General features: G+C 36.6%; 1 protein-coding gene across 3 annotated transcripts; it reads right to left on the reverse strand.

Moving 5' to 3' along the window:
• Positions 1-55,113: 55,113 nt before the first annotated feature.
• MDFIC (MyoD family inhibitor domain containing) lies at positions 55,114-103,335 on the reverse strand. 3 transcript variants are annotated; one of them, XM_035543984.2, is made up of 5 exons: positions 103,173-103,334; positions 102,640-102,795; positions 91,541-91,672; positions 69,255-69,530; positions 55,114-58,693 (listed from the first exon to the last, which is right to left on the reverse strand). In XM_035543984.2, exons 2-5 carry the CDS (start codon positions 102,728-102,730, stop codon positions 58,446-58,448), a joined length of 747 nt encoding a protein of 248 aa, XP_035399877.1. In that variant the 5' UTR covers positions 102,731-102,795; positions 103,173-103,334; the 3' UTR covers positions 55,114-58,445. The 3 variants fall into 3 exon arrangements, with proteins under 3 accessions (XP_035399877.1, XP_035399879.1, XP_050567893.1); XM_035543986.2 differs by lacking the exon at positions 91,541-91,672 and having other exon boundaries at positions 103,173-103,335; XM_050711936.1 differs by lacking the exon at positions 103,173-103,334 and having other exon boundaries at positions 102,640-102,848.
• Between the last annotated feature and the right edge of the window lie 39,117 nt (positions 103,336-142,452).

Here is a 142,452-nt window from a genome sequence, read left to right on the forward strand (position 1 = left end):
AACCTGAACACGCACCGGCAGGTGGATACAGGTTCCAGCATTGCTTGTCTGTAAGGAATTGTGATCCACGAGGAAATCCACAAAGCAAAAGAAAGCTCAATAACTGCCTTGCTGCAGCTTCAAGACGTGCATTCAGAGACACCAAAGGCCCGATTCAACGACACAGGGTTATTCTATCTGTGCTTATTGTATCTGCTGCCTACCATATCAGCTTTTTACCCCTGCTGCTATATCTTCACTCTTTTTCTGCTCTGATGTCTACTGACACATGACTACACCTATGCTAGTCTTTGCACATCCACAGGAGCTACTTGGCAGCAGAGAACCAGGGCTGCTGATACTGCACCCCCTCCCACCTCCTCTCACAACTTTCTCTCTGTCTTCTTCACTTGCTGCTGGATGCACCATCCTGGCTGCAAGCCAGTATGATGAGCAGCAAGGGAGGGAGACGCAGCTTCCCGCTCAGTTAGCATTGAAAGTGGTCCCTGGTAGGTAGGAGAAACCACGGTAAAACATTATCGGATCCAAGTCCCCATATGTTTCTAAATCTGTGTTACATATAGATACAATTTGGGACTAGAGGGGTAGGGAATGAGGGGTAAGTATATAAGTTTAATGCAAAATGCTTGACAGGTATGTAGGACTTTGACTGTCAGTGTTAGCTGCCTCTCAGAAGACATCCTCAGCATCACTCTGTGTAAATGCATCTCATCTGCTCACCCAAAGATAGCAAACGTGCTACTACAATTATAGCAGTTGGACTAGAAATGGAGAGAGAATGCAATTAGATTCCCAAAAGGGGTGAAAGACTACAGTGTCAGTTCTACGTCTCAATACAGCCTGCTCACAGCCCTCCTGCTCCATATCCCCACCCCGCAGAGCCTTTGATTGTGCAAGACGAGAGTCCATACAGCTAACTTCTTATTTTGCACATTTTCTCAGCCTCTGTTTACTCAAACCATTCTTGCACAAAATTGTTGAGGGCAGAATACGCAGAAAGATACAATTTTGAGGTGACAATAACTTAGTTTCATAGCTAGAGTCAGACAGAGAACAGATTTCATATGCCAAGAAAATGATGGTATTTCATACATTGAAAAATACAAGAGTGAGGGAAAAGGATTTTTTGACTTCCTCTCGTGAATATCAAGAAGAACATACTGTAATATTTTGAAATTTGAAAATGATTTCATTTTCTATTTTTACATTTAAAAACAAAACTTCACTACAAAATAAAATTGCTTGAAAGAGAAGGATGTATTAGTTTAAAAAGACAAAAACAGGATCTCCACCATTTCAAAATATTTTCTTTTCCCTCTCAGACAGCCTCCCATTTCCTAACAAAATTATCTAAAAATTGTTATGACAGTATGAAAGAGTCTGTCAGTCTGTCTGTCTATCTATCTAACTATTTACTTACTTGGCTCACAAGCTTTCTTGGCATATCCTCTCCTGAAAAAAAAAAAAAAGAAAGAAAGAAAAAAAAAAGTACCCAAATCCAAACTAGTTGTACGTCACACCATTAGTTTTGGGATAGACTAAAAACATTTAGCGCAACTCCAGATATTTCCAAATCCCTAGAATATAAAAGTAGTTGAAGACAATTCGCAGTCTCAAACTGTTGAGGATTTTATATCAGATTGGCACAACATATTTATAAACCAACAGCAATGGGTTTCACTTGCTCTGAGTAATAATGCAATTAAGAGTGCTAATAATGCCCAAGGAGAGTCTTTTCCCTGAAACCATCTTGTCTTCAAACTTCCTTAATTATTCTTTTGTATATTTGGTTATTATTATCATTCCTGAGACAGGCTGACAGTTTATCAATATCACTGCATTTTCAAGAAACATATCAGGAAATAGCACCACTCCACCTTCCAACATGTTTATTAAATGCAGTAATAAGCTGACAGACCATCACCAATATAAACAGATGTTCATTTCACACCAGGTCTTGTCAAACTATCCCATTCAAACCATTCATCCGGTGCCAGAGCCGCACCAGTTGTACACCAGAATGTTTTGAAGAGATAGGCGCTTTTCTTCAGAACAGGCTAAAATCTAATTGCACGATTTTTTATTATATGCAAATGAGCAGCATCTGATTAGGTCCTGAGGCAGCTTCACCTAGGTGTTCACAGGAATAGCAATGGGAGCTGGAGAGGAATATTTCATAACTGAAGTATATTTTCCCTTGGGGGGACACCACCATTTGATTTTGACATTTATTTGTCCTGTGCTGTAAAGGACAAAACTACAATTACACTTTTTTTTTTCTACTGTGCAGTGGGCACAGTGTCAGAAAAAATTAAATCAAAGGTAGTGTGTTCTCACCAAAAAAACAAACAAACAAAAAAAAAACAACCAAGCTTTAAAACCAAATTTACGGAACATATTCATAGTTAAGTCACACTGCATTAAAACAGTCTATGTGACTGAAAATGCCTATTATAAACATATTTTTTTTTAATAATAGAAAGCATAAAATGTAAAAGATAGTCCTGTACTTGCGTTTTTCTTAGATTAATGTTAATACAATTAGTATTAACAATTTACTCTTTAATATTTTTTATTGACAGTTTTACAAACAAGATGCACCTAACATAAACTGTTTGAGCTCATTTCTATTTGTTATGATCTTTTCTGCATTTGAAGAAAGATGATGTAAAATTAATTGAATCCAAGATTAAATGAAAGGTATAAATCGTGACTCATCTTGCATTTCAACCACATACAAATATAATTTTGACATGTATATTATCACACAACAAATAATTTTATATTCTTGAATTCCACTGGCACAATTTACACATCATATAGATGAATTTATTGACATTTTACAGAAAGTTTGCCTGAAAATTACCAATACTGCAAATAATTTATGAGCCACGATCACATCATCCCTCTCAAGGGCCCCCAAACCTACTGTATATAACTTGCATAAGCAGACCTTACATTTCCAGAAAATTTCTGGAATAAAACTGTTAGAGATTTAATCATAAATCAATATTTCATCTTCAAATTACCTGTCTTCAGATAGGTAATATGTATTTATTTACAAATATCATCAAAATCTTAGTCCAAATAAGAAGGGTTAAACACTGATTGCCATGTTCCTTCCTCCCAATGAGTTTAAACATAGATGAATGTGAAAAGTTTCTAGGGTTAACATGTCTCTAGTACATAAAAAATAACAGACAGTGTCTTGTAACCATTTGTTGGAATAAAAAAAATATATATAAAAAAAAAGAAAAATGAGGGATCACTTTGTAAATATGTGAAAGGTAGTACATGCTAAGCAAGAGTTTCACTAATATTTAGGGAAATTTAAACATGCATTTGGAGTAAAATTAGGCTGAACCATGATGTCTGCACAAAGCAGCCATGGTCACTTTGATATGAAAATGTTTTGCACCTGATATGAAAATAGGATGAGATAAAAACAAATACAACACAGGAGAAATAGGAAACATTTTAAAATTACCTTTGTTGCTGAATCTTACAACCACTGCTGATTTAAACAGTGGTGGTGAATCAGCAGGTACAAGAGATGATCTAGCTACTAACACATTCGATTCTTTCCTACACTCTGCTTAGTTCAATGATGAAATGAAGCCTATCATTTTAAGCACATGAATAACCTCACTAAAGAAATAATATCATTGGTATGCTTGAACTATGAACTTGCATTCTAAGTGCAGAGCTCAACCAAGTTGCCAAAAAGAAAAAGATGTATTAGCGTGTAGGAATCTACCTAAGACCTGGAATATGTGTTTTATATAAACATCACGTACAAGAGACATTGCACTCAAGTCATTTAAAGTGGATGCTCTCTATTTCTAGAAAGGGTACTATAGTGATAGTTCTCATAGACGTTCTCCATACCTCCCTTACCTTTAGTCCAAATAAGGAGAAGGCTAGCTGATCTTTATATCCACTTATCGCTTAGCCTCTGATGACTTGTTAAGAGGAACACTAGCAGATCTTTGGAAGTTTGGTTTTGGCAAAAGGCTAACCAGTGGATATCTATTTAATTGGTTTGGATGTCTGTTGAATTAGTTCAATAACAAATATCTATTTTTTGAAAGGAAACCAAACAACTTTTTGATGAACATTAGCCCTTAATCTTGTTCTCAGTAGTGCAGTGGTATGAACAGTTTGCTTGCTAGGGATAGTTCACAGTATCACATGAGATGTTACGTGATAGTCTGAAGTACATTCATCTTCAGTTCTGGAATTGGGCAGGGAGGGGAAGCATTACTTAGCGTATACATTTATTCTTCAAAATTTTCACAGTGAGAGAAAGTAGAATGGTTTCATAATATGTGTGTTGGTTTTGTTTGTTTGTTTGTTTTGTTTTGTTTTGTTTTGTTTTCCCATAACTGATCTTGTTCTACTGGTAGTTTCAAAATTTCAGCAGTACCACTTCAAACTGAAAGCTACATATTTTTATTTTACATAGCAAATAAGAAAAAAAAAATACATCTGCATATTTGCTCTTTAAAATGCACTGATTTATAATAATATATTATAACATTTAGGATTTTAATACCAGTACTTCAGTGTAATAAAACTTTTAGTGATTCCCTGGCATGACTTGTTCAGACTTAAGTTCCTCATTTACATATCTGATGTCCCCCAAGAGACAGACAAGCTTCAAGTTAATTATCCATGTAGCTGTAAGAACTCCTGTTTCTTAGGTAGGAACTCTCTAAAAAAAAACTAACAGTTATTAAATATTACTTTGAGTTTCAAAAAGTAATCAACTTGCATTATAAGAGGCACTAAAGAGATACTTAAATTTAATATTCTTTGCAGGCTAAATAATATATAAACCATGTACAAGGCTTACACAATCCACAGACAAAACAATTGGCAAAAACTAACAGGAAGCACAGCCTTCACTAAGTTCAAGCACTACAAATGCTCAGAAGTAAAAGGCTCTTGAACAAACTCTACACTATTCCATAAGATTAGTAGTTATTTTGCATGAAGGCAAAATTGCACCTGTTGAAAACAGTGACACCTTTCCAACTGGTTCTGGTGGAGCAGGATTACATTACTAACAAATAAGTGGAAAGAATCACGCTCTTTATAGAAAATAACAAGTGACAGAACATATACTGCTGAAATGAAATGCAACTGTAGTAAAGACACCAACATGGCTCTTGCATCTCACTAAAGTATAGTTACAGGGAGGGGGAACAGAGAAATGCTGTGTAGTGTATGTTGTCATTTGTAACCAAAAACATCTTTAAAAATCATTTGATATTATCACAGAAAAGAGGAATAGAATAACTGGTAAGCATAAGATGGACTTTAAATCCAATTGCTCTACACAGCTTCCATTCACATAGCATATGAATGCCTCCAGGAGAGTGTTAGACAATGTACCTAATATATGTCATCTGTGGCTCATTCTCTGTCATCCTCAGCTGCAGCTGGCAACTTACAAGTACAGATATCAGGTGAAATAATTAATTTCAGTATTTTACAATAAATGAACATGTGCATCTACTTCCCTGAGTCTCATGATGACTTGCATGAGAGGCAAATTCACTGTCTCCAAACTATTACATGCATCCTATAATTAAGTTACAATGACTGAATAGAGTGTGGATGCTCTCTCTACACAGAAGACAACAATTTCATTCCACAAAGACCTTGTAGGTCATTCAAGAAACAATTAGATGTCCTGCTATCTACACTAAATGAAAAGAAGGCCAAGGGCAGAGTAGCCTTTCTTCTGTTTCCTGTAGTTTCAGTGCTCATGCATTCAAATGAAGCCAAACAATATTAAGCCACAGCGTAACACATACAGAACACATACGCCTTGTAAAAAGTTGCTATTATTTCTATCTCACAAAATGGGGCAAGAAGAGTCACGTCTGTCATTTTACAGAAACACATTTGTTAACAAATGTCTCTTATTTCAGTTTCTCAGCATCAATATATACAAAGTGAAAAGCACTAAATAAAACCACTGTCATTGCTCTGTTATTTAAAGATAGATGAGAACATGTACTAATGTCAGCTGTGTAGACATTCAGCTCTGGGGTAAAAAGCCTTAACATGAGAACAGAAAGAGGTAAGATCTAACTTTTGCATGTTAATCAACGGTCTCTTATCATATGTAGAAAGTCTATCTGACATTTTCAGGCACTTTTACCTTTAATTAGGTGTTCGATTTATTGTGACAAAGATGGTTGAAACTCAGTAATGTTCACAGACCTTGTGAGTGCAAAATCTTGCAATCCTTAGGCAGGTGATGTTATCACACAAAAATAATAGAAGATTTCAAATAGACAATGTCACTCTGAAATGATCCTTTCTGGCTGGAGTTGGAACAATGTTGACAGACAACTGCAAAGGGAGTCACTTCTAGGCCTTCTCAGTCAAAATGGAGATCACTGAGACCTTAGAGGGTGTTTGCAGAACTGTACCGAACTGGTTCCTCAAGGCATCTTGCCTAAACTTGGAAAATATTAGGTTGTGAAGCTTTCTTTCTATCACTTACTGTATTAAAGCACAGTACAAAAACTTACAAAAAGGCCCTTCTAAAATACGAATGGGTCACAACTCACCTCCCTTTATTGTTGTCTTAGTGAAGTCCGAAGAGCAATGAAGGCCAATATATTTATCACTAGATTTGTCTCTGAAACAATGGCTTGTTTAAATGACAACTTTAAAACAGATTATGATTAAGAGGAAGGCACAGTCCTGGATTAGAGAGCCAGATTCTTTGAAAAAACATTAATGGCAACCACATAAATAAACTAAATGCATAAAGAGAATGTGCTTGCGTTTATTTTCCACATCCAAACGTTTCTTCTCTCATCACATGTAAGTCCACCAATGAGTTTATGGGAAAGAGTCACACTTGGCAGGAGCTGAGCACTGAATTAAGTATAGAAATACAGAAAAATTCAAAAATATAGATTGAGATAAACATATGCTTTTAAAAAGAAGTAGAAAAGGCAACTGCTATCCCTGAAAGGAAGTTATACAATTAGGAGCTTTTTTTTTTTTTTTGCTTTTTTTTTTTGGGGGGGGGTGGGATCAAGAGGAGGACCCAAAGTAATTGCCATCATCACTCCCACTCTACAGAATGCAGATCCAGGTGACTAGCAAGAGATAGTGGAGTTCAAATGTAGAACTCAAATTACATGAAATAATCTGTCTTTCAAAGATCATGAAACTGCCTACTTTCTATGGAGTTTGAAGCTAGATTTTTCCTTACCAGAACAGTGTGTAATTGCCTTTGGATTCTTGCCATTTTTTCCAGTCCATGCAGTAGTTATTTCACCTGAGGAAATTGAAGCTAAGCAAAACTGTCTATGCCATTGACCTGACACTCTCAATCCTGCAGTGAAATGAATTCAGATACAGATTCTTGGATCTTCATCTAACTTCCTGGTATGAAAGCTCTCGATTAATAAACATTAGGTTCCATTTCTGTTCCCTTTCATCATTTCCAAGATGATTTAAAAATAGGTCAAATGCCATCCTGTCACCCATAACAAAACAAGACTAGTATCTGAATTCATACCATAATGCTACATGTTGTGTTTGCCACCTTTTTAGTTTGCTTGGTACAAAGTACCCCACTTCACTGTTTTTTGCTTATGGAGAATGTCCGATGTTGCATTCACATTTACACAAATGTTGGCACAGAATTTCGCAAACTTCATTAGAGTATGTGAGATTATTTGGGCATTATGCTCAAAAGGCACAGAAAATATCTTGTCTCCTCCCTGTGGCACAGAGAGAGGCGATCAATCAAAAAGGTGCTCGGAGTCAGACAAAATGGCTGTATGGTGCTTCAGTGTTCAAATTATATGTGTTCTTTAAAAAAATTGAATGCTGGATAATGATTTGCCACACCGCTATACTACAGGTAAGTTCAAAAGCAGTCATTGTCAGTATGCTGATTGATGTAAAGCTTTCAGTCTCTGGGGGGAAGAGTATAGCACTTCCTACTGCTTGATCCATAAAGCAGCATTTACTGCAGCCCACCTTCCCGGTCTGTGCTGCATAATACATTGCCAGATTATGGGAGTTAAGGAATTAAAAGGAAAAGAAAAGAATGGATGAAAAAGCCGTGACCCCCTCCTCCACAGGTGAAATATTTGAGTCCCTGCCTCAAGGTATTGGAAGTAGGCACTAATTGCCATCCAGATATCCACTACTCACTTTCACCTAAATATTTCTCACTTCTGGCTGATCAACCAACCTAAAATTTAATTGAATTCTTTTTTCATTTAATGTTTGCATCCTGTGATGACTAGCTGGGACTGGAAACATTCACTATCGGTGAGCTACAGTATAAAAAGGGAGAACAGCACCATGTGAAGGAGCCAAAGTAAAAGGCAAGGAATGAGAAGAAGAAAAAAAAATAGCTCTTAAGGATCCACAGTTCAAGTTTCTTTTACTAAGAACCAACAACTTGTACTCTAAGTGACACTTCATGTGCCAGGTACAGTGCCAGTTGTTTGATTCTGTATTTGCCACTTAGTGATCACTATCTGGATTTTTGCAGGCATTTTCTCATGGCTGTTGAACAGAAACCTGCAACGCTATCCACAGACAGGAAGGGGAAAGTATTATTGATCTGTGTCTGCTTTGATGTTCTGCTTTCTGGGAGCGAAAACCAATCTGTTACAATCAGATGCTGCACAGCCTGAATTATATTGAGGTTCCCATCAATATATAGAATATGTGGGAGCAAATACACAGTAGCCACAAAAGAAAGATTTAACCAGATTATTAACCATCTCTGGGTGTTGAAAAAGGACGTTCATGCAGGATCCACAGAAGTCTCATTCTTAAAGACCTTTGGGGGATAAAAATATGAGAAAGAATGGAGAACACATGGAGAAGACAAAGAGAGTTTGCATTTTATGATGCATTAAAGTGACTTCTACAATCAATGATACTCTATTTGGAAGAGAAGTGCCCCATAAATTAAAAAAAAAAAAAAAAAAAAAAAAAAAGGAACAGAAGCATCTGATATTCAGAATTTTCAGACCTTTTTTGGGAAGTTTATAGATACTTTCTATGCTAGATTTGTACCCAAACAAAGGAGAGATGGAGCACAGAACACCAAAATCCAAAATCCTTTCTCCCAAGTATTTCCAGTCCAAGAGAAAGAGCATGAGCACAAGCAGCTGCCAGAAAGACAGACTCCGAGATGATGATTAGAGTCAAGGGGAACAAGATCTGAAAGATAATAGATAATATGAACTGATAGTGCTGAGCAGATAATATTCCCTGTTACCTCCTTAGAGCTTACCACCATCAGCCTACTGTCATGGGAAGGAAGGCAAAATGGGAATATTAGTTATAATATTGGTTACAAAAAAGCACAGGTGCCAAAACGAGATTGGTCAAAGACAGGAAGAAGTGACGGAATGAAGCTTGTTCAAAATGAAGTCTTTGCAATGATTATTTAATACTATTAAAGTGCAGATGTGTTCTTTAAAATACATCTGGATCTGATTACACACCATTTTTTATCTTGTTTTCTTCCTTTAACTTGGAAATTACCTGTAAATCAAAACAGTAGCAATTTTTGCAGAGATGAAAATAAGCAAAATCCAAGTTTTGTGGAGAAACAACGTCCAAGCGCCTCTTCACATTGAGATTTCTTGTAAGTATCTATAAAAGCAGAGATGGTAGTGCTTTGCCAAAAGTATTTCATAGCCATGGTCAAATGTGACATGAAGGGTGAATTAATCAATAGAACAGGCAAGATGGCCAAATATACATTAATGATAGTAATTGAATAGAAGCAGAATCATATAGGCCTAAGGGAAATGTGAAAATATAGGAGGACGGAGACAAAAGGATCTTAGAGATATTATAGTATGGTAAGTCTATTTACTATAATTGCAATAATATAAGGAAGAGCCTTTCATTTTGCCTAACTCATGTAATCCGTTTTTCAGCATGAAAAAGTAGGAGACATAACTGAAATGAAATACTAGAGGCAACTTCAGTACTCTCAATAGTAACAATGCCTTAGAATATCAGAGCTGTATGCTTAGGCCACAGATATGCCACAGGACCACAGAAGACTCATAACCTTGTTAAGTCAGGCAGAGTACATTAGGGCATATCAAATGGCACCTGACACCTACAGTATGGCACCTGAAATGTTCTCAAAGAGTCAGAAAAATCTCTCTCTAAAAGTGCCAGGCAAACTCTCCCCTAAACACAAACACCAACATAAAATTCCTTTAATGTTTTAATCCCACTTATTAACTCTACCAAATTCTCTTTAGGTGGAGTTCTTAAAGAAAAAGACAGGTTTCACAGTTTCACAGAGGAGGGTCACTGTACTGATGGGTTATTTCTCTTGCAATTTTAAGTGGCCATGATTAAATGAGTGAGATGCAGAACAGTATATTGCATATTAAAGGCAGAAGACTCTGAAGCAAGGTCTTAACTTTAATTATTTGGAGAGTTTTATGAGAATCTTCTGTTCTTGGGGTTTCTATTTCTCTTTGGAAGAGTAAATAAAATTAACTCAATTTCCAGCTGTGGACAGATTGTGGGCAGATAGATAATTACCCTGCCATACCCGTGGGTAGCCAACTTCCCCCACTGTTCAGTAGCATTTGAATTGTTTGCCTTATCTCTCACTGGTTTTGACTTTGTTGAGAAGAACAGAGGTGACATTTATCTCAACACAAACATATATTAGTAAGCCATTTTCAGAGATGCAGGTTAAGCAAGGGCCTGTAAGGCACACATACAGTCAGGCATATTACAGCAATTTTAGTGACAACAAAGACCAGAAAGGAATTGTTACATTTGTAGATAATGTGATTGAAAGTTAAAGGACAAATTCAGGTACATGTCACTATTCTCTCTATGCTAAAAGAAAGCAGGAAAATAATGACCTGTAATTCCAACAGGGAGCAAACAGTCAGACCTGCTACAGACAATAAGGGTGTTTCACCCCACACTCTTCTTTTGATTTTCACATGAAGCCATACACTGAATAAATTCCTGGCACAGCTCTGTAAAATTTCCTATCACTGCAGCCAGTTATTAAATATCTAGGTTTAACAAGGGAAGTGACAAATGAGAATTACACAAAAAGTAAGTATTTGGTATTTTGGTAGCTTCTTGACACAGCTGCCATGAAACCAACACGAGCTGGATTCAGCCAGATGGTAATGACTTAAGAGTAGGACTGCACAACTTACTTTAAGAGCTGCAAAAAGGAGGTACCTGACCCCAGTCAGGCGATCCAGAGTGTGTTACTCTGGCACCAATGTACTTTATACAATAAGCAAACAGAGTGAAACTACCTTGAAAGGATATCAAAAGAGCCCAAGGCTGGCTAGAGCTGTCAAAGGACAGGGCTGCGTTTGAACTTTGGCTGCTCTCTAAAGCTCAGGTGCTGCTCTCCCTTCAGGCTCCAACCCCAAAACTGTCTTCTAAGGCCTGATGCATAACTAAGCATGGACCTTTTGCAAAATATCCTAGTGGCCAGAGGACTTGTAGAATAGACATCTGTGTTCCAGCTTCTCCTCAGCCTATGGTGATTTAAACCCCAAACTGCCATTCCCAACAAGAGTGCCATACCATCAAACTCGAGTTAACTGTCAGAGGAGATGCGAGGATAGCAAGAAGATACTCTATAACCTTTCTTTCCAGGTTGGGCCACCGTGCAGTTAAAAACACACAAAAAAATGGAAGTCAAATGTCAACACAGAAGTTTAATTTGGAGGTCTGTGGATAGATGGAGAGTTGAAGTCAACTCCCTACCTGTTTATAGGTCTTCTTTTTATTTATTATAATAATTAGAAAAATGAAAAATTTCACAATTTAAAAAAATGGAGTCAGAATTGATATAGAAATTGATATAGAAACATTAATACCCAATGTTTTGTACATTTTTTCTAGAAAATTAATTAACATTAATTTGGAGTATTCTGTAATTAAAAGTTTTTAAATTGTATCAAATTACATAAAACTGCGGTATGCTGTCTCTATGCTATTTCATTATTATTATTTTCAAGTGATAAATGATTGGAGGGCAACAAAAATGTTTTCACTCTAAACTACAGACAAGAATGTAGAGGTAGTTGATAAGAACGACTGGGATGGGAAACACTGCGACATCTGGGAGCTGGTTTTGACAGCACCAGCAGTGGCATTATAAGTAAAATGCAGAAGACTTTACATGGATTTACAGTCCATGCAGCAGTAATAATCCTTGACATGCATTATTTTTGAACTACTGCTGCCCATATGCAATGTGTTAAGACAACGAACTTCCAAAAGCAATCGGAAGATGTCACAAACGTTACCACTCCACTCCATAACACAACACAGTGAATCAGGGCAGGCCTCAGGGAGACTTTAAAGTGGTGGAGTACAGCACCAAGGCAAAGGAAGCCCTCAGAGGTTTAAACTCTCCCATTTCTGTGACTGTAACTTGGTATGACTCAGAGCCAGCAAATGCTGCAGCTGCTGCTCTTTCTCACACTATGTGTAAACAAATGAGCCCTATGCATTTAGCAGCTCCTTTTTGGAAGAAAAAAATATATATCTTTCTTCAGATTAGCGAAAACCTATCAATTTCTTGTGTTCTCTTTTAACCATAGATTTTACTTCACCAGGTTTCTTTTTTCACTCTTACAGTATTGTATAACATCCCAAGTGAAAAGAAAGTGAAATTGATATATACGTATGGGATATATGGACCACAAAGCTCCTCTGTGTGTGTTCTCTGTTACTCAGTTTAAAGGGGCAATAAGGGAAATATAATTGCCACAGTTTTTTCACCTTCTGTACCCATTCCAGATTCTTTAAGGGTCTCTGAGGGACTTATTTTAAGCATGCCATTTAATGGCCCATAGAAAATACAAATCCACTAATCTGGTTTAGAAAATACCCACTCACTTTGGTACACAAATATTTATTATTTATCAGGAAGATATAAGCTATTATTGCAAATGATCACAAGGAATTTTAAAATACAAAATCAAAATGTCTGTTGTACACATCCCATGCATAGATGGAGCCAGATATTGTCCCCTGGAAATATTTAAGACTGCCATTAACACAAAAAAGTTCAATATTTTCAACTGACTCTAAATCCCCTTTATTCTTAGAGGGTCAGATTCTGCAACCACCTGATTCAGTTCCAGAGGGATGCAGTCTCCACTAGGACACAACTATACCCTCAAATATGGGCTCTGCAATATGTTGATGTTGAAGGGTGAGATATACGTCCACAGTGAATCTGAATATGCAAACTGAGACTATATCTAACACACTGGCAGTTTTGAACATGTATTTATTGTAAAAATAATTCCAGAGTATCATGCTCTCTGTATACACTGATAGTTTTATTGTCTTTCTTTCAGCTAGATTTGAAAGACTTTGATAGTGCTCTTCAACAGACAGGAGCTTGTAGAGCATGTCACCATTTTGATTATAGTTGTAAGGTGTGGAGTGCTATAATCACAGGCTAGGATGTGGTGCACTGAGTAAAGGCCTGAATATATTTTACCACTGGGTATTAATATATATTTATTACACAATATTACTTATCTCTAGTGCAGTATTTCCAACAAACAAACAAACAAAATAACACTACAAACACAGTGTTAAACAAAATGACCTACAACTCTCACCTTACATAGACTTTCCTGTTTGCATAACCAAGGATGTCCTAACAAAACAATTTTTTTTATTTTTCATCAAACCTAAACATAAGAAGTCTTCAAATAAGTGTTCTTCTGTGGGCTACATTTTGCAACAGTTAAATGCCTAATAGCTGCTGTTTCATCTGAGGCTGAAACGGTAGTGACCGAGTGTCTTGCTCTTCTGCCAGTTTCACTGTAGCTATAGCTCAAAGCAGCAATAAATCAGTTATATACACGTTTAAAACAACAACAAACCTACTGTCAGAGGCCCAGACTCTCCAAGCCAACTCCTCTGACCTACTGACTTTAATGATATTTGCAGATCAGGGCCAAATTGTGAATGTAAGTGCAGGTATCTTGTGAATGTAAGTGCAGGTATCTATAGTTTAGGGCAATGCCATTCCTTGCTTCTCAGAGCACAATTTAGCCAGAAAGGGTTTTATTCAAAAAAAAAAATCTGTTAAAAGGGAGAATGACAGGAGTGAGACATGGCTCCTCCTCCTTCCACAAAGGATGCTTCCTCACTAGCAGAATCCTCCTTTCCTTCTCCCTCCCTCAGTTTGACAATTGCAGAGTGCCAAGACACGGAAATCATCCTTCCACCAGTGACATCTGTCTCCCCAAAGAGCTCTGGAGGCAGTTATTGTGATAGCTTTGGAGTCTGTCATATCATTAGGTGAATATTGAATAGTCTGGAACTTCATTCTCCTAATGCTAGTTCTGCTGACTCACATTTGATTGGCTGGAGTTAACTCGATGCATCATTTAATTTATTTTTATTTTATTATATTTTTTATGTGTGCTAAAAAGGGGAGGAAAAAAGCTTAAATGAATTTATGTGTAGGACTTACAGGTTAGGAATGCCTTCTCTTTCATTTATTCTGTGGTATATCCATAATTAACAGATGGCAATGTCCAGCTATGCATCTACTGGAAATACTGAGCTTTCATTGTGAAACGGCTGATGCATATGAAAGTGTAAGAAGGCTTTATGTGCCTTTTCTTCGCAAACAGAGACTTCAGAATACTCTCACTACTGAAGCATAAAGAAAAAAAAAAACTTCTTAAAATAACTACTCTCCTTAGAAATGACATTTTAAAAGAGTACCAATTAATATCAGAAGCAAGTCGTAAGAGTTAAAGAAGTTTTAAGTATTATCCTTTTCAGCGTGGCTATCAATAGGAAGCCGACAATAGTATTATTGCTATTTACATATTGGTAACACACTGGTATGAATTTGCATAACGTATTGTGGTTCTATGCTCTAGGGAGTTGCATTGTAACATATTGGTGCTTAATGAACTCTGAAAAAATTGATTTTCCACAGAGTAAATTAAGGAATGCATTATAGCTGTTAAAGCAATCTTAAGGGAAATCTGAGGCTTCCACTGCAGCACCATGCTTAGTAAGTAATAAATTACATGTTATACTTATTTGCCTTAATTCATGCTAATTTTGTCCAATTAATGTATCACAGTAATTCAGAAGCCTGTCACAGGAGAGCTAATTATTTATTGGATTTTTGTGTTCAGCTCCCTAGGAGTCTACTAGCAAACAAACTTGCGACTGTCTTTCTGTTAGGTCCACAATGACATTCTTATGTCTTACTGTGGAAAGAAAAAGAATGTTATTATTTTCGGTTTAAGTTATAAAAATGGATCATTATTCATGTAAGTTATTTTTTTGTTTACAAAGTGGTGTCACGTAGTGACAGTCTGCCATACTATTAGGATGAGATCCAATGTTTTTCCTCTTCCTGTAAATGCCTGAACATGACATAATTCTTATTAAAGACTACAGTGGTACTTTTCACAACCTGAAAGCTTCTGTCGAGTGTGTGTAAAGTTCAAGAAAAAAAAACTCTTCTCATTCTTTTCACTGAAACCTATGTTTTTCAAAATCCATCAGCTTGAAAAATCAAGCACAACATGCCCATTGCAGTTGATATGCTTTTACAAAAATAGATTTTTAACTGTGGCAGAATGTTAATTCACAGTGAAAAAAAAAAAAATTGAATTATTTATGAGATTAATTTGTGCAATTCATACCTATAAATAATATGGCAGTTGCTAAATAATTTGCACAGAGTGATAAGATGCAGACATCACAGTTAAACAATAAGAGAGTCACCAGCTGTGAAATACCCACTATCTGCTAGCATTCTGTCATGCACAAGCATTTACAGGAAATTATTTGTTGGGGGTGGAAAGTATTAGATCTGATACTCCACTTCTTCTCATGGGTAGCAGGAGAATTCTTGTCAGTTGATTACTGTCTACGTGAAAAGAAGTGATATTTCTTTAAATGTATAATGCAAAGTGACGTTACCAGCAGGCTACATAAAATCATGTGATGTAACCTGCCATAATATGATGCACATGACTGACTGTGTCACAAATTTAAAAAGATTTATTTTAGAAGAACAGTTGCGAAAAAAAAAAAATGAAAAAAAAATAACCCTACTCTTTTTCAGTCAGTTACCATTGATATGTGTCTGCCTATAGCCAAGTGAATTCAGTAAACATCTCTGAGTAATATACCATCTTACACTTACTGTAGCTATTATTATCACTTAGAAAGCATCCGTTGAGTACTTCATAGTCTTCTACCACCATTTTTCAACATCATCATTCCTAGAAAACACACGAAAGATTGACAAAGAATTAAGTATCCATTCCTTGTTGCTTGAAAAACAGTTGTTTAATTGTTTATGGCATTCCAAATTTGAAGTGGTTTTCTTCATTTTTATTTTTTTTCCTTGACTTATCCACTTCAGAAAATATAAAACCTGTACTTAATTTTAGGCATGTCTTAAATCCTGTCAAAGTCAACAGGGATGATAACTGGGTGTTCCCCTGAACTAGGAGTTTTATTTTCAAACTGCATTACCTGGACATTCAGGACAAGGGAATGGAATATGGGCACCCCTTCTAAGGATGGGAGCACGTATGGCCGAAAATACTGTGCCAACATGATGGCTCTTTTATGAATGGTGTGGGAAAAGAGGCAGCTGTGCAGAAGAGTAACAATCAGAAAGGAAATCCCAAGAATCTAGAAGAAAAGACCTTATGATAATGTCAGAAAATTCTTCTCACCAGCAAATACATCAGTTTTGAAACCCCATTTGCCTGAAAAATACTGAGAATTTTTTCCACCTCTCAATCCTTTTCTTCCTATTAGTAGTCTGCATCGTTGCCTATATGGAGAAGTTTAAATAGCCTCTTCTCATGAGCCAAAATCTGCACAACCTGACACGGAAAATTGTCTAAAACACTAAATCATATAGAACAAGTGACAGAGCGTTTGTATTGTAAAGATGTCACACTATGGATATACAGAATAGGAAAAAGCCTAAAATCTAAAAACAAGATTTGGAGTCCCTAGTTGTTATGAATGTTTTAAAGTGTCCATGTTTACTCTCTTGTTAAGCTAATATGTTTGCTTCTGCTAGACGTAGCAGAAACTTATAAGCTAACTTTTGTGTTTCTTTGAACTAATATAGAAACTTAAAAAAAAAAAATCCTCGGAGAGGGAAGGCTAGCTATGAAGAATGAGATATTCATTACAGAGCCTTGACTGTGTTTTCTCCTTCATTCTCCAAGCAACAGTTCTGAAGAGACCAACTGCACAATGGAGGTAGGGAGAGGAAGAGTACTATATTTTTCCTTTATTTTTTTCTGTTTGTGCCAGCTAATTACCTCACTTTCCATGAAGGCAGCTGCTTTTCTGCTTGTTATGTCATTGGATTCTTCTCCAATCATTCTGAGTATGACAAAAGAAATCAAATCTCAACACCTTCTTCCACTACAGAAATGCATGAAAATCCTCTTTACACTAAACACTTTTCTGGACTTTACACTAAACACTTTTCTTTAATTTCTGGAACTATAAATTTCCCAACATCAATATATTGTGTTATTCTGCCTGACACCTGACATATTCTGATACATTGGTTCTTTCCAGCTTCCAAAGGCAACTTCTTTCTCCACACCTGGAACATCTTTGTCTCACTTCTTTCCTCTCCCACGCCCTCCTCCCCTCACCCTGGCAAAGATAAGCAAGCAAGGGGGTTCACAGGAGCCTTTTTGGACTGACAAGATTTTAGTGGTCTTTCATCACCCAGCAAATGAAGGAAGGCTCTCTGTGAAAGCAGAACATGTAGTTAAGATCGCATTCAGAATGTAAATAATTTGAAAAATCAATGCTTATACATTGTTTCATGTCATGCAAAATCTGTCCTGTTATGCCAATGGGTCTTCTTTGTTAGACCATAAGAGACAGTTTTTAAAGTGATAGGGGAGTCAGGTGTAATTTAATGAAACAGTACCACCAGTAGTATCCTAGTATCCTTCCTCCCTCAAAGGACAAAAAAAAAAAAAAAAAAGCTTATATAAATTACAAAGATTTATAGAATCTCCTGTACTCCTACTTGGGTCTGTTGCCTTTTGTCCTATTACTCTGAAAAGAGTCTGGGTCCATATTGCCTCTAACTTTGAATGTGGTAGTTGGAAACATGAGTTGTCTTTACTGACTCTTGTGACAGCTTTATCCCAGTGATCCCAGATGGACAAGGGTCTACAAGGGAGCAATTGCAGGCAGTGGTAAGGACAGTGAACAGACAAAAATACACAAACAAACAAACAAAACCATGTAATAGGCTGTTAGAGTCTAAAAATATAGTGAGCAAGACCTGAGTGCCCCAGAGCTGAATGTTTAGCCTACAGGGCACAAATGAAATTTGAGATGGATATACAGAGAAGGAAAGTCTGACGTAGTTTTTTATAGAGTGAATTGTAGCAATACATAAGAAAAGGGGAAAGAAACTCAAAAGTGGCTATAAAAAGTGGCAGACTATTGTTACAAACAGAAACCATCGGCTGAATGAGTTTTTCTAATGGATACATTCTGCAGATCTTTGCTTTCCTTCATGACAGGAGTGGATGGAGACTATGAATATTCACGACGCCGCTTCCAGAATTCACCCATGACCAGATTCCTCATCATGAGCACCATGAAGCTGATCACAAGTTCCTGTCATGTGTATGTGACTCTTACGTTCCTGTTTCTGCTTCACTTCTCCCAAAGAGTAACAAAACAAATTAGAACTGTTTTTCTGTAATTTGGAAGATGACTCTCCAATTTTATTCAGAGTTAGAAAACAAGCAGATTTGTTGCCTATGATATTATCAAGATGGTTAGCAGAAATAACAAGAGTAACAAGAGTTCTGTTTACTTATTAGAATCTCATATTTTTGTGGATTTATTTCTTTTTTTTTTTTTCCTACACCTCCACCCCACCCCCATCTAGGCATTCTGGTATGTATTTACATGCGTTTGCAAGAGACAAGAGAGAAAAGAACACAGCAGTTGCTTATGTACTGTTTGCTGCCACATCTGCAGTTGCTGACCTCCAATGAAATTCCTGTAAATGTTGCTTGCATTAGTAAACATAGGATCTATGGTAATCAACTACATAACTATAGTTCAATAAAATCACTTACAAGTAGCCCCAGTATGCAAGTGATTCTACCTGATGTGCGTTTGACCCAGTGGTCTGTCAGAGGGTCACACCTCTCCTGCTGCTCATACAAAACTCCTTTATTTCAGCATGCTACTGCAATTCACTTCTATTTTGTAAGTGGTTTATATTGTTCTGCTGGAATTAACAGGGATCTTTTCAGCTTTGAGATCTTCAGCTGAAATGTATTACAGAAATGCAAATAAACTACTACCTTATTATTTTATGCAGAGACTGCTGTATAGCTCTACCTAGCCATTACATTTACTTTCTATGCCTATCAGTATGCACTCAGAGATTGATAGATGATGGTTTTATAATTCTTAAATACTCTCTGATATCCTAAACCTATAGAGCCTTCAGACATTTTGTTCAGGAGATTTGGAATACTTTGCTACTTGAAATAAAAAGAGCTTCAATTGGCAGGGTTTTAAATCTAAACATTTAAGGCATTGATTTTACTTAGTTTTTCTAAAGTAACTCCTTTAGGAAATTGAGTGCTATGTTGCTAATTTTAACTTTATTCATTTTGAAGTGCTCCAGGATACTAGCACAAAGGGCACTGTAAAAATTGCATTGTACTGTATTAGGTTGAATAGGATGAGTTATAGAATTATTTGAGACTTGAATTTCTAGAATTTAGTTATTAAAATGCTTATAATGGTAAAGGTTTTCATTTTATGTTTGGGCTTTTTTCCTTAGTAATCATAGTTTCTAAGAAATATCTACCCTACACAGACCATCTCTGTAAGCTTTGTAATATTTTCTTTGCCAAATGGCTGTACAAAAAAATTTATAGAAGTTATTCACACCTATATAAATATCATTTAAAACTCAAATTTTTATTGCCTAAATTACAGTGGAAGTTTGGTTTTTTATACAGTTTTTCCAGTGATGTATAATCTGTAAAAGGAATATTTTCTTTTTCAATATGATAAAAATTCTCACCTTGTATAAATCTGAGTATAGCATGTAAAAATAATTTGCGTTGCATAGTAAGAGTAAGTCATAGTGTTCAGAACAACCAATGCAAAATGAAATAATTTGTGTGTGTTTGAATTTTAAAACACTTTTCCTGTAAGAGCTTTGGAGGTTTGTAGCCTACTACAGCAGAATTAAATGTATAAATACAACAAAGATTACATAAATTCTCCTTTGATGATTATAAATTTTATTCAGGATATATCAACACTGATCTCAGTTAAAAAAAAAAAAAAAAAGGTTCAAAATACTTTAACTTTTAAAATAATATTATAGCGTTATAATGAGTTTTTCCCATAAGTATCCCTTCAAGATACTGGATAGTATAGTGTGCAAAGGTAGAGAAAAATATAAGATTCTGATTTTTCCTCTCTGTTTTCTGGTTATTTGTCTCAATCTCATGCATACTCAAGTATACACTGTGAGGGATAAACACCTAACACAAACAGGCATAGAAATACCTTAAAAGCAATAAGCAAAATGTAAAAAAAAAATGGTATAAGTTGAGAGAGGAAAAAAATCAAAAGTATTGAAAAAGGTAAACATTGGCTTTGGAAGAATAAATGGAACTTTCCGTAACTGTTTTTTTTTTTTTTTCAAGAGCAGTGGAAAATATTCCTCACATGTACAGTGTTGTCGTGGTTCTTTTTTCTGTTTGGTTTGGTTTGGTTTGGTTTGGTTTCTTTCTTTCTTTCTTTCCTGCTTCTCAACAAGGGATAATTTGTGAAGGGATAACTTAGTGTAGGAAAAACAAGGCGGATGAACTTTAAGTAACATTTTAATAGATATACCACCAAACTTCAGCAAGTCATCGGGGAGACAGATCGATAGAATGTATGTTATCACTAACATCAAAAAGAATAGATCTATCACAGTAAAAAAAAAAAAAAAAAAGCCACAAACTATTTAAAAATTTAAAGCATTATCTATAGCATTTTTATTCAAAGCCTTTTTGAACAACTGTGCTTGCTTCCACACTTCTTTGACAATAGAAACTACCCACAAACCTTACTGTCATGGTCATATTTTTGCATGGGCTTTTTAACTCTCATGTGTAACTAGATTTGGTATGTGCTTCAGTTCTGTCTAAAATATATGTGCCATAAAAAATATGGTAATAAGTCATCTTAGTTTTAAAGGAAGAGGGCAATAGCACAGTCATCCCAAAGCAAAAAGCACAATAACAAATTAAATACATGTTTACTTTTATGTTTTATATATTATATCCATGATTATCACAATATAACATGCACTACATAGCGTTTATCTTACCCTGCCTCAGTCAGATCCAAAAGAAATTGAAATCAATGGTTATCTTTTCATTGGTCTTGGAGTGTGTCTTTTATTTGTTTCCAGTGTGTCCTTTACCCTTATATTACAGATTACCCTTTTTACTTCCTCACTGAGACCAAGGAAATTTGTGGTTTTATGTGGAACTTGCTTGTTCAGTGCCAAGGTATGGTAGGCACTTTAATGATGAACAGACAGTTCAGTGTTTCTGCTAAAAAGACCCATTGATTTGAGTAGCCCAGGGCCTATAAAGACTCCTAAAGCCTGGGAAGCATTTATGGTAAAACCTAATTTGCCAGGAAAAATGTAGATGAGAGTAGTCAGTAACAGGGCAACACAAACCAGAAGCCTCACCTAAAGCTGTGAGTGTATGCTTATGTAGCATTCACATCCTGATGCTCTTCTGAGACCATAAAACTGGGAGACAAGACTTTCAAAGTGAAATAAAAACTGCAAATTTGTCACAATTCTGTGAAAACTAGCAGGGGAAAGTAAGGCCCGTGATTTTCCTACAACTTTAACTGTAAAATACTCTGATTGATCTAAATTAACACGATCTAATAATCTACTTTTCCAGAAGTGAAATATGCAGTAAGTTAGAAAAGAAGAAAACTTTTACATTTATAAACTGTACAATGGCTGTACTTTTAATTTAGAAAATAAAAAATCTACAAACAGGTGGGAAATATTTCTCATCTCTATGGGGAAAAAATGTATTAAAAATTCTTTTCTTCCGGTTAAATGTCAAAAGTTTGACTAGTAAGCAGGCAATTTGAAAATAAAGTTATTTAATCAATGCCTTTTTTTTTCCACCAAGAGTTTTGTGTAAGTGTATGCAGTCGTATTTGTATGAGTTGCTTTTCTTGTACAAAACAATGAATACTTACAATAAAATCACTTATGTTGGCTGCATTTATCATTTTTTAATTGTGAATTATTATTATTATTATTATTATTATTATTAAAACCTGCCATGCTGCCTGCCAAGAACTATGTTTCAAGTATCCTTTGATAGGGGGTTGCATAATCATAATATTATATATATACAATGGTCATCTTTCCTAGATAATCTGACTAATGAAAACCCCCGGGAGACACATAATGTAGCTGGGCAATCCAGCTACCCTTTCTTTAGTACAGAGACAGGGAAAATCACCTTCTGCTAATCACTATGCCAAAAGCACCAGAGTGGCAGCACTAGAGTTTTCAGGCACATGGTTCTTAAACTATTTTTAGTACAAAAATCAGATATCATCCATGAATAAAGAAATGGGTTTAGGTCATGATCCCAGCTGGCCATTTAAAACAAAAACAAATAATGAAATATAACTTCTCATATTCCTCTCACCCAAGGCCCGCTTCATGGTCAGTGAGAGCTGCAATCATCCCTAAGCCACAATTCCTCTAAAAAAGGTCAGATAAATTATATCCAAAAAGCATCTGTTTCTTTCCGCTGACTCACACTAACCTTGCAGTAGCTCATTTAGGTGTAGATCTCCAATACTAGGTGAGAACAAGCCCAGCTCTTGCCTTCATTCAAACACTGTTCTAGTGGAAAGAGAGAAAATATAGGAAAGAAAGCATGTCTTATTCTTCTAATCATTAATGCAGTTCTTTCACAGTAGAAATTTGTCCATTGCTCATAGTAGGACACTATATGGATTAGAAAGTTATTTCTATCTATTTAAAGCTCTTTTTGTCCACACCCTGATGTTATTTCACCTAGTGATTACTGGATCTTTTTTAGGAGACTTTCACACTATTATCTGAAGAGTGGTAAAACAGAAATTTGCAAATACATTTCAGAGAATCATAGAATCATTTAGATTGGGAAAGACCCTTAAGATCAAGTCCAGCCAACAACCCAATACTAGTAAGTCCACCACTAAACGATGTCCCTGAGCGTCACATCCACACATCTCTTAAATACCTTTCTTCTCTGTGTACTAGTTCTGGCTGGGATGGAGTTAACTTTTCCCACAGCAGTGATGCTGTGCACTTGTAAGTAGAACAGCCCGAATATCACACCAGTGTTTTGGCTATTGCTGAGCAGTGCTGGCACAACATCATGACTCTCTCCAAATCCCGCCAAGCCAGAAGGCTGGGGGTGGGCAAGAACTGGGGAGGGGACATTGCCAGGGCTGCTGACCTAAACCGACCAACGGGATATTCCATACTGTATGGTGTCACACTCAGCAATAAAGGGTGGGAGAGGGGAAGGAGAAGGGGTGGCTTTCATTATGAAGATGTCTGTCCCCCCAAACTACTAAATGTGTTGAGGCCCTGCTTCCCTGGACGTGGCCAAACATTGCTCATTGATGGAATGTAGGGAATAATTGTTTTTTCTCTCTTTTTGCTTATGTGCAGCCTCTGCTTGTTTTTCTTTTTCTTTCTTTCTTTCTTTTCTTTCTTTCTTTTCTTTCTCTTTCTTTCTCTCTTTTTCTTTCTTTTTCTTTTTCTTTTTCTTTTTCTTTTTCTTTTTCTTTTTCTTTTTCTTTTTCTTTTTTTCTTTTTCTCTTTCCTTCTTTTTCTTCCTTTCTTCCTTTCTTCCTTTCTTCCTTTCTTCCTTTCTTCCTTTCTTTCTTCCTTTCTTTTTCTTCCTTCCTTCCTTCCTTCCTTCCTTCCTTCCTAATTATCCTCATCTTAACCCATGAACCTTCTTCTTACCCATCATAGTTTCTACTCCCCCTGTTCCTTTGAGGAGAGTGAGTGAGAGAGTGATTGTGGTGGACTTCAGCTGGCCATCAGAGTGAAACCATCACACTCTGTATTTTCATCTGACTGCCACAAAATTTCAGCACTTAAAGTTGTATTTACACTTTGTAAAAGGACACAACACAACAGTCTTCTTCTGAATGGGATTTACGGTTCAATTTACATGTTCAGCTGAGTGAAGCAAATATTAAAATTAGATACGTACCTTTTGATATATTTCTGCAATTGCAATTGTCATTAATTAAAACAAAATATGAGTTTCAAGGAATGTCACCCTTTGTATTCACTTCTGAAATACAACACCTTAAATATAGGATGACTGCTTTGAAGTCAATAGATTCAGTCCAGTGTGACAACAGAGTCTACTCTGTGATTCTAAAAATCTCCATCTATACTTGTACTTTATGGCACATTACAGTATAGACATACAAATTTGATGGGGGAGGGGGGGGGGGAAGACCAAAAATGTTGAACTTTGCATTTTTTTCTTTAACTGCTATTTCAGTGAAAGAATATATACTTTGCCTTCGAGATATGTAAATAAGAGATAAGTGAATCACACTTCACAAGCATTAGTCAGCAAGTACATTTTAAATCCTTTCAGTTCCACTAATCAGATACTCTTTCATCTATACCACTAAAATAATACAAAATGTTTGGAAATGTCTGGAGAGATCTTTTTTTTTTTTTTTTTAACCTACCACATCATGAAGGTACACAGAAAGTCCTTTTTACAAGATTTGCAAAAGCCTAGTCCTACCATAAAGTGGTATGGTTGTATTGGGTTTATGTGGCAAGGTTTAGGTGGCAGGGGACTGCAAGGGTGGCCTCTGTGAGAATCCAGAAGCTGCCCCATGTTCAATAAGGGCCAGTTTCAGCTGCTCCAAAGGAACTTGTTGCTGCCCAGAGCTGAGCCAATAAGCAATGTTGTTTGCACCTCTGTGAAAGGCACAAAAAGAGGAAAAAAAAAAGAAAAAAAAACTAAGAAAAAAAACTGCTGCACAACAGCAGCTGGGAGAGTGAGGAGTGAGAACCAGCCCTGCAGACACCCAGGTCAGTGCAGCAGGAGGGCAGGAGGTGCTCCAGGCACACAGCACAAGTTCCCCTGCGGCCTGTGGAGAGACCCCTGGTGTAGCAGGCTGTCCCCCTGCAGCCCATGGGTCCCACATGGAGCAGATCTCCACGCTGCAGCCTGTGGAGGAGCCCCCGGTGGAGCAGGTGGATGTGGCCTGGAGGAGGCTGTGACCCACGGAGAGCCCCCACAGGAGCAGGCCCTGGGCCCACTGCCCTAACTCACTGGTAATAGGTAATAAATTTTATTAATCTCCCTATGCTGAGTCCGTTTTGCCCATGATAATAATTGTTGAGTGATCTCCCTGTCCTTATCTCAACCCTTAAGCCCTTTTCATTGTATTTTCTCCCTCTTTTCCTTTGAGGAGGGAGAGAGAGAATGGTTGTGGTGGAGCTCAGCTGCCCATCTGGGTAAAACCACCACAATGGTTTACATATATATATTTGTGGCACATAAAAGGCCAGATATAGGAAGGCAGATGTAGTGAAATATGAGACACTTAAATGATTTGCAATTGTCTGTATCTTCACAGAAGGTCTGCCTTAACACCCATTGAAATCAATAGGAATTATTTACCTTTAACTTCCAGAGACTTTGGAGCAAGCCATATCAAGGCCCCATATAATAATGACATGCACAATTATAAGCATACAATGTTTCATACAAATTTGTATATGTAAAGCTTATTTATTTGAAAGCCTGATCCATAAATGAACACAAATCAGCACGAATGTTATGATTTTTTCTCCAGCTAAATTAAAGCGTCAATCTTAAGATGAGGACACATTAATTAATAACATAACTGGTGAATGTAAGGGTGTTTTGCCCTCTTCTCTTACATGCTTTTGTTGCATATAATTTCATATACCTGACTAACTAGCAATTTCTTCTTGCAGCTCTAAGAACAGCTCTTAACAAGGCTACAAGGACAACTCACATGAAAAATTTAGATATCTACAGAGAACCTTTAAAAAACACTAAAGCTTTGTTTTACTTGTTTCTTGACCAACAACGTTTTACCATTCTGAGTATTTCCTGTACAATGGAGATGTTAATAGTTACCCCCAGTCTGTACCTTATCTTTTACTTAGGCAGTGCATTCGCATTTCATGTCCTTTCACAGTGCAGTTCACTTGGAGACAAAAGCAAGAGGAATTTGTTTCAGTTCAGCTATTCCATTTTAAAAGACACTTTCCAGCTCACTTGCAGAAGCTGCCAAAAGGGAAATCAAGGACTGAGGTTAGCATTTTTTTCCAAGATTTGAAAGACCAATAAATTAATGGGGATTTTTTTTTAATTTATTTGTCATTGATTAAAGTGTCCTTACAGTATTTGCTAATTGATGGACTGTCAACTATGGGACAGCTTTAAAGTATACCTTTAATTGTAGAGTTTTCCAAGATGTCATCATCAAATCTTAAATTTATCCTGTTGGAAACTGATTCCAGGTGTTACACTTATCCAACAACTGCTATTGAATCTGTTTTCCTACAAGAACAATAAAAGACTAATTATGTTAGTTATATATTGGTCTCAGGATGGGCATTCTAAGCACATTGCTGATCTTTCATTTGTCTACATGCTGCTCAAATGTAGTGCTATCATAGTACATACATACATATATCTATATATACATATATATAATGCAGTATATAATATGACATGATCGGGAAATGTTTTATCCAAATATTTTTAAATATACGACAAAAAAAAAAAAAGGCAAATAGTTCTTCAAGCTTTCATCTTACATAATAAAGAGTGAAGACTCATTCTATTAGAAATTAATAAATTTAAAATTGTACATGGAATTTTTACTGTTTCATAGAATCTTAAATGCATAGAATATCCTGAGTTGGAAGGGACCTGCAAGGATTATGAAGTCCAACTCCTGGCTTCACACAGGACCACCCAAAAATCAGACCCTATGTCTGACAGCAAAGTCCGAATGCTTCTTGAACTCCAGCAGGCTCAGTGCCATGACCACTGCCCTGGGGAACCTGTCCCAGTGCCTGACCACTTTCTCGGTGAAGAACCTTTTCCTAACACCCAGCCTGACCCTCCCCTGTCCAGTCGCTGTCCCCAGAGAGCAGAGCTCAGCACCTGCCCCTCCGCTCCCCTCATGAGGGAGCTGCAGGCCGCCATGAGGCCTCCTCTCATTCTCCTCTGCTCTGGGCTGAACAAACCAAGTGACTTCAGCTGCTCCTCATACTTCTTCCCCTCATGACCCTTCACCACCTTTGTAGTCCTCCTTTGGACATTCTACTGGTTTTATGTTCTTTATACTGTGGTGCCCAGAACTGCACACAGTACTCAAGGTGAGGCTGCACCAGCACAGAAAAGAATGGGACAATCCCCTTCCTCAGCAGACTAGCAATGTTGTGCTTGATGCACCCCAGGATGCGGTGGGCCCTCCTGGCTGCCAGGGCGCACTGTTGACTCATAGTCATCTTGCCATTGACCAAAACACTTTTACCCTTTCTGCAGGGCTGCTCTCCAGCTTCTCATTTATTTTATGTTACAATGTATACAATGACTATTTATTACCAGTTATTACCAATTATTTATTAACAAATGACCTCAAAGAGGATTACAACCTTGCTATAAAAAATATTGTTTTAAGTAGATGTGGAACCAGTCACTGATTCAAAGCCTCAGTATGAGGGAACCTATTTCATCAAGAACTTGTAGTGGGTCTTTTGGCTACTGCTTTCCATTGCAAAAATGCTGGAAAGAATATGATAATTCTTCTATTCCTCTCTCTACCTTATTTGCAGCTCGTACATGAAATTTCATCACATAGAGACTGCTGGTACTCATGGAGTCCAAAGATTCAACTGTTTTTCTTGTCTCTGTGTTGGAAAGAAGTGAAATAAAAGCCCTCTCCAACAGAGGTCTTAGCACTAGGTAAGCATACAGTACAAAAACACTCTATACATCAATTCCAAATACAGTGTGACAGCTATTTTCAGATTATATTCTCCAGAACTCCAAGAGATAATGACCTGTGTCCAGGCCCTCTTGGTATCAGATCAGCCCATGTTACCTTCTTGGTAGAAAGGGCTAAAAAGCTCTATCAAAGTCATGTATTACAAAAGCACTTTGATATTTTCTAGATCAAAACTTTCTACATAAATGTACAGTATTTTCAAAATTATTAAGCAACAATAACAGCAGAGCTACTAATCTACTTAAAGGTCAAAGACACAACCCTGATGAACCTCTGCCATGTTTTGTCAGGAGAGGGTGGAATAATTTCTCGTTCTGGCCATTTTATGGTTACCAAACTGTTCTTTGAAGCCTGAACCATTAAGAGCCACATTTCGATACATATTACTTTGAATTTCTGGACATAGAATCATAGAATGGCTTGGGTTGGAAGAATTTTCTCCTAACGTCTAATCTAAATCTCCCCTCTTTCAGTTTAAAACTGTTTTCCCTTGTCCTATCATTATCTGCCTGAGTTCTGGGCAACCTGCTTGAGTAGGGGAGTTGACAAGATGACATCCAGAGGACCCTTCCAACCTTAACCATTCTTTGATGCTATGATTCTGTGAATAAGTAGATCAAAAAAAAAAAAAAAAAGACACCATGCTATAATGGTGACAGTACTTGAAAATATAATAAAAATTAAATATATATATATATATTGTAATCCATTAATATGGTATGTTTTCATAGTTTCTTGTAAGGTTTGGGACCAGATTGCACAAGATAGGTTTCAGCAATGGAAAATAATATCATTTGGCATTTTTTATGTCTCTTACAAAGTGGAATCATAGAATGGTTTGGGTTGGAAGGGACCTTAAAGATCATCTAGTTCTAACCCCCCTGCCATGGGCATGGGCACCTCCCACTAGACCGCATTGCTCAAAGCCCCATCCAACCTGGCCTTGAACACTTCCAGGGATGGAGCATCCACAACTTCTCAGGGCAACCTCTTCCAATGCCTCACCACCCTCATAATAAATATTTTTTTCCTTATATCTAATCTAAATCTACCTTCTTTTAGTTTAAAACCATTACTTCTTGTCCTATCACTACACTGCCTGATAAAGAGCCCCTCTCCTGCTTTCTTGTAGCTCCCCCCTAGAGGTACTCGAAGTCCTCTATAAGGTCTCCCTGGAGCCTTCTCTTCTCCAGGCTGAACAACCCCAGCTCCCTCAGCCTGGCTTTATAGGGGAGGTGCTCCATCCCGTTGATCGTCTTTGTGAATGTTGATTTATCTCCAGCAGACATCTGCACTGAGCACTGTTGTCAACATTCCCACCAAGAAAAAATACTGCCCAAACTGGCTCAGATAGTATAAGACATACACAAGGGACAAGGCCACCTATGGGGGTCTTTACGTTAATATTGGCATTGGGCCTAAGCCTTGATTTAAGTTCCCTGGCAACAGATCTATTAAAGCTATATTACTCAGATTCACACTGCCCCTGAAAGCTTTATTAAACGATTATTTCACAGCATGGAGGGAAATGTACTGAAAATTAACATGCAGCATCAGCCAGTCATGGCTCATAGCTGAAATATGTTCTTTATGTCAAAATGTAGAGTAAGAAAGTGTAAGTGAAATTCTTCTCATTAACTTTACTTATCTAATCTGGCTTCTAGGGCTATAGTCAATGGGAAGCAATGGCCATTTCTAGAGTTCTTTCTTTTTTTTTTTTTTTTTTCTGTCTTAACAGACCAGTCTTGGGTAGGATGCATTGCTCTCTGGAAGTGCCTCTCAACTTCTGCAGACCATTGAAGAAGCCCAGCTGCCTTGATGGAGTGACGGAAGTTAAACAACATGAACCCTAATGTATGTGAAAGAAATAAGATTTGATTTATCCATCTGACCCATGGGATTTTGACAGGCTAAGAGAAGCATCCTCAGTGTATACAGGATTTATTCTATTAGATTATCCTTTTTGCAGAAAACTATTTGAGACAACTACTGCCAAGTGAAATCATGCCCACAAATATTTCATCAAGAGAATTGTTCAGAAACAGTTAATTAGCTAAACATCTAAAGTGTTGCCACAGTCAGAATATACATATTTTCTTCTATAAAAACACAATTATGTGTTTTATGAAGGTGATTTTTAATGAACGATTAAGACCTCTAAATAATTTAAAGATACAATTTAATCTTAACAAAATTTGTCATTTTACACTATTACATTGCTAAGAAATGTAATAATTTGGATCATACAGTCCTAAAGTTATGAGCAATTAAATAAATTGGCAAGTTCTCCTGCTTACTTCAATTAATTTAGAAGGTGGAGGATAGGAAGAGGCCAGGCAGGCAGTTCCCATTCCTCTGAGCACCAGGTGGCAGTCCAGAGTTGACTGACAGGTCTGTTAATTAGAATAGAGTAGAAAAGAAAAGAATAGAATGAAAAGAAAAGAAAAGAAAAGAAAAGAAAAGAAAAGAAAAGAAAAGAAAAGAAAAGAAAAGAAAAGAAAAGAAAAGAAAAGAAAAGAAAAGAAAAGAAAAGAAAAGAAAAGAAAAGAATAAACAGAACAGTTCAACTGGAAGGGACCTTCAAAGATCATCAAGTCCAACTGCTTGACCTCTTCAGGGCTAACCAAAAGTTAAGGCATATTATTGAGGGCATTGTCCAAACAGCTCTTGAACAGGCATGGGTCATCAACCATCCCTCTAGGAATCCTAGATATGTTTCACAGCACAGCATATATAACTCAGATCTCTTCAAATCTCTGTAACTGAAAACAAAGCAATACTGGATAAGAGACAAGCACACATTACAAAGTGGTTGAACTGGTGTAAGATCAGTATCCTTGTTCATGAATTTGATGGTCCAAAAGGTCAAGTTTTGGCTATGTAGAATATGTAGAACAGGTTACAATCTGACAAGTTGAACTGTTTTTTGTTTGTTTGTTTTTTGTTTGTTTGTTTGTTTGTTTTTTAGCTTTCATTGTTAACGTCTGGAAGAAAAATACATTTCATTATACATAAAAGAAAAAATGATACTAATATGTGCATCAAATTTGTCAAACATCCATAGAAACTTTATGGAAATCTTACTTTATTTGTTACTCATCATTCTTTCATTTTTGCTAGTCTGGTGACCCATATGAGTATTAAATCTTGTTAATGAAGGAGGTAAACAACAAAATTTGGAAGGAACAGTAAGAAACTTAAAACCTTCTACACAGTGATAAAACATATTTTTTCCTAACTATCAGAAAAATATTTTCTTATTCACAATTATTTCTTATACACAAATATTTCACTGAAAATGCTAGCTAATTACCTGTGTATAAATGCACAGGTCATTCATAGCCAGTAAGACAAGCAGTCACTCTTTCCACCTTGCAAAGTTATGCTCACAGGTATAGATAGCTCAAGTTTATAAAAAGGACCGATAATGATCATTTACATAATTTACAATGTTGAATTATTCTTTATTTGCCAGTTCTGGGAAACTGTCTAATGGTTTGAATTGCCATTGCCTGACTGTCTGCTTATTGAAAATGAATTTGAACTGCATGGTGCTCCCTGTTCTCTACTTCATGTAACTGCGAATAGAATTTCTAACATCTTCACCAGAAGGTATCTAATGTAGTTGCAATGCTCAGATAGATGCATTTTAAGAAGATATTTTGTTAATGAATGTTGCTAAAAACATAAAAATGTATGAATTTAAAACCTGTGACAGTCTACATGAAAGTAAAGCTCTGAACAAATGCCATTAAAAATTAGGACTAATAAAAATGATATCCATTTTCTCAAGAAAATTTAACATTTTTGAGAATATTTATTGAACTACTAATTCTGTTAGGTTTGCTAAGTTTATGTTCAGTAAGCAACAATTGTTTGAATAAATCTGCACCAATAAAAAGGAAGTCTATATTCACCATCCATCATCATCTTGACTAAAGAACTGAAGTTTGCTAGTCTTTTATCATGCATACATTCATTTGCAGTTGATGTATCAAGACTTTTAGTTCCTGTTACATTCTTTCTAAATTCTTCTCCACATAATTCTAATTCTAACATTTGTGAAATCTCAGCTACTAATTTTATGAGATTCCACCCAAAGTGTTCATACAAAATACCTGTTTAGAAATTTCATATAATTTGTCTTACAAAGAAATAAACTGTTTCTTCCAGAACACTCTGTGGTGGTTTTACCGTGCTAGGCAGCTGAACTCCACCACAACCGCTCTCTCACTCCCCCTCCTAGAAGAGGAGGGGAAGAAGTAAAGGAAAGAACAACTCACAGGTTGAGATAAGGATAATTTAATTAAAGGGAAAAATAATTATTAAGGAAAGATTATTATTAATTAAAAAATTTAACTAAAGGGAAAAAAGGGAAAGGGGAAAAGGGAAAAACAAAACAAAACAAGTAAAGGCTGTGTGGAAGTGCAGAGGAAAGAAACTACTCTGTACTTCCCACAAATGAGCGATGCTTGACCACATCCTTGAAGCAGGGGCTCAATGCATGTAGCCGGTGTTCGGGAGGACAGACGTTTTCGCAACAAGAGCCCACCCCTCCCTTCTTCTTCCTTTTCCCACCTGTTATTGCTGAGTGTGACATCATATGGTATGGAATATCCCTTTGGTTGGTTTAGGTCAGCTGCCCTGGTAATGTTCCTTTCTCACTTTTTTGCCCACCCCCTAGGAGGGTTAGAGAGAGTCCTGATGCTGTGCCAGCACTGCTCAGCAGCAGACACAACACTGGTGTGATACCACTGCTGTTCTAGCTACAAGTGCAGAGCACAGCACTGTATGGGCTGCTGCAGGGAAAGTTAACATCCCAGCCAGACCCAGTACACACTCTCATGTGGTTACACTTACTTTAGTGATGTTCAAAAATCATAGACTGAGAACAACTTTACTTAAAATTAGTGTTTTATTCTCTCTATAAAATACACCTGTGGAACTTGCAATGTGCACGGGCTATTCTCATCTTTTTATGCTTTTGTGACAACATGAAAGAGCTTTATAGCCCTATAGATAGGTCTATAAGGGAAAGCCCATGATGCAAACTGTGCAGACAAATTCTGCTATAGTATACTATACTGCTGGTGCAGAACCCAAAGATAGGGGCAGAGTGGCCTTTAATGAAGGGGTTTGAACAATATTCAGGAACGGAAAGGGATTCCAGCTCAAAGGATCAAACTATCATTGCTCAAAGGGAAATGAGGACAATCTTTGAAGGTCACAGCTACTCTTAAAACCACTTACAAAACAGTACGTGGCCCAAAGTAATAGACCTAATACTAACATTTTCAGTTATATCTGGGGTAGCATGAAGTCACACATATGTGACCACTGCTCAGCTGAGAAGCGATAACTTACAATACTACAACAAATCCAATGCTTTCAATTTCTGTGTTCTCTTACAATCAATAGAGCACAATGGTGGTATAAAGATTTTTTTCAACCCCACACTCTGGGTTGAGAGTTGCACCTTGATAAAGACACAGTACAAAATTTTGCTATGCAACTAAATTGTTTAGAGAAGTCTTCAACCAGTTTCTCATACATAGCTTCCTTCACAAGTTTTACAGTAATCATTCCAGTAGACAATATTTTAAAAACAAAAATATACATACACAAAATATTGATACTTTATATATATATATATACAGATATGTTTGAACATCAATGTATTCAAACATTCTTTTATAAAGAAAATAAAAATGCGCGAAGAAAAGAAATTGAAGCCAGGTATTATAGAAAAAGTCACCAGTGATGACCAAAAGCATAGGCATTTGACCAACTGTATGCTAGCTAACGTCAATAACTGGTGAAATAGAGTCATCCAGAACTTCATAAAAGTCTTTTTTTTTTTTTCCCTACCCTGAAGTGTTACCATGTCCAAGTAATAATAGCACAGTTTTATTCCACAGAACCAGCCCTTTTGAGCATTCTGAGCTGAATCTGCTGACTTCAGTAAGGAGAAAAAAAGAAAAAAGAAAAAAGAAAAAAGAAAAAAGAAAAAAGAAAAAAGAAAAAAGAAAAAAGAAAAAAGAAAAAAGAAAAAAGAAAAAAGAAAAAAGAAAAAAGAAAAAAGAAAAAAGAAAAAAGAAAAAAAAAGGTTTTAATGCTTTTTATTGCAGCTAGACCTGCAAAACCAGCACAGCTGAGAAAGATGGTTTCTGTTCCTTCTTGTTTGTCTTCAGTAGAATTCTTTAAAATGCCAATGGAAAAATAAATAAATAAAAAATAAAAGGCCTATTTGTCATAGGTCATTGAATGTAGAAGTTCCCAGGCATGAACTGTGCTAAGGAAGCAAGATTCTGTGCCTGTATATATGCTTGCAGGACTGGTGCCTCATAAATGTCTTGGAGGCAATGCATCTCTTCTATGAATCAAATGTAGAAGGGGACACATACTGTGCTTTGAAAAAAGCTAATGTCACCCAAATCACTTACGTGTAATCTTACACCACCCCAAAACCCAGTGGCTCTGAAGCAGAGGAAGCAAGCAAGTGTTCAGCTCTAGACCGGGTTTTGATGTCAAGGCTGCTCCATACCATCTCCATACCAAGCTGTGTCCATATTACCTACAATGCTGAACACAGACTCCCCCTTGGAATCAAAGGAGAACTGTTGGCAGAAGGCTTTTTCCTGAGGGATGCTGTTGACACCGGAAATGTTTTTTGCTGTTGATCTGCCACATCTTAGATTTCCTATTCTTCAATATGTAACAAAGCCTGTTTTCCTCTTGGGTCATTTTTAGTGCAACTCGAAGCTTCACTTAAGGGGGTCTATATTTGTTATGGACTGTTTATTATTATTATTATTATTATTATTATTATTATTATATTTGCCACTGAATTTTTATCCATGGTATAAATTAGGACAATTGCTAATGTTAATGTGACTGTGAAGCAAGCAGTGCATGAACAGGCACCTGCTGAGACTTTCATTAATCAAAAGTAAATATTTTTTAAACCACACATGCACTCCATGCAACACATGATATGCTGTGCCTTTTATAACATGAACTACTCACTTGTCATTTTTAAAAGTAGATTTAATTGATTTTCAGATTTCAAGCTTCATCTACAAGGACTTTTTTTTTTTTTATTGCACTGGCTTCTGCTTTATTGTTTCGTTTTATGTTAGTCTGTTGAGATCACTTTATATGAGATATTTTCTTCTTAGCCATATTTTATTGAAATGTCAACTAGTACCAGGGATCTTTCCATGGATTTTTGAAACTTAGAAATAGCTTGGCTCTTACATGATACTTTAATAATGTTGCGAATCCTCTGATAAGTTGTTCACATCAGATATTTAGCCCCAATACCTAATGCTTGAGAATCTACATTGATTCCCTTCACGTTCCTCCTCTGCATTCCAAGATTTATGAATATTAAGTTGTGCTTGCCCCAAAGCAAAAGTATACTCACTAAGATATTTGCTGAGATCAGGAGTCTCTCTGCCCCATTTTTAAAACAAAGGCATTAATAAGGAAGCACTGTAAAATGTACAACAGTGAAAAAATATGGAAAATTCAGTATTTTTAATAAAGTAAGAAAAAAAAATCCTTTAGTTCAAAGCACCCTATCTGAGCTATCCTAAATAATGCAAAAGAATAACAATTTATGATACTTGTACAGAATTATATCTGCTAAGAAGTATGAGTGAACCCTGATTTCTAAAACTATGACTGTTATTTTTAAAAGCAGTGGTCACCTATGGTAAAAAAGATATCATTCTCTATAATTTTATAATTACAACACAAATACATGAACAGCTTTCATATACAGCATCTTCGGAGTTCAGTTAGGCCCAGAAAAAATGATTGTGTCATTACCCAGCAAGAACATAATTATTTTTTGCTCCAAGAACAAAATCCAGGAAGTTGCAGACCTATGCAGAGGGTGCATATGTACACCTTTTGATGCTGAAATATCTTTGAAATATCTTTCATCATGACTAATTGATCTTTATAATTTTAAATGCATATGTAAATACAGGTACTTTTTAAATTCTAGAAATGACATTTCTTTTTTTTTTTTTCTTTTTTTTTTTTTTTTAATAATTACATTTCTTAAATTTCATTCTAAAGGCTTTCAGCTTCCTTGGTGATTTTTATGCATGCATGAAAATAAGGAACTTATTTCAAGTAAGCTCAAAGTGTTATAAATGAGAAGGAAGAAAAATCACAGAAGAAGGCTGCATGAGGTGGTTTACTAATTTACCAACAGGTGGAATAAACATACTAAGACAAAAACTTTTCATTAAGTACCGAACCAGACTAATGCTAATCATTCATGTAGGCACATATTAAAATACTTGAGCCTCAGTTTCTAAACTGTGACTACATATTATTTCTGCCCCTCTGTTTGTAATTACATTGCTTTCAGTTTTATATATTAAATAGTTCCCTAGCTGCTCTTTAGAATGTAATAAATTGTTTAATTTTAAAAGTGACCCCACATGGTTAAGATAATTCAAGAGATACAACTGAATAACTTTTTTTTTTTTTTTTACACAAACCTTTATATTAAACCAAAAATAGAGCTCTATTGTGTTTATTAATGCAAATATTCTTATGGAAATCAACAATATATGAGGTATTCCCAGCAGATGCTGTATAAGCCATCACTGAAATATCTCAAAGCAATTATTTTTCAGCAATTTCCTCCCACTGTTATGCTATATATTCTACTATACTGAGCACAAAACAAGATGTTGGTATTTCTCAATATAGCGTCTATTGAATTATAAAATAAGATGGCCGTAAATTAGATTGTAAATTAATAAGCACAAAAAGGCACCCCTTGAATATAGAAAGCTTAGTCTGTGTGGCAGAGAACTCACTTCCCCACCAGCATCAAGGCTGACACTCAAGATACTCTGGGATAATGCTGTTATTCGCCACACTGGCAGAAAGAAGAAATTCCCTGGTTTGAAGAAGAGCTAGTGAAATTTATTCTTCTCTTTACTGGCAATTGCTATGTAGGGTATTATATGGATTCCCAGATAGCATTAATGGTTCTGTTTTCTGCATGCCTCAGGCCACAGGGCTGTGATTACTTTTAATCAGTTTCAAGCCTCCCCACCCTAAGCTGTACTTTGGTTATCTTCAGACTAGATCAGAACATTGCAGTCTACCTACCGTAACACTTGGAAGTTTCCCTGAGGTTTTCAGGCAATATAGCATGCAGCCAAAATGAAAGTTCAGGTCCTTTTCCTTCCCCTTCCTCTCCCTACAGGAACTTCATTGGCTGTTCCCTGTTTCTCATCAGTAGTCCCAAGTATTACAATGGTCACTAGAAATCCTGTCCTTTCTTTTTTAATTCAATACCATCAGACGGGAAAAAAATAATAATAAATAAATAAATATATATATATATATATATATAAAAGCAATATAGAAACTTTTCCACAGGAGCATACTATCCATAAGTTCCTTATGACTACTCGTGCAAATCTATGTAAATTTACTTTATATGCATTCCTGATAAAAATCAAGTCCCAAATTGTCATTCTGCATGATCAGGAATAAACTTTACCAGTCTTCAACCCCCAAAATTCAGTTTAATTACAACAAGGAGAGGATCCTTAGTAGTCACCTATAAACAGGGAGAAACAGACTTGTCACTCATGCTCACACTTGTGTCTCTCTCTTTTGCCTTTTCCATTTCAGTGAAACTTATAAATTAAGTGTAATTTACCTCTGCCAAAATAACCAGCACACTTTCTGTTTCAAAAGCTCTCTAACATAACAGTCATTGCACACGAATGTTGTAACTTAAAGCAAGAGAGAATATTATTGACAACAGGAAAATAATTTTTATTATCATGTGCTAACTATCATTAGCATAACAAACACCAAATTATCTACCAGTGTGATAAAATCATGTCAGTGAAGGGGGTTGGAAGCAACTGGGAAGATGTAGTGACAGTACCCTGTGCATATGCAATTCTCATTATTCAGATAAAGAAAGAACAGAAAGTTAGAGGAAATGCATTTATGAAAATCCCTGGTGAATAATATATTAATTATCAAAAAGGGCTCCGCCAAACACTCAGACAATTTCTATAGCACATCAGACAAAATATGCCAACTATTCAAAAAAACAAGGCAGATGAGATTAGGCTTGTGCAGGTTGTCTCACTGACATGCAGCGTTCTAGACAAGCAAGTGAACATGCTACGAGACAAGCAAGTGAACATATTACACAAGGACCTACACAAACTACAAAACGATCAAAGACTGCTTCAATATCATAATGTAAAATTGTAATGGGAAGGTAGACAGGATGATAAAAAGAAGCAGATCTCTTTGAAATGCGAGTCAAGGAAAAAAAAAAGTGACAGGCTCATAGCATTTTCAGATGAGGATTTAAGATTATGGCACCTTACACAAGAGCAACATAAGAAGTGAACACCAAAACATGTAGTTTTTAAAACAACAAAACTAACATAATTTTTGCAAATTATTTAACTCCACTATTAGATAACTCAGCTAATTCCAGAAAGGAACATATCAAAGGAGAGGGGGATGTAAGGTCTAATTAAATGGAGAAGTATGCTGCTAAATAAAGCCTAGGGTGTTTTTCTGCCTTCAGTACAGAAACTGCAGTCTCCTATAGAACAACAAGAGTGGGTTCCACTGATTTCCCAGCAGATCTTCCAAAAGTAAGAAACTAAAAAAGTTATTTCCCTTTTGGTACCTTTGTGATGAGCAGCCATTAACTCCAGTTTAACTGAAAAGAGAGTTTCACAGCTGCAAAACCACCAGCTGCAGTACCACCAGCTTTTAAAAGCTGACACTTGCAGCACTGACTGCGGGAAGCCTACTGCAAGATTAAGACTCCAGCTGCAGGAAACCATGTGTTTTTATTTAATGTTGACTACAAAACTTCTCTTGCTTATTGTTGAAATACAGGTTTCAGGAAGAACAGTTTTGTCCTTCAACTGGAAAAGTACCCAAGTTCCAGTTAACTCCTGCTGGAGGGACTGACTGGCCAGCCATGCTGTGATGAAAAGAATAAAGGTAGAGGCTCTGTACAAATGGACAACAGACAGTCATGAAGAGCCATAAAGAGACAGGCCAGAACACTTCACAGTGTGAGAAAGGGGAAAGAAAAATAAATAAATAAATAAACAAGGACAAATAAGATAAAGAGGCACAGCCAAGTTACACTGAAAAAAAAAAAAAAAGCAATGTTAAACGTTCTGTGGGCAAAATGAGTTTGTGAATGATGGTGAAAAGCATATATGGTTGCCTCACAAGTCTTGTAATTTTTGTGTTTTCAAAATAGCACGATCTTCCTGTTAAAATCACCAGTAAAATCAAAGGAGAACTGGGGCAATTTCCCAAGTTTTGATAGATTTTCAGGTTGGCTACCTCTTACCAAAGCAGTAGGAAGTTAAAATGCTTCTAGAAGTATCAGCCAACTTGGTCCTACACAGTTAAGACAGTCTGATAGATAAGCTAGATAAGCACAACACTGTACAATGTAAATGGCAAAACAAGGTTTCAGGTTTGGTAATAGGATCTACTGATTTCATTGTTAGTAACAAACTCTTTGCATTAAGCAGAAAAGCAAGTCAATAATCACTTGATGATCAAGCTCATGTAGACAGACCTGCAGAAAGACAGACATATAAGCTTCTGAGAGTGGTCTGTTGTGTCCACAGACACATGATTCAAATACTTCAGGAAGACCACTGGTTAGTTTAAGATGAAATATTCTCTCTTTGATAATATTTTTGTATACGTCTTTCTTGTCTTGCTCAAGCCCAAAATAGTTACAACAAGAAATCAAAAGAACATAAAAAGCAAGTATTTATAAGCACAGGTATCAAGGAAGCTGAAGTGGGAGAAGATAAGATGCAGAAGGCTTTCTCCCAGTGCCAGCTGATAGGACGCATGCTGTAAGCCATGTGGGGAGGCCAGCCACCTGGACCACAGGAGCTCCAGCATTCACAACTGTGATTAATGGCAAGAGCAAAACCCCAAGCAAATTAAAGAGGATCAATTTCAGCAATTCATATATTACTAATAACTGAAAATTAGAGATAAAATAATGATATTTTTCAAAAATGAAACATATTTTATTCCAGGGAGAACAGCAATTAATTCTGGTGTGTGTTTTCTTTGTATGAAGGATGGTAGCTTGCTGCTGCATGAGGAGGGGTAAGAAAGAAAATATTTCATATTTTTAAAATTTATGTCTATAGATGAATGCTTGGCTTTGGCCTAATAGTCGTTTTGTTTACTCATTCTGATTTTAATACAGTCCTAAGCAAAGTAGTTCCTACAGAAGAGTGTTGCATCTGTAATGGGTAAGACTTGTATTTGTTTGTTGGGTTTTGCAGGAAAAGGGGAAAGGATTTTTGGATAACTGTGGGATTTTCATTTTTCCTCATTTTGATGTTTAAAAAGATAAATGTCATCATTCTTCATTTTTGTAGAATCCTTGGAAATGTTTTTCTGCTGTTCAGCTGGTACTGTAAATGACTCCTTAGCAGAGCTCCACAACCTGCTAGTAACAGAAGAACAAGTTAAGAAAATCATAAGTGAAATGCCTAGGGAAGAGAACACTGCACTGTATGTTATAAAGATCAGAGGGAGCCCAGAAGCAGAACTAGAAAAAACTCTGTTCACAACATTCATTGTAGCGAAGAAACTCCCAGAAAACTCAAATACTATCATGGTCATTTTTGAAATCACAAAATCTGGAGAAAAAAAAAATGCAAAATGGACTTGAGAAAACTACAAGCTAATGAGTCACTACTACGGAAATATATATATATATATATATATATATATATATATATATATATAAATCAGTAATCTGAGATCCAATACATTAAGTTTTATTGAAATGATTTTAGTAATACTTCAAGATGACACTCCTCTGAGTAGCATACCACAAGTTGGCACATAAAGATACAAAAGGATCCCCCCCAAAAGGTGACGGGATCACTAGTCCAACTGAAGTGAATCTACACCAATGCATGCAGCATGGGAAATAAGCTGGAGGAGCTAGATGCCATCGTGCAGCAGGAAAACTATGATATAGCTGCCATCACAGAAACACAGTGGGATGACTCACACAACTGGAATGCTGCAATGGATGGCAATAAACTCTTCAGAGGGATAGGCTAGGAAGGAGAGGTGGTGGGCTAGCCCTGTATGTTAGGGAGTGTTTGAACTGTCCTGAGCTTAATGATGATGATGATAGGGTTGAGTGTTTATGGGTAAGAATTAGGGAGAAGGCCAATGAGGCAGATGTCATGGTGGGATTCCGTTATAGACCTTCCAGAGAGAATGAAGAGGCAGATGAAATATTCTATAAGCAGCTGGGAGAAGTCTCACAATTGCTGGCCTTTGTTCTCATGGGGGACTTCAACATACCAGATGTCTACTGGAAATACAATACAGTAGAGAGGAAACAGTCTAGGAGGTTCCAGGACTGTGTGGAAATAACTTCCTGACACAGCTGGTGAGTGAGCCAACTAGGGACAGCTGGATCTTTTGCTCATGAACAGAGAAGGACTTGTGGGTGAAGTGAAGGTTGGAGTCTGTCTTGAACATAGCAATCATGAAATAATAGTTTTTGATTCTTGGAAAAGGAGTGGGGTTAGCAGAATTGCCACCTTGGTCTCCCAGAGGGCAGATTTTGGCCTGTTTAGGAGACTGATTGACAGAGTCCCTTGGGAGGCAGTCCTAAAGGGCAAAGGATGCCAGGAAGGCTGGACACTCTTCAAGAAGGAAATCTTAAAGGTACAAGAGTAGTTTGTCCCTCTGTGCCCAAAGTGAAGCTGGCATGGAAGATCAGCCTGGTTTAGCTTTGGCTGGAACTCAGGAAGAAAAAGAGAGTTTATGACCTTTGAAAGAAGGGGTGGGCCACTCAGGAGCACTACAAAGATGCTGTGAGGCTGTGCAGGTAGAAAATTAGAAGGAGCAAAGCCCAGCTGGAGCTTAATCTGGCTATCACTATTAAAGACCAATAAATAAATAAATAATACATTAGCAACAAAAGGAGTAAAAAGAATCTCCATTCATTATTTGATGTTGGGAAAAACATAGTGATGAAGTATGAGGAAAAGGCTGAGGTACTTAATGTCTTATTTGTCTCACTCTTTACCAGTAAGACCAAATATTCTCTGGGTATCCAGCCTCCTGAGCTGGAAGATAGGGACAGGGGGCAGAATGAAGCCCCCATAATCCATGAGAAAATAGTTAGTGACTTGCTACACCTCTTAGACATGCACAAGTCTATGGGCACAGGTGGGATCTACCCAAGGGTACTGGCAGAAGTTCTCATCAAGCCCCCTAACCAAGGGGTTATTTAGCCTAGAGAAAAGGATGCTCAAGGGGAGACCTTATTGTACTAAACAATTACATGAAAGGAGGTTGTGGTGTGTGGGGGAGTCAATCTCTTCTCCCAAGCAACAAGTGATAACACACTCAAGTTGTGCCAGAGAAAGTTTAGATTGGATATTAGGAAAAGTTTCTTCGCTGACAAGGCTGTGAAGCATTGGAACAGGCTGTCCAGGGAAGTACTTGAGTCATCATCCCTGGAGGTATATAATGGACTTGTAGATGTGGTGATTAGGGACATGGTTTAGTGGTAGACTTGGAAGTGCTAGGTTGATGTTTGGACCTGATGATGTTGGAGGTCTCTTCCAACCTAGGTGATCCTATGATTCTATGATTTTGTGGTAGAATTTACTCATCAGTGTACAAAGGAGAAGGAGCAGGCCTCAGCTAGTGCAGGCATTGCAAATGAAATAAAGACAAACCTTTGTGCTAGTGGTTGGCACATCGTTGCAAATCATAAATTCTATCTTGTATTGGCTTTTAAATGCCATTTATTTCTATATTAAAAAAAATAAATCTAGACATCACTCTAATTTGTAATATTCTGCCATTTTATGGTTTTGAAGAAGGAAAAATAACCTAAAACCAAACAGGAATTGTGTTCTGGCTAAATTGGAATTACAAGGTCTACAGGAGGGTTGACAAATTCTATGTCTTAACTGCATCATTTGGGAAGCTCACATCAATGTACATTTTGCTCTTTCCTGGATGGTTAGGTTTGTGATGTTACTATCATCCAGAGAAGTCCAACTTCTACATCCTTACATGTGATATTCCCCTGATGCAGTCTCTTCCACTAATCTTCTAAGTGTAGTAGTTCTAAGTCCTCCTGTGTGCAAAAGCTACAGGGCAAACTGCGATCAATGTGTAATTTGACTTGATGCCCTTTGAGTTTCCCAGTACTCTGAAACAGGCAAAATCACTTAGAGTAGCTGATTCAATTTGTCAGACAGCACTGTGTGTAACATGTGTATCAGCCCTAATTCAGCTATAGCAGAATAGGGTGTCTTGTCAGTCATTCAGTACATTCGGCTATTCACAAGAACACGGCAGAGAAGGATGTGAACCATAAACACTCCAAGCAACACTATTTATTTAGAGTTATAAGATACACCTATAGGAACCAATATGTATGTACTATAGCAATATATTTTACAGAGATATATTCAGCAATTGTAGATGTTGAAAGGAAAGTTCACAGCACAGGGACTTTCCCAGCTCTCTCACCAAAGTTCTCTGAAGGACCAAAGGATTTCTCCCTTTGTCAGTTTTGGAACATGTTTTCCAGTTTTGCAGGCTGTCACCTCTTAGAAGGTTTTGTGGGGTTTTTGGCTTTGGGGGGTTGGGGAAGTTTGGGAGGTTGGGGTTGCCTTTAAACTGCCTGACACCATCTGTCCTAGCACTCTGAGGTACATTTCTGAGAAGGGAAAGGAAGAGAGAGAGGGAGATTTCTCTGTTCAATAGTGGTTTCAATGGTTCAAGCTTTTTGACAAAAATCAAGTTCCAATGCTATACAGCACAGCCACTCTGCTGTCAGACTTTTACACAGTTTTTTAAGTCACTTAACCGTAGAAAATTATAATAGAACAAACAATGCATCTTTATTGTTTAACGTGTTGATGTCAGGAAATAATCATTTACAGTAATTGTATCTACATGCGAGCAAACAGTTTGGTTGTTTACAGTTTAAAAGTCCTTTAAAGACTACATATTGATATCCTACCTTTGATTCCAAGGTTTGCCTGAAGGCTATGAAAATATTCATGCACATAGGCAGACAATGGACCTAGCAGATGCATATGGACATTTATAATTCCCTTTCATAAATAACAGTTTTATATAATTTACAAATGTGGTGTATGAGTTACATCCCAGGATTGTATCTTATCTTCTGTTTGAAATGTGCTGGAACACCTTTGGCCTCTTGAAAATATAAGATTTAAACTGAGAAAAAAGTGAGATAGCTTACATTTAATTTAAGCCACACCACGCTGAAGAATCTTTTATCAAAGATGCAGAAACAGTACTTACTTTCTTGATACACTATTTCTTGAAATGTCAGGATCCTAGAGAATTACCATTAAGCCTCCAGACAGCATGTGTTTTCCCTGATTGTCTCCTCTACTGTTTATCTGAGTTCAGAATTGGGTCCCAACAAAAGGATTCAACAAGCATATTAACCCAAGCAGCACTGCTTACAGTGTTCCATATGTAATTAGTAAAAAAAGTAAGCATTTGAAATGCCATCGCCACAGAAGACATCACAAACAAACAAAATGTGCACTTGCCATTTTAGTTTTACTAGAAAGCTTCAAGAATTGTGCTTCAAAAAGTCTTTACGCTGTTGTGTAAATTGCATGCCCTTAGTGCATTAGCATCCTCACTGTGGGGCTGAGAGCCTACCCAGGGCACCTACAGTCAACAGTGTCTTCCCTTTCACTACCCTGATTAACTAAGTAATGTTCACTTCCCTGGAATCCCCTACGGAGTAGCAGCATTCCTACGTGCCTGGCCGTAGCTCCAGTAATGACTGGATTCTGAGAGAATTTGAAACCCCTCCTCAATACACTTATTTCTGTTTTCAACCCATATTCAAAGCAATACTTCAGCATTGTTATGTGATTTTTGACAGGGTTACAGTATATTCATCATGCTAAACTGAAATGTTTCTGGCAGATGTCTACTCTGCAACAATCAAACTGTGTGTACAGTAATATGTGACAACCACAGTACTGCTTTTAGTTGTAAAAATTACACACACAATACTTTATTAATGCTAACTGGGAACACAAATATGCAGTATATTTTTTCATTATAATTTTTGTTGCAAAAAGTTGCTTAAGTATTATATATGGGATTAATTTTTAAAATTGAGTCTTGAGTCAAAAGTTCATATCAGTAAAAAGAAAATAAATATCGGCATATCCTAACTAAAAAAAAAAAAAGTTTCTTTTTCAACCCTACAGAAGTTTTTTCTTAGTCACTATCAAGTTATATTCTCAGCTCTTTCTAGTTTGCTACATGAAGGCTACCCTGGAACGATGGATTTAGAAAGCAATTTGGTGGGGAAAAAAAAAAAAAGAATGATTAGAGGGGAATACCATAACTTTTCCAAAAGCAACTGTTACAAAATGGGAGACAAAGAACTAGGATTTATTTTGATAGCAATTTAAACTATTCACATTTGTGGAGATCATGTTTAAATCACACAAAACAATTCGTTCCACGAGTAGCAGAATTAAGGAAACCTTGTTTCTTTCCATTTGTATGATTTGAGTCTCTCAGCTTAATTCCATTACATTTAATACAATATGAGATTCAGGAGTAGGTTTCTCTACAATTACACATTTTTAGTTAAGTCTCCCTTGTGCTGATTCTCTGACAGCTTATAAAAGCTGAGCAAATTCTGCAAGTTCCTCCTCAGTGGGGTAATAATAGGCCCACTCTCCATTATCTAGTTATCTTTGTTATGTTTTTTTTTTTTTAATTGCTCTCATTTTTCATTTGGTTTAAATTGGACCAACAGGCTTAAATGGTATTAGTGGGGAATAAGGAAATGGATGAACAAACATGCAAGCATATACAACACAGCAGAATATTAAGCCATTTTCACCCAGGAAATGAGGCTAAGAATAGGGAAAAAAATATTTTTTCTAATTGGAGAAATTCCATACGTCTCTAAACATAGTCTAACAAACTAATGATTTCCGTAGGGGTCAATATTCATTTTATTATTTGAGTAACTCAGGAATATCACAGAAGCAAAAAAAAAGCAGCACAAGAAAAACAAACAAACAAACAAATAAATAAGATACAGTTTGTGAGTTAAATTTCTCCTGGAGTAGGGGAATACAAAACTCCTGCTGAATCAATGCAACAGAGTATTGTATTAACCTCTAACTAAGGAGCAGGGAAGTGAAATATGCAGTAAAGTCTCTACACACTCCTGACCTTTCCACCTGCTCTATAATTTTCTGCATTGCAACATGTGGAAGGATAATGTACAAAAAAAAAGGCCAGTGCCCACTTCTTTTCACCAGCCCACAGGAATTAGACCTTCTAGTTCTGTATTTTTGCTCTTTTAACATTTCAGAGTAATTTTGTAATTGTTATGATGAGCCTACTGACAGCTCACAACATTCCAGTCCCAGTGACCCTTTGTTTAATATACTGTACTGCATTTTGTCTTGTAAATTTTCAATAAGCTTCTATATCATAGATGAACATTCATGCTTTATTTCAGTGAGTGGACTATTTATCTTAACATTGCTGTTCATCTTCTTTTCACAGCCCATTTTATTAACTTTTTTATATTAAGTAAATTCACTTTTTATCTATGATGTTTGTTTTACAGGTAATTCATCTAATTTAAAGTATTTTCTTAGGGACTTCAATTTAGCTTTGCCCTTGAAATTAACATTTAATGTCTTACATTTTTTTTGCAATAGAAATTAATCTTTATTTGAATTATTAGTCCAGAACTATAACCTACATTCACCATATTTTAATGTTGGTATTGAAAACATCTGTGACTGCCACATTATCCTAGACAGTTAGGAGGGAGGACATACATCTTTCTGATGTGGAGGTCTCAAACTAGTGAAAAAAACACATTATCAATAGAGTAGACATGTATATCATATACTAGTACTTCTCACACCCTCACCAGTGAATGTGAGGAAGGAAAGGGAAAAAAAGAAAAAGAAGAAAAAAAAAAGGGGGGGGGGGACAACAACAACAACAACAAAACACAGAGGCATTGTGGAAACTGTCATGGGAAGACAGTCAAGGAGCAATCCAACTTTTAGATCTATTTTTAAATCCTTTTTTAAATCCATGCTTTATCTGATGAACGTATACTTGCAGAGCACGGGGCAGAAAACATCATGTCCTCAGTAGATTGTATCTCTGAACAGAGGTGTGATAAGTCATCCAGAATACTGTTACTTTTATTCACAGAATCAGAAAATTAGAGAATCATAGAACAGCTTGGCTTGGAGGGACCTTAAAGATCATCTAGTTCCACCTCCCCTGCCATGGGCAGAGACACCTCCCACTAGATCAGGTTGCCCAGGGCCTCATCCAGCCTGGTCCTGAACACCTCTGTGATGGGGCATCCATAGCTTCTCTGGGCAACCTGTTCCACTGCCTCACCACCCTCTGAGTGAAGAATTTCCTCCTTACCTCTAATCTAAATCTCCCCTCTTTTAGTTTAAAACCATTCCCCCGTGTCCTGTCATTGTCTACCCAATCAAAAAGTTGCTCTCCATCTTTCTTATAAGCCTTCTTTAAGTATTCAAAAGCTGCAATGAGGTCACCCCAGAGCCTTCTCTTCTTCAGACTGAACATCCCTTGCCTTCTTAGCCTTTATTCATCGGAGACGTGCTCCAGCCCTCTGATCAACTTCACAGACCTCCTCTTGACCCACTCCAACAGATCTACATCCTTCTTGTGCTGGGGGCTCCAGACCTGGATGCAATACTCTAAGTGGGGCCTCAGAAAGGTAGAGTAGAGGGGGACAATCACCTCCCTTGGCCTGCTGGCCACTCCTCTGTTGATGCAGCCCAGGATGCAGTGTGTACTGCTGGCTCATGTCGAGCTTTTCGTCCACCAGAACTCTCAACTCCTTTTCAGTAGGGCTGCTCTCAATGAGTTCTACACCCACTCTGTGCTAATGTCTAGGATGGCCCTGGACCAGGTGCAGCACATTGCACTTTGACTTTTTGAACCTTATTAGGTTCACATGGGCCCACGTCTCAAACTTGTCCAGGTCCCGTTGGATGGCATCCCTTCCTTCTGCTGTATCAGCTGCACCACTCAGCTTGGTGTCATTTGCAGACTTGCTGAGGGTGCACTTAATTCCACTGTCTATGTAACTGAAGCAGATTATTAAACAGTATTGGTCCCAAGACAAACCCTTGAAGGACACCACTCATCACCAGCCTCCACCTAGACATAGAGCCATTGATTACCATTCTCTGGGTGTGACCTTCAAGACAGTTCCTGATCCACTGAATGGTCCACCCATCAAGTCCATCTCTCTCCAATTTGGAGATCAGGATGTCATGTGGTACTGTGTCAAAGGCCTTACAGAAGTCCAGGTAGATGACATCAGTTGGTTTTCCCTTGTCAACTGATGCAGTCATCACAGAAGGCCACCAGATTGTCAGGCATGCTTTGCCCTTGATGAAGCCATGCTGGCTGTCTCACCTCCTTGTCCTGCATGTGCCTTGACATCGCTTCCAGGAGGATCTGTTCCATGATCTTGCCAGGCACAGAGGTGAGGCTCACCAGGCTGTAGTTCCCCGGGTCCTCATTTCTACCCTTTTTAAAAATGGGAGCGATGTTTACTTTTTCCAGTCACCAAAGACTTCACCTGAAAGGCAGGACTTTTCAAATATGATGGAGAGAGGCTTGGCAACTCCATCAGCCAGTTCCCTCAGGACCCTGGGATGCATGTCATCAGGCCCCATAGACTTGTACCTGTTTGTTTTCATCAGGTGGTCTCAAACCTGCTCTTGCTTACAGTGACTTTGCTCCCCCAGCCCTCATCTACAGGCTCAGGGAAATGAGAGCCACAGGAAACCTGACTGGCAGTGAAGACTGAGGCAAAGAAGTTGTTGAGTACCTCAGCCTTCTCCATGTCTGTCGTTACCAGTTCTCCCTTCTCATCCATCATAGGAGTTACGCTCTCCTTGGCTTCTTTTTTTCTGAGCAATGTACCTGTAGAATCCCTTCTTGTTATTTTTTGCATCCCTTCCCAAGCTCAATTCAATCTGTGCCTTCGCTTTTCTGATCCCATCCCATTATAGACCTAGAATATATAGACCTAGAATATGTCTATATTATGCCAATGTTAGCTTTACAGAAAAACATTGTCTTTTATTCTTTTAAATGTCTGATGAAAGAAAGAAGTCTACCCATTCAGCTGATTAAAATAATCTATTAGTGCTGCTAGACAACAAATACGTGAGGTATTACTGCATCACCTCATCACCTCCAATACGAAAGGAAATTAAATTTCATCCAATGCAACACTTATTGCTTATATATATATATATTTACTCTATATATTTTATATATACATACATACATGTATGTAAGTATGCATACACACACACAGACTTTATAAGGTAAGCATACGTTCCAGAAAAACATTCACTTGTGTACTAAGACTGTCAGGAGGTAGGTAATCAAATGCTGAGTTTAGTAGTTTGCTCTGCTCATTACTATCCTCACAGTTACATTTAGGTAAGAAATTGGACAAATTTTGTTTACCTTTGTATTTTAGTGTTTTTTGCATCTCTCTGATAGAATAAGAACAGCTTTAGAATACAGTAATCTTTGTCTGTGAAAATACCAGTACAGTGCAATAAGTCCCATCTCGGTCTCCTGTTTGATCAACTGACTAGATTAAGCTCTGCAGTTCTCTCTTTTTAAAGCAATTTTATGACTCTAAATCATCTCTGTGGCTCTATTTTGAACTATTTCTGTTTTTCAAAAGGCAAAAGCCAGGCAACAGTGTTCTGAAACCAGTTTCCTAAGCACACTCTCTTCCCAGCTCCCACACACTGCATCGCCCATTTAAAAATCTAAAGGTCAGCATGAAAGGCCACAGCATTTCAACCAAAACACATTGCTCAGTGCCTTCTTCATCATGATCCTCAGTATTTTTCAAAGTGCTTAAAAATAATCTTGTGAAGAATCTATGAAGAAAACTCTAAATATTTCTTTTCTCTTTCTTGGAAAAAAAAAAATCTCAGAATAGGTCCCACCTACTAGATCCAGATTGCTTATAACAAGGTACACATTTAATCACTGTTCTGCCAGCTATTGATTTATCTATAAATTCTGCTAGAAATCTTTCCAGATCATTGATGAAAATGTTGAATAGTGCCAGGCACAGTGCCAATCTCTGCAGAATCTTTCTAAAATCACTGTTTTAACAATGATTTAATTTGACAACTACTTTTTGAGACCTATCAGTTACTCAGTTTCAGTCTATAGCATATGCATGTCTTACAGTATAATCTTGCAAATCAGGATGTCATATGAGTCATAAGTCAGATGTCATAAGAACTCAAGTATATTATAGTTATACAATTATTTTATCAGCCAAACTGTTAATCACATTAGTTAAAAACAATCAAGATATATTTCCCATAAAACTACGCTGATATGAATTAGTATTTTTCCCATAATATATTTTTTTCATTATTTTGAGCTTTGCCATGGTCTTCCCAGAGAATTAAATGTGATTTCCCTAAATTCTTCTTATTACCATTTTTGACAATGAAGTGTGTTATAGTAACATCAACCTTTTGAAATATATATGTTAAAGTCCACTCTAAGCCAAGGTCTTACAAACATATTATGAGGCAACCACAATGTTGCAGGTAGGTTTAAGAAACAAAAATAACAATCTTCAGTAGCAGGGCCTTTTCACATCAGTTAATATGTATTAGCCATCAAAGAAGCAATGGGAATCAATAAAACTGGTCAGGAAGTTTTAGTGAAAACATGGAGGATGTTGGATTAGGAAAAAGACTGCTGAAGAGAAATGGCAATACACTGAAAGCTGAGTTGGAGAAAAATGTAGAATTAACAAATGGGGTAAGCTTTAATGACATGGTCGATTCATTTTCTCTTTTGGTTTGTTAAGACAGCTCTCCAAGCCTCCACCCTAGAAATTTTTTAAAAGATTCTACAAATCCCATTAAAATTTTTCATGTGTTGCATGTAGAAGATCAGGTTGATTCTTTATACTGTATCCTTTAGAGAAGTTAAGATGCAAATGAAATACTGTCAACTCTCTTGCCACAAAAATGCATATGTTAGAAACGTGAATGTATTTATTACCTCAACACTGCAGGCAACAAGTATGTTTCTCATTTCCACAGAAAGTCCCTGTACACATTGTTCCCTCAGTCTTGTGATACTTTGAAACAAGAAGCATAACTCGTATAGTAGATAATGCTTTAAATGAATGTTGTACTGAAATGTTGTACTGAAGACAAAAGGTTGAAGAAATTAGACTATTTCTTTGGACTAGGTAAGAGAAAATTAGGCAGGAGTACACAAACTATATGAAAGGTTAATATATGAAAGGTTATGACAAGAGAATGGTGATTGTTCTACACATCCACCGGGAATAGAACATGGATACATCAGTCTTGCAGAAATGAAAATAAGATTAAATGGGTTCTTCAGAAAAAAAGCTTTTTCTCTGAAGACTACTGTAGTGCTACTGCCAATTATTTCTACAGTGTCCAAAATTCTCTTTGGAGGTTTTCAAGATCATGTTTATAGACACTCTTTCAGCTTAGGCTGCTGAACTAGAAGTTTTCTAGAAGTTCTTCCCAGCCATATACTTCTGCATTTCCACAATATTTGTGTGAGCATTTTGGAATGAATGTTTTGTGGTATTAGCTTTCTTTACACAAATGATTCTGCAAAGTAATTTGCAGCAAAAGTTAGAAGTTAGTATTTCTCAGAAAGACAATATATTTTTGTTCTTTCCAAACAATGTGTGAGATACAAGTTCAGTATTATATAATGTTTCCATTAACATGTATGTACACTATAAAAAATATTACAGTTCTGGTTTCAGATGCTATAAAAATTAATATGAGCTTTAAAAGGCTGTGTAAAAATATCAATTTAACACCAAAAAAAATCATTTTCACCACAGGTCTTTGTAGCAATACTTGCATATGCAATACATAGAACAATTTAAAAATCATTTTGATGCATTATGAATCACCTGTAAAAAAATAAATAAGTGAAGACATTCTCAATTTTGGTAAATATTTATAGAGCCAAACAATATGAAGTATATGTAACAATCAAATTTCTAGTGAAAATGTGTGCAAGTAGGTTTATTTTGAAAGGAAAATTCCTACTCCCAGTGTCATACCCAATTAAATTCTCCAGGTAATGACCCCATTTGCATAGAGAGCTGAACCCACAAGTGGGAATTTTAATGGGCACACCACCTGAGTACATTAATTGAGAGTGACACTACTTGAACTAGTTTTGTGCTTACCCCACTGAAAATTCTACTCATATTATTTTTAATGTCAAGCTACAAGTCAAATTTCAAGATGATGGATTTGTTCTTTTTTAAGCATTGAATTTGAATAAAAGAAAGCTTTAATTCTGTTATGAATTGCATAGCTTTAACTAATATGTAGTTCTGATTCTCAACATTGCTTCATTTTTTTCAGTGATTGGAATTTAATTTTATTCATTAATTTATGAATAAATAGATAGCAAATATTGCCTTCAGCAGCTAAATTGCTTTTGGATTGCTGTTTAATATAGTTTACCAGATATGTGTTACTGTTAAGCTGGCATAATAGTTTACTAAAATGTAATTGTGTAAATATCTCTAATTATTCTTTCTGAAGAAACAAGACTGAATATAAAACTTCAGTCATGGCTACCTTAATTTTCTTAAACTTAACTCCATGAAATCTTGGTAGTTGCAAAGCAGATTACTGTTGCAGAGACAGCAGTTGACAACAGCAGTAGAATCCTTGCAAGATGTTGCCTTTTATGATTCACATACTACTCATAATGACCTTGAAGTTATTGTACATTCTAAACCATTGCTATTAGTCTACATTAAATATATAATCAAGATGTCTCCTCAACACAGAAGAAATAGACAAATGCAGTTACATTTCCTAGGGAGGAAAGCAAACCCATGTTGCTTAATACACTTCTTTATACAAGCTTGTTCCTATTAGTCTTCAATAACTGAAAATATCACAGAGTATAAAAGCTGGCACTTGTATGACATTGTAAAATCGATTAATATTAAAATAATGTACTGGTCTTAATCCTATGAAGAGAACTATCTGAAGACTGCCAGTTTGCAGGATTCTGCAGAGTACATCTCAACTAAAAAACTTTCAGTTCTTTATTTCAATGAGCAAGACAGAATCACTGTATTTTGAAGTTCATATATTCAAATGTAAAACTCTTGAGTTACAGTAACATATATATTCCAAAGTTCCAAACATACACTTTCACAAGTCTTTTTGATTAGGAGTTGCAATGACCAATGAACACAGAAAAGATGAAGTAACTTATATACATCTTGGTATCTTCCCATAATAAAAGCGCTTTCTGTGCTCTCCCTTGAACAAATATTTAAAAAAACAAAAAACAAAAAAAAAAAAACAAAAAAAAACAAAAAAAAAAACAATACACTGTGATCAAAATAATAATAATTAATAAAAAATTTAGTCACAGTGGAAAAAGATTACAATGTAACAGGCATACAAACTGGAGTACAATATATTCACAGTGTGGTCACTCTGCAACTTGGAGATGAGACAAATTGCAGAAGCCTACACCACTGATTGAAGAGGAATTGTATAGTGCTTGGGCACCAATTATATACCCTACTGAGATGATATAAAGAGCCTCAATTACAGTGGAGTATTTCGTCAGTTAAAATAGCATATGCATATCAGAATAAAAATTAGTATGATAATACTAAAGGTATAAAAGGTATTATACAATCTTTCATCTAACATCATATTTTTATGAGTACTGAATGGTAATGTACTAACAATTGCTATAATATACATATATAATATACATAAAGAAGGCAAACTGGATTGTATCTAGTGTTTTATTAAATTATTTTCAAGTGAGGAGAGCTGATATACTAAAACCTATATAGAGATTAATATCACCTAATCAAACTCAACATCTGCTGTTTTGCAGAATGGTAATTCAGAGAAATTCCTGTCTTTCTATCTGCAATAGAAATAGCCCATCATATCACAGGTTTGTAAAGGAGAGAAAGGCTATCCTTTTATGTCACTAGCACTGAATCACCAGTAAATAGCATAAGCATGTGCTTATGAGGAGGTTGAATTTTGTACAAGCGATCAACTCATATTCAATTATACTGAGTACAGTGAACAAGTACATCATGGAAGTGGGTGCAGGGTATTATTTTTATTGAACTTCTTTCAAGACCCTGATGCTAAAATTGAGCCAAGGTCTCCCTACTCTCTTTGGAAGAGAAAAAAACTGGCAGAAGGATTACAAGATTAAAAAATAATAATGTAAGATTAATGCCTGTAGGATTCAAATCTTTTATTGTCACCAACAACCTTAAGTCTTCCAACATATGGTGTGCACAGCCACATAAGGAGGTAAAGATGGAGCTTGCTTTTAGAAAACCAGACTGTTGCAACAGATGCATTGAAATTATTCTCATTTTGATCAAATTTAATAATGACTAGAGTTCTACTTAATTAATACAATTGCACTCAGACATGAATTTGTCCCCTTAATGATGAACTTTCCATTGTTGGTCTACATGGTGGAGATTCATGTTAGCCCAGCTTCTGGCACCTGAAATGGCACAGATCAACCTGTAAGACAGCTCACCTACTCTGGCTCATGCTCTTTGTGCAAAGTACCCGAAGGTCAAAGCCTTCAGGAAGTGTTATAACAGAAAAATCACAAATAATACAAAAAATTACTATTCAGAACAGTAACAGGACAAAACTACAAGAAGATATACCAAAGTTTCAAAATAAAGATCTTTATTTCAAAATAGTGTTTGAGAATAGCACATCCAGTTAATAGAAAATACAAATAGCAAGTTACCATTTTTTCTCAAATGGGACAGTTTGCAGAGATATATACTGAAACACTGTACAAGTTCTCAAGAACTCCTATAAAATACAGTTAAGTTCTGATGTTTTATTTAAACTATATTTTCACATTTGTCTCCTTCTAATTATGATTGTTTTAATGACACAAGGTGCATATAAGATTGTCTACAGAGTGAAAATTACAAAACAGAATTTAATAGTATAAATATAAAAAGGAAGTCCTTAAACTACATACTAATATTCTCTGCTACAAAGATACATTTTACAAAAGTGCTAATATCTCTATGACAAATAGTAGCAGATTACATTTAAATGTCAAACAAATCACATTTTTTTTTTGAACTGTAATAATTTGATAGTTCCAATCACTGTGTTAATAAACACAGTATTTTCACTTTCTTGTATTTCACAATTGAAATGGGAAAATAAATATATCTCTGTGTGTGTGTGCACATGTGTAGGAGAGTGTACACATATGCATAGATGCATGAACAGAACTCTTGTATCTAGAATTTGTACTGGACAGTACAGTACTGGAAATATGTTCTTAATAGTAAATACATTCCTCAGATTTTCATAATTTCAAACAATCAAAACAATATCTGAGATCCTGTAAGTAGAAACAAGGGGCTGTGTAAATTGCATAATTCTTTTACACAGACGATACTCCCTGGATTAACATTTTCATTTCTTATACTATATCATCCTGTGGTAAAAGTAATTTTTACATCCATTATTCACTGAAAGCTTGAAATGCAAATGTGCAGTTTTCCAAACACAAAGTTGGAACTGCTCAGGCAGGGATGTCCGAACAGGACAGGAGACAGGAAGTCCTTTTCCCCACCCCCAGAAGCACAATCAGGCAGGAAACAGCCATAATTCACCTCTCTGTGGTGAGGACACAAGGAAGGACAGACAGCTAGTGGTGCTACCTGGCCCCAGAGAGCATGGCCCCACCACCACTGTGTCAACCATAGGCCTACAATGGGTGAAGCACTGTCTACACTTTTTCCAAGGTGCATCAAGTCCCAGTGCTCACTGTGATGCCCCCAATTTCCCCAGAGGCGTTATGCCTTACAAAGGCAAAATGCCTCCAGGCACTGCCACTCAACCAATGCACCTCTTCCCCCTTCCCAATGTGGTTCAGACTTTTAGGAGTCATAATTGAGCCCCATGGGCCTGATTCTGAGCTCAGGGAATTTATCAATTTAGCTATATGATTGCTTATTAGCCTGCCTATTACCATAATATCTTTGTGCTCTCTAACTGGAGCTACACCAATGGAAAATTCTGACATTAATGGAAATGTACTCAGTTTATGCAACACAGATCTGGCCCAATATATGGGGAAAACAAAACAAAACAAAACCACCACACATGGATCACTTCTTGTAGTAACTATCAAAAAGCAGGTAAGACAACCTCTGAGTAAATCTGCATTGCATCAGAATATACCACAATATTGCAGATGTTAAGGCAAAAGGTAACACCTCCCAGCTCCCAAGTATAGTTGAGGATTTGGCTATTCTACCTTCAGTGATAACTTGCAGTAGTAGGCACTACTAGTCAGTGTTCACAGGGAGAAGCTTGGATTAATATAAGGCAATTTGTTGACTTAGCTTCACATTCCTGTGATGTTTAGTTTGTCACATTTGCATAAACTGAATTCACTCCAGTGGAAAGAGACATTTATGATCAATTCACTTAACAGAAATATGGTATTGGCTATTGATGACTCTTTAACAAGGTATAAATTTACTAGATCCAACAATCTCCAAATAGGAAATCTGGAGTGTAGGTAGGAAAGTTTCAGTATGTGAGATCAAGATGTACAGGTGGTTTTGTGCAGAAAAGTTAATGAGCTACAGACATGGAGGGGAGAAACTAGCAAATGGGAAAGAAAATGGGTACCATTATTCCCTAAATCTGGGAATGCCGTAAACCTTTCTATGCGTTGGACTAAATTAATTTCACAATTGCAAAGACAAAGACAGATATTTCTCAGAAAATCTTAATGGTATAATAGGGAAAAATTGCCAACCAAATCCTAACTGTGTACTTATCAAACATTTCAAATCATATTACTTTTATATGAAAAGGGTATACTTTTAAAATATATCCCTTTTTTACATAGCTTTTTTAAAAATATCACTTAAAACATATGCAAAAAGCAAATGTAATATTCTCATATATGATGACAGAATTCCTTGATTGAGTCAGTTTTAATTTGGTCTTTATATCCAGTTTAAATGGTGCAATCTTGTATGGATCATGCTCACACAATGAATAAATAAATATTAAATTACATGATACTAACTGTAAAAGTAGTAAAGTGTAAAGCCACAAAACCTGGCAGGGCCTCTAATGTACAGATTTAGATTCTTGAGTTAACTTTTGATATTTTCCCTTTAATAGCCAAATTTTGAAGATTTGTTAATTTATTAGTCTATGGATATATTTCATGTCTACACAGATTTCCAAAGTCTGTTTCTAAAAAGAAGCATTTCAAGTAATATTAGTAGTGAAGTAGAACAAAAGTTCTCTATTCTGTCTTGATTGATAACAATGAAATCTTGGTACTCTAATTGATAGTAAAATTTACATTGACTCTAGATTGCCAAATCTACATGTATTATTAACATAATACGAGGAATCTCTCTCAAACAAATGAGATATTCGAAACAAAAGAAACATTGTCAATGTGACCGTGGTAGCAAAACCAACAGTAGATTACTGGTGTTGAGAATTGAATTTAGTTTAAGATTATAGAACAAGGTTAGTTTGAACCCAAGGAGACTGAAACAAAGACATTTTGTTTTTAAGAATTCCTGTAAAGGAATGTTATGTATGTAGGCATTTGAGCATTTAAACATTAAAGTAGGTAAAGGCAAATACTTAAGGCTTTGCCCTGTAGTCTTTTCTCCAACTAAAATCTGTCACTCAATTCAAATGGCAACTTTGCCCTCCTATATCGCCTGCAGTATCAAGCCTATAATTCAGTTTCAGTAAAATCTTCCATTTGCAAAGCCAAAAGGAAGCTGGAATGTAGCTTGAGTTTCACATATAAAACTATACAACTTGTGTTAGAATACAGATTTGAGGATTGCTTACAAAAAATATTTATATATAGGGAATGAACAGTGCAATACCAGTTGGTTGTGTGAAAATCTTACCTTGTCTTTCTTCAAATGTATTTAAAGAAAAGCTCTCCAGTTTTTAAGAGATTACAAAGGGATAAGTATTTCAGGATGGGAAGCAGATCCCACAGCATTCCATGCAGATCTCCAAGCAATCTGAAGATTCACAACATGCGTCCATTATGCCACAGTCCATGTCACAAGGGCAGTTACAGTCATCTCCCATCTCGTCCCCACAGCAACAGCAGCAGGCCTCCGATGTGCAGATGCCACAGGATGCTTGTCCCAGAACAATGTTACAGAGAGTGAGAAATTCACAGAACAAGCAAGCCAGGATACAGTGAACACAGCAATCTTCACATGTACCAGTTCAGTAGAATGTCACATATTAAAACAAAAAAAAAGAGGAAAAAAAGAAAAAAAAATTAATGTCATTCTAAATGCAGATGCATCACAATGTCAGATAAGTTGTTGAAAGACAGTGATTCACAGTAGACATAATCTAACACCATAAAGAACATTTTTCCTATCTTCAAGGTCACTTATGCAGCCTAACATCTCCAATTCAATTATCAGTTTTGGTGTAAGTTTCGTTTCTCCAATTCATTTCATGAAAATTCCAAGTACTAAATGTCCACTTAAATTCATTTCTCCAGTCATTTATTATGTAAAATATCCATATCTATGATCCTCAGTCCCAATTACTTTGTTTCAGGAGAGTTCACACCTATACATGAATGTCAATATGCATCTCTCTCAAGTACTATTAAATTACATAAGGTAACTGGAAAGGTAGCTCACTGTCAAAAAAAAAAAAAAAGTACCAAAAGAATTAACTTCATGGAATTTATTCAACTATGGAATAACTTCAAACATTTGATACGTCCATGAGACATGACAGAAAAACATAAACACTGGAATTAAACACATGGCAATGAAATTGAAACTGAAGAGTGAGGGATTTGCTTTCACTGTCATATAATCACAACATGGTTTGGGCAGGAAGGGACCTTAAAGATCTCCCAGTTCCAGACCCTCTGCCATGGGCAGGTGTCTCCCACACATCCAATTACTCAAAGCTGCAACAGGCCTGGCCTTGAACATTTCCAGGGATGTGGCATCCACAGCTTCTCTGGGCAACCTGTTCCAGTGCCTCCCCACCCTCAGAGTAAAGAAATTCTTCCTTATATCTAATCTAAATCTTCCCTCTTTCCGTTTAAAACCATTACCCCTTGTCCTGACCTCTTTATGTACTGGAAAGCCACTATAAGGTTTCCATTGAGCCTTCTCTTCTCCAGGCTGAACAACCCCAACTCTCTCAGCCTGTCTTTGTAGGAAAAGTGCTCCAGCCCTCTGATCATCCTTGTCACCTTCCTCTGGACCCACTCTAACACGTCCATGCCCTTTGTGCTCAGGGCCCCAGAGCTGAATGCAGCAATTCAGGTGGGGTCTCAGAAAAGCAGGGTAGAGAAGGAGAACCATCTCTCTTAACTGGCTGGCCATTCTTTTGATGCAGCCCAGCATACGACGGCTTTCTGGGCTGCAAGCACACATTGCTGGCTCGTATTGAGCTTTTCATCCATCAACACCTCTCAGATCCTTCTCCACAGGACTTCTGTCAATTCACTCATTGCTCAGCCTGTATTCGTGCTTGGGATTGCTCCAACCCAGGTGCAGGGTCTTGCGCTTGGCCTTGTTGAACTGCATGTAGTTCACACAGACCCACCTCTGGAGCCTGTCAAGGTCCCTCTGTGTGGCATCCCTGCCCTACAGCATGTCAACCACACCACACAGCTTGGTGTCATCTACAAACTCAGTGAGGGTGCACTCAATCCCATTGCCTATGTCACTGACAAAGATGTTCAATACCTGTTCCAGTAAAGACCCCTGAGGGACACCACTCATCACTGGTCTCCACCCGGACATCAGACCATTGACCACAATGAGTGCAACCATCCAGCCAATAGTAAGCATATAATATCTATGAAGTGTATTTAATTTGCAAGAGGCAGTGAACAGCCAGTCCAGAAAGAAAATGAAAACTTTAAAATACACAAAATATTCAGGTTGGAGAATATTGTTCTTTCATAAACAGCTTTCATTTTTCTTCTTACAGCTTGTAAGCCTTTAACTCCTTTATCCACAGATATCTGAAGATTGGGAAGCTGTTCTGGGGAAAATATCCTGCATCATCTTATCCTTTCTGTTCCTACAGTTCCATCACAGGTATCTGCTATGAGAGGCTATTAGCAAAGACAGGATATTAAACTACACAGACATTTGCTCTGACCGAGTACTGAATCTTCATAGATATCACAGGTTGGAGGCTGTTATTTTTGGGGAAAGCTTGCAATTACTTGCAATAGTAATACAATTACCAAGACTCTAAAACATATTTATAATATCTAAAATGATGGAGCAACCCCAGCAACTACCTTGATTGATTCAAAGTATCTCTAACTTGCAGAAACTGACTGTGGGATAGCGTAGAGCTGACTTTACTCTAGCAAGCACAATACTCACAGCAATGCAGCTCACAGTTCAACACCATTTGCAAATTCTTTCCCAAGAATGAAAGTAACTACCTGAATCCTTTGTCCACACTACCACCACAATGTTGCAGATGGATTTTTTCCTAATTACTGCATGAGTTAGACCCAAACTCATCTTGGGAATGCCTGTACTGCAATGTCGTCACGGTCACAATATACATAATGAGCATATATATCCAACAGAAAAAAAAAATTTGAAACGTCAAAAAAAGCAAGAAGAAAAATGCAGGTAAGATTGAGCTATTTCTAAAGACAGTTGTTGCCTGTACTAAAAAGGCTGCTTTTTCCAAGGAAATGCTGTCACTAAATAAATGACCTTCATAGAAAACACAGAAGATATGTGAAATAAAGCTGGGGAGTATCAGTTCACTGAAGAGGACCAAAGCCATACCAATAGCGATTAATTAGCTGGTTGTCATGGAGATGGTGTTAAATTTGTTCAGGTACAATCTCCTTTCAGATTTTCTTTTAATGCAAAGGAAAAAGATAAAAAAGCCAAGAGTTGTATCTAAGAAGCCTTCATATTTGAAGAACTGAGATTTTACATCTTTAAAATACAACTGCAAGAAGCGAGTACCATAACAAATTTTGTTCTACAAACATCTTTTAAACAAAACACCTTAATAAAACTTTATGAGCATCAGTATTGAAAATGAGATGCTCAAACAAATCTTGCATGCTTCATACAGGGATATGCAAAATTGAAGGGTAAAAACTAAACATTTACATAAATTATAACATACATCTTTATTGATGCACAAGATACACAATTCATAAATTAAACCAAAAGGGACTGCACTTTTTGGACCCACAAAAAAAAAAAAAAACTTTTCCCTTTACACTCGATACTTAAAAGTAGAGGCCATATTGGTTTAAATGATAATATTTGCAAGGTAACAGCTACCAAATATGGCTCAAGATAACAGAAAGAAATAATAATTTTTTGCCTTTGCCTTTAGTGCTATGGCACAAACTCTGTGAGGGTCTTTCCACCTCTTCTTCACTGACTGAAACACTAAAAGAATTTTGTTGTTGTTGTTTATTTTAATTTCCTTGTGTATTCAACACTTGACAAAGCATGCTGTTACCTAGCTCTGCCTGACCAGCTGAATTCAGAATCATGACTCTAAACATCAGCAATACCTTTTTCCTGGATGAATTGCTGGAAAAATTACTTCCATGTATGACTCCTACTTCTTAACTTCTTATCTACCGATGCAATTATAAATAAGAGGAAAAGATGCAGTCACGGTGGTTTTCGTAATAGCAGTGACATAAGACCTTAATGTCTCATAACATATCTCCAGGGTCCAAGGTTCAGGCTGGATGTTAGGAAAAGGTTCTTCACTGAGAAGGTGGTTGGGCACTGGCACAGGCTCCCCAGGGAGCAGTCATGGCACTGAGCCTGCCAGAGCTCAAGAAGAATTTGGACAATGCTCTCAGACATAGGGTCTGATGTTTGGGTGGAGTTGGACTTGATGATCACTGTAGGTCCCTTCCAACTCAGGATATTCTATGCTTCTATGATTTTATAACTATACACTACACAAAACTTGCACATTCTTGACTGGTACCCATATTCATACCCCAATCTGCCAGTTTCAAATAAAAATTTATAGAGTTAAAAACAATTCCTTTGGTTGCTGTTGTAGGATACCATGGTCAGAGAAAGCCATCTATGAAGAAGATATTATATAAAACTCCCAAAGAGAGAATCCCAGGTTTATCAGTACCATGTTGGAGATCACTAATTCGTAATTTACTGTTTGCAGTCCCTGATAATTCTTCCCTGGTTCCAATACCAACTAATTTAACATGTTAAGACTATACTTAATTTCCACTCTTTGAACTTACTACATCAAAATCCTAATAGTTTTTGCAGATGAGTGAATAGTGGAACAAATTATTCCAATTGGAATTAAACGTAATTTATATATTTGGGAAAAAAATGTAAAAAGTAAATTTGATGATCTTAAGGCCTGATAACATGTTTTCCAGAAACTTTGAACATATTTTAGCCTGTTCTGTTAAAGAAATGATACAGCAATATAAGTTGTGACACAACACCTATGTTACCTTAAAGAGAAGCTAGCTTAAATTGATATAAATGATATTTTTATTTTATTTTTTAGGATAAAAGGTTTTTTTAATTCTTTTTTTCCCATTAGAAATAGTCATGAAAATAAGAATTAGGGGTGCCCTTTTACTAAGGACCAAACTGCATCTTCCTTGCTGTTCATGATGCAGCACTGTTGATAAATAGTTAACTTCCAAGTTTCTTGGAATTTAAGTTTTCACTTAAATACTTTCACAGAGAGAGAATAAATTAGTCTATTTCTCATTACATAAGACCACCATCAACGATGACTTTCCTTCAGACTTCCAAAATACACCATGCCAGTCAAAACATTGTATCACATCTGTTGAGTAGGACTCAAGCTCCCAGAAACTATGCTGGACAACATAAGTTATGATAGGCTTGGTCTGTAGGCAGTGAGAATATATCTTATTAGACCAACCCACTGTTAGTGGAAAAAAACAGATTCACTTTCAGACACACAAGCTCATCCACGATTATCCTTTCATTATTATCCTGGGATGAAAGTTTGACCTGAAGTTAAAAGGGTCATCTCATGAAGCGTTTTTAAATATCAGTGTAAGTAAAGCTGTTTAAAGCTGTTTCCTTAGACCTTTGGCACATCCCCAAAAGTCACAGATTTGTTAGGGAACTTCATGAAAACTCTTAAAACAATGCCAAGGCAAATAGAAGCTCAGCAAACTTGTCCAAGTTTTTGTTGCTTAGATCATACATGTAATTCCAGCTACCTTGCGCTGATGTAGCCAGAATGTATGTTACAAATAACACCTACTTTAACTGGGCTATAAACGTTATCTCAGACAATATCCAGACTAGCAGCTTAAAATCTCTTAAAACTGTTTATCCACTGATACTCAAAGCCCAGGGAGCCCCACATTATGTCTTATCACAGTTATAATAGCTATGTTCAGTTAAGGAAAAGAAATAATATTAACAATGAAACAACTTTAATTTTTGTCTATGTACATGTCCTCAAACATTTGCACATTATTTTTTATTTTTAAAACCTTTGCATACACACATTGTTCTGATATCTGATTTATTTTAAATACTGATACATATGTTTCTTTTATTTCAACTTCCCTTTTATCCCCTCCTTTTCATTTTTATGAAAAGGTGCAGCTTTGCTTAAGAAACAGATTTTAAGAGAACTATAATCTAAGCTGTACAAGATCTGCAGAAGTTAAACTGAAAAAAAAAGTGTACAGAGAAACACGCAGGCAGGCTGATCTGTGCTGCTTTTGTAATGTTTGACACTAACCTCTCACAAACTGACCCAATAAGCTTTCATACCAAGCAGGCAGGTCACATATGATAAAAGGTTTCCCTGTCTGTTATGGTAAATAAGCTCACTTACAGCATACTGACCTTGGTCAGCTTTTCACTAACTATATCCACCGAGTTCAGACAACTCAAAACAAATCTCCAGGCACTCTGCTGTCTCACAGCAAGAATCAAAAAAGGGCAAACCTGCAATCAAAGTGCCGGTTGAGGTCCTCAGCGGGTGTTCGTGCCGGGCCCCCGCAGCGCCCTGAACAGAAGCCCCAGCAGGCGCTGTAGGCTTCCTGCCACCAGCGCAGCCAGGGATAAGCCATGGCCAGGAATAATAGCCCTGGCCAGAGCAGCACAGCACTCAGCTACAAACAGGAGGTGAGCCATGGAGAAACGGCCCCAACGCAGGTTTCTAAAAGGTGTGTGTTACCCAGAGGTGGGATGTCAGCTTAAAGAGCAGCTGCACACACGCTAACACAATGCTGTGCCCATAATATGTGGAGTTCCTGTGCAGCTTCTGCTACCCATCCTCTTTTAGAAAATTCACCATGTCCACTAAAATTCTGAAATAAAAAAGAAATCCAGACAGAACAAACTGACATGTCAGATGGAGTATAGCTACCCCTGGAAAACAGAGCTCCATTTATTTAGATGAGGGTCAATAAAGTTACAAATTATGACAGGTGATATTTCAACATTTTAAAATAGAAAACGATCATCTCTCTTGATCAAGAAAATTAAAATATTGCCTGAACAGGCAAAATGAACAGAACACTGCAAAATCAATAGAAACTTTTGTCAAAGTCTATATTCTAAACTCTTAATACAGACGTAACTTCAGAAGAAAAATGATCCAGGTTCAGTATGTTAAACATACAGAAATACTATGAAACGTGCCAATTTACAATACCTAAGACTTCCTTCAAATCTGCAGCTTTCATTTCCATTGTTCATGAAGGCAAATACCGACACTAGTTAGATGCCAGCTGGACTGTGACCTTATAAAATGGATGCTGTGGAAAGATCTTCCTTCATTACAGGCCCTGTGCTCCACTCGTTCATTTAACACAATGTGTAAAACATCTGCCAAGATTTCTATGCAAGCAAAACTACAAACCTGCACACAAAGCACACTGCTTTTCAAAATATTTTCTTAAAAATTATAGTTTTGACCATATGATAATGTTAGTTGCCTTCTGACACAACCTTGTCTAACAAAAAACTGTTTAAAGTACTAAAGTACTTCTTGCTCGGACAGAACTCCAGCTTAAAGCAAGTTCCAAAAGATAACAATGGAAATTTTGGCACAAGTAAAGAGATTTGCAGGATATTAATTAAGTAGCTATCTAAGGGCTGATAGGACCAATTTCAGGAGTGTATATAAGAAATAAATAAAAAAAAAAAAAGAAGGAGGGAGAAAGCAGGAGAGAGAAAAAGAAAATGAGAAAGAAAAGGAGAGAAAGAAAGGATGAAAGAGAAGGAAAGTTTGAGAAAGAAAAAGAGAGTGGGAAAAAGAGGAGGGAAAGAATGAGAGAAAGAGGAGAGAGAGGAGAAAGAAGAAAGAAAAAAAAGGGAGAAGAGAGTGGAAGAAAGGGAAAAGGAGAAGGGGAAGAAGAAAAAGGGAAAAAGCTCTTCCTGCGTTTATGCACATACACACACACATGCACACACATGCTGCAGGCTTTCTTTATCTACCTCTCTCCTGCATCTAGCCTTATTACACTCCCAATGACCTATTTTGAAAAAAAAAAAAATCCCTGGAAAGAAGATGCCTTGTCCTGTCTCTCTGGTTTAGGGAGCCTGGGAAGGAATGAAGTAAAGATCTGCCATACATAAAAGGGTCTGGCTCATGATCTGCTTACAGTAGTTTAATGAGCTACCCTGTCCAGATGAGCACAGTAGTTGCATGCTCTCAACCTTTCAAATACGTGAAGTGCCACCCTAAACTCAGATTATGACAGGTTGTCAGAATTTTGGTTGCTACCCTAACAAACTTAATCTGTGAGGTCACAGCAACTTGACCACAAGTGAGAGCTCCATTTGAAAACCTGTATTCTCTCTCTCTCCACCATTTACTTCTTTTAAACAATTGTTTTATTTAAAAAAGAAAAAGGAAGGAAGGAAGGAAGGAAGGAAGGAAGGAAAGAAAGAAAGAAAGAAAGAAAGAAAGAAAAGAAAAAGAAAGAAAAGAAAGAAAAGAAAGAGAAAGAAAAGAGAGAGAAAGAGAGAGAGAGAGAAAGAAAAGAAAAAAAATGTTTATCATCAAGCTTCATACGTTTTTGGTAGAAAAGCTTGGCTTGTATTTTACAAAATAATTAGTGTTTATTTCATTTTGCCCCTCCTCTCCACCTATTCCATTAATTAAATCCCTCTTCCATCCCTCCCACTGCCCAGTTTCTTTCCACTTTTCCTCCTCCAGCCCTGGGTACATCATTATTATTTGTGTCCCACCATTCTGATACACTTGTATGTACTCAGTTACCTCTCTCTCTTCATTTCCTAACACCTAGATTTACTGTTCAGCTGCCTCATTGCCGTCTCCTTTAGATTTCCTTCCCTCTTTAAGTTGCTTTGGACTGTTCCTGCTTTCTTCTCCCCTTGTCTGTAGTTAAACAAAAGCTTCCAAAAGTAGCAACTAAATTGTCTCATTTTTTTACTCATTTTCAATTTCTTTTTCAGGTTTCCAAGGTTGCTCTGTGCTACATATCATAGGTGCAAAGTGACAATTCACTTTAACAGTGGCCTACAGATCACAGTTTTGCAAGAACTGTGACACTTCTGACATAAATCATTTTAAATATTATTAATATTATTGTGAATTAAAAAAAATATATTTTTTTTTCACAACATGCAGTGAAAAATTTGAAAAATACTTAGAACTGAAATAGTGTTTAAAAACTGCCTTTTAAAAGAGAAACTCCAACTCTTTCATAATTCCTTTGTGCTTTTTTATTTTGTTTGTTTTTTGTTTTTGTACTGTAAGTCATGGAGCTGAGTAAGATTTCTTCAGGGATGATATGGATTAATAACAGATGCATGGGAAGAGCAGAGTTAGTGAATGCACTTACACCCTCCTAAGCCTTACTGGACGTGAAGTGTTTCTAAACAGCATATCTTGGAGTGCTGACTTGACTCCATAGTCTAGATCTTCATATAAAAAGGCAGATGGATGGAAGGGGAGGGGAGGGGAGGAAAAATAATTTCAAATAACTTCCTATCTTTTCCATCTTTCTGTGAATCTTTTCAATAGTTTCTAGAGAAATGTCATTAGATCAGAATACAGAACTGCTCACAAAAATACCTCTGCCTGCAAAAGTGAGATTCAGAATATGAAGAAGTTGTAGAACTTATGTTCAAATTATTTTCTGTATACCGTCTCGAAAGAGTGTCTATGAAACCCTCAGTCACAGAACTTGACAGTGTGCTCTTCTGGTTTTACATAGTTAGACATATTCATCAAGTGAATGTATTATTGGTTTAAATGCAATTAAACTGCAATTTTAGAAGAAAAAGGAAGTGTTAACCATAAATAAGTATATAACGGCATGGACGGGGCAGACACTATCTCTTTAGAATGCTAGAATTTCTTTTTCTGAGTTTGAATATCTTTAATTCAGCAACCGCCACTTTGTATCAGCTATGTGAACAGATCTAGTTCTCTTGACTTCCAGTTTTTTGATATTGCATGACTGAACAATATATAAGAAAAATGCAAGGCTGGAGTATGAACTGTTTTTCACATAACAGGAAGAGATAAGGGGAATATAGCAAGTATGAAATCTCGATTTTGGAAAGAAATTTTAAAACTGAAAGCACAACTGAAAAATAACATTAGGTGCTTGAAAATCTATATGAAAATAAACCACAGCAAGGAAGACCAGCCCATGGCCCAGTACAAGTGAAGCTCTACTTGATATTATTACATAGATGCACATGGTAGGTTTTATTGAAGTAGTAGAAGCCAAAAGAAGTCAGTCCACTGAAACCAGTGGGTTTCACCCAAGCCACTACATACCTACAGTCTTTCTGATCCCTTTTGCTTTCATCCAGGCTGAGAATCCTCCTCACTTCACTGAACAGTACAGTCTCCCATTTTTCTGAGAATCTGTGTCTTTTCTTACCCCCCAAGAATTTATTTTTTTTTTAATTAAATGCACCTATGGATCTGACCTGCATTCTGAAAGAAAGCCTGCCTCAAACCAATAAAATTTATAGAGCTTCTGCACCCTTCCTGTAATGGGCAGGAGCAAAGCTCTCTGAGTATATTAGTGCTAATGGGAAGGCAATGGATTGAGTAGAGGCTCAGGAACTCCGGGACCATTAGAGTAATTGCGAGCAGTGAAAACACATACAGAGCTGGAAAAAATAAGGCAAAATTATTTACTTTTGTTTATTTAAGCTGTGCATAGGGAATATGAAGCTTTTTCATTAAATTATTTACAGCCTAAAAATAGCATAAGACACATTCATCATCAAAGCACATTTCCAAATTTTATTATTTAGTGTTCAGACCTCACAGCTAGTCAGAATATCTCCAGAACATTTTTAAAAACAAACTCTACCCTCATGGAACCTGCCATTGTTAAGTATTAAAAATGTAGTATTTACTATGTATTTAAGCATACAATTAAGTACACAATTAAGTACTTAGTATGTTTTGAAACAGTGCTTCAACATTTTTCTGGTGTACCTGTGACAACGTTGACAGGAGTTTCTATCAGTTCAGAATACTAACTACAAAGAATTAAACATCACCAGACTACGCTGGCCAAATGTTTGAGAGCAAGAAATCTCCCATTGCTTCAATTTCCTTCAAATACTTAATATTTTCCTTTGGGGAAGTAACTTATGTTTTATCATAATGATTTCTATTTGCTTCTGGAGCATGAGTCACGCTCTTCAATTACTTTCAGTTGATTGTGTAATTATTAGTGAGAATGGGGTTTGGCTAGTCTTTATTCAGTTTGTTTTTTTAATAAAAAATTCTGCTTACCTTCAGGTGAAGTACCTGGCTTTTGAGAAAATGCAGAGCTTATTTTACTCTTCTTGCTGCCGTCACTGTTGACAGACAAGGTGGACTGAATTTTTCTGTGCATTTTTTCTGAAACAGGAGCTGAAAGTTTTCTGTTGTCTGCAGATGTGTGCTTGACCCCATTGTGAATTCCACTTCCATTACTCAGGCCCACATGGCCATTTTGTACTTTGCCACTTTCTTCCTCACCCCTTTCCAGTGCTGAAGTATTTGGCTGAGGCAAGCGTTGAGGTTGTGCTTAAAATGAAAGGGAAAGAAAGTGTTAATTAAAACTGTAAATTGATAACTGAACACTTCAGGCAAGACTGGGAAGGTAACATTCTTTGTTCGTACTTACTGATCAGAGAACAGACTGAAAAGTTAACATCCCCCATCAAAACAAGAAAGCAAAAAATACCTCTGGATTAAAAATAATTACAATTAAATGTAACCGTTATTAAAGTACCGTTATGTAATATTTTTTTATTTTATTAAAAATATGCCTCATGTCTAGATGAGACCTAGAACCCCCATTCAGCACTGCACTGTTTCGTAGCTCTCTAAACTGGACAGAGAGAACAAGATAAGCAACGGGAAGAAGCCAGGAAGAATGGGAAGAAGTCAGGACTGGCAGAAAAAAAGTATTAAAACTGAAATAAAGTTGGGTTAAAGAAAGCCAGATGAAGAATGGGAGAAAACACAAACAAAAAGGAGAAAATTGTGTGGAAAAGGAGATAGAGACTGCAGAAAGAGAAGTGAAACTGCCAGTCTTCAGAAAATAACCAGAGTGACAAGGTAGGACCACCCTGAAAGGCAGCCACCAGAGACCAGTATATTAGCAATGAATAAGAGTATTCAGGTAACTAACACCAGTTTGAGCTTAAACTCATGGATTGCTGGGAAGAACAAAAGCAGTCAAAATCTTCAAGAAGCTAAAAAAAAAAAAAAAAAAAAAGCTAAGTTCTGAAACTAATTAAACTATAAAGATAGTAACACAACAAGATTTCATAATCATAAAGCATCAGACCAATCACATCTCCTAATCAAAATACTGTTATCTTGCTTAGACATAAAGAGGTTTTCAAGAAGGCCTATCTTTGACTATTTATAAATTTAATGTCAAGGAAAAAGCCCCCCTGCCCCTTCTTTAAGAGTTTCACTGAACTCTCAGAGAGATTAGACAGCACCAGTAGTAAAGCAAAACACTGTTCAGGACTGCAATTCATTCTATTTTTAAATGATTCACATACATTTTCTGATGATTTCACAGTACAGCTTTGTATGTATACTATATTAGGTATATGTAGTATACTATATGACATAGAATATATAAAAAAATATATGTGTAGATAATTATAGTTCGTTTCATTTAAAAGAGACAGCTACACTGTTCACTTCAGATACACATGATTAAACTTTTGGACAAATACTAAAATACTACCAATAGCCACAAAGATGATGAAGGGGCTGGAGCACCTCTCCTATGCCAGACGGAGGGCATTGGGGTTGTTCAGCCTAGAGAAGAGAAGGCTCCGGGGAGACTTTAGAGCAGCCTTCCAGTACCTAAAGGGGGCCTGCAGTAGAGCTGGGGAGGGAGTCAGGGTGTGCACTGATAGGGTAAGGGGTAATGGTTTTAAACTGAAAGAGGGTAGGTTTATCTTAGATGTAAGGAAGAAATTCTTTACTATGAGGGTGGAAAGGCACTGGAACAGGTTACGGATGCCCTGGAGGTGTTCAAGACCAGGTTAGATGAGGCCCTGAGCAACCTGGTCTAGTGGGAGGTGTCCTTGCCCGTAACAAGGGGGTTAGAACTGGGTGATCTTTAAGGTCCCTTCCAACCCAAACCATTCTGTGATTCTATCAGGACACACAGACCAGCATGGTCTCTAAAGGACTCTCAGTTCTGAATTTGCCTAATAAAGCCTCAACACTTCCCTTTTATCAAGGACACTGATACCATTCTCAGATTTGTTCCTCCAACTATCGTTTACTTGTCCAGATTAAACTTTAGATTAATCTTAAACTAAATCCAGGTTTAAATACTGAAAAAAAGAAAAAAAAAAAAAAGAAAAAAAAAGGTGTGTGTGTTTGTTTTCATTTTCCATTAGACATTTTTAGTCACGGCAACTAAGATTTCAAGAAGATACCCTACACTGCGCAAATCAGTCTAGGCCAAAGTAACACCAACTGTAAACCTACTTTACAAAAGTGAAACATTTCTGTTGCAGGTAAGAAAGGAGGACTAGAGGAACATTTATGCTATTAGCCTCCCCAAAGATGCGGCAGTGACAAAATGATTCCCTTCCATTACCAGCAGTAACTGCTCGTGAGCTTCCAGGCCAACAGAGTAGGAGTACAAAGGTATCCTGACACTAGAACTAACTTGCCTAAAAATGTTTTCAATGGCAATACCAAAGCTGCTGTTCCTTTCAGTTTTGCAATAGTGCTTGAAAAATGTATGAGCAGAAGCACAAGCAGGGTACTTTCTTGCCTCTGGAATTCAATTCCAGCCCTTATTTGCTGTTTACATTTCCAGACTACAATGGGAGCCCCAAAACAAGTTTTTTAGAGTTTCCTCTTGCCCAAAACAGGAGCAGACTCATTACCAGCATAAGTTTCTAAGGTTTCTAAACTGACAGTTATGACCTTTTTCAAGACAGATAAATTGGTGGTAGCATTTTGCAATTGTTTGTGTATTTCTGGTGCTTTTAATGGCATAAAACCATTAGAGAGTGTCCAAAGGTGAGCTATAAAGATGGTGAAGGGTTATGAGGGGAAGATGTATGAGGAGCAGCTGGAATCACTTGTTGTATTCAGCCCAGAGCAGAGGAGAATGAGAGGAGGCCTCATGGCAGCCTGCAGCTCCCTCACGAGGGGAGCGGAGGGGCAGGCGCTGAGCTCTGCTCTCTGGGGGCAGCAACAGGACCCGAGGGAACAGCATGGAGCTGGGACAGGGGAGGGTCAGGCTGGGTGTTAGGGAAAGGTTCTGCACCCATAGGGTGGTCAGGCACTGGGACAGGCTCCCCAGGGCAGTGGTCATGGCACTCAGCCTGCTGGAGTTCAAGAAGCATTTGGACAATGCTCTCGGACATGTCATCACCCATTGATTTTTGGGTGGCCCTTTTGGGGATCAGCGAGTTGGACTCAGTGATCCTTCCAGATCCCTTCCAACTTAGGATATTCTATGATTCTATTCTGTGAGAGATTATCCAAAATTCAATCTACAAAATTACAAGCTTTTTGAGCTTTTCTGTCAAATTGTGGGTGAATGGTAAGTCATGGGGAATCTAAACAATTTTTTTTGTTGTTTGTTGTTTGTTTTTTTTTTTTGCTTTTATTAGTATTTTTACTACTGTAGTGGGGTTGTGGGGTTTTTGTTTATTTCGGGGGATCTTTTTTTTTTTTTTTTTAAATAATCCTGTTCCCAAAGTACTCTTACTTCAATCTTTCAGCATTACCATACAACTTTTTAGCTGACTGGCTTTACAGTATTCACATGTGATACGCAGGTCAAATCAAAATGGAATAAAACCCCAAATGGATTAGTTATCTCAATTTAAATTTATTTTAACTTTATTGATAATTTTGCACTAGGGAGACTTGAATCTTATGGTTAAAACACACTTGAAACCAATTAGGAACCATATGACCGCATTCTAGCATAAAGAACAAAAGCAATTGACAGTTCCAAGATTAAGCTACAACCACTCAGTTTAAAACAGAAATATTTTTACCTTATTTTTTAAAGGTTGTGTATATCTTAAAAAAAAAAAAGAAGTGTAATATGGGGAACGACACAATGCTTCTTAAAACATAGTGATACCCAGGGACTCTCACTCTCTCTTTAATGATCCACTGCTCTCATTCAGCTGTCTTTCTTTTTTCAAATCTTTACATATGTGACAGCTCTCAAAAGTAGACCATAGACCATCTGGCATTTTCAGAGGTGTAACTTGTGCAAATTCAGCTCTACTGGGAACACAATGCTATCTTCTGCCTGCGTTATAAAAGATACAATAGAATGTAGAACTTATGAGTTGTTTTGAATTATTCATTTTTTGCCTGTATATTCAAGAAATTTTACAAACTCTGCATTTTGTACTACATAATCACATGCGTTAAAGGTACAAAGAAACTTTTTGACACCTCTTTTCTACAGAAAGATGGCATTTTGTTTGATATGTGAACATTCAGCGCCTGTTATATCATTCTAAACAGGCCGTGTGCTGCTACAAAAGATCCCATTTTGCACTCTATGTATGAGCAAAAATTTTATTCTTGATATTCAGTAACTAATGCAATACACATCAAAATTTCAAATATGAGTTGTATGAACATTCAGCATCTTCAAATCAGTATGGCATTGGTCACTTACTGTATGTCAAAGATTTTTAAAGAAATAAAAAATCATTCCTCACACAACACAGAAATATTGTCAGTTTAAACATCCAGAATGAATAGTTTCAAATGTCCTAAGAAATACTGTGCTTTTTAGGTTAATATGTTTTTAATCTTTAGCAAAACCAGTACATTTAAGTCAATATTTTATACAGTACTAACACTAGTGGATTTTCAATAAGAATGATAAATATTGGATTAATGGTTCAATAGATTGAATCTTTTTTGATAGAAAACTAGCAGATAATGTAGCTAGTAATAACTATACATGAATCTGCTGCCTGTGGAAAAGCAATAAAAAGGCAATATATTGCTATAGCATATAATCTATTAGCATGTTTCACTGCTTCCTTGTCATTGGTTTCCTTGCAAAGTGGGCCTTAATACAATAACTTCTGCTGTTATTTAACTGGCTTTACATAATAATTTAATTGTAATGTTACTATCTGGTGAATAAATATTCAAGTACTAAGCACTTGCTATGATTTTGATAGTTTTGGATGAAGTAACTATGCACATTCTCATTTGGACTGTAAAATCCAAAGCACATATATATACACACTGACAATACACGGTTTACACCTCTAGAAAATAACAGCTATTCTTATGAGAAAAGTCCTGATGTATGCATTTAACAGAAAAATGTATGTAAACACAGGGAAATACTCAACAAAAAGAGGACAGTTTAAGCTATCATTAGGGATTTAAAATACAACACAAAAACAAACACAGAATACAGGCTCCTCAGAGTCAAAGTGAATCAAAAGAAAACATCAGGAGGGAGAGAAAAATTGAGACAGCTAATTAGTACCCTAATCACATCAAAAGCAATTCCAAGGCACCTGATACAGATGCCTATGGAGTTTGATAGTCTGGCCAACATCACCGATGGCTGGGGAGGGCGAATAAATAAATAAATAAATAAAACCTTTCCACTTATAGCCTGGATCATCTGACTACATACCTGGAGAGGTAAGAGCACTGTTTTTCTTAGTTTATGACACATTAGTTCATGACATCAGATCAGGCCATAGAAACAATATTTTTGCAGGTGGACTAGGGTGGAATAAAAATGCAAAACTGGTGGGTGTAAAAAAATATAACCTTTGACATTTTCACATATTGAGAAAATACAGAATAGTATTTCAGTTCAGAATATGCTTGACAATTCTCTGCCTCCCAAAAAAGTTGCAAAAACAATAAGTGGATGAACTTTTTTTTTTTTAGGAAATATAGGGGTCCTGCTTTGGTCCGTTAATGTTGAAAGCCAAGATCTACATGCTAATTTGAGCTTGGGAAATTGTTTGATCTCAGCGGTAGCTGCTTCTACTCACTCTGCATGGATCACGCTGAAGAGACCACATACAAGGAAGGTAAGAATCAGGCCTCTGTTTCTTATCAGTACTTCTTCATAACACAAACCCAGGCTTGAGGGGGAAAATAAAGCAAATGACAGATAGTCATGGATTTTATAGTAAAACTAGGAGCTACTTGTATTCTAGAGTAAAATTAAGGTGATTCCACATTGCTTCTGGAAAAGACATAAATTCCTAAGATATAAAAGGCAACAGTTCAAACTGACTAGCAAAAAATCTTACCTTTTCAAAAATATTACAAATTGTATGCATTTATATGCTCAATAAGCATAAAATTTCAGTGAAGCTGGAAGAACTCAAATATCTCAATCTCTCTTCCTCATCACATTTTAACTAAAATCCTGACTAGTCTCTATGCAGATCTTCAAACTACATCAATAGTTTCCTCTGCCTAGCTATCCAGAATATTAACAATCAGATTACAAGATGTACCTCTGAGTCAACCTGTGAAGTGGCTTTTGTCAGCAATTATTTTTGAATATTTTCTAGGACATAAATAGCATATACTGCAGCTTCCATATCATAGAAAGCATACATTAACTAAATAACAAGGTACCATCAAGGTACAATCTATCTTTTAAAATCAATTTTTTACACTGAATTTTTTATACCATGCTGACTTTACAAGGAAAACAAAGTTCCAACTAACAGCATCAACTACCTTTTAAGAATTGCTTCTTGTAAGACATGGGGACATCTTCAAATGAATACAATAAATTATTATGAAACAGGATGTTCTTTGTAAAGAAAATACTGTAGTAAAATTGCTGAGTTTTACAAGACCCACACTGAGAACACTTTGTTAAAGTATGTCTGAGAACACATCCAGAGAGCACCAGGTATAACAGCAACAGGGCTGTAGGGGGACAAAGGGAAAAGACATTTTAGCTTGTCAGCTCTCAGTCCATGAAGGGCTGACAAGAATGGCAAATACGTGTGCATGTGTGTTTATGGGTTGAGAAGGCGACACAAGTGCACAAGAAGGTGCCAAGTGTACTCTTAAATCTGTGCAAAGACACCTGCAGTGCTTTCCTCTGGAAGCTCTGCGGGACCTTACACATTGTTTGAAGGGTTGCAGAAATTGTTTAAAGATGTCTTTGACATACCCCAAAAGCAGCATTTAACACAGGGAAGCATGAAAAAGGCTGGTAGCCAGAGGTTTACAAAGTTGATAGGCATTCCCACTGAACATGTGGAGTGAATTTCTGTATTTACAAATCCTCTTCCCTGAAGTGTTTTTGGTTTTTCTTTTTTCTTTTTTCTTTTTTTTTTTTTTAAATAACAGCAACAGCAAATTTTTTTTTATCATTGCTGGATTGAGTGAGGCCTTAACTCTTTTCAGTTACCTGTCTTTTAACAGTTATCTCAAAATACAAATATCTTTTTGTCTTCTAATTACCATTAGAAAATTCTCCTTCTTTATCATACACAAATCTTGCCATCATTAGCAGTAGTTTTGTGAGACTGAAAATATTGGCATCTATGATAAACTTTGCAAATGATATGTAAACTTTGCAAATGATATGTAAATTCTTTCTAGAACACAACATAGTTAGAAATAAAAATGATTCACATAACGTGGTGGTTGATAATCTACATCTACATAAAGTGGAATACAGTTCTTAACACAGAATACAGTTTTTCACTTCTTGAGAACAAACAACTGTAGAAATACTTACAGTAGCAACTGTCATTGCACAGACGTGTAATGCCAGATTAATTTATGATCAACATTCCAGAATTCCACGTGCATGTTGTTGGTCATTTACACATTAATCAATGACTTCTGAAGGTGATTTTTTTTGTATTTAGGGTGAAATGCTTAGTTATTTCTTCCTATGTTTTCCACATAGCATACTTATTAAGAGAAATTGTGATCTACTTTTTTTTTTGTAGTTCTTGTTGTTAAATTTTGCTTTTTAATGCACAGTGATTTGTAGATATTGGATATGAAAACAAAATAATGCACAAATTAAGAATCAGAGAATTAGGCTTGTTAATTTCTGAAGTGGTGAAAGTGATCTATTCCTAGACCATTAATAATCGGTCATTTAATAGATGTGGAAACAGTCCCCAGAACTGTAAAAGATACAAAGGGGTACAAAAACAACACAATTACATCTCACTGAGGAACAGCATGGCTTGCTTCTGAAGCTCTAATTTTAAAAGGAAGGGTAATTAACCAGTACATGCAAAAAAGTAATCCAAGCTGTTGGCATGACAATTACAGCACTTATGCAATCAGTACATATTACAACATATGGTTATACCACTGCATAAAGACACACTGGAGTCCCATGAAACTAATACATTAAATCAATCATTTGGAAGATTTTCGATGCCTCTCACCATTGTGTTACTTGTTCCCAAATCAAATAAACTTCAAAGAGAAGCTACAAATAACAGGATATCTCTTGCTGGGTATTGCCTCATAAGCGACACAACAGGATATACCGGCTAGGAGAGATAACCTCAGTGTCATTAACAGCCACAACCTGTGCAAGTGCACAAACAGGTCCTCTTGGCTCCACCATCTTCTGCTCCCTTCCTCAAAAGCCCAACAACAATGGGCTAGTCACTGTTGCACTGTAGCAGAAACCATGAAATGGTGAGGCAAATAGCAGTCCTGGCTTCTCAGCCTAGCCCATTCAGCACTCACCTTTGAGTGAGAAAACAGCCAAAGGTCAGATTTATTCACTACTGATCCTATATACAGGGTTATAGGATGATGAGATTTCAGTATTCTTTAAAACTCAAACAAATACATACAGAAACTGGCTGTACTTTTTTTGTTTGTTTTGTTTGTTTGTTTTTAAAAAGGGCATAAAGGCAAATGCTTGAAATTTATTCCCTTAACATTCACTGTTCCATTGATTTCAAGTCCTCCACATCTCTGAATTTCTGCAGACAGAATTTCTGAAGATTCCAAAGTGCTCCAACTCAGATATCAGTCTGCCCCCCTGCTCTTATCGCTTTGTCTTTCATCATCCCTATAATTCTAAGCATTGCACAATGCTGCTATTAACAAAACCAACAACATGCAGAAAGAAAGAAATAGGAGTAAAAACAGCAGGACAGCAACAAAGAATGGAGTGTGTAAAAAGGCAGTGGGGAGAAAAAAAAAAAGAAAATTGGTACAAAAATAGAAATACATAAATTGATACCTGAGTTTCTGAACCTTTGCTGCATTCATTTTCTCTCTGCTATTCTTTCTAGCAATCCAGAGTTGATGCTAGGTTTGGCATCAGCTATCAAGTACCAGAAAACCAAAGGAAGAAAAGGGTAAAGCACAGCTGCAAGGAAAATGGAATAGGAGAAGCAAATGGGTACTAACCACAAGGAACAGGCTAAGACTTGGGTTTTTACATTATTAAAACAATAGTAGGGCAAAAACATCAAAAGAAAAAAGAGTAGATAGCAACCACCCACAAGACGACAGCACTGGAGGGGAAGGAGATAGAGAAGGGAAAAATATACAGTGAGCTGAGACACTTCAGTTTGCGAGCGCAGAAAAGCAATAGGGAAGGAAAAAAAATCATAAGTAAAATCTACGACAGCTGAAGCATTTGCTACAAATTTTACAAGTAAGGAAATAATTAAATGATAATCCACTCATTGTTAAGCAATTAAATTAAATGAAGATAAACATGTTGTATTTGCACAGTAATCTAGAGTTGAAGCAACAGCTTCCCTTCTGCTCAAGGTCAGAAAGGCTTGAGGAGCCCGGGCCAAAAGTCAGCCACATTCAGCAACAGTGGAATGATGGAAAATGGAAATTCTGTGTCAGAAAGCAGGGATTAGACATGAGGTCCACAACAATGCCTAGGTTGTCATTACTGCAGATTCCTACAGAGTGGGTGATTAATACAATGACTGTCAGTGGGACAAAAAAGGAGAAACACAGCAGAGTGCAGCAGATATCCACCTACCAAAATAAGTAAATAAATAAATAAGAGAGTAGATAGAGAAGCAATAGGTATCTACACAGACATTAAAGACACTGAGAGGGGTCTCTTCTGCTACTGACGTCCTCTGGCTATGGGCATTCCCTCTCAGTGAGCAGGGCCTAGGAGATGGGCACAGGACCCCTTCACCCATCCCACCTGGCTGCTGTGCCCGTGGGTGGGATTGGCAGGGCCATGGAGTACAGGCAGCCCTCCATCTCTGCAGCCCTCCTTTGCCCCACAGACAACCTGACTTTATTTTACACCGACACAGCTAAAACAGCAGTTTCATATGCTGACAGGAAAGGCAATGTAAAAATTTATAATCTGAGAGATTTGTGTGATCAGTTCAAAGCTGAATGTGCTTAACATGTAATCATTGCCACCAATACTTAGCACAAAGGAAAATGTGGTTTTTATTATTATTATTATTATTTACTCCGTATTAATTATATTCTACCAAAACATTCTAGGAAGTTCTCTTTCTGACTCAGCTGGACAATACTCACTCATCCTGGCCAAGCTTTTATATATGATATCTATTATATGAATTCAAGAAGAAAAAAAGAAAAAAAAAAAAGCTACATGCATTTTTGCCTTCTGCTCATGCTCACATCCCTTACTGAAGTGCAAGAGTCAGACTGCTGACTGTCTGGTGAAGACTGAACTTCCTGTAAAAATGGTGTGCTTAGTTTCCTGAAAGGAAGCAAAGCATAAGCTGCTCAAACAATGCACAAGAAAATTCTGATATCTGAGCCACACAGTTACAAATCTGTGCTGCTAGAAAAATACAGTGTCATATCAGTGACCAGCAGAAACAAGCACAAAAAATATAAGAAACAATCGCATTAGGGCAAAGGAGAAAGTAACAGATCATTTGAAGGAATAAGTAAATTGTCTTAATGGGATGAAATTACCCATACAACTTTTTTCTTTCACATTCTAAAATTCTGATTCTCCTCTCCTTTCAGGAAAACAGATATAAATCTTCATGAAATTATTATGCTCAAACCATTTCAATATAGTAGAGGCCAGTAGCAGTTGCAAGTCCTTCTACTGCAAAATTGATTGGATAGCAGTAGAATATTGCTTTTTATCTCTAACATACAGAAAGGGAGTTTTCTTATTTCAACGTGTTCAAAACCATTCAGCATATATGTGGAATAATTTTCATTCTCTTTTAAAAACATTAATAATACTTCTTCTTTCAACTTATAAAACTACATAATTTGACCCACTGAAGTTTATTTAGTTTACGTACTGTTTACCTACTCCTATAGCATTTAAATTTGAACGTTTCTTGCAACAAGGATCTTTTTCAAAAAAAAAAAATTTGTTTTGTCTCTTATTTAGAAGACATATTTTCCTATATTTTTGGGGGAAAAAAATCTTCAGTATACTAATCACAATTATTATTTTTTAAACGGAGTACAGATACAGCTATGTGTGCTATGTCAATGTTACTCACTATACTGAAAAATAATTGCTGTTACATTTAAAAAACTCTTGGTTATAAGGTTTTGCAAATAAACTGAAGGGTTTCATAGGAAAGAAACAGCATGTTAAGTAAAAGCATAACAATTTACATCTGTGTTCATATTTTTTGTCCTTTCACAATTCAAGAGCTTTAGTAAGTCACAGCTGAAGCAGGAACCCTCTCTTGTCCCCAAAGATCACAAGTACAGAGGCAACCCTCATCTCGCAGCAAAGACAGCAACTACATCACATGCAAACAACCTTCCTTTGCTGCTTATAAAAGCCTTCAGCTCCACAAAAGCATTCATGTCATCATCAGCAACAGCAGCTCAAGCAGGCTAGCGATCAGCAAACCAAACTGCAGCCTCTGTTCCTTTGTGCCGTGCAGCTGTTTCGTACTGAGGAAACATCTCAGCCTCCCTTCTTGCATTTCTTGGCCCCTAGCAGGAAAGCTCTTAGGAAACCATTCAAGTAACTGCCAAAAGGACACAACTGCAGAGTTTTTGACACATCCTTACCCACTCTACTTAAGTTTGGTGCCATCTGCCATTTTATTTGCACTGTTGCCACAGCTCTGCCACTTGGAATTAATTCCAGCACCCTTTTCTTTATTGTGCCTTCAGCATAACTAGTTACATTTTATTGTGCCTATTCTTAGGTTGAGGAAATTGACAACACACGATAGGAACATCTCCCTACCACCTTACGCTTAATTAGTGTCCTGTTATTTAGACAGAATTCCTGGTTTTATTTTCAGTGCAGTACTGCTAACCTAAATTACACAAAAACTAGTAATCATTTCATTTTAAATATGTCCTTGCTATTGGCATTCTTAACTTTGAGTCTTTAACTTTCAGCTTCTGTCAGAAACTGCAAAGACTATGGCTCGGTTTATTTGTTTATTTCATGAAAATTTAAATCTCATGTAATAACATGACTCCAGAAGCTGAGATTTTCATAGCCTGTTGTTATATTTAACAACTGGTCTTTTTCCTGAATGCACCATACCTTTTCATAAATTTTAATCTACTGTTCACTCTTCAACAGTCAAAACACTGATTCTAATAAGAAGGTTCATTGCTACTTATGAAATAGGTTAAATGTTGATGTTAACACCCTAAAGTTGAAGTGAACAGGCCTTTATACCTAAGCACTTCAAAAAAAATTCCAGCCACCCTCTAACCACAACCCTCCTGACATTGCTTACCATCATGTTATTGTAATAGAGAAAGAACTAGGGAAACATGAAAAAGGATTGTTAAAAAAATAAAAATAAAATGCGTGGAGGGGTAGAGAAAGCGATGCAAACATAAAAGAGAAAAATGCCCTAGAGACAATAACTACAGTAGGAATGGGTCAGTCTTTTCTTTATCTTTTTAATTTATAAAATTAATACGGAAAAGAGGGCACTGAGCACAGTTTATTCAGAATGCAAACAAGCCTTCAATGCTCCTCCAACTTTGTCTCCACCATGATAGCCTCCACATCTCTTTCTACTATATCAAGAATCCATATCCTTTACTTTCTTCCAAAAATACCATAATTTCTAAAGAAAGGGTTTTTATGACCAAAACCTTGAATTGTCATTCCTTTATAGTCACTGAGAAGTAGATTTTTAATTCTGCATTTAAGTTTTGAGAGCAATATAGATCCTTGCCTGTACAAGGGCTAAACAAACAAGCCATCTTTCCTTTCCATAAGGACTTGTTCCACTAATATCTGACAAAATATCGATAATGTGGGCTAAAGTTCTTGCCCTATTCCAGCTATCTCAGCAGAATCCCTGGTGTGGATGTAGCCATGTTAACAATAGAAAGTTTTTGCCAGGTTTTTTGCTGTTGTTCAAGAAGTGAGCATAACACAGCAAATGAGGTTTCTCCATTACACTGTTTTTCTCAAAAAGGTGTAGGAGCAGATGCCTTGTAACACGCAAATGGTCCAAAACAAACTGTGTTTTATTTAAAATTGATATTGAATTTATCAATTAAATTATTGGGAAAAGATTCCTCAGGCAGAATACTACCCTACAGATGGGAATCAGAAAATCATGTGGATGCAGAAGTAGCTGAAATAACAGTCAAAAGAAAGGAACAGGAGAAGAGAGAAAAAAATAGGTAACTGCTAATAAGATTTCTCCTTTAAGTCTGTGTTGTGTGTTGCTTTTTTCCCTTCCATATCTTTTAAAAGTTAAACAGTGTCTTGTTTGTTGTAAATATTAAGCTCACACTGGATTCAAGTTTCCAAGTCTTAATTCAGCACAAAACAGTTTACAAAACAGCTACGATGAAAACTCTTACAAAACATGGGGAAGATTTTTGACTACTTCAGATGCACAAAGGTACACTGAGAGACACTTTCTAGAGTGATTAGTACATAGTCCCATTGAAAGGTCTATTAACATATAAAAATATTTCTCTATACTTGATTTAACGATATAAATACAGTAGTGACTATTATCATTAAAAAGCATATACTAAAAATAATATATATTTAGGTAGGAAAATATATATATTTATAAGGTCAAAGTTACAAAGCAAATAGCTAGGAAATACTAAATTGTTAAATGAGCTGGTATAATTCAATAAAATTGCATATATAAAAACTACATGTGCATTACACAAACTTAGCTCTGTATCCTGTCTTACCACCCAAAAACTTTTTTATATCACCCTTATGAAAAACTCAATTTGATCACTCAGACAAACGTTCCCAGCCAGGCTGATCCCAAATCTTCTCACCAAAACTTAACATTTTCCTTTACTTTGTAATTCACGCAAAATAAGTATTATTCACTAATCTATAGAGACCTAAAAGGCATTCCTTGATCTCCGGATCTCCATGGTCAATTCTGGTCAATATAAAATGCCTTCATTGCTTTTCTGTTAAAATGTGCATTTTATTTTAACTTTCATCTTACAGAATAGCAGTTAAAATAAACATCTCTCCTAATAAAGAGGGGAGATGGGAAAAGGTACATGCCATCTAACTGGCTTAGAGATTTCACTCTTGAAGATATATTTTGTAGCTACCCAGACTTGAAGACAGACTTACTCCTGCTCCGCTAAGGAATGAGTAAACAGCATGTACTGTCTCCCTGGGGCAAAAACTTGCCCTGAAGGTCAAAACTGACTCACAGGACACATATTTTACAGGTTTGCCTAACAGTTTGCTCTACTTGACTTGTCTCAAAAGCAAACTTCATAACATTTTATGCAAACATTATACAACCATAAGTCTGAAACATAAATCAATAATATTCACTTAAACTTGAGGAACCTCTGCACCAGGAAATAGTTTCTTATTTGAAATTCTGCTCTAATTAATATTAGCATTGTTAAATCTTACAATTATCTCTAAACAAGTGTCATAATATTTATAGCTTTAGATTAAAGCAAAAATGTGATAACTAAAATTCTGCACAGAATTTGAGGGAGGCAGGTTTTAAAGCAAAATTTGTGTCTCATTTTCATGGGCCCAGACGAATAGCTTCACATTTGAAAACTCTTATGTTAGAATGCTGTTGTTTGGTATTCGATGGTCACAAATTTCAAGAGCTGTCTCCATACAAAACCATATTTCCTACTGTATATCTCATTTAAGAATTGTTAAGGTTCAGGTGGCAAATATTTCATCATTCTCTTAAACCAAGCCTCAATATTTCTGGAAGTCTACCTCACCAGTATAATGAGTTAACAAAACCGATATTAGAAAAAGACTGAGTGACCACAGCTGTTTGACATTTGAATGTTTTTCAAAGAGATCCTTTGGGTCTGGGTCATGATTTCTTTTTTGTTAAAAAATAAAAGGGCAGGGGAAACAGAAAACCACCACCACCACAACAGCACACAAATAGGCCATAAGCCCTTGTTTTTCCTTATCCTTTAGAAAAATACCTTCAGGGAAAGGGTACTTGTGGGTACTTTTGCACTGCAGATATTACCAGAATGCAGAATAAGTAATATTCAGACCTTTCTTTCCTCTGGATAGATATAAAGAAGAAAAATATTTCATCATAATTACTTATGGCCTTCTGATGTGGCCATAAGCCCCTCCTCATTTTTCCCTTTTATATCAGTAAATGCAGAATTCAAAAGATTAAAAATTAGTTTGGAGCTCTACATTTTGAAGAATTAATTTCAGAATTTTGATGTACACACAATATGCACTACTACTTTTAAGCTATATAAAATCAAGTGTTCCACAAATGATAGCAAAAATGGAAGAAAACATTAAAAAGACAAAAACTAACAGAATTTTTGCCATGGTTTACATACAAGATATTATTTTTTGCCAGCAAACAGGTTCCTAAAAGTACAACTTGTATGACGATACTTTCATGTACTTTGTAATTTGGTGTTTTCTTTGCTAAAACTGGTTAGCTGAACACTGTTATTACTGAAAATAACAGACTGAAACCACACTGACTCATTCTTTTTGTAGTATAATATTTCATGCAGAACCCACTCAGAGTTTTATTACTCTTCCTCTTTAAGGAACCACTACAAATATATTGTACTTTTTCCCTATATGAGGAACTAATCAGGAAAAGAATATGTATTCTTTCCCATCTGGCATAACAGCACATTAATTCTGAGACAGTACCAATATAACAAAGCAAAATATTCTGAAATTAAGATACAATTTACTGCAGGCTCAAACACAGCAAGCACAGTAATCTTTACATTACTTGAAGAATTTCACCTTTGTCTGGTACTGATGATTACTGCCATCCAAGCCTTCCCAGCCTCAGACCATATATTCAGATGATGTTTTGAGAGTCAGAAGGTAAAACAGAAAATGAAAAGCTCCAGGTAATTCTGGCTACTAGTGATATGCAGAATAAATGCATCTATCTCACGGTCATCTGGCACAGTTTAAAGTGCTCACTGAAGTTTAACTACTGTTCTGCAAATGGATCAACAAAAGCAAGTTTATTTCTCCACATGGAGTCACCACAGAGTATACAAATTCCTTACTTATCACAGTTCATCTCTAACTGCCTTGTTTCAAAAACATTCAACCTAGAGGTGCTGGGCAGAAGCTACACAGAAAACATTTGCATCCCACAGCACCTTTTTCATTTATAAGTAAGGGACTACTAAAGCTGCATCAGCAACACTCAGGTCATTCCGTAGATGACTTAGGAAAACACTGAAGGCCCGGTCTTAAATTCTGAAGACTGTAATTGTGAAGATACAGCTATCTGTGAAAACGTCTCTCTGACCAGGACAGAATTAAATGAAAATTAAACAAAAATGCTATGGTTGTGCAACAATGAGGTCTGAAATTTCCCGGAAGCAAAATTTTCTCAGCTGAGACATCATCCCAGAAATTCTTAGTGGAAATCAAAACAGCAAGAAAATGGATAAACCTTCAGCAAGAAACGTCCAGGTAGAGACAGGGAAGAGGATGTCATCGTTATCCATTAAAAAAGTCTCAGGAAAATCTAAAGAACACCAGCTGAATCATCAAGTCTCAAGTGAACAGTACTGATCATAAGATCCAGCTGCATGTGTGTGCACCATCTGCAAACCCTGATTTATTTGGAATGCTGAAAATTGTTGCTCTCTTGGTATTCTAACACTAGTTGCTTATGATTTCTTATTTGTATTTCTCAGCCTATTGCAAGAACAGTAATACTTACTCTCCTACTCAGCCACAACAGCTACATCTTTAAAGTAAAGCAAATCTAAGTGTCCTGCACAGGCCCTCTTACTTCTGCTGCACGACAAAATGGCCTGCCTCTAAGTGAACTAAATTCCAAAGGTTTGTTAAAGAGTGTAATTTTCACTAGCACCTTCATAAGATGCTTTATCTTGACTGGCATGAGTACCCCACATATGCTGTACAACTTAGTAGGTAGCTTTCTTCCGGTTTATATCATCAAAGTTGTATTTCACTATTTTGTGGCTGAAAACTATTATAGGAAATCACATTGTACCTTCTGTGTGTACTAAAGGTAACAGTTGATGCAAAGCATTTTACTTACTTATTTTTAAAGTTTTTTTGTTGTTGTTTTGGTTTGGTTTTGTTTTTTTCTAAAATGCATGTTTTGTTTGCCATCTTCCCAACCTGTTGTAAGAAGTTAAAAAACACATCAGGATAATCCATATGTGTGAGCGGAATTTTCTGAGGAATTTTGGAACAGAAATAGTAAGAGATCTGCCAGGCCAGGGGGGAGAAAGAAAAGTGACACAGGATAGTTGTCTGCTGGAGAAAGGATTAGAGCATCACTCTGGGAAAGGAGCTTGTAGGGAGGTGCTTCACACCGCCATTCCTTCTATGGGCCAGATTTCTCAAAGACTTGTCTTTTTTAAAGAAGAATCTAAATATCAAATACTTCATTCCTGTATTTCAGTGTTTAAGTACTGAACTGATTAAAGTTTGGTTCATCCATAGGCCCCCATGTTTTTCACAACCAGATGGAATGAATACCTGCATATACTGGGAACATTATGCAAACCCTTCAGACTCAGCAAGATATTCTGAATAATTTCCATTAATCTATTTTACAAAATTTCTATATTCACACACTCAGTTACACTGGAAGATGACTGTACGTGTCATGCTTTCTAACTTTTAAAAGAACCATTTAAGTTATCTCAAAAACTGGCACTATTTTCTAGACAGAATGAACACAGTCATCTGAAATCACAGTAACTGTAACATGACTATGCACTGTAAATTATCCAAGAAAAGGTACTTTGGAACATTATCATATAGAAAGAACAGCTCTAATGACAAAAAACAAAAAGCACGAGAATATGCAAAATTGTTTAATCCCCGCAGAGCTGAACGAAGAATCTCTTTCTCTCAAGACCCACTTTTATTGGGAGGCTGTTTCATGGAGGAGAAAGAGGCAATTGAAGCTACGAAATGATGGATAGCAATGACCTTTCTATCTGTAAAACATGGGCATATTTTAGGTATTTAATCTTGAGAATTGGATTATTATTAATCAATTATTCATGACAATTTGAATCTATGGTAGATGTTTTTTGTTTTCTTAAATATCACATAGCTAAGGTCCATCTTGAGAACCAGAAAGGAAATTAAATCCTCACAAGCAAATAGCGTTGGCACTGGCATTTTCTTCCCTCCTAAACATTCCTTCCCCCACATAACAGGGCATATTGACAATTACCTAGTACTCTCTGTAGAACTTTTGCCTAAATATTCTGAAATCCAACTTTAGAGTTGGGAGGGAGAGGCGGGGGGAGTTGCTTGTTTGACTTTCTAATAAAGGAAAAGATAAGCTTTCCCAAAGAACAAAGCAGGGCATTGTGGTAATGCAGAGCAGCAAAAACTATGATGGCTGCATTCCTATGGCCACAGATTATTCTGCTGTATGGTTTAACATTCACTTTTTCTCATTTGCCAAAGGTAAGTGATACCACAAGCAGAATGTCTCCATTAAAGGCCACCAGATCATACAATGAAAATAAGCAGAAGGTGTTTGCAGATATTTAAAATGCATTGCTGAAGAAGAAGGAAAAGCAGATGGAGCTATTAATGCTAAACTCTTTTTAAAAGCAGAACCTCTATATCCTTAAATAAAATGCAAGCTACGTGTGCTTCTCTGAAGGGTAAGGAATAGATCTTAGCACTGCCTTTAAGAATACCTCAGATTAAAAATCTAAAATTTTTCCAGTTTGGGGAACTACAATGGAAAGGAGACTCTCCCTTACTGCAACTGTAAAATTGAAGGATCTGGATAGCAATGGTCACCTTCTCAAGAGTAAAATCAAATTAATGCACCTAAAAATAATTTAGCAGCTCTACCTGTTCACAAATACTCTTATTAAATATATATATATACACACACCTTATTTCCAGTTTAATTGAACTTCCAGACATTAGATCTATTTCTTCCTCTGTGTGCTACTCAGATTTCTCTTCTTTGTGGCATCATGCTTCTTAGGGACTAAGCAAACCATTCCTTACACTCCTTGCTAACACTGAACAGATTGAACTCCAGGAGTTTTTCCACAATAAGGCATGTTTTCAACTACTCTAATCATTCCTGAGATATTTGTGGTTCTCCACTGACCCTTCTCCAACAGAACACAGTATTCCAGTAACAGTTATGAAAAGCATTAACAATCAATACAGAAAGTCAACATAAACATTTCCTTCTTATTTAGCTCTCCCTTGTTTACATGTCAGTATACAGTAGCCTTTTGAAGCCCAGGGTTGCACTGGAAGTTAATATTCATCTGTCACAATTCACAAGCTCTTTTCAAAACTGACTAATTCCTTGGTTAATTAAATTCTTAACTCTTTCCCAAGATTAGCCATTTACCCAGGATATTATGAAAGTTTTCATTCTAGGGAGAGGGGTGCTCCAAAGGAGGTTGGGGAATAGGTAACTTGGGGGAAATCTCATAATCTAGAAAGCGTTTTAAAAGTGGCTTGAGAAAGGGACTGCAAGATAAAGGTGAAATGGAAGTGTCTTAGTGTGGAAAATGGGTGCAGCATTTTAGTTTATTGATGTTGCCTGGTAAAATGAGTTTATAAGTGCAAATAAGAAATCATACATAGTGAAGTCATTACAGAGTCTCTAACACTGGACTTCGTTGTTGGTGTGCCAGTAAAACTGACTGATTAATCTACTTCCATATAACAGCAGGGTAAAACAGCTGCAAAAAAGAAAAACCTTGGAAATTAAATGCTGGAAACATTTATACAGTGAAAACTAACTAACACAAATGGATTATGTATCAGCTGTGGGGCTGGAAAACAATCTGTATGGGAAAAAAAGAAACTGGATCACTAGGATAGTGGTGAATAATTGTTAATACTTAGAAAACTAAAGTGTGTCCTGTCTAAAACAATTTAAAGAAACGGTTTTAAAATAGTTCTGAATAGTCAAAACATTATTTATTTCCAACCTCAAGCTTCTTTCAATATGCAATATTCCACAAAATTTAGTCTAGCAGGGTAATAGATTTGGTTGAATCACAGTCATTCTGATCTACAATACGAGTTATTTAAAATGAACTGCCTAAAAAATATTTGTGATAAACTTCTCTGTTCCACTTCTTCTATTATTCAAATTTTAGTAACTATGTAGATCAATTTGTAGAACTTACGAATACTACAAGAGGTACTTGTCAGTGAGCCAAACACTCTTCTTTAATTTTGACTATTTTGACTTCTCTACTCATAGCTATACCAAAAAAATAATAATAAAAAAAAAAGGGCAAGCAAAAAGGTTTTGTTCGGCCATTTTGTTTGGTGGTTAAACAAAAAATCATGAATTTGAAACAGAGAAAGAAATGCATAATAACAACTACTCAGTTGTATCATAATAAAGCCACTAGCGTACAAAATTCAATTATCAAAATTATCAACGCTAGGAGTTTTAGAGACTTCCAGCTTTTAGCTAAGCTTGCTTTCAACAAAGGTAAACTGCTACTGACTCCAGGAAGAGCACATTTATGCACAGGAGGGCCTAACATTCAACCTCTGAATTTTACCGTATCTCTACCCTTTTTCCTGTTACTTTTTCTTTTCTTAATTTATAGACAGAGAACCTTCCTGTCACAGAGACATATAGCTGCACATAACTGCCAAGTCACTTTACACTTCCTTCACTATCGGGATCTTGCAAAATCTGCTGCAATTCCTGCCATACATTGAAAAATTTACTTTTTCCTCTCCTACTTCCCCAGCCCAAGGGCTACAGTATGTTCTTGCAGTGAAGAGCTTAGAGGAACCACAACACCAATCATCCTTGGCCCTTTCTTCCATAGTTAAAACATGCTACTATGTTGCTACCAAATAAATCTGGTTTCCCACAGGTTTGGGAATAATGAAACCTCTAGGAGGGGGGAATTAGAACAAGACGACTCCAAAAGCAGCTGACTCCATACCCACGTCCTCAACAGAAGTACAAACCAATTGCTTGTCTACTAGGTCTAAAGTAATAATCTTTGGGGGTAAAGAAGACTCTCAAATCATGGAAGGCAATTCTTCTCCTTTATAGCCCATGAAGAATTATTTTAAAATTTTCAGATAAATATCTGACATGCTAAATTCAAGTTTTCCTATTAAGGATCTTGAAAACTATTCACTACATTAAGGATGCAAGTATTTACCAGGATTCATTATTTATATTCATTATTTAGGGGGAAAAAAAAAAAAAAGATTAACTAACATTTGAGTTTCTTTGCAAATCTTTACAGAAAGTTCAGGAGAACCTGATCAAGAATATCCAGCCTAAGAGCTGGAGTACAACTCAGCATTGAATCTATTCGCTTTTTGGATGCATCCTATGATTAGGGAAGAGTTTCTTCTGCTGCCCCTCCCTTGAACATCTAGTGTTTAAGTATTCACAGAATTTTAAATTAGCATTAGCTCTAGCAGTTAACAGAAATATTTTTGCCTCAGGAGAGTTCAATTGTGGATGATATTTTGGATGATCTTTTGGACAGCATGTGATCCTCAAGTGAGAAAACTGGGAATAATCCTACACACCTTTTTATGTTTTAAAGCATCTAAGACATAACACTAGGAATATGGGTTTGTAAAAGTCAACTTAAAAAAAAAGAAGTCCGTAGCACCATAGCACTTTAGGTCTGAAACCTTGTCTTACAGCATTCTTCTACTTTTGAGAGGACTAACTACTTTCAGATTCAAAGCTCTGTATAAAATTAAATCTGAACTGTCCTTAGCATATCTGGTAGAAACTTTCCACAGCATAGTTTACCACTGAAACGTATAACCTGAGAAATGTAAGGTGATGACATTGTGCACAGTTGCACAATGCAGCTCCTGTGCCTACTAAATGCACAGATATGAATGCATTATGAATAATAATAAATAACATTAAGGGTTAAAATGTAGATACCATAGAGGTCTACAATATACCACACTGCTCAAATCACACCTTTATTTCAAATTGTTATTTATAGATGCTGACAGAAGTCATTCCGGGAAATAAATTCCAAGACACGCATTATAGTTGCAACACAATTGCATTTGACACACATTTAAGGGAGTCAACAGGCAGTATCCCCTTACACTACTAAAGCAAGCCTAAATGGCAGCAATTTGTTCTGGAAATACTTACTTCTGATGAGGTCACCATCAGTGCAATTTCCCCAGACAGACTGCTCTTGTATCTCTGGCTGTATACTTTGGTTACTGGAAGGCTGTTTTATGTCTTTATCTCCTGCCGCAGGATTTTGTTGGTCAGTTTTTTCTAAGTCAAAAGAAATTTGAGGGTATTAGTTTCTTTGGTATTTTTACTCTTCGTGAGCAAATCTCATATCTGAAAGTTAAAAACTAGAGAACATAAAATATAACTTTTATTAGCATCTCATATATTGTCCCTAGAAATAATTCCTAATAAAGTCAATTTTCAGTTTGTTTTCCTTTGTAGATGAAATTGTTCTCTCTTTAAAAAAGTCTTTTAGTTATTGTTCTTTTAGTCATACAAAGTAATACTCAGCACCTTTTGTAAGAACAACTTACAATTGAATTTGTTTGTTTAGTTATTTTCCATGACATTTTCAGATAAAAATTTGAGTTTGTCACACATAAAACATATTTTGTCCGTAAGCATGTGCCTCTGGCATATAAAAGCCACAGAAATTCCACAGAAGTCTGTTTTCCATTATTTACAATTCAACATATGATTAAAGACAAATATTGTTCTAACGTCAACACTGATTAGTACAAAGATTTTAGTACAGCACAATTTTCTTGTCTTCATTAAACAACTACACTTTTAAAAACTATTCATGGAGTCAACTTTTAGCCTATGATGAAAGGAAAAATGATTTTCCCTCTCCAAGTGTATACAAGTTGCAGGGAAGTTTCCATGGTAAGGTTTTTTGAGGGATTCTTAACCTTATTTTACAAGATAGCAGATCTTGTTTTGATGAATTCTCCAGTAAACACATGCAGACCTGTATTTTCTCAAACCAAAGTAGGTGACAGCCTTCATTTTCGCTGTTGTTAATGTTCTGTTTATTTATTTATTTATTTTTACTGGCATTCAAGGAAACACTTCCAAATTACTTTGTTCATTATTCATAGTCATTTACTTGAGGGATGTGTAGAACACTAAATGTTTTCAGTTTGGAGTATTTTTTCAGAGTATTTATAATATGTAATATTTACAGTAAAACTAAAGTAAATGAACAACTGCTGAAAAGTCTGTTAGCTCTCTCTTTTTTTTTTTTTCAACCTTTAACATGTTTATAAACTACTTATCACAATGTAGTGATTTCATATCCTCTAGTAAAGCATCGGTTCCAGTCCTGAGACACAGAAAAATTGCTTACTGCTACAGCGACATTTTAAAGGTTTGTTTCTTTATGTAACCAACAGCAGTTTGAATTTAAATCCTAACTTTCTGCCTTTGTTATCCACCCTATTAAACTGAGCCATTGAACATCACTCAAAATAATATATGCCATATTGTATGTATGGTAGCATGTGCCTTCAAGCACTGCTGCTCCCCTTCTATTAATTTCCACCTCTAAAACATCTGACCCAGCTACCTATATGGTACTTATCTCTCTGCACTCCCTCACATCACTATTTCCTCAACAACTTGTCAATATTTCTTCAGGCTCATCCTGAGATGAACAGTTTCACTGGGATTGATGCAGAGTTACTTAAGTGATTGGAAAGATAGCCATAGACTTCAATGAATTTTGCATCTTGCCCTGTATGACTTAATCTCACCTAGATTCTCATCCTGTCCAAAACCAAAAAACAGCAAACAAAATACAGGTGGATTTTTTGTTTTTCCAAGCCCTTGGACAGACTTTAGTCACAAGTTATTTATCCCAAATATCCATCAGACACAAATATGACTGTATTGAAATATGATGATTTTGTCTGTGCAGTTAGGCATTAGGTTCAAATGTGTCTCAAAAGTGTTTGAAAAGTGCCCTGAAATAGGCTGAATGAAAATAAGTAGTATCCTGGAGAGAGCTAGTGTAAAAGAACTGCAAGCACTGTACAATCCGCTTTTCATACAGACTAAGCTCAAATGAGCTATTTTAAGAGATTTTGCTCTTAAACTACTTTACTGCAGTAACAACACTAAGATTACAATAATATCTACCCTGCGGTGGTAGTACAAAACTGGAGAGTTGTTGTATACAATTTTCTTGTATATGATACAACTTTGCAGAGCACTATTTGATGTTGTAAACAACAAATAAACTGTAAGGAAAGATTAGTATTAATATTAAAGGGCCCTTGGCACTCTAAGTTACATTTTTATCTAATAAATTTGAAGAAGTGCTGAATGCAATGAAATCATCATTATCCATAGGAATTCAGTTTTCATCCCTCTGCTTGTTTTCTGTTCGGTATATATATATATATATATATATATGTATTCTTTACAGCTTGCATGTGCATTTTTTATGTTTACTTTTATTGTTCTAGCTGGATATAATAAACATCCAGTCAAAACCATGTAAACGATATTAACAGTTAACAAGAAAGAAGTAAGAGGTGCTATTAAGAAGCAACAGCAGTGTTGCAATTGAATACCAATTTTGATAGGAAATTTGCAGGAATTGACATGAATTGAGTAGCTGTTCTTTGATTTATTGCATTCATATAAAGTCTTCCCCAAGAATGTTCATAACAGAAACTTGCAGCAGTGACATTAAGCATGTATTTGATATCTTGCTTTGCACTTCTTAATCACCCACCAGAGAAATTTTTCTCCCAGCAGATGCTACTATAGCTGTGTGGTGGGTTGACCCTAACCAGAGGCAAGCACCTTCTCTCCCCAGCCACTTCTTCTCTCCCCAGTGGGGTAGAGAGAATAGAAAAAGCAAAAGCGAGGAACCTCATGGGTCAAAATATACTTAATATGTGAAGAACAGAAGAAGAAAAAAAAATCAGAAATAAATAAGTGATGCAAAGGCAATCACTCACCACCTCCCACAAGTAGAATGATGGCCAGCCAGTCCCCAAGTAATGGATACCTCCCCAAAAACACCCTCCTCTCAGTTTCTGTTGCTAAGCATGAGGTCACATGGAATGGAGTACCCTTTGGTCAGTTCAGTTCAGGTGTCCTATCTGTGTCCTCTCCCAGCCTCTTGCCTACCCCCAACCTTCTCCCTGCGTGGACTGTGACATGCTGTGTAAGCATTGTTCAGCAATAGCTGAACTGGTTTGTCATCAGTATTGTTTTAGTGATAAATCCAAAAAACAGCACCACAGAGGCTTCTATGAAGAAATCTAACTCCATCCCAGCCAGACTTAGCATAATGGGCCTTTAGAAAAAGTGTTCAGTTATGTACATTTAAGATTTTATTTTTTTTTTTATAGCCACACTACTAAAGAAAAAATGATACAGCAGAGCACTGAAAATAAACAAACACTGGAGTCCTGATTAATTACTTGTTATTTCTCTTGACTGTGTATAAGCTCAAAGTTTTAGTACAAAGAAATTTCTTAATCATTCCCCTACAAAAAAAAAAAAAAAAAGCTTATGATGGGATCATAGGATCTCTTTTGTTATTATTATTATTATAGAAGTGTGGTGACAACAAGAACTGATCACACATGAAAACAGCCTCAAGGACACTTGAGTCTGTATTTTGTTGATGCCATTATTTTTAGTGCATAAAAATAGTTATGAATTTACTTTACGAAAGGTAATACATTCATGAAACCAATAAAAATCCACACAAAGACCTTAACCTTCTCTGAAGTGCCATGCTTGTGGCAAACAGGGTTAATAAAACCTACAGCAACTACAAATACTGACGGCTGGATCTGGCCATAACCAGGCATGTCATTTTTCCACTGTGTTTTCAAATAAATTAGTAACAATTCTCTGCTTTAATTAAGCTTAGCCTTAGGAAATTTTTGTGATATTTCTTTGGTATGTTAGCTGCTGCTTCCTCTAGTACACTCTTCCACTCTCAAGTGACTAACCTCCAAAACTGAAAGCCAAGAAGAAAACCAGATGCTCTGCCTAGCAGATCAAATAATGGAAGGAAAAGAATCATTATGTTCTGAGTCTGGCTGTATTGAGGCAGAAACCCAATCTCTCTTCAAAACCATTGCAAGTTACTCCAGGTCAGGTCACAAAAGCAACGTAGCCTTCTTACTTGTGTACTTGGTACTATTCATGTGTTCAGGGCCCCGATCAGCAACCCGAATGGTTATGTGCTCTTCTAAAGGAATGGTAGTCCCTATGCTGATAAGCTTCTAGCCAAAAGCCCTGTGGCAGTGATACTCACACAGATCACACTGTGATTTATCCTGAAGGTAAGCACAGGCACAAATTCTACTTGCGTAGAGAATAATACAAATTTAAGGTTTAAATAAGGAAGAGATAAAACATGCAGGCAAAGTATACAATTGAGATGGTTAACAACCTAGATCATATCTATATTACAGACAACTGTAAAGTTAAAAATTAAAAACTTTATTCACATCTCAAAATGACCATTTTGTGAAATAAGTGAACAAAGTGAACTCCTACTTTTTTGTTATTTGGAATTATTAAAGGATATATACATCACTTTTATAGTAAATTAATTTATTATACCACAATATTTTTATATTTATTTTGGAATTAAACTGTAGTACATATATTTCATAGAATAAATCCTTGTTTTCACAGTTGAAAACTACTGCAATATTGTTAACTCCTGTTTTGGTTTAATTAATATGCAAAACTGAGAGAAGAGATAAAAAAGACAGGTAAAGGATGTGCATTTGGAGGACACATCTCAGAGAATTCAAGTCTTTGACAAACAACCGTCTTCACTTCTTCAAGTGCTTGTCCATTTGTACATTCACACTCTAGCTGTCCCCACACACCCCATTATGTCTCTTGAGTTTACTAAGAAACGGGTCTCAATGGCTGCTGCAAGACCAAGATAGCAAACATGGAATCATACGTTACTACATCAAGAACTATGTAATATCCAACCCGTCAGCATGCAAAAAAATGAGAACAAGTACCTATATATTAAGTGGGTTGGGCATCCTCATATTGTCAAGGACAGCTGATTTCTATTCATTAGATGACACACAAAACCATATACTTACTCAGCCATCTCTTCCAAAAATTTGAACAATGAAAGTGCTAGACCAGCAACATGACAAACTGGACTTGAGAAACAGATTCAGAGTTTGCATATTGGCACTGTGGATGTAACAAGAGTTAAAAATCCTACGACTGTAACAGTAAAAGGCTTTGTTGCTATGACATTCATTTTCTGTTCACCAATAATGGGGTGTATAGCACCAAGCAGTAAGTAAAGCAAAAGCAGCTGCTGGGAAAGCCTTCCAGAAACCTGAGCGCATCATTCTCATCAAGGAGACAGAAACCAGCAAAATGGACTGGCACAGCTGACCACCACAAAAAATGTAGAGACAGGAACAGTTCAACTCTTTCGCTGTTTAAGGACAGAGGAACGATGGAAGCATGGGGCAAAGCTTACTTGGGCACCTAAATTTGACACAGCTGCTGGGATGTAAACATTAATCCTCCAAAGGCCTTAGTTATCTCTGAACAAGCAGATGTAGATTTAAAGACACATTGTGCAAAGATCATAAGCCACCCCAAATGGAATTTTGTCTTTCAAAGCAAAGAGAGATTTATTTATTTATTTATTCTGAGAAACAGAGAGAGAGAGAGGAAAGGTAGGTCTATGAGGAAAAAAAAAAAAAAGGTTTCAGAATGTTTCCAGAAGGAACATTAACAAAAGATTTCTTTGTCTCAAGCCTACAGCAGTTGAAAGAGATTGAAGAGCATACAGCAAACACTGTATTTTAACACTTCTCTCTCTGTTCATTAATATCCTAGCTGGCAAGAAACCACTGAGGATACTATTCCCTGCCTTTCACAACAGTAATACAATGGAACAGTGATAATACCAGGTTGCATAATGCAACTATTAGCAATAACCCCCACTAGTTACTTCATGAGCTGCCTAAGACTTTTATGCATTTCTCATAACAGGTTCAACTGTGCTATTCGTGGAACAGAAAGCCTATTCCAGTTCATGATTTGCCTGAAATCATCTCATTTCATTAATGACTGGTTCTACAATCTAAGTGCAACATTAATATTGATAATCCACAAATTATCAAGTTCAAAGTCCTCCAATGGAGTTGGATGCCTCCGTTTAGATGTTTGATTTTTTTTTTAAACTAAAGTAACTAATTTGCTTTTATTTCATTTCAGTGACTTTCACTTAAATGTCTCATTGCAACTTCCATTGGCCCCAAAAATACTACTGAAGAATCAATCTCTTAAAATTAAAGCAATTCAATTGAACTTGGAAAGCTCTTCCACAGAATTTTCCAGGTACAAACTATGGAACAATTATGGATATACTACAAGTCTGACAGCCTTTGCCAATTTTCTGTCATGATAAATTAAAAATAAATATGAACATGCAAATAGATACCCTGCATACCCTGCACTATTAAAAATACAAAGTTCAAAATCCATAAGTGAAAACGTATTTTCATAAATAATCATACTACTTGTCATGTGGTCGGTTACAAATTTATGTAACTCATCTGATGATGTTTCACATGTACAAAACTTAAGTTTCAGGTAAATGCTGAGTGATCCTGAGTGCAGTGGCTGTCTTTATTACCAAGTAGCACAAGACAGTAAAGGTGGACCTGTACAGTGAAAGAGTTGATTTTAAGGACACTTATTTGATATTATCCGTGTTCCAGGGACTTGCTACTTTGGACTAACTCTCCAGTCTCAAAGACTGAGGGCTCTTTTCTGGCTGGAGCGCATCCAGCACATTCCTGCAGTGCATCTTCCAGATTATTTTGTTCAAAATGAATCCAGTCCAGGTCACTCCCCAGAAACACTCCAGAAAGTAAAATAAAGCAGGGGTGAACAGGAGGTTCATTTCAAAACTTCATCGCTGATCCAAATGAAAATACTACCATAGACATACTCAATTGCTGGAATTGCTTATTAGGAAAAATACAATAAAATAAACAAGTGTTTAAAGCAAAGAGAAATCTAACTTCTGAAGGTCTGGAATGGAGTTTGAGAAGAATGATTATGATATAAAACTAGCCTATGAGATGGAACGAAAATATTTCAAATTTGATGCGAGACCTTTACAGTCACCTCTGTGAAATACAAGTCTATCACACCCATGTGGACATGAATCACTTTACTGGAACTGCATGCACATGAAACTGAAAGCAGAAGTCTATTATTATGACTAGCTAGAGTTAGACTTGTAAAAGTTTCAGGCATTTTAGTCAGTAACGTTCAATTTAGTGCTGACAGAAAACTATAAAGCAAATTAACACTAAACTCTCATCAGATTGAAAGCGGAAGCACAAATAGATCAAGTATTTGGTATGTTCGAACAATTTGAGTGTATTGGTTAACCGTTAAAATAAAAATCCATTACTCATAACACTGAGGCACTGCTAGCAAAGTGCAACAATTATGGTGATAGTAATAGCTGTTGCATCAAGAATTTCCAGACATTCCCACTGTGAGTCTTCTGTCATCCCTGTCTCATCTAGTGCTGTAGCACTCCTGGTCATGAAAACAGTAAAGCACACAAAATATTAAGGGGTTTGAAACATGCTGTTGAAGAGGAGCACATGTGTTGAGTGCTTTTATGAATGGAAGTTCTGAATGAACTAATGTGTATGGTTTCTTCAGACACCACACTAGAATTGTATCTCCATCCAGCAACAGTGACATGATTTGCACGGAAAAGAGTGGTCACTTACAGAATTTGACCCCTAATATTTCTACTAGACTTCACTATCCACTCCACCAAAAGATATATTTATAGATGGCAGTCTTACATTTTCTAAAATGTTGTCTGATTCTCTAAATATAGTTCCATGTTTGTTGAACTTCTCTTTTGCATTCTTTGGTTTACTCAAATGCAGAGGATTTCATGGAAGAAGTCTACCCATATTGCTTGGGATTATTGCCTAAGCAAAAATCCTGACATGACCTCTAACTTGCAAAATATTTTCCTTAAAGCAGAGAGGCCAATGGTCACAAATTGTCACATTCCTTGTTTAGGGACACTGAATTATTTTGGTACCTGCCACTGCAGAAAATACTTGACCACAGCCAAATTGCAGTGGTATAGACATGACACTATTCACTCTGATTATATTGCACGGCACACAGGTAGAAGTAGTCATAATTTGATTCCAAGGGCTATGGAGCTCAGGAGAACAGAGACAATACGATCAGGATCTTGAACAACAGTGCAGAACTAGACTTATGCTTTTGGAAGGATGCGGCAAAAAATGAACTAGATGTTTGCAGAAATTAGGTTAAATCTTTCTTCTTCTCTCAGCAGCAGACTCTGCACAGATAATAGTTTAAAGGCTGAAATGAGTTGCTACAAAAGAAGACACTGATTAAATCAACTCTCTCTCAGCACGCTAATTGTGGAGGGGCAAAGTCCAATAATCTGACAAATAGTTAGTTATGCATTAATTCAAAAATGAACAAGCAGAGAAGCACAGTGAGAGCAGGGATGTTGAGAGAATATTGGTTAAAGCAATGTAAGAAAATTCTTCTGAGTTGCAAAAGCCAGAGCATGACACATCTTTAGGTCAAAGTACTTCTCAACCCAGTTTCACCATCTCCACAACTTATGTAAATCCCTCCAATCTGCCTAAAGTTTTATTTCTTCTGTTTTGTTTTTGTTTGTTTGTTTTCCTTAGATTGTAGGATAGCTATTAGTTGAATATTCACAATTCAATTGAATTTACTTTTCTTTTTATGAAAGAGAAGCAATTAGGCTTCATCATCTGAACGTTTATGACGGCAAGCAAAAGGAGCACTTTGAAGATCTGGATTTTTTGATGATACCTCAAAGAACTACAGGAGAGAACAAAAGATTGTTCTCATAATGTAAGGTATCTGTATCAGTTATAAAATATGGAAAGCATATTAAAGTATGTCATTAACAATCAAAAATTATTTCTCACCAGAATGTATTTAATACTTTGCTATACATACAACATAAGCCTTTTTTTTTTCTTACTGAGGGATCTTTATTCCTAGGTGGACACAGATTTAAAGTATCTATTGTAAAGACAGAGTCATCAATTATATATATTAAAGGATGAGTCTAAGTAAATTAATAGTTATTTCAACTTACTACAGATTTTTCCAAATACTTCTAACCTACTTTCAGAGATAATGTGAATTTCAATCACAGCTGTTACAATTATCTCCAAATTCTACAGAAATTGGTGTGCTTTTGGATGTCCTGTGGGATGCTATAGAGAGGGTTGGAGGGTTTTGAAAGTCCCAGATATATTATCTTAGATCTTTCACCCTGGAATATCTGGACTACCTTACCCTGTAACCACACACTGCAAAGCTGACAACAGAAATGCTGGAATATAGACTGGAAATGTTATGAACTCACCTCTTCCTCTTTCCACCCCCATCTCCACAACAGACTTAACAGACTTAGAAAAAAGCATCAAATATCCACAGTTATCCTTAAATCTAAGTTCACTACAATTAAAAAAGGCATTGTCTTTCTGCGAACTATACATATGCTTTAAAATGGATCACGTGCCTTGAAAGGTGTGGCAAGTGAGCAACCTTGAATCAACATATTATACTTGTTTGTACCTTAATGATCCCTGAAAAAGTAACTCTATAGTCCTTCACCTTGACAGCTGTGAGCTGTAATTGTGTCATTCAGACTTTCTGCACAGAGCTTTTCTGTGAGCAGACCAGTGTTCCCTTCCTTACTTTTCATAAAAAAGAAAAGCGGGTATTGAAAAATCTTACATATGACTTTATTTCATAGTAAAAACATAATTCAAAGTGGGACTGTAAGAATAAGACTGCTTTCCAGGCTAGTTAGCTCACTGGCTTACAACTTCAATAACTTTGATGTATGGCCTACGCATAAAGTTTAACCAGTGTGGCCCCTTGATCACATAACAGACAAAAGCAACAGATTGAAAATAAACATGTATCACAGATACATTTTGATTTTTCTGGCAAAAACATGATTTTAACAGCTCAGTTCTGCATGCTTGATCTTCTTTATCTAATCTTTTTTTTTTTATTTTGTTTTACTGTTTAGAAGTTCTGAGTCATTCTCAGAACTTCTAAAAAAAAAAAAAGACAAGTATAAGCCAATTTAATGTGTCTCCTTGCCAATTTTTTTTTTTTTTAAACTTTGCTACTGATACTTTCTGGTTTCTCAAACAAGTCTTCAACTTTGATTTTACATAGTTATTGATTTTCCAAGTTACAAAAGCAGAGACTGCATGTTTAATCCACAGTTGCACAACTATGCGCTCAGTATCTGCTAACAGTTAACCACATAGATTACAGTTACAGTCTTTGAACAATCTTATTTGTCTGTTCTTCAGGGACTTTTAAAACTGCTGTCAGAATTGTGAAAAACAAAGCTATAGCTCTAAATGCAAAAAAAAAAATAAATAATAACAATAAAAAAGTCTCATCTTCACAGACCAGAACTCAGTAGGCAAACATACTACCCTTTTTGGGGGTAGCCTACAATATACCTTGTCAAACTTCTCTCCACGAAGGTGATCAGAATAGAAAGATATTTTGTGTAATTGCAAATTGCACATAATTGCACATCATTTAAAGAATTTATTGCTATGATGAATGAATGTACTTTTAAAAAACATTAGAACAGCAAATATAAAACAAGTTAATTCTCTCAGAAACAGGTTTTAGGTGCAACATCAATGAGTGGCCTAAAACAAACAGGGAAGTGACCTCCAACCTGAACAACACTCCTGCTCCAGGATCTACCTTTCTCACTTTACTGCAAGACATGGAAAGAAAGAAGCTTTGCAGAGAAGAGCTCCTAAACACAAACACCAAGGCTGAGGAACGAGAAGGCAGTTTTTAAGGAGCAGCATCTGCCTCTCTGTATGACTGCAGTTTTCAAGTAGTGAAACACGGTGCTGACATCAGTGCATCTTTTTTTTCTTCTTCTTCTTCCTTTATACATTTTCTACATAGGAACTTCTGGTTAAAACAATAAAGGCGTGGAAGTGAAAGTATTATAGAGTTATACCAACGAGGGGAGGCCGGGGAGGAGGGAAAGGAAGAGAGGGGTTAAAACCCACAAAACAAATCAGCAAATGTAGCATTCAAATAAAAAGGCGCAACAATTACAGAGAAACTTTAAAGCAACTTACCTCGAGGGAGAGAGATCAAAGCGCTGCTTTCAGTCGGAGCTTGCTCTGGCCCTTCAGGCCCTGGAGGAAGAGGTTCTCCCACTTGGGACATCTGCCAGCTCTCTCACCGAGTCACGCAGAGCCTGCGCCCCCCTCCAACAAAACTAACACGCGACCCTGAAGGAACAAGCGAATGAAAGCACTCGTTAATCTATTTCACGCGAAAAAAGAAAAAAAAAAAAAAAACAAACCCTCGCGGCTCGGGGGCGAGGGACGGCAAATCCGAGCGGCGGCGACTCGGCGAGCACCGGGGGGCCGGGTGCGGCCCGGGGGGGGTCCCGGGGCGGCGGCTGCGCAGCCCCCCGGCAGTTCTGCGCTCCCTCCCTCCGCCTCTCCTCCCGCTCCTCCGCGGTGTCCGGCCCTCTCCTCAGCGCCCCGGCCGCCCGCAGCCTCCTCGACACCCCTCTCCCGGCCCGCAGCCGGGGGGCCGCCTTCCCCCAACACGTCCCCCCGACCCCCCACAGCCCCCGGGGCGGAGGCGTGCTCGCACACACCCGCACTCGCCCCCTCTGTCCCCCCGCGGCCGCAGTCAGTCCTTTTCCATCATTTCCGGACGATGAAACATCCCGCTGCGGCAGGCGGCGGTGGTGCAGGTCCTGCCGCCCGCCAGCGCCGGGCCCGCGGGCTGGGCTGGGCTGGGCTGGGGCTGCGGGAGAGCACTGCTGCCCCCCGCCCCCAGCCGGGCCTCCGGCCACGGAAAGTCCCCGAGGAGGCCGAAACCCGTCAGGCAGAACGAGGGAAAAAAATAAATAAAAATAAAAACACACCGCCCTTGAAAGGGAGGCTTTCATGTCTGGACAGGGTTTGCAGCTGTAGCGTTTGGCAGAGGCACTGCTCGTGGGGCAACAGCTGGCGCAGAATTAATTGGGCCGCTGTGGTGGTTGTTTGCCTTCAACCAGTTGCGCCTCGGAAGCCGGGTAGCCAGGCACGTGAAATGCTGCAGGCCTCCCGCTTGTGCTTTCCACCCCTCTCAGAGACCAGTCCCAGCCCAACCCAACACCTTGGTGTACCTCCCCTGGCAACATATGGATGTGTACATTAAAAGGACTCTAAAGCATGTGTACAAACTTATTCAAACGAAAGTGAAGGATAGAAGAAGTGTTTTTCAAAAGTAATACCCTAGAGAGCACACCACTTCCTCCACAGGCACCTGCCAAGCGGCCTGACCTACCTGTGCTTTCTCTAGATAAGAAATACATTTCTTCCTCATTACAGGAATTCATTTGATTGTCAGCCTCGTGCTCTGTTCTTGCCCACACCATGCAGCATTGCCATTATTTCTCATGTGCATGCTAGTGTCCATACGCTAAGTGCTTGACCTTGCTCATGCTACCACAACTTTGCACACCTCTCTAATAAAGTGTGTTCATGTTTAATCTGTAATTTTCTTAAAACTTAGAAACCAAATTTTTATTATGGTTGAGTAAATATGCTCTACTGGTATGTCCCATCATGGTGTGCAAACAGTTATCTTCTGGGAAGCTGAAACGAGGAGTTAGAAACAGCCAAGTTATAAACTACCTACATCCTAACATAAGAGAAAAGAACTAATGGATATTTATTTTGATATTATAAGTGCTAAGCATTGTGCTCAGGTATTAAAAGTAAAACTTAATTTCTTAAAGTTTAACGTTTCCCTGCACTGCTTGCAAAACAACCGGTATAGAGTGTAAATACCTGAGTAGGAGCCAATTCATATACAACACCACACACTTTGGGGCATCCCCTAATTTCAAAAGCCATCACTGTACAGCTTTATTACTGGTTAACGCTGGTGCTAAAGATAAGTGTGATACAACTAATAAGACATGTTATGTATTTTCCTCTGAGAAATACAATCATTTTTAAGCATTTCAGTAACCTGAGACGTTCTTTGGTACAACATAATATTTCTTTAAACCTTTTAATGATAAAATGGAAAAAATATATGCTATGTCTGGAAGAAGGCAAGTAAAAATTCCATTTGGGGTACACAAACTTGTTATTGTATTGCATAATAATAATATGGATATCAATACCTACGCTTCTCATCTAAAAAAACATTGCATAACTTTCCATAGCTCCAGTATACAACAGCTCCTTCTCTCCTCGCTGCCCAGGGGGCAGAGCAATTGAGACATAAGGTAGGACTTACCTCAAACTCCCAAGTGAGTCAGTAGCAGAAGAGAGGTTATGACTCATACCCAACGGACAAGCTTGTGTTTTTCCCTCTGAAACTGGAAGCACAGCACAGAAGAGTGGGAGGAGCAATAAGTTAGCCAACCACACCCTGCCTTCAAAACCTTTCATTGGATAATACATATCGAACAGATACCATCCTTTTTTTTCCTTTTTTTTTTTTTTTTTTAGGGGTGGTGTTTTTTGAACCTTATCTGTGAAACACACATGGTAACCTTCATGGTGTTTAGTTTATCTTCTTCAAAAAGATGATGGGATGAGTTCAGCCTGCCAAGGTTCAATGATGTAGATGCCTATGTACAGTTTAAAACAACTAAATCAATGGAAGAGAAACTTCAGCTGATGTTGCCATATTGCAATTGATGATAGTGTGAGATAACCCCAAGCAAGATCAGATAAAACAAGATAAGGGAATCTAGTATAAAAAAAAAAAAAAGTGTGATTCATTGAAATAACATATTAAAATATCGTGCGACACACTGTACATTAAAAACCAGAAACTGTGATTATTGTAAAAAGATAAATCCAGATGTGGTCACTGTTAATGAGATACCACAGATAGGCAAAGTTCATTGGCATAATACAGCATATTACTGACATCCCAGCACAGCTAATCTAAAATAATTGTTTTATTCTTTTCCTTTAAAATATTTATCATTCTAAAATGTTACCGAATTTTTTCAGGAAGTGGGCAGTAAAGACTGTAACATCGTCTGTTCTACAAGTAGGTTATAAATATGAGGTATGTTGTATCTTACTACAGCAACCAAGTTATAGGCTTTGCACACACGTATTGCAATATACTCTTCCATTGCTAGATCATAGCATTCACACATTCAGGTGTGCTCTTCTAGACCATAAGGGCAGATCTGGGGATGAATGTGAAGGGGATCTCAAAACATTTGTAAAAAAAATGCCTTAGACACAAGCTGGTCATAGCAGGGCAACCAATCCCTTCCGCTCAAAGGAAATCCAGCTCCAAAGAGCACAGAGAGACAAACAGTAGGATACCGAAATGAAATCAGAGGCATGCAGATGCAGACTCCAGAAATGGAGTTCAGAAATGCAGAGAAGCAATTTTTTCCAGTAATCCTGCACATTGCCCTTTAGAGAAAGAAGTCTATATACTGTAAATGATTCTTGTCCAAGTCTGGTGTTTTTCTGCCATGGGATGGACTCTGCAGTGAAGAGGGAATATGAGGCTTAATGGCTGCTTTGCACTAGCTCAAATTGGCATTTGAGTATTAAACCTAATGTAAATCTGAATTTAAAATATGAAACATTATTTTTTCTGTTTTAGTTTTCTGTTTATAGTGAACTATTTTCTGTGAAATATTTTAAGACAGTGAAGATTTCATTAAAACTGATAAATTATAAAGTGAAACAATGTAAAATATTCTAAGAAGAATTATTTCTGATGTAACTCCAATGAAGCCAAAGGAGTCACATGAAAGATGAGTTCAGCTCAACAAGCTTTATCCTACTTAGGGCGAAACACATCACATGGCATAGTTTATGGCAGTTTCAGCTATTGCTTAGCAAGCTCAAGCAAGTAGCTCACTCAGGCAGGTAATAGATCTCACCTGAAAAAGTAACAGATCATATATTGAGGCATGCAAAATGACGTTTCATCACAACAAAATGTCAGCTAGTAATTCATTACATTCCTACATATAACTCAGGAAGAAATATTCAATATACAACTAAGTGTGCTGGATTGTTATTATTAAGTCAATTTATTTGCATATATTTTTTTCAGTTACTCAGCTTTTCACTCTGCATTTAATCTTACACCTTAATAAAAAACTTATTTAAGTCTTCAGAATAAACTTGAAATTCAGCAGAAGTGAGTGTTTTAAACACTTCAAAGGTTATTCAGACATTTTAGTGCATTCAAGGTTATTTGGAATTTCTTTTGACATTAAAGATCATCTCAGCAAAGAGAAGAAATGGACAACAGCATCTCTTGTGTTAATGGTACAGGAAGTTTAAGTGAATATTGATTAACAATTATGGCTAGCTGAATATAAAATATTGCAACATGAAATATATACTTAGTAAATTTATTTTAAATTTAGAATAAAGTTCATTATCTTGCCTGAACCACAGTCATAATAATACCAGAGGCTGTATTTAAAAGAAAACCAAGGCAAATATTTCTGTTGCTTTTGGTTATTGGAGTTAGCAAGGCTCCTTTTGCTTCTGCAACCAAAGCAGTATCTGGATCTGACATTCTACATTAGTATTTTATGCACATTCTTAACAATTGTGGGTATTTGTGACATTGCCTTTTCTCAGCAGTATCAAACTAATTGCCAATATCAAATGAAGTTTGCAAAAATACTATGTCTAGAATTCCACAAAAATAAAAATGTTTCTATATAAAATGAATAGCTACTCAATCATTCCCAAATAAAATAAAATTAAAAACATTAAATCAAGCATACTTTACACATATAATAAATAATGCAGTGGAACAGAATACTGTATGATATTTTTCTATGTGATATCATGGAATCACATCCAGATTTCTATAGATATTTTGTTAAATTTGTGCATCTTCAATATGAGTTCATAATGCACAGTACAGATGCTGCTTTTGAGCTGTCATTACACTATGAATGGGCATTAAGAATACTGTGCATTTTGTGTTATAGTTTCTTAATATAGAACGCTCTTAGTTACATATTGCGTATTATTCCTAATACATGTTCAGAGCATATCTTATAACAGCTCCTTTGGAACCTCTAGCATGTATGCTGTGAATGTGTATTAACAGCAGAATTCATTTGTATATTATGAGTCCATAATACTGAAAGCACAATCAAATCTTTGATAAAAGTAGTTGCTCTACTTGCAAGAAGTTACTCTTCTCACTCACAGCTGTGCCACCTTGCAGTTATTTCTCACCCAGGTCTTTACAACTTGAAAAGAAAAAAAAAATAATCCAGTACTACCACAATTCTATGAGTTATGTCTTTCTTAAAGGAAGATATTTCACAGGGCCTTTCTTTTCCACTCCTTGTTGTATCTGCTAATTATAATGAAGATTTATTTTTTTATTATTATTATTATTTTTTAATTGCATGAATATATGCTCCTGATTTTTCTTTTTGGCATCCATATAAGTTACCGGACTAAGGTCCATTTGATGCTTATCTAAATAAGTCAAATAAGCAAAGAAGATGCTTATCCAAATAAGTCAAATGCTTATTTGGATAGTACGTGTAAAACACTGTTCACAGGAAAAAACAAGTATATAATAATGAACCTCAGTCTGTTCCAGTGGTGTTTTTAACTATCCTGATTTGTGTGTGTGTGTGTGTGTTTGCATATTTTGCCTAAAAAAACTTTTACTTTTTTTTCCCTACATTGATAGATGAACATCCCGACAACCCATGTAAGTAAAGATGGAAAAAGGCACTCTTAATTGCCTAAAACAGGGAAGTAAAGTAAAAGCCTTCTGCCTCAGTTTCTTGCTCTCTTCCTTATCTAAATGAAAGTACTGCAAACCTTGGGTCCAGGTCTGATATAATTCTGTTCCTGTGCTCATGGGGTGGGGGGTGGAGGTGCCCAGGAAGCAAAAGAAAAGCTAGGGAAGACTTGGCTTTTGCCTAATTCCTTTCATCTTCCTATACACTAGCTGGAATAACCAGAAAGACTCAAGATGAAACTATCTACATCATTTCAAGGACTTCACTGTGACCATACTAACAAATAATAGTTTTTAAATACAGTTATATTACTTCAATAAGAAGTACTGAGAGGTATTTTATAGGTTTGATATTACTGCAGAGACATTAGCTCCAGAAAGTGTTCAGATAAGCATTTTGGCAATTAATGGCAAGTATAAACTGCCAACCATACAAGAACAAGATATTTATGCACCTGCAGATGAATATAATAACACCTCAGCTAAAATATTAATAAAATCAGAAAACACAAATTAGATTCAAAGAGTCCCCCATATAGCTGGTACTTTTGGATCACATTTATGGGGATGCGGTCCTGCCCAGTGAATGATGGGCATGATTACATTTCCCATTATAATCTGTAATATCTATCACATATCAGAGAGTGTGTAAGGGTGTGTGTACATAAAATCAGTGGAATTTTAGTGTTTTTCTTTAAAAGAAATGGTTACATTTTAGTTTAGCGAGGGAGGCTATTACGGTGTACAAATTCCTTCATTTCTCTTTTCCTTTTCCTGTGTTTTATTTCAACTGTTTTAAAGTATTAATGAAAATGCTATAAAAGTCGTAATGTTAAAGTATAATTTTATTTAACATTGTTTTACATGTAAGAGCTATAAACAGGCTGTAGTAAACTTATACAAGCAGTTATCTTGAGGTCTAAGCTGTTTTTTTTTCTTTTATGACTGTAAATAAAAGTAAGATGTACTCAGTTATTTTATAATTCTAACATGTTAGCTGCTCTGTCTCAGAGAATGTTTCAAGATATAAATGCCAGCAGTTTGCAAATTACCATGATCATCAACAAGCAACAAAAAATATGTTAATAAAAGTAAAGTTCTGATAACTGTGCTCTACAGCCAAGTAAAATTTAAGCAATGACAACATGGCATCATTCACTGAAGGACCACTGGTTTCCAGTCCTGGAACTCAGATTAGTACCCTAATTTTTGCCCAGTTTTGTTGTTTTAGTAAAATAAGAAAAAGAAAACAATTAAAAAACAGATTTCAAAATTCAATATTACTAGGCCTATACTGAGCTTGATCCAATCATTTTCACAGACTATTTAAACTTTCAAGCACACATTTATTGTGAGCTTGAAGAATATTTGACACCTATTTTGCAGGCTAAAAAATATACTTTAAAATATATACTTAATATAATTTTAATTAATTTACATTGTAAATATAATTAAGGAGTAATTCAAGGGATATATTTTTTTCACAAATGCTACTGCCATTTTTTTCTCAGCTATTCTCTCTGTCACTTGAGGAGGAAATATAAATCTTTGCAGCCCACTCCATTTTCCCCCTACATCAGCACCAGTCTGCTCTGGGGCTGTGAATGGGAGCAACTCATCCTATGGTCACCCTGCACATGCACTCCAAAACAATAACTGCTGCTGAGCAGAATTGTGTCTTGCCTCCTCATATTACCATTTTTAGATAATTTTGAAAAAGAGCCATACAAAATTTAGAAAGAGGGTTTTGAAGTGCTCTCTCAAAACACCTAGGTGTCATTTTCTTAAGGGAAAAATACAATTTACATCTGGAAATTTCTGTAATGGAATACTCAAACCAATAGGAACTCTCTCCTAGTTGTCAGCAGCTTGGAGTTCCAAAACATATTCCTAGGTTAGAAATGAATGCCTGATGCTTTCCTTCCCAAAGCCCTTGTTTAGTCATTGACTAAAATGAGAGTAAAACTAGGTAGCAAAGAAAGTTACTTCAACCCAGAAATGTGTCAAGTCCTATGTTCAATAAGTACCTCCTTCTGCCAGCCATTATAATAGAATCAAATACACTGAGAATTATATATATATGTAATAATAAAATACCCTCCACATTTTAAATAATTTGTGAGAACATACACAAATTATTGCAAGTCATTACTGTAGTACTTAAATCTACTTATATGAGGAATTAGTACAGAAGAACTAAATCTTCAGAAGTATCTTAGTTATCAGCCATCAATTTTCCTTTTATAAAACTGAAGCTGGAAAGAGTAAGGAGAAACACAAATATATGTATTTTTTCCCTTTATAATATCAAAAAAGTCCTTCTTGGATGATAACCACAGCTTCTAATATCTGGTCACACTTTAAATTATTCTATTATATGAGATTAGCTATGGAATGAGAAGTGGTGAATAATACTGACCAGCTCCTGTGACAAAAGAGACTTTTAAAAATAAAGCAGAAGACATTTTGTCTTGTCTACTCGACATAAATGAGAGAACTTATGAACAGTGCAGTGACTCTGGCCTCACTCTGATGCAAAAGAAATCATAATCTTGGCCCATGGTTACAGCAATCTGCAAAATAGTGTATTAACGTGCTTTGCCAAGAAATATACTGTTCAGCAATTTGGTAAAAGAAGGTGAAGGTTTTAGAAATACACAACAGAATTCTGTACATATACATTAATGTTTGTCTAAGTATCTGTCTAGACGCCCGTAGTTAACTACACTCATACTGTGCATGCGTAAAGGATATGCTACAGTAGACCATGAGATTATACATTTATCCTCATTTGTGAAGGTGGATGCCTAGAACACATGAATAGAAAAAGATATATTATAAAGTATTTAATCCTAATCAATATTTATTAAAGAAGACAAAGTAACTGTAAGGCAAACCTACAGTACTTAAGAAAAAAAAAAGCAGAAAGCTGGATTTCTTATCTTGCAATAGATAATGAAGTTCTATGATTTATTTTAACCCTGAAGTGGGTTTCAAAAAACCCTAATTATATTAATGTACTGAAAGAAATACAATTGTCACTTAGTTTCATTAAGCATGACAGGTGACAGTTCCAAAGATAAATGCTGAAACTTGTGAAAATTGCAAGTTCAGGTTGAAGTGACAATAATATGATAGCAATGGGATGGAATTGGGCTGCTCACTGCATTAATCAATACTACAATTTATTTTTTAATGTATGAAGAATATTTAGTCTCATTAATTTATGACTAGGTTCTTTCTACTTAACTCTTCCTTTCAGTCTTCAGACTTTGCCTTCATCTTAAAACACTCTGGCTGTTTATAAATCCACAGCCAATCTCATAAAATAACACTGTTGGGAGAGAATCAGCTTTCTTCATGCCATGTGCAATTTGGCAGATTGGGAATATAACTCAATCAATTAAAGGGGATATAGCTCTATTAAGATTGGAAAAGTTGTACTATTGTCACCTGTGCTCTACTCTCTGCAAAATCAGGAAAGATTTGAACTCGTTCAGTTTGTGATATCTCACTTATTTTCACAAAGCACAGGCTACACCTGCAATCATCTAGCAAACTCCAGATTTTTATTTCCAACTGCTAACGAAGTCAGTATTATATTCAGATTATCACAGACAGTATTTGGGACTTGAACTGGGACTGAGAGGATCCTACCATAAAGTAATTTCTTTACAACTTTATGACTCAAAACACAAAAACACATGCACTCTGTGCTGCCTCACACAGACGTGGCTTGCTTATATTGTACTTTGTGATAGCCCACATAGTTGAATTTTAGTACTTTGGGATAGCTGAGCAGTTAAAAACTTTAATTTCTAATACAGTTTGTGAGCAGTGGTAAGGTGTGTACAGTAGACTTTTATGGATAGCTATCAACAAGAATGCTTACAGCACCTAGTATTTGGGTTATTTTCTTTAAATATGGTTAAATTACACACATATGGTAATTGATACATAAATTTAAACTTCAAAAAAGTCAACAAAGCATCCATTTAAACAATCTCCTTCACAGTACTAAGAATGAATACATGAAGAGTTTCAAGAGCAAACATTCAGTTCAGATTTAGAATACAAAATCCCTTCCAAGTAAAAATCTTGGTACTACTGAGTATCAGGCAGTATTGAAAAATAGCCCTGTCAACAGGTCTAAACTTGTTCTTGACACCGTTAGGGACAAGAAATAATGTAAACACTTTAATGCAGAATGTAAACAAATATATCATCATGTCTAATGTAAATGAGCATGAACCTATTGGTAGCCTTTTCTGCTAATATCATATATTTCTGTTCTGTGCATGTTATATAAGATCTAAGTTATGGGCTTGCAACTTATATTGCTCTTTACATCTCCTGTACATCTGGTTCATTATTCTCATGACCCGTCAAAATTCACCTATAAATGGGTAATATTTCTTAAACTTATTAATCCAGTTTGATTAAGAGACAATGTTCATAGTGGAGGAGTATATGAGGCAATTTATGGCTTTTGAGGATGATTAAATGGTCAAATGGAGCCAAGGCATCTGATAACCACAGGAGCTATTTATTGCTAGAATATTCCAGCCACTTTTCCCATCAGCCAGTAAGAGAAGGACATTCAACAAACAACATTAAAAAGACAGATTTTGCTGGGCAAATGAAACTCTGAAATGCTGTGATGCAACTGCAGTTGAAAGCCCCCACTTGTGTCCCATGAAGGACACAGTATAGGTAAAGTATGTATAGGATTCAGAAGGAATATGATTATCTCCCTAAGAGCAGGGCTAAAGGCAAATAATTGTATGAGGGAGTTACCTGTGTAGAAATTGAGGGCTGAGATTGAAGTGAGAATATATGTGATTTGAGTCAGGATTTATGATTCATTTTCAAATTGCTACTGTAAATGAGTAACAATTATCATCTGCCAAAACGGCCTGTTAGCACATGTTGGAAGCAAGTCCAAAGAGGCTGCAATTCTCCGGTCTCCCGGGAATGAGCCTGTTTCAGTTATACGTCCAAAAATACGAATGAAGTAAGGAATGACGCCATAGGAAGAGGCCACCGTGGAATTAGGAGAAGGGAGGTTCTGCTGGAAAACCTTCATAAGAGCTTGGAGAGGAAGTTGGAGTTGAGGGCTTAGGGGATTTTTTTAATTTTTTATTTTTTTAATTTTGTTAGTTAATGCTGTGAGTCACAAGTAAAAGGCCAATGCAGGGATACCAATCCATATTTATTTAGACAGTGAATACCAAGAGACTAAAATCATTCACAGAGCCTATACAGTAGTCTGCTATCCACAAAACAGCCATGTTTGGTTATTTCATGGTTGTTGTTGTTTTTTGTTTGTTTGTTTTGTTTTGTTTTTTAGAAAAAGAAGGCTTCAGTTGTACTCTTGCAAAAAACAAGCAACGTCTTCTGCAGCTGAACTACTAAAACTGTAATATGATGGCTTCCAGAACTGTGGTACCAATCTGTATGCTCATGGTGACACTTCTGCTCAAGATTTTCCTTTTCCTGTTCTTCTGACCTTATACACCTCTGTTTAAAGCAGCAAAAAATTCAACCCCCTTTGAAATGAATAAAAAGGTGGAAATTCATTTACCCCCAGTGGAAATGAATAAAAAAGTGGAAGGAAGATGCTGGAGAGTCAGGCAGGCAGGTTTGGAGGGTCTGTCCAAGTAGACTACACAGAAAGCAGGTGACATTTCTTCCAGGGATAAAATGGCATTTCCTTAACTGCTAGTCAGAAAAGAAATATAAAATATTGGTACTTCTCACTGACCATTAGGCAGAAAAAGAAAAGAAGACCTCATTTGCCCATTTTTTTTGCCTTCAGTTTTCTGCCTTTCTCATCTTATATCAACTAGCAATGATCTGCATGGATAAAAGGGAGGAAATCTGAGCTGCTGAACATACCTAACAGGCACTTTTTTAACAGCATCCTGGGAAAAACTGGAGGAGGACTACAACTGCAAAGTAAAATACATGAGTTCTTTTATTTATAGCTGGTAGGTGCTTAATTTTTTTCTCCCTAGGCAATTTCAGGAAGGAGAGGAAATAGGCAGAGAAGCAGAGGAACACAAATTTACTTTTCATTTACCTTTGCTTACAGATGTTCTGTAACTTCCCATGCAGTGAGAGGGCAGAAGCAATGAATTGCCATGTTGAGTCACTCCAGAGACTCTCCTAGAGCAGTCTGCTCTCTTAGAGAGTAGTCAACACCAGGTATTTCAGTCAAAAGTAGAAGTCAGTAATAAAAGTGTGGAATAATTCCTTCACAGCTACATGCAATGAGTTCTTACACTAATTTGCAATGAGCTGCTTTTCCTTTACCCCAGACATCAGACTTTATCTATTCAAGAGATCGTCCCAATGCATACGTAGTTTATACAGTTCAAGCATTACATTCTGATCTTCACAAGCAAATGTATAAAACCTCACTCTAATGTGATGAGGAATTTAATTTATTTCTATAGAAATTGCTGAAGCCTCAGAATGAATATGGTCTCAGTGCACCTAAATTCTGAGTCCCAGCTGTGTTTCTTTAAACACAATTTATCCTGAATCTACCATTGCTTTTTTTTTTTTTTTTTTAGTGCAGGAAACCTCAAAAAAAACTTGTAAAATCTACCACAAACTTTCACTGTCTTGGCAAGCAAAATAATATTTGCATGCCATCTTTTTGTTGTCTATGAAGTAAGGATGGCAGGATTTACTTCCCATGAAGGCTGTATTTATGCTTTTCACCTCAGATCTTTGGTTGGAAGGTACCAATTAATTCCAAACAGTACTTATTTGTTAAAAATCTTAAGACGAGAATCTAGGAAATTAGCAAATATACCTGGCAGCCATCTTCCACAGGATGATTTGCCTAGAGAAACTGTGGATGCTCCATCCCTGGAAGTGTTTAAAGCTTTGAGGATGGGGCTTTGAGCAACCTGGTCTGGTGGAAGGTGTCCCGGCCCATGGCAGGGGGTTCGAACTGGGTGGTCTTTAAGGTCCCTTCCAACCCAAACCATTCTATGATTCATGATTCTATGATGTCAGAAGGCTCCATTAGAAGGCACCATCGTTGGATTTTCATTTTTTTCTGACTTTTGGTGTTCAATTTTGGTCTGTCTCACCTGCAGCATTATTGACAGAGATCACTTTACCCCCTTTCACTTTTCTCAAAGAGTTAGAAAAGATGTGATGACAAAATAAAAGCTGCCACTGCAACAGCAGAATAGTTATCTGTGAAAGCATTCTGGGCTACAGTTTCAGAACAATCTGACAACAGTATTTAGAAGTTGACTGGCTTCTTGTTAAGGACATAACAAATCAGTTTGTTCATTCTTGGGATGATAATGCCATTTCACTGAAGTACAACTGAGTGCCTTTTACATTTTCTGTGCACAGCAAAAAACCCCATAACAATACTGTTGAGCCTTCTGAAATGAATACCTCTTGAAGCAATAAATCTGTTAAAGGAAAAATGGTTTCTGGGCACCAAGGCTATGTGTTTAAGGATTTGAACTTTCTTAATGCCTAAAACCTGGAAAAAAGTCCAGAAAGGATACCCAATTAGAAGGATATTGACTCATCCTGACAAAGGGGAGGGGGAGGGAGGAAGGGAGGAAGGAGGGAAGAGATCAAGGCTCCCAACAAAAGACCTATTCATTTATAACAGCTTGGCTGTGGAACCATTCCAGCATGCTTAAAAATACTTTATCCATTAGTTGGGAACTATTTTCTAAACGCCAGCTTGCTGCCCGCATCTGACCACAACCAGGTCCCTTTTCACACTGAAGACAGCAAGGTTCACATTGTCAAAAGCAGCCTGCTGCCTCTTCTGGACCTTGTACAGGAGAGATGCGATGTAAAGCAGAGGTGCCTTGTGTGAAACAAAAATGCCTGACCTCCAGCATGTATAGAGGGGAAGTACAATGCTGCTCAGTTCCTCCCAGGCTATTTTAAGAAAAGAGGACAAATGAATACAACATTTAACTAGAGTTCGTCTTACACTGGAAAAAAAAAAAAAAAAAAAAAAAAAAGGAAGACTATGTTAGGTTAATTAAGTTATTAAAAATATGGTCATTTAATCCCTCTGTATACAATCTCAACAATAATCCTTTGCAATTTTATATGAGGCTACTTTATATTAAGCTCCAATCATACACCTGAAGAAAATCATCAAACATATTGCACAAATATTCTTATGTAGCAGCTGACAGATAAACATTTTTAATTACAAATAGTATATATTTGTTGAACAGCAGGATTTTTTTAATCAAATGATTCTCTTCTAACACTTCCTTCCAATTTATAAAGTGATATAGCTGGAACTATTAATATTTTATGCTAGGTACTGTGGATACAACTTCATATAAAAGGTTTTCTTTATCTGAAATGTGACTGTTGCTATAAAGTTGGCATTTCTACATTTTCCCAGTATTTTATTGCATATGGTTTCAGAGCTTAGTTTGAGGAAAATGAACGTCTGGTTTAATGTGTGTTTATTTATCTTGACACATACGTTGCATCCTTATGTTAGTTTGCACTAAGACTCTAGAGAAGATGCTGGGAAAATATTGTGCTGTTGATCTTCTCATCAAAGTATCAGCTTTTCTAAATGTGTCAGTCAGCTACAGCAAAAAGTACTCTGTATTATAATATATGCTCATTCAACCTCTTGCAGGGATCATCCTTGTAACCTTCTTTCATGTGGATATTCTTAATAATATCAGCCCTATGTAAATGCAAAAAACATCTACATCTATATGCACAGCCTGTGTTTCAAGTAAAAATTCAGTGAACAAATGCTTAAGTTCTTAACACAAAGCATTCAATAATTTATATTTGTTTAGAGTTTAGATTTAGTGAAAAAATGTTTGCGAAAATTCCTTGTTTGCTTACCTTACCTTAATTATTTTCAAACTAGGATGGAGAAGCAGTGAAGAAAATGGGCATTGTAAATAAATATAGAACATATTCATGTGTCCAGTTGCACAGAAATATGGTTTTATTGTACAGATCTCAGTGAGTGCACAAGAGCTGCCTTTTTAGTTTCCTGAGACACGATAGCTATTAACCTTGGTTTGCAGGTACCTTGAAATATTTATGAATAATACAATACAGATTCAAAAATATAATCTCCTTTTATGAATACTGGCACATCGTAACCCAGCTCTTCAGAAGGCCTGAGAAAAATGGCAGGGCAAGATCAAACATTTGTTTACATCTCACCTCCAACAAAATATAATTTTACTTTGGCTGACCTTTAAGTAGATGTAACAATTATGTAACGAAGTAAAGTGCAAGACAAACAGAGAAAGGGAGACCACAAGTCATGCAATCCAGAATATACTAGAAACAAAATCTAGTTACTGTTTTATCATGAGAAATGCTAAGTTTTATGTGCAATGCTGGACTTGTAAATGTTTCTAATTTAATGTGGAAACATATCCAGATTTTAATAGCTCATTTCATTTTCTAGGCTACATCAAAGAATGAGATGACCTCAATGCAATACCAGGAATGAAAAGAATTCCTGAATTCTGACCCCAGCTCCAGCCTGCTTTCAAAAGCCTTCCTGCTATTGCCTGCCTTCTGGCTTCTCATAAACTGGGTGTTGTCTTTACCATTATTATTATTTATTTAAGGACAGTGTTTACCTACTTCATAGGAACACGGTGAAGATTAATTCATGTGTCATGTGAAATATGATATGTGCTCGGAAACAGATCTCGGTGCTGGAAGTGCAAAGGGCAGTTACAGTGCTCTTGGCAAACCATCCAGAAGAAAGTGCCTGCCTGGTTGGCTCTGTTGACTTTACACTCCTTGCTCTGACACTCAGAGGAGATATAAGGGTAGAAAAGAAGGGGTCTCAGGGACTGGCTCATCTTTCAAATCCACAGTGGAAAGTGCTCTGTGGCCCTCAGCAAAGCTGGTGCAGACTGCTTCCATGTCCTTACTGCAGGTCAGGTGCTAAGCCTTGCATAAACTTCTCTCATTCATGCCTAGGCTTCTCTGCCAAAAGTACTTTCAGCTGAGGTTGGAGCTTACCCTATATGCAAAGTGGATAATCAGACAACTTTGAGCCTCAAGCAAAACAGGGTGATCAGCTTGGCTACACGGATATAACCCATATATCACGTTCCACTTGATTACTGAATTTTTACTTGTGGGGCTGGTGCAATCCTTAAAACAAAGAAAGGTTTCGAAATGTCCCGCCTCCTCAAACCTGAACAGTCTTAAGCTATAGCTCAGCACAGCAAAAGCTAATTATTAATAACAATATAATACTTTTACAACACACCACTCAAAAAACAAAATGTTGCTATTATTTGGGTACAGTAGCTCCATCAGTATCGTGAAAATCGAGGTACATTTGCATGTCTTAATAACTTACATAAACTTGACTACAAAGAAAACTATATTCAATACTACATGAGGCATAATTAAACAGTTGTTAATTCTGTTTATAGGGACATTAGAATGTCATATCATTGAATTATATATAAGAATGTTTGCTTAATAGAAGACAAATATAAGTAGGGAATAAAATAGACCACTCATCTCTGTAACAGGTAAGATGAAGTTCAAACTAGCCTGTTATCCTGTCTCTCACATAAGCCAGCAGCAGATGCCTATGCAAAAAATAAAAATAAAAATTATTTCCTGAGTCTATTCTGCCAGGCCAGAAAAACTTGCAGCTCAGAACTAACTGAACTAGATAATTCTCCCTATTCAACAGCCTTTTTGAATAGTTCATGGCTTTTTCCTTCCAATTCTTTTTCAAGAATCAACTTTTAGCCCCACAAATGTTCTGTAGTAATTTAATTGCATTGAAACTTATTTCTATTTTGTTTTGAAATTGCCACATTCTAATTTCATCTGATAGCTGCTTGCTCTGTCTAAAAAAGACAGTGCACAGTCAGTCCCTGTTTAACTCCTCCATAAGCTCGATAATTTTATGAACTGTTACATCCCTCTTCCCTTGTCTTTTTTTCTAGTCTTAAGATTCTTAAGATTTTTAATTAAACATTGTATTGAAACTATTTCATACTTTTGATCACTCTTGTGACCTTCCTGTATCTTTTCGACTAGGGGAGAGAGTGAGGGTGAAGTGACCAGAAGTATTTACAGTGTTCAAGATGTGGGCACACTGTGAAATTACAGAGAGGTGTAATGATATTTTCCATTTTGAGTTGACATTTTCATAGAGCTATTTCTCTACAGTTATCCACTATATATAATTTGAAGACCTCATTCCTGGGTGACAGGTTGTGTATGTTAAGGTAGGATTTATATATAATTAACATTGAGGTTATTTTTTCCCCCCAGACATCACATTTATTTACATTTCTTTTCACTTGCTTTTTTATTACCAAATATTATGTTCTGCAACTCTTCCCAGTAGGTCCTCATCTTTCCTGTCCTGAATAACCTTATAATACCAAAAAAATGTTGTTGTCTTCACCCACCTTTCCACCTCATTTTTTACTATGTTGAGGAGGACAGGTTTAGCACATGCTTTTGTAGGTCTCTGCAAGTAGCCTCCCTCAACTGAGAGAAAAAAAAAAAGACTCTATGAGCTTACATTTTTTCTTTCTGTTTTGAGCAATTATTCATCCATTTAAAGACCTTCTCTTTTACTCAGTGGCACTATCATCTGTTTTATAGGTCCTTAATAAGGAACATTGTAGAAAGCCTTTTGGAACTGCTTTGGCAGCAAGGTTACTCTTGTCTATCTGATTGCTCACACTTCATCCATTCTCAATTTTCTGTGTGTGACTTCTCCTTACAAAAACCACATTGCTTTCCCTTATAAAACATATATTTACATGTCTGCTAACTATGTTCTATTCTGTTCGTATTTGCCCAGTTCACATGGGAACAGGTACTTTCTTTGATCCTCCTTGAATTTTTTTTATTTTTTTTAATCAGCATCACATATGCCCCTTCCATTCCTGAAGTAACAGTTTAAAGCAAAAGATGTACATGCTATAGTAAATTATCAAGCTTCCTCATACCTAAGCTACTCTAAAGTTCTTGATTTCATAAATGATAAGTTATTTTTTAATCTTGATTTTGTAACTTTTATTTTCTTCCTGTGAATTATTTTGTTGAAACAGATGTCAGAACCCCTTGGGAAATGGACCCAAGTTTCTCCACAGTAAACACTGGTACAGAAAAATGCTTGTAGTTTCCCGTACTGCTTCATCTTCCCTAAATCTTTTTTGCATACCTTGATTATCTGTCTCTACAAACTCTTGTTTCCTTCTTGCAAACTTCTTGGGCTTTGTGTGTTTGGGTGGAAAAAAAAAAATTTCTCTTTCTGCCTTTTGCAAGTTTTTCATTAATTCATGTTTCATGATTTCCCCTTTTGGCTGTCCTTTGCAGTTTTTTTCTTTAAGGAGTTTCTTCATTCTGATGTAGTTCACTTTTCAAAATTAATGGGATTTTTGGCTTTGTTTTTCTGACAATGATTTTGAAATTAAATACATTATGACCATGCTAAGCTTCCTGTATGGATTGCAAACCAAAATTAAAAAATTAAAGCCTGGTATAGCTCTTCTCGCAATAAATTTTACATTAAGACCTTTTATATTAATGCAGGGGAAATGAAATGAACTCTTGATGTCTGTAGAAAAGTGCACAATACAGAGCATAAGGATAGCAATCTGGAATTAAATATTTTTCTTGATCATCCCAAAGCTAGACAACGACAGTAGCCAGAAACCATTATGACCCAGCTACACAACAGCTGCAGCCCACGGCAGCTGGACCCTGTTCTATGCCTGTTGCTGGGCTGAAGGCCACTGTCAGCACCAGTTTGAAGTCCTTAGGCCCAGACAGAACAGATGATTGGTCCCACAGCAAGCACTGGGATACTGCCTCACATGTCTATACATTCACCTCTTGCCCAGAGCTTCACTTCTTTTTGAAACCTTCCTCTGATTTGTATTGTCTTGCTGCAGTATGACCAGTGAGGTCACTGTGTAGTCCCATTGTGTAGTGGTGAAGGGCTGTGGCAGGAAAAGCCCTTGTATAGAGCTGCTTGCTGAGGTGATGGACCCTGGACACCTGGTGCAGAAGAGATGGTTATTAAAAAGAGAATCAGGGCAACATGTTAGGGCCACAGCTTTTATATCAGGCCTTCCATGAGCAACTGATGGCAACCAACCTGCAGACCAGATGTCAAGAGGATCCTCCAACATAGAACACTCTGTAAAGGGCCTCTGAGCCCCACAGATGTGGCACTAGCCTACCTGAAGGGAAAAAAGAAAAATAAAAAAATAAAAAGAAAAAAGAAATAAATCAAATACAACAGGCAACAGTACATAGAAAGATAAAATTGGGGTAAGACTGTCAAAAATGACATTTAAAATGGACAGAGATGGCAATTGATTTTTATACACAGAATCACAGAATCATAGAATCATTAAGGTTGGAAGAGACCTTCGAGATCATCTGGTCCAACCATCACCCTACCACCAATACCACCCACTAAACCATGTCCCTAAGCGCCAGGTCCAACTTTTCCTTGAACACCCCCAAGGGATGGTGACGCCACCACCTCCAGAATAGTTAAAGAAAAGAAAGGGATGCTCCAGTATGATCAGTAGGTGACGTAGTGATAAATTTTATTCATTTAATAAGACAGAGTTTGAACACAGAAGTTTGGATAACGTGATAGCTTTATTCAGTGCTGCAAAGTCACTCCATATTTAGGAGGGCTGCCAAAGAACAGTCCAGAATTTAGTCAATCATGTAGAGTGTGTTTAACATTTGGCTTAGAGTTTGAAGGATCCCAGCCAGACCTGCGACAGCAGGCTCTCAGTGGCTTATCATTGTGGCTGTTACCTGGAGCATTTGTAGCCTCAATCAGCTGTTAATGCTTCTCTTGTAAGATTATAAAATAATTGCAAATAGCTCAGATTAGGAGGTGTGAATGTCACTTAAAGCTCATTTCTATTTCATATGCTTTCCAGCATTCTCTGTAGGCAGCAGATGAGGGGCTGCAGAAAAAATGGGAGCAGAGAAACAAACAATAATAACAAGCATTAATCAGAGTGTAATAATCTTTTAAGTCGCACTTATGTTAAAAGGTAATCACTGATATTCACACCGCACTGAATAAGCAGCATTTCATATAGACTTCATAGCTCCAAAATGAAAATAAAGTCTTTGAGTTCCTAAAAGACATCAGCAACAAATATGAAGAAAAACAGTTCTCAAATTTTAGTACTGGCTTCAAGAGTTCTGCATTTTCTCGGTTATGACATAAGATCCTGAGCAAGCTTAAAAGCACATTTTGCATCAGATTGTGCTTGCATCATTGTGCTTGAATATACTTTGTCAATTGTGATACTGCAGCAGACAGGTGTCCATGAGGTCAGCAATATTGAGACTTGAGCATGTCTGGACATACTTGAAAGCAGTCATAGGTGACTAGGTTACTCAGATTGTGGAAACTCCTATTAAAAAATAATATAAATAACCACCCTGATTTGATGGCAGAGGAGGTAATGGTTTCATGACAAAAAGTCTTGAGAGGCGACACCAACATGAGCAGTTGTCATGCCCATCTCCACTATTGCAGTGGCAGTGGGGACAAGCCAGGCTTGTTCCACATAGGAGGACAACTATTGCCACATCCTTCATACGTGAGCCTGTGACTTGAGAGGGCTTTCAAAACAGAGACGTAGTTAGGCACCTAGATATGTGGATCTAACCATCAGTCTCCAAGTCTCCTTCCAAGTCTCACTTTTCATGTTTGTAAAATACAGTAGTAATACCTGCTTCACTAGTGTATGCAAGCATTCATTTCCAGTGTATATGAAGTACTTTGAGATCCTTGAAGAAAGGATGTTGTTGAGGCAGAGGGTTTTTTTGTTGTTGTTGTTGTTTTTCTGTATCAAACACACACACACACACACACAAAAAAAGAGATTATATTCTTCTGGGTACTGTTAAGATTTCTCCAAAAATTTGAGTTGTCTGACTAGCATAAATGAATAGCATAAAACTAAAGACTAATTCCAAACATAGATAAACAGTATTTTTCAAAATATAACTAAAGTAGAAAGCAAATAATATTTCAAATCCCTACTTTATTTTATGCATTTTTATATACATGCACAGTAAAACAATATATATACATTATACACACACATAGGAATAATGTATATGTCCTAGCTACTTGAAAGCCTTTAGCTTGAAAAACAAATTGTATCTGCAATATGATACTAAATACCCATATTTCTCACAAATTTATATATTTATTTGATTAAAATACAAAATATGACTTGGGGTTTAAAATATAATAAGTATCTGAAAGAGAAAATATCCAGTAAATTATTCATATATTTACCCTGTTTGATCACATAATCTTTGCATTCACAAATATGGTAATCAAGAAATGTGGACTTTAAAATCAACAACATAGTAATGTGAAAAAGTGGAATAGTAGTATTTCAGTGATAATAACGTTAGGGATATGAGATTCTTTATATACACAAATATGATCTTTAAAATGGCCTCTATCAGCTTAAAAAATGGACAATATCATGAAACTTGTTAAAGCCAAGGTGAACTGTGGCACCACATCCAAATGCAGAAAAAGACAATCACATTTTTCGACATTTCTATAGCTGATGGCATTGAAATGTCAGCAAAGCTCAAAGCAAAAGTACACAATAAATTTGATATTACACCACATGTTTGATTAAGCCCAAGGGTGAAATTGTAACCTGCAATTTTATTCTGAGTCAGTAGATTTCTGACACATTTTGATTTTTAACAAAGGGAAACTCAGTCTTGAGGCTTCAGAGAATTCAGCAGGACTGTCATTGTTTTACTCAGACTCTCCTAGAAATTGGTCTTTACAAGACCAGTGGACACAAATACATTAAAAAATGTTATTTTAAAAATTGTTCCCAGTGAATGGTTTAAATGACTATACTCAAAACAGAGACTGTTAATTAATGGTAAAAGTGTGATGAAACACTATAACTTTCATCAGAAAACACTGTTGGTATTTTTTGCTTTAGATTTTCAATACATTAAAAATAGTTTTAGACATGTAGCTGAAGTCATTCATGTTTAAAATGAAAGAGTGTTGTCTATAAAATCTCCAGAAATTTCTGATCATACTTATTTTTAAAAATCAATTTATGCTCATTATAAAGCAGAGGATAATTCCAATAACAGTGAAAAAAAAAAAAAAAGAAGAAAAGAAACAACCACAACTCTGCCTCATGATGAAGACACAGGGAAGCTGTATCAGTTATTATGACAGGTCTCAGAGAAGAAACGCTTGACTACAGATGAAAGAAATACAAATGGTGAAATCTGCTTTGGTTTATGACCATGGAGCATGGTAATTAACTGACACATATTCAAACACTTTTAAAGAAATAGCCTATTCAAAAGTCTGGCATTGTTTTTGTTGTTTCCTAATTTTTATCACACTGCTGGATCACTCAGAAGTGATGCTGTCAAAGCGGCAGTCAAGGACCGAGGTAATTGGAACTGCTGGCTGAAAAGACAAGCTCCGTACAGGAATTTCCTGCCACTTCGGTGACTGTGACAGAAAAGCTCTGAAAACGCCAGTAGAGATTTAGAATGATGAATAGCTGCTACAGTTAGTGAGAAATCTTGGAAGTTTGGTTTTGTTTTATTTGCTGAAATATTACCAAAGAAGGCTTGAAGCCTGTGACTTGTAAAATGGGACTCCAGAATGACCTCTGACAGTTGGGGTTGCTATGGATGTTATGCTTCTATTTATCTGTGAATATTGTCAAGTCCTTTATCTCATTTCTCAAAATAAAAGCACAACCTTTGTCTCACTGTTTGTCATTATTTATACACTACAAGGTCAGTTCTTTTACTTTGAGGCCTCCTAATTTTCCTGACACTATTTTTTGGGTCTTTTCAACCGTTCTTGATAATTATTCCTGTATTCCATTCTCCAGCCTTCAGAGATAAACTAACAAGGCTATGTCCACGTAATGGACTTCAAAGTAAATTGTTGCAACGTTGAACCTAATTACCTTGCTGCTTGGTGGAATCTGTAACCCTGCGACAGGCACACAGGCTCCTGCTGCCTTGAAACCCTCAAAGAAATAAGCTTGTAAGAGTAAGATTCACAGAAGCCAGGTAAATGCCACAAAATAAGAAATGTCAATATGGACATCTGTCAGCACTCCCAGGCAGAGAACCACCCATGGACACTGATGACTCTTTTCCTGTTGCGATTCTCAGATGTGAACCCTCTTCTGATTTTAGGTGCTTAACAGTGGTTAAGTGAGAGCTGAAGATACCTACGTGATTAGATGTAAGAGGCAAAAAGATTAATCTGTGAAATCTTCAAGTATTTAATTGTTGGCCCATCAGGACCATGGCTGTGATGTACAGGAATGTGTGTCATGTACTTTATAGATAACACCTTGGACACCCACAGGCTTACAGCAATAGCTTTCAAGACCTAATTTTTGATCTGAAAACATTAGGTGCTTGCAACTTATTTGAAGTGAATGGGCTTTCACATGATTTCATCAGCATGAATCTAAATGCAGTAGTAGGGCCTCATGACTTATTTGGAGAGCATCTTCTGGAAGCATTAAAACTTAGGACTGGTGAAAAATCTATTGGTATTGAAAGAGTGTTTGCTAGACACTCTTAGATATAAAGCCAACACTCAGAATAAGTGCTGAAACAATTTTATTTTGTATATGATTTTTCAAGATAGCCACTAAACATTGCATGAAGCAGACAAAATGAAAGCAATAATCTTCAAAGCCTAACACCACATCCTTTTCCTTCCTGGCATAAGTACAAAAATGCAAGCTAAAGGAAGATAACTTCTTACTGAATGAAACAGCTTTCACAGAGAGTGGATCTAAACTGCTTTCCTCCCTTCTGCTAAAGTCTCTTTACAAAACAGGAATAAACTAATCTGAGGGAGCTGGGGGTTGGGGGAGGAGAAGGACTCCAGGAAACATAATACACAAAGAAATAGATACATTACATGGAAAATGTAAACTTATTGTTATATTTGAACATAACATTGTTTTTCATAACTTCTTTCTAAGAATTACTGGTAGTTGAACATCCCAAAGGGAGAGTTCACTTCAAAGTTGTAAATGCAAATATATATAATTGATAACGTTAATTGTCAAACATGTAGGCTCTCACTTTGTCTTAATTGTAAAATAGAGAACTCCACAAAAATATATACTTTTCACTAAGCAGTAGCAAAGTGAACTTGCAGACCTCTAAAATACTTTTATTCTCATTTCTCTTATTTCTTTTGTGCTATTCACATAGTATTCTTTTTCCTATACAACTTCTCTTTTCCAATCCTACTTGTAAGTATTAGATGGTATTCCCGTTACGTTATTAAAATGAACTTTCAAAAGACTAGAGTAAGTCTCAAAAACTATCTATCTAATAAGAAAAAATAGTTACAGATATCCATAGAATCAACACTCACTACTACTCCTAAAAAAAAAAAAAATCCTAAAAAATGTTGATTAAAAAATTCCTTTTTACATTTAGGATGCAGTAGGTATTGAGAAGATGTGAATTGAAGAGTCAGTGTACCACTACACCCAGGATATTTTCACTGTGCACAGCTACTTATCAAAACACCAAATAAACAGTTGAAGACAGAACACATTTAAATACCAGCCTGATGGTATTCAAGCTACTAGACAGGGCTTGGGAATAACCTCACAGCTTTACTATTACTTTCTTTGAGACCCATGCTATCACTCTCACCAATGATCCCTAAATGACTCCGTGTTTTCTTCTGAGTGTTCTGTCTTGAAATCACACAGAGCAATCCCTTTCAAGCCTTGGAAGGGTTACTGATAACAGAAACAATACAAATGTCTCACTCTGAGCTAATTTGATATTTTAATGTAGTCTACACGTGTGTATTGTAAACAGTCCCTTCGTCCTTGCCCAGTCTGACAGACTACCTAGGATTAAAATAACGTCATGGTCAGTCTAGTCTTTCTTTCTGCTCTTGGCCCACTGGAGCTGCTTTTTGGAAAGAAGGAGTCACAAAACATCCTGGTACTCTTAATAAGCTAATCCTCTTTGACCAGTGGAAGAACAATAGTCGGTTTTCCATTACATTCATATAAGGTCTGTAAGTTATTAAAAATGCTCTAAGGCATGCAAGTCCCAGGAGAAGTGCCAATTTAAGGGAATATCATTTATATTATGCCTATTTAAAATATGTTCAAAGAACATTAAAGTTGAACAGCCAGTGTTTCAGGCTGGATTCACATATTAGGGTATACCAGATGAAAGGCTGTCTACCCAAATTTCATATATATCTCTATGTCCTTGGCTACTTGACCATGCATTATTTTCCACTTCACAGAACATCATCCAGACTGTATGTGGAGCCTTTAGACCACCAACAAAAAAAATGCTTGCCAGTAGCAAGGTGAGCTATGGAACAAGAGTGAAATGTTGGTCAATTCTCATCCGTCTTCCAGGAACAAGTTGATCTACTGTCTACAGCTTCTGTTAGCTAATAAAGCACAGCATATTGATTTGGCACATTCATTCTGAAATGCATTATGCTTACATGGAAGTCTTGGCTCTTTCATATTAGAAATCAGCATTTTACTCTTTCTGCTAGATCCCAGTTAGATTTAGCCTACAGATCCATGCGGTTTTACCAAAGCAAGAAGTTATTCTCATTCACAACTTTGATTTTACCTACAGCATGATCAAATGTGACTAGGCTGTCATTGGTGTGATCAGCATATGAAATCTGTACAATGCCAGATGCTCAGATGTGTGCATTCCTGACATTTCTTGTCCTCTTTGACCATAAAGACTTTGGACCACTCAAAAATCTTATCCTAATTTTAAAAGAAAGCTAGAGCCCTAGATGCTCTTCAGTCACTTTTAATTTCTCCAAATTATTTTCTTTGCTTTTCTTCTCTTTCCCAGAGAAAGGGAAATGCAAGCCCATGTAATGCTTCCTTTTGTGAATTTGTACAGTGGGACACAAATTTCAGCAGAGAATGCACATGCACTTTTCAAACAGAGGTAATGAAATAATTTTATTAGATTTTATCTAAATCATCCCTGTGCTGAGAATAGACTCAAAGCCAAAAGGGGAATATTTAGAGAGACATGGCTGTCATTAATTTGGTGATTTTAATTAATTTATGTCATCAAGTATCATTATCACTTAATAGGTTGATGCTGTGGTCCCGTAATCAGACATCTCAGATTCCCAACAAGGCAGTGACCATAGCTACACCTATGTCATTTCTGAAAGCAGGCAGTCCTATCAGATGCCGCAGATCTTTATGTGGCTGTATAGATCACACAGCTGGAAACTGAGAGAAGTCTTTAAAATATCCTACTGTACATTTTCTCCAGTTAAAGTGAAGGGAAATGAAATATTCATATGATATGAAGCTTCCTAGGCTGGAAATAGGGCTTCTCTTGCCAAAGGAAGCAAGCACCTTCTATAGAATATTTTGCTTGCCAGAAATATGGAATAAGCATTACCTGACTTCTTAAAATCACCCTTTTATTTGATTTCTTACCAGACTGAAGTGAAATGTGAACTGTAGCTTTAAGGCCTCTCCCAGACTTAATAAGCTCCAGGTGTACTTGAAGCAGTTAATTGCTTCTGAAGGGAGCTAAGAGAACATTGTTCCAAGAGCCTGTTATTTCTGAAAAGACACTAAGTTCAGAGTTTGCTGCCTCAGTGAGTTCCTATGGTGAAAGTTATTCATGTGCACGAACTATCAGGCTTGAAAGAAAGAGCTTTTATGGAGAACCTCTTTGTGGAAGGATGAATGTACTGAAGATTCTCTACAGAAGGCTATTTGAATTACATGCATCTTAAACAGTAGATGTTGAACTAAACCCCTCTGAATTTTATGGAAATGGGCCCAAAGTGCGAAGCTGGGCTCATGATCCAGGTTTTCTCCTAATAGAGGGGGCTAAATTCTGCTCTTAGTTAAGGCTCCTCTCCAATTCCATTAACAATAACCTCTAGATGGCTCTTTTGAGAACTGAACTGAAATATCTTGGTGTAACTAACTTTCTTTTGAGAAAAATAAAACCTTCCCCAATGGTAATTCTGCAGTTCTGTCATGTTTTGACACAGTTTCTATTTTTTTTTCCAATATATTTTTTACAATTAAAAATGCATTTTTTAATATTTGTCGTAAATAATAATAACGAAATACATATGAAGAAAAAATCTTCAAGACCAATTCCTTCTTTTCTGGGCTACCTATTACCACATCCTGATAACTAGAAACATATTACAACCAGTAGATACCACAGCTACTTAGTTATAGTCCTGCAGTTTTATGTGACTATCCCATTAAAAGTGTGTGCATATCAGTGTGTGGCGGGGGGACAGGGCAGTAGAATAACTGTGGCAAGTGCTTCTCTACAGAGACACAATTTTTTAGTAAACCTCACTGAATTATAAAACATACATATATCATTTTTTTGTAAAGAAGGGCTACCTTGTGACTGAGACATTATGCTATAATTCCTAAGGTGCAGGCTTAGTTCTTCCAATTTTCCATTGTGGCCCTGGATAAGTCATTTAATTTTTCCGTCTAATCTTGTTCTTGGAAGAAACTTATCTATTGGGATTGAAATTTTCCAAAAATTCAGTCTGCATGGGAAATTTCAGAACAGATGTTTCAGGTTTGGCAAAATTACAAGCAAAGAAAACAGGCTCTTATTTTGGGAAGCATGAAATAATTTTAACGATTGATGAGCTCTCTCTGTTAGAGTGTAAACAGGTTGAGCATGATTTAAGAAAAAAAAGAAAAAAAGATAATTGACTTTGCCTAATTTTTTACATCCCACCTACTTATCCTTACTCTACTATCTTTATTTTTTCCACTCAGTTCCTTATTATAATTTCAAAATCTCTAACACTTTCAGAAGACATCAAAATGTCATCTTCAAATCCAGCATGACTCAAGTACTGTAATATTTGTGTCATTTTCTTCTTATTTAAACTTTCTAAAGACCTTTTCCAGGCACAAGGTGAAAAATTTCAATGAGACAGTATCTCCATATCTAGCTACACTTCAACTCAATTTCTTCACACTTCTTGTCATGCTAAACTTAAACTTTTCTGTCCTAATAATATAGCTGTGTTTCTGGGTTATTATATATATGGCCCTTCTACACCTTTCTACAACTTTCGACACTACTTGAATTTCCATCAAGTCAAAAATTTGTTCATAATTCCAGGAAGGTATACACAATCTCTTGTTTTTTCTGGCACTCTTTCTCAGGAGTTATTCATTGTTTGCAGGTGACTGGTGGCTGAGACGTTATTTCTAAATCCAGCCTACACTTGAGCATGATTAGAGTGTCATTACATATTTTTTTTAATGTACATAAACTGCTGGCTATAAAACCAAAGCATCTGGCGTTGCTGTGTCCTGGTGGCTGGTAAGACAGTAAAAGAATACATTCAACCCATTTTTTCCCTAGAACAACAATAATAATCCAACAGAAACCCAGAATTTGTTTGCCAGAAAGGAGCATTTTAATGCTGCTGAATGTTATTTTTAAATCATTACTATTATGCAGTCTAAATATGCAGCTTGGAAGACCTCAGTATCAAGACTTCAGACACACTCCATAGTATCACAAGCTTACTGAGGCACACCTTGCTCTCAAGCGATACTACAGTTAAGAATCTGGAACACTTTGAATTTCCAGTAAATTCCTAAAAACCCTCATTCCTTGTTTGTATAGTTTTACAGCTAGTAAGGTGTGAATATGTTCAAGATGAAGGCACAGAGTGCTTGACAAGAAAGGGTGTGTGAATGGAGGGGACAAACTGAGACATCACAGCAAAGCAGCCATGCCACTGTATGTGTCCTACCTAAGAGCACTAAGTGTGGGGTGAAGGCCTTAAGAACACCTACCCCCTCACACACACACACATGCCCCCTAATAAATTCACTTTAAATATATGAATTTGGGGGCCTCACCCAATTTAGACATCATTTTTGCTTTTTTGTTTTGCCCTTGAAAGAAAAAATCTTGAGGTACTTCCACCAAAACAGGTACAAGGAAATCAGTTAATATGTGATATTATACTCTAAAAGGATAAAGAAAAATAGAGAGAGAAAGAGAGAGAGAGAGAGAGAGAGAGAAAGAAAGAAAGAAAGAAAGAGAAAGAAAGAGAAAGAAAGAGAGAAAGAAAGGGAAAAAAGGAAGGAAGGAAGGAAGGAAGGAAGGAAGGAAGGAAGGAAAACAAACAAACAACAACAACAAAAAAAACAGTTTTCTATAGTACCACAAACACGACAATTTGCCTTCCTCAGAACTGGTCTTCTTGTATTTCCTTTAAACACATCTGTTTGGACTATTTCAGACCATGGCAACATGCTAGTTTGAAGAACTAAAGAACTCCTTTGGAGAACACCAAGTACCAGATCCCTTGTTCTTACAAAAACCCTTTACTTTGAACATCCTTCCAATTGCAGTTTTTGGCATTGCATCTCACAGATAAAATCCTCACAAATAAGTGTTTTTCAGACTGTTTAAGGTTGCATAACCCTAAACTTTAAATTCTACCCCGAACCAAACAGGAACAAGAAACAGTTTAATCTGCTTTACTTAACAATTTGATTTAAAGTGTACCTCCAAACAGAGACTCTGCAATGTTCCAAAGCCCAGTCGATGAAACTATGGATTTCGGTAATGTCTGAAACAAAAAAAGACACATTGCCATTTCAGGAACTCAGCAACATGGACAACCATCCTGGCACTTTTAATTTAATTGACAAGTATTGTGCCCTTTCTAGCATCCTAATAGCCTCATATTACGACAGTAGGTTGAAGTCTTAGGATACAGCAGCTCCATCCTCGTCACAGGATTTCTTAGTGTCTCTAAAATTATGCCATCTCAAATTAGTCATGAAGCCATGAATGTGCTACCCAGGAGATTTTTTTTCTTTCTTTTTTTTTTTTTAGATAGTCGTCTTGTTTTAGTACGATATTTTAAGCCCTCCAGCAAATTATTCAAAATCTCATTGCCTTTCCATTCTGCCTAGGCTGTATTTAAATGCAAGCAACTGAACTGAGGCAAAACAGTGTGCCCAGTGGAGTCAGGCTATGGCTTCTAGAAACAGCACTGACCAGACATGTTACAGGAATTGTACAAAATAATGTTTGAAACGTGTGTTACTATTCAGCCTACTCTGTCAATGCTTGAATCATGCTGAACAGTGTCTGCTCCGGTCATGAATCTTTTTTCTACATGTCCTGTAGTGGTGAACGGCAAGAAAATGAACACTGGCTGTGATGCTAATGCTATTGCACACATAATAAAGGACAGCCTGTTTGCCAAGTTGGATGGGGTAATAGCCTTTGCACAGTGCATGAGGCACGCTCAGAAAGTGGTTTACGCTGGTAAAATTTGTGATATTCTCATTTCCATCCATGAAAGAAGCTAGTAATTCTTTAGTATTCCTTATGGCTTACCAGGGTATATAACTAAGCATGGAAATCTAGCTTAACACAAGGCAACAAACAGTATTTTGGGGGTGTGAGGTAGTTCATAGACAAATTTCTTTGCATTGGCTAAGAGTCTTTCTGTTCTCCTTCCATTCCAGGGCATATATATTAAAAGTAAGGACTATTTAATACATGTGGAAGTTGAAGAATTATGCTTTCAAGCAAGCAACTGAAGCCTATTTTCTGTAACAGAAATTGTATCCTAAAATCCAATGCAGAAAGGCCAATTCAGTGCAAGTAATTTTTACCATTTAATTGACATAGAAGGTACAGCGACAACATACACCTTCCAGTTCTAAATCTGGCTGTTGTCCAGTTTACAGGTCTGACTACTAACTGTCTATTCTAATACCAGTTCTGTAGTTATCCAATTAGGTAGAGCTGGGAAACACACATCAGACATTCACATCCACATCTGTATGTGACAGACAGAACTTCTGATAGTCAGTGAAGCACACGGAAAGTGGCTGATTAAATTCTTCCATCTGAATTTGTAGGCTGAAAATCTGATCTCGAGTTTTTCCACTCTTTCTAAAATCTGACAGTTCGACATCTACCTCCCCAACTTCAACTGATTCTTAATGTGATTTAGAATGACATGAGGCTGCATTTTTACTCGATGAAATGTGCACTGTAATTTGTTCTAAATGTTAAAGGAGGAAGATTAGTTAGATTTCTATATTAATAACCACTCAAACTAAGCAAAAAATCAGTGACTTCTACCTGTTTAGACTTAGGTGGAATATGGAAGGATTTTATTTCCTATAATAAAAGCATTATAATCAATATTTCTTTACAAAAGTTAAATTAATAAGCATAATTAATACACATTGGCTTTCGTATGTCTTGTTATGAGAATGTATATCCCTATCCTCTTATTGTTTTTGTTGAGAAAAAACAAGGAATCCTTTAAGAGGATTAATACATTCAATGTGCTTTTAAATTGTTAAAAAAATAAAACAAAACAAAACTAAAAAAACAAAAAACCCCACCAAAATATTTGAAACATTTCTGAGCAGAAAGCAGTAAAAGTCTATTAGCAGTAGTAACAAAATATTCAAAAAGTCAATTTGTGAAGCATTTACTTATATTTCCTGTGTGCAAATCATTTTGTATGGACTACAAGGATCAGAGAATGAAGTGTCAGCAAATAACTTCTGAAATACAAGATACCCTTGTAGTTAAATATTTCATTTCTGCATGAGTGGTCGTGAACATCTATGGATTTACCAGCCTTTTGTAGCCTATATAGCAGGATAATATGAGAATACCTTCTACAAGTGAAATTGAATTTTAAGATATTCAGATAAAGTGGGTCAGAATAGTATAGAATTATCAACAAACTTAAAACACTTCATGTCAATTTTTATTACATTCTGTAGAACAGAGCTCTCAAAAATGATATAATCTAACCTTTTCAATAAAAAAAAAAAAAAAAGAATACTCCTTTAAAAATCTGATCTCACAAGTATTTTTCTTTAGGGAAATACAGCTCATCTCAGAAATATCCCTCTCTTCCTTTCACTGTCATTTATCATTGAATTCAACTGAATCTCTTTCACTGAGACTTTATAATTTCATCTTTAATACCCCCCACTAATCTCCCTCATGGTGGCCTTCAGCCAACAAATGTTCTTTACATTACAATACCCTCATTTATTCAATTCCCAAGAAACAGATCTGTGAAAGGGTTAACCATTTGATTGTCAAAAGCTTTGGGTTCTGCTGAGCTACTAAATTTCATGTGCACTTATTACCTAGGTTAGGTTCAAGCCATCACTGGGCTGGCACAGCGTTTGCCTAACAGGAACAGACCCCTGTAGGGAAAACTAGACAATTAGATGATACTCTGCACACCTAGCATTTACTCAGCCTAAGCCATACTGGTATAAACTGAAAGGTAAACCATCTTTCCCTGATTACTCACTGGGAGTGCCAGTTCCACAATAAGGGGCTGCAACTAAATCTAAATTAGAGGAATGAAATTAGTTTACCAGCTTCCAGCTCCTGCTGCCCCTTCCTGCCATAGTTGGATGACTTTGTACTTTGTTTCAAAAAGGGGGTGGGGAGGAATCATTTCCAGCTTAAATGGGCAATAAGAAAAGACTTATATTTCACCTCTTATATTATCAGAAAGAAATTACCTACTGAACATATGAATGCAATAGGGCAGGGTCTGAAGTGACAACACCAATGTATTTGTCTCCTGCTCAGTCTACCAAGTTTCAGTATGTTTATCTGACAGTTATTAAGTGAAACTTAAAGACCTCTCTACTAAGTGCCCTTCATTTCATATAAATAATTAAGCGTTCTTTGGACCAAGTACATGAATATAAGTTTCCTGTGTCCCAGGAGAATGCCCTTCCTTCCTACCTTCCCCCCCTTACCCTTTCTCCTAATTCCCATACAGTTATTTAATACAGCATTTAATAGCCTTAACAGGAAATATTGAAGGAGTTCTACCTCCTTTTCGAGAAGCCTGGTGATTAGCACATTACCATATCAGATGTGGAGGATTTGGCTTCATATTCCTGTTTCAAATTACACTAATTGCAGCACCTTAAAAATGTACTCCCCTGTACATTGAGACATGCCAAGTTGATGTCTCTTTCCAGCTATTTTCTGCTACGGTGTCCAACTCCTGCAAGGTCCAAGAACACTTCTGAGGTTTGAACTTGTGCCTTGGGCTCAACCTAGAGAGTTTTTTGGCATTTAGGCAGGTGGTAAGTGGCTGGACTCGGGAGCATCAGCACCCCACCCTGCCCACCAGCTGAAATTCAGATACTTGCACAGCTAGGGAACAGCCAGCTGTGCCTGATGATCCACATAGTGCAAAATATTTCTCTGTGAAGTGGGCTGAAGCAGGCAGGTTTCTTACTCTCACTATTTCTTTCATTCAAAGACAGGTCTTCATAAATGGCAACCCACAGCCAACCAAACAACCAAACAAACAACAAAAAAGGGGTGGGGATGGGGGGTGTTCCTTTTATCTTTATGAAGAAACAGGCAGAAAAATGTTCTTAACCCCCTTGCAAAGTCTCTTTACTGAGTTTCTGATGATCTTGTCACTTTGGAATAGGAAAAAAAAAAAAAAAAAGCATCCTGTGGTTTATTTGCTAGTCCATATCATGATATTATGAAAACCTGAGTACACTGCCTAATTTTACTAGAACGGAAGAAATGATCCAGTCACTTGGAAACAACACAAGGGATAAAGTTCAGGCATTATAACATTCCATTCTGTGAGAACAAGGGTATATGTCACCCATTCATTCGCTGAAAATGGAGGAAAGGGATAAAATTTCTTTTCTTGTACCAAAGAGGCTGGGTAAATTCTGGGTATAAAGAAAACTGCTACTTGTGATACCAAATGGCAGATAAAGGTTGTTTGATTGCACGGAAGAGGGACTAGAAGCTTTTCCAATCTTAAAAATGGTCCTATTAGAGACAAATGAAGGAGTTCTAATCATCATTGAAACAACTCTTTTTGATTAAGTTAGACAGAAGCATCATTTAAGATATAGGAGACAATCAACTATGTTCAGATCTGAAGAGAGCATCTAACTGACATAGCACAAAACAAAAGAAAGACATTCAAATAGTTTTATTTATGAATTTCCCCCTGCTTATAGAATGCACATTCATATGAAGGAACAGCATGATAGTACTTAATATTTAGGCCAAGATGAGTATGTACTTAATATTTTTATAATACAGATGGTGGCTTAATTAAGACAGAGAGGAGGGAAATGATCCACTTTCAGTCACACAGAAAGCTGGTGAGAATAGTAGGAAGAAGCGCCAGATGTCCTGTTTCTGAAATCTCTGCTATAACCATTAGATCAGTAATTCCCAGTCTGGCAGCCCGTAAGATCTTCTGGAGTGCTTTATGCCAGTATATATTAAAAAGCAAAAAGAAAAGCCAACAGCAAAATGTTGCCTGCAGCACGTTAGTTGCTTACTATTTGGCCTATAAATAGAGCCAATTAGAGGCTACTGACTGAACTGCCTAATTCTGCTTTACATGCCTTCTGTGTAGAGTCAGATTTTGCCCAGTCTCTAAGCCTGCCTTTGTTGACTCACTAGACAAAAAGAAAAGGCAGAAAAGACGGTGCCAGCGGTGACACAGTGAAGGCAGGCAGTGGCTGCCACGGCTGTGATAGAGGGAGGGAGACTCATCAGAGGGGTGCCCACGCCCTGCAGCACATGGGGCTGGCAGCACCCACGAGCTGTGGTTTCAGCACATCCCCCAGCAGCCCCTGCCCCTGGTCCAGCATCAGGGGACCATTGCTTTAACCAGACAAAACTTGCTCGTGACAAGCAAGTTGCTCACAGAGTGTCAAATAAATATTTGCCAAGTATAAGTTATATTGAGGTGAGTATGATTGACCACAGCATGCTCTAAATACTATTTCATGCCAACTCACATTTTTCAGCCTGAACTACCTGAACAGATCCTAAGATATTGATTCTTGCAGTGCCACCACGTTAACGTTGCTTTACAGGCTTTTCCTTATAGCAGTTTTTTTCAAACCTGATTGGTGTAAATACCACAGAAGTATTAATCAGAATTCATTGCAAGAGACCGTAGTTAAAGACATGTGAAAGTGATTCAAGACATTCATTGAAGAGTCTCAATAGGCGAAATGAAGTCCCACATCACAGTAACTTTTTCTTTTTTTGTTAGATTTCCATCTCTCCTAGCAGGAAACCATGGGTAATGATTTTACTTTAGTTACATGTGTGCATATTTCTTTAGTTTTTTTTGTTAAAATGAATGTGACTTAGAAATTTTGAGAGCAGGGTACATGAGAGCAGGGTACATGAGAGCAGACATATTAGGAAGATAGCTACACTTGGGCTTTCTGTTGACCACAAATAGACAAAAATCTTTTGCCTTCCAGATACTCACTTAGATGAGTTGAAAACAAAAAATGAGTATGATTTTTTCTTGTTGTTACATATTTCTTAGCAATTCTTCAGGACTGTATCATTTTTATATTATTCCATGTTTCTCCACAGAATCTATAGTTCAACAGAACTACTGTCTGTAGTCAGGGTGGTTGGGTTGTTTTAGACCAGAAAACAAGAACAGTCTTCTTGAATTCTAATTGCTATAGTTCAGAAACTTTCTGCATTTGGTGTAATTTATTTTTTTTAATAAAGGCAGGCCACCAGCATCATTCACTGGTGGTATGTAATATGGCACTATATATATCCTTTGATTTGGCCATACATTTCTGTATTTTTGCCTCCCTTGACACATATTTCTTGATGAGGAACTGCAATGCTACTTATTAACTGTTCTTAAAAGTACTTTTTGTCTTATTTGCTCAGTTGCCTTTTTGTTTATATTTTCATTACAGAGTCTGTGTTGCAGGTAAAGAGTGGTACTGCTGATCCTGCATCCTTTGCCTGCAATTTAAAAGTTGGATTCAGCTAAACTGCTAAATATCTTTACAAAAAGTTATGATAATCATTCCACCATTAAGGATTTCTGTACCACCCAAGCTGTATCATGACTCAAATAAAGATTTTTAGGAGCATTTAGAAAAAAAATATTTTCTCAGGGCATGCCAAGGTTTTACAGAGCAAGGGCCCAAGTTCTCTCTCTAACATTGTACCACATGTCCATTTGCTCCTGTGTGCTACGTGAGTAGGAAATCCAAAGGCACAGCTTAATCAAAGTACCGGATATTCTACAAGCTCTCCTAATTCCTTTCTATCTCTTATATACTGGTAACTATGCCAGAGTGGGGATGCAGGTACATGAGAGTGAATCCTGCCATTTAACATTTTATTGGGTGTAAGGCTTTGTCTTTAGTAAGAATACTATATGTCTGGATTTCCCTGGTCTTGGTGATTTTCCCACTATGAGTTTTTGTTTGGGCAGGACTCATCCTACTTCATCCAAGATTCCAGATGTCTAGAAATACCAGACAGGATGAGAGGTCTTGGGAAATCTTAATAGCCTTATCCAATCCTATAGAACTACACTCCAATATAGAGGAGAATAAATCAGACTCACTACAGAAAAGAATATCTGACCATGGATCCATATTTCCATTAAAAAAAAAAACAATCTGCCCCAACCCCAAAAGACTGCAGTCTTATTCCCTGATGTCCAAAAATTACCATGAATGACTGCTCTGAAATTTGGATCTAGTGTTTTGGTTTTGTTTTGCTTCGTTTTCATATGACAGATACAATGTCTATTTGCCCCTGGGAGTTTATGCACATTACCTTGCCAATATGTCTTAAATCTGAACTGGAGATAGACTCATTTAGTTGATAAATTCACTCATTTTGATATCTTTCCACTGACACTGCCAATACAGGTGGCAATCAGACAAACAGCAGTAATAGGCTGTTCCCATGATATGGACACTAGCATAGGAAGAAACTAATATCAAAGATAGATATTTATTTAATTTAGACACCAAATAGTTCTTTCCTTTAACATAAATGCTGTATAAACCATTCTTGGTTTCTCAATCATTATTTCCCTTTGTCAATAGATATTTTAGATAAGACAAAAGACAGTAATAATGAAGAACCCTAAGAAAAATGTATCAGCATTTACCTCTCATACTGATTCTGCCCTCCTAATGTTAATGTAATATCAAAAAGTAACTGAAATGATCTAAATTAAAATAGAATTCTAATTATCTGAGAATATGTTTGAGACAACCAGTAAGTTTGTTTTCCTCATTTACATGGAAATCATACTTCTACCTATGTATATTATATTAGTTTATTGAGAAGTGCCTTTTATAAATTTGTAATGTTTTGATAAGTGAATGTTACATACAAAGACAACTCCTTTTTCATAAATTTTGAATTATCCACATTTTGAGTCCATTTGGTTTTCATGTATCAGAAACTATTTAAAAATACAGCACAAAAATCATCACTAAAAGATCACGGAGAGATAGAGGATGAATGCTGCCAATACTTCCAAAACCAATCAGTAATTAGATTTAATATTAGAGTGTACAGTTTTTAGACTAGATTGTAGAGGGGGGAACAAAATGACAAATGCAAAATTCTCACTGAATGTGTGCCTGTTTTACTTTGCTTTAGTGTGCCCAAAGACAGAAATTCAGATCTGAAAAGGACTGAAAAACTATCAAGTGACCAAAAGCTGCCACGATATGAAAGTCCAAGTTTAAGTTACCTGTCTGTGTATCCAGTTCTAGCACTATATATATACACACATGTACAGCCTTTCAAATATTAAAAGGTGTGTCTTGGTGATTTACTTTCAGGCACTTGAAGTATACAACAAAATAGTACAGACGACATAAAACAATTCAAAATATGATTGGAACTGATGTGAAATAATGCAGCAAGTGCTGGGGATGGATAAGGAATTATACTTGGCAAGTCAGACACAGAGAGAAACTTCATGAGATCTCCAAGGAACAGTCTGTGCCTGTCAGAAGCACTGAATCTACATTTTGTTAGGTTAGATATCTTCGACATTCAAAGAAATAAGTGCTCCCATATCCTTTTCAAATGAGTCCCAGGTTGACCCAATTTGCATGGAAATGTTTACACTTCCTTCAAGGTAAGTCATGTAAACTTACTTTTTACTGCATTGAAATGAAAACTAGTTTATCGTTTCTCTGTTTACAGAATCAGACTATTTACAGCCAAGCACATACCACACATGTAAGAAAGATTTCACCAGCTAGAATCTTTTGCACTAAAATCAACATGTAGACACCGTTCCTATTATGAGATTTTTAACTTGTTTTCAGTAAATGAAAGCAGATTTTAAAACTATGTTCTTACCCCCTAGGCACAGGATATTAAATAGGGTTTTGTCCCAGTTCTGCAAAGGAGCTTAATCAGGAACAACATTCCAATATTTTGGTGTCAAAGTGGGTCTCACTCTCTCAAATATGTGAGCTCTGACTTGGAGGAATAGTCTTCATCACAGCTTTGTGATACTGCAGGACCCAGTGGTTGGGGATTAGTTCTTGAGGACTAGTACCAATGCCACCCTTTCCAACCACCTGCAGGAATGACTAGCACTTCCAGGTTCAGTGAGAGCCCCGGGGCCACAGTCCGATAAGGGTCAGTGACTTTAGGAAGAGGTAGCACAAGAAGCCAGGGGAGCACTGCCACCCTGTTTTATATTGAGATATTGTTAATCATTGCCACAGTTGTCTGGAACACTAATACAGTCATCAAGAAGGATGGTGGAGGTTTAAATAAAAGCCACAAAACACAGCTTAAAGCAAGCATGTGGGTCTATGGAATATTAATGCAGCATTGTGTTAGCATGGCAGCTAATGAGATTTGTTGCTGTAGTCATTTTCTTGCAGTACTCAACCATGCAATAGGAAGTGGCTGGCATTATCAATGTAAGTGTCAAGGGGAGCATGAGAAAGCTTTCAAGTCCTGGCAGCAACATTAGATTTCCCAACACATATGTCATGGGTCTGAGTCTGCCCTTGCATGTTAGGAGGATCTCACTGCTCTCTCTTGAGCCTCAGATAGAGCCAGGTTAAAGGTTCAATGGGGCAAGAGGAACATGAACTAAGTTCAGTATTGCTTTGCAGTCTGTATTACATCCCTGACAGTTCCCATCTCCTGATGCCATGGGGCAGGGCAGAGCCTGAGGACCACATCAGAGGCAGTGTGCAGCAGGAGCAGATGTGCAGTCAGCAGTGCTATCATTGCCCCTTGGTGGAAATACTCCAACAGCCTGCCTAAGAAGCTGCCTGCTCTGCTCCTGTGTGTGACTTTCCAGTTCCCAGGACCAAAAAACTGCCCAAAGAGGAGGGTTCGGTAAGAAGCTGTGGCACATCTCCAAAGCTGAGATTTTTGCCTCTCAGGGCAAGGCTGTCACTGCGTTCAAAAAGAACTGTAAACTCCTTCCTAGTCAGGCAAGCATGAAAATATGAATATGTGTATGTACATGTAAACACAGATGAATTAGCTTTGATGTTCAAAGTCCCTTAATTTAGGGAAGCCCTTGCTTGTGAGCATTTTGAGCCACAAAAGCCAGCTCTGATAACTTTATTTGCTTGCCATCTTATAATTATATATTTCAGTCACCCAAAGATGTTCAAATGCTGGAAACTGGAAAGAAGTATCAGACATTTTTAAAAATACAGTGACTGATTCCATGATTTATTCATGAGGTTATAAGGTACTGTTGGGTTTAGCAATCACTTCATAAATAGGGCAATAAAAGCACAGACCAACACCTTTCACTTACCCTAGTAAGTAACTTCATGGTCAGATTTTTATGGTATACTGAGCATAAAACCATTTTCTATCAGATAATGAAAATATTTAGAAAACCTCTAGAGCAGTGAGGGCTACAGAACTCCTAAAATGTAATTGCTTTGTGCCATTATTAAAAATGAAAATATTGGCAAATTATTGACATTTCCCAGTAAATAGGGTGTTACACCAAATAACCCTAGGGCTACTAAGGAAAGCCTTTTTGAATTACATGAATAAGAGAGTGGATACTTTTTCATCTTCTACTACTGCATAAGGATATATATAATTGTATGTATAACAATATCCTAGTTTTCATTAATTGTGTTTTATAAACAAAGCAACTATCATTCTGAGTACAGTATGTTCTATGATTTAAAATGAGAAAAAAGATAAACTTTAAC

The sequence above is a fragment of the Cygnus atratus genome, chromosome 1, assembly GCF_013377495.2.
Source record: "Cygnus atratus isolate AKBS03 ecotype Queensland, Australia chromosome 1, CAtr_DNAZoo_HiC_assembly, whole genome shotgun sequence".
Lineage (NCBI taxonomy): Eukaryota > Metazoa > Chordata > Aves > Anseriformes > Anatidae > Cygnus > Cygnus atratus.

Bases quoted from the DNA above. Each gene is read 5' to 3' on its own strand.
- MDFIC (XM_035543984.2), bottom strand. From the start codon at position 102,730: ATGTCCCAAGTGGGAGAACCTCTTCCTCCAGGGCCTGAAGGGCCAGAG. The intron at 69,531-91,540 runs GTAAGTATTTCC...TTTCATTTTAAG, and splicing joins TGATGGTGACCTCATCAGAA to CACAACCTCAACGCTTGCCT. The intron at 58,694-69,254 runs GTAAGCAGAATT...GTACATGTGAAG, and splicing joins GCCAGGTACTTCACCTGAAG to ATTGCTGTGTTCACTGTATC.